At 46.6% G+C, this 141,820-nt stretch overlaps 4 protein-coding genes across 5 annotated transcripts; 2 read left to right on the plus strand and 2 right to left on the minus strand.

The window, feature by feature from the left end:
* The first annotated feature begins 12,908 nt into the window (after nucleotides 1–12,908).
* On the plus strand, nucleotides 12,909–56,570 carry TNIP1 (TNFAIP3 interacting protein 1). 2 transcript variants are annotated; one of them, XM_080803334.1, is made up of 18 exons: nucleotides 12,909–13,105; nucleotides 27,745–27,916; nucleotides 29,102–29,236; nucleotides 30,590–30,675; nucleotides 32,013–32,096; nucleotides 34,522–34,713; nucleotides 38,216–38,310; nucleotides 40,033–40,153; nucleotides 43,888–43,977; nucleotides 45,683–45,748; nucleotides 45,907–46,038; nucleotides 48,194–48,322; nucleotides 50,226–50,357; nucleotides 51,999–52,124; nucleotides 52,594–52,659; nucleotides 53,157–53,348; nucleotides 54,202–54,292; nucleotides 55,796–56,570. In XM_080803334.1, exons 2-18 carry the CDS (start codon nucleotides 27,781–27,783, stop codon nucleotides 55,828–55,830), a joined length of 1,908 nt encoding a protein of 635 aa, XP_080659460.1. In that variant the 5' UTR covers nucleotides 12,909–13,105; nucleotides 27,745–27,780; the 3' UTR covers nucleotides 55,831–56,570. The 2 variants fall into 2 exon arrangements, with proteins under 2 accessions (XP_080659460.1, XP_080659461.1); XM_080803335.1 differs by having other exon boundaries at nucleotides 54,206–54,292.
* Nucleotides 56,571–57,065: 495 nt separating this feature from the next.
* On the minus strand, nucleotides 57,066–65,337 carry GPX3 (glutathione peroxidase 3). The gene is made up of 5 exons (XM_080805015.1): nucleotides 65,035–65,337; nucleotides 60,412–60,565; nucleotides 59,125–59,242; nucleotides 58,570–58,669; nucleotides 57,066–58,148 (listed from the first exon to the last, which is right to left on the minus strand). Exons 1-5 carry the CDS (start codon nucleotides 65,119–65,121, stop codon nucleotides 57,927–57,929), a joined length of 681 nt encoding a protein of 226 aa, XP_080661141.1. The 5' UTR covers nucleotides 65,122–65,337; the 3' UTR covers nucleotides 57,066–57,926.
* Nucleotides 65,338–94,836: 29,499 nt separating this feature from the next.
* LOC308343775 (uncharacterized protein) lies at nucleotides 94,837–99,415 on the minus strand. Its single transcript, XM_080804945.1, has 3 exons — nucleotides 99,320–99,415; nucleotides 98,292–98,326; nucleotides 94,837–96,306 (listed from the first exon to the last, which is right to left on the minus strand). The coding sequence occupies exons 1-3, from the start codon at nucleotides 99,358–99,360 to the stop codon at nucleotides 95,576–95,578; spliced, it is 807 nt and encodes a 268-aa protein (XP_080661071.1). The 5' UTR covers nucleotides 99,361–99,415; the 3' UTR covers nucleotides 94,837–95,575.
* A 16,915-nt stretch (nucleotides 99,416–116,330) lies between these two features.
* On the plus strand, nucleotides 116,331–125,996 carry LOC308342736 (uncharacterized protein). Its single transcript, XM_080803301.1, has 4 exons — nucleotides 116,331–116,419; nucleotides 117,705–117,831; nucleotides 118,188–118,283; nucleotides 123,950–125,996. The coding sequence occupies exons 1-4, from the start codon at nucleotides 116,405–116,407 to the stop codon at nucleotides 125,491–125,493; spliced, it is 1,782 nt and encodes a 593-aa protein (XP_080659427.1). The 5' UTR covers nucleotides 116,331–116,404; the 3' UTR covers nucleotides 125,494–125,996.
* Nucleotides 125,997–141,820: the final 15,824 nt, after the last annotated feature.

A 141,820-nucleotide genomic window follows, 5' to 3' on the forward strand; every position in this document is an offset into this window, starting at 1 on the left:
ATCGAAGAAGAAAGGGAGTTCCAGGCAGAGGCAACAGTAGGAGCAAAGGCCCAGAGGTGGGAAGTGAAGACCGTGGGAAGTGGCCCTGGGTGTCCTGGATCGCATATCCAGTGTGTGAAGACACCATCTGGGAGGGTCACAGAGAGTCCAGGCCACAGTGTGGACCTTACCCTCCAGGCCCTGGCCAGCCCCCAAAGGTGCCAGGGACAGGGGTAGTGTGAGTAGAGATATCCTTTAGAAAGAGGTCTCTGCGGCCAGCGTGGAGAAGGAAACTGGCTGGGAGACCATCAGACAGGCTTGCAGTATTTCCCAGAAATGGAGGGATGGGGACATGAGCCAGGGCAGAAGAAGCTGACATGGAGAAAAGAGAAGAAAGATGTGGTGGTGCGGGAAACCGAGGAACCTGCTGTGGAGAATCAGAGACAGAGGCAGATACACAAAGCCAGGTGTCACTATCTGGGAACCCAGAGGCAGGAAGTGCTTTTAAAAGCAGGATGTGGGGGCGCCTGGGTGGCTCAGTGGGAAAAAGCCTCTGCCTTCGGCTCAGGTCATGATCTCAGGGTCCTGGGATCAAGCCCCGCATCGGGCTCTCTGCTTGGCGGGGAGCCTGCTTCCTCCTCTCTCTCTGCCTGCCTCTCTGTCTACTTGTGATCTCTGTCTGTCAAATAAATAAATAAAGTCTTTAAAAAAAAATAATAAAAAATAAAAGCAGGATGTGAGGCCAGAGGCTTCTTGTACCCACCTCTCAGATAAGGAAGAGGACCTAAACCAGAGCCATCTGGGAATGAGCCCTGCCCATGAGGCAAACTGTTGTAGCAGTTTCCAGAACATGTATTTCCTTCTGTGGGATGGTCTCACCCCTCCCAGCTACGACCATCTGCCTATTGTTCCAACTGAAATCAGAACTACCTAGTGCCCCCCCCCCCCACTGGGATGGCCATGGACCTTGACCTGGAGATAGCCATAGGCGGGGACAGGATGGCCTGATAGGCGAGCCAGGAGGGTGGGGAGTAGACCTAGAGATCCCACACCTATGCTGGGCCGGTAATTTCTGTTCTCCCACACAGCTGTTGTCCTCTCAAAGTCCATAAATACTATTTATCACACACCCAGAATTCCAAATCACTGCCTGTCATACCCACAGGGACACACTATGTATATCCAGAGTCAGAAAGAAGCCCACAGCTGGAAACACATGCACAGAAACATACTGCAGACCACGTGGGGAAAAATCAAATGATTGGGCCCCAAACACACTGCTTAGAAGTACAGATACTGTCATCTCTACATGAACTACCGGCCATACAGGAAACTCTTTGCACAAGTACCCAGACTTGCCTTTCACACACACTCCCTAGGGCGTGTATGCACTCGTGCTTTGCTTGGCACACAGCCTTAGTGTGTGGCACACAACTCCAGAAATCAGTGACCTGCCTGCTCTCATGTACGTTTTTTCACAGGACAACAAACCACAAAACCACCGGAATCTACGGAGGGCAGACTTTGCACCCAACTGCTCTGACTTGAGTCTGCTCCTACTGGCATCCCTGCTCAGAGGAAGCAGAAGCAGCTCCTCGGAGAACCAGGCTATAAGTGGGATCAGCCTTCCGGAAAGAACAAAATCCCTGCGGAGGTCTTCCTGGGGTAGTGAGGCTCAGTGTGAGTGAGATGTAAAGAGGCAAGAGGGAGAGATTTCCCTTCAGAAGCCCCCATCCCATTCTGTTCCCTTTTCTAGGAGTGTTCTAGAAGCTAACAGTGGAAGGGTTAACAGTGCCCGGGCCACACACACCCCACCTTTGGGCTTTGGAAAACCTGAGTGCAGGGATTTGCCCAAGGGAAGTCAGGGTCACTACCTCCCTATCTGCCTTTTAGCTGTCCCCAGGATAAAACTCCCCAGGTGAGTGAGATGGAAACCCAAAATGAAACTTCACTGGAGTTCTCTGACTCTAGCCTTGTTGCTGTCACTCTGGCCAGTAGCAGCAGCAGCGGCTCTAAATCCACCCCCATCACGGCTCTCCCAGGCCTGCTCTCCCCTCGGGGTGGTGCTGCGTTCTCTTGGGCAAATGTACCTTCCCCTCACTGGGCCTCAGGCTCCCAGCTCTCCTAGGGAGGAGGCTGTTGCAGGGACCAAAGGAGATACAGCATACAAGGGGCCTGGCATGGGCTCTGTTGTCAGGCTCTGTCACTTGCCTTTCCAATTCCCCTGTCTCCCGGTCCTCTCTCCCCAAGCCCCTCTCCCATCCTGGGGTCCAGGTTCATTGGTGTGCATTATTTGCATAGACATGAGACCTCACTCCCCGGGGAAATTCCCCCTGGTGACCAGGCTTCCTTTCTGAGGTCAGGCCACATCATCAGACGCAGCGCCTTCCTCTCCAGCTTGCCCCAGCCTCCTGCTGATTTGGGCCCCTGTTATCTGGCAGGTGGAGACCCAGCTTCACAGATTTAGTCCATCGTGTGATCTGGGGATCTGGGGTGCTGTCCAAGAATGTGAACGTAGAGGGTGGGCTGGGGGCCTGGAGCAAAGCCAGAAATGACAGACACCGGAGGACTAGAGAAAAAGACAGCAGGCAGGAGGTGATTGAGAAGTCTAGTAATACTAGCTCTGTCAGCAACTGACCTTAGGCCCATGCCTTCCCCTCCCGGGGCCTTAGTTTCCCTTTCTGTCCAGCCAAGGGAGTGGTCAAGATAATCTCTAAGTTCTGTTCCAGATCGAATGAGCTAAAAAACCCACTTCCTTTAGCAGCACAGTCTTGCAACATTTGTCCTTGGATCTTCTTCCTTTGAAAAGAGCCTTGCAACATATTGCCCTGAGTCCATTTCCTTTCCTTTCCTTGGAAAGCACAATTTTGCAAAATGCATTCCTGAATCCCATTTTTTTCAGATGCTCCAGAATGACACGTACCTCCTCTCCATGCGGTGACTTGGTTTGAGGTTGAATATTGCCTTTCATATCCACTGTGTATAATGCCTGGTGACCCACAGCACTCTCTTCTCTTCAGATTCTAAGGTCTGTTGTCTTCTTGGTCTCTGATGCTGGTACTGAGAAGGCACTTTTCCTGGAACAAAAAGGGGAGCAATGAAGTCCCGAGACCACCCGCATGAAAACCAATGATTCGAATGGCAGCTTTGAGAGCAGGAGTCCCAACTTTGAATCACCTGGGGGAGCCTTTCTTTTCTTTTTTTTAAGATTTTATTTATTTATTTGACAGAGATCACAAGTAGCCAGAGAGGCAGGCAGAGGGAGAGAGAGGAGGAAGCAGGCTTCCTGCTGAGCAGAGAGCCCGATGTGGGGCTCGATCCCAGGACCCTGAGATCATGACCCGAGCCGAAGGCAGAGGCTTTAATCCACTGAGCCACCCAGGGGCCCCGTGGGGGAGCCTTTCAATGCCAATCCCAGGCCACACCCTCCACCCCAAAAGATCCTGATATAATTAGTCTGCGGTGAGGCCTGCACATCTGTATTTTTACAAAGCTCCTCGGGTGATTCTAATACGCAGTCAGGATTGAGAACCACTGACCTGAGATCAGTCTAACAGGACACACGGATCAGATGATTCTGGCAGATGCTCAGATGGATGACCCCCTGACCTATGATATTCCTAATGAAATGACCTCAGTGGGCACTTCTATGCACACAGGTATTCCCAGGATTATAGATGGGTGAAGAGCATTGACTCCCTTTCCCAGATGAGGAAGGTGAGGGACAGAGAGGGGAATGGCTGCTCATATCACACAGAGAGTTAGTAACAGCAGTGGGACTGGCCCCTAGTGGAAGCTGGTAGACCCAAAGCATTTTTACAAAAGTCATGGATTTGATGCGTGGGTGACCCAGAGAAGTACTAGCACGCTAGGTACTGCCCACTAGTCCATGACTGAGTTCTTGGCTGCCTTTATAGGAGCAGATGATGCTCAGTTTGGAGCTGGAAGACCCAGTTAGGGAGCTTGGGCCTCTCAAACTACTAAGTACTAAGATAACTGCAGGAGCTTACTGAAAATGCTGCCTCTCAGGCCCTAACCCCCAGAAAGTATGATTTCTTGGGTCTATGATGGGATCCAGAAATCTGCCCAGAGTCCTGGACCAGGTCCCCATGGCATGAGGAATTCCCATCCTTGGGAAGCATTCAGCAGACTTGGTGAATCAAGAAACCCATGGAGTCAAGTCCATTCATTTGTTAAATAAATATTGATCAACTAGGATGAGACTGGCCTAGTGCTGTTCCCAAAACGTCAGCGAAACCAGAGATGTCAGGGCAGGAGAGGTGGGCCTGAGTAATTAGGTATCAAAGGGGTGGGCCAGTGAGAGGTTCCCTGTGTGTATCCAAATTCAGCCATCTTTTGAGGTCCGGCATGGATCTTGTCTCCCCAAGGTGAGCTCTGTAGACATCACCTGAGTTTGAACTCCCCTGTGCTACTCATTAGGTGTTGGCTTAAGCCAGGTCATCCGCAAAGCAGGGGTACCAATCTCCTAGAGTTCTGATATCATGCCCAGTACACATTAATCTTAAATATTAGCTATTAGTGGGCACCTGGGTGGTTGGTTAAGTGTCTGCCTTCAGCTCAGGTCATGATTCCAGGATCCTGGGATCCAGTCCAGCACTGGCTCCCTCCTCAGTGGGGAGTCTGCTTCTCCCTCTCCCTCTGCCCCTCCTCCCTGCTCTCCCTCTCCCTCTCTTTCTCTCTCAGATAAATAGATACAATCTTTTTAAAAAATTAGCTATTACTGTTATTATTTCCTGATCATCTTGGCCTGCCCTGATTTCTCCTTTTTCTGAACTTCTGGACTTCCTTACGGTATCAGAATGGAAGGTCCCTTAGTGATCATCCGGTCTGATTCCTTCACATTACAGAAGGGGAAGCTGAGGACCAGAGAGGCGAAGGGACTTGCCCAGGCCACACAGCAGAGCCAGGACTCAAGCTCAGCTCCTCTGATGTGCAGTCCAAGGGTCCCTTCCTCCTTGATGTCCATCCCACAGCCTGAACAAGGAAGGCAATTTCAGGGAATCCATGGCTGGATGAAGAAGAAGTGTGAGAGAAGGTGGGAGAAGCTAATTGTACTCAGCACTTCAGCACAGAGAGCCCAGAGCCAGTTGTCCCCCAGGATCTGCAAGCCAAGTGCTCCTGCCTAGAGATTCTAGTTCATGTGGGGCCAGCTCCTTGAGCCTCCTTAGCCCTTCAAGGTCCTTCCATCATCTAAGATGCCCTGAGCAGGAACCAGTCCAAGCAAGGTTTTGTGAAGTCACAGATGATTTATGATCACCGAGGCCTGCGGAAAGAAGATGTCAGGTTTAAAGGAAACACTGCAATCCAGGCACATCAGGGCTGAATTACACACTCTACTGGTGAGGAATCTGAAACCCAGTTTCTCAAGGAAGGGACATTCCTCAATTTCACAGAAGGTCCTGGCTGACCCAGATGGCTGGTCACAGGCCACCAGGAGGCTTCCCAGAGGGAGCCAGGGATAAGATCACTCTCCCTGATGCTGAGTCCTGCCACCATCCTGAGTGCCTGTTCTTGCCCAGCTGGGGACATGGGTGAGGAAGGCCCTGCAAGCAGGTAGCACAGGGCAGAGAGGGGAGAATATAATGCTGTCAGCATGAGGTGTAATTTACTCCTTACAGAGAAAAGGGTCTATGTGCAGGGAAGTGTATCATCCTTTGCACTTGATCTAGCTCAAGGATTGGTGCTGTTAGTCCTGTAGAACTTTCTGTGTGGATGGAAAGGCCTGTACCGTATGGTATGGTAGGCACTTGCCCCATGTAGCTATTGAACATTTAAAAATTGGCCAGTGCCACCAAGGGACTAAGTGCAGTGTGGGAAAGAGCACTGGACTAGGAGTCAGGAAGTCCCTTTATTTAGTCACTTGGAAAGTCACTTCCCCTGTCTGGCCTTCACTTCCTCCTCTGTTGGGCCAGGAGCTCTCTCTAGCGTTCCCCATGGAATCCCAATCTGGAGGACACAGAAGCAGGAGAGGATTGGAATCGGTGCACTCTCCCCATCTCTCACCTCCTATCTTTCGCCTCCCAACCCCCTGCTCAAGCTGAGTGTGGCCCCTTGTGACTTGGCCTTCCTTATTTCTCCAGGCCCACCTCTTTACTTCCCCCTTGCTTCAAACTCCATGTTCCACTCCGAGTGAACAATTTTCAGTTCCCTGAATGTATTCTCTCTTTGCATATTCTATTCCCTTTGCTAAGAACACTGTTCCTTGTGCTCTTGCTTGACTGCTTTCAGGTCTCAGCTGATGTGTCACTTCCTCCAGGAAGGCTTCCCAGGTCTCCAAATCCTAACTAGATGCTCATGCTCCTGTAGCTCCCTGTATTTCTCCTGTCATAACACATCTCTACCATTCTTGATTCTAACTACCTATTAGCCCACAGCGCCCAGAGCAATGCTATCTAATAGAACTTTCTGTAGTGATGGAAATGTTCTGTACGTGTGCAGCCTACTGGGACAGCCACATGTGGCTACTGTGCATTTGAAATATGGCAAGCTCTACCAAGGAACTGAGTTATTGATTTATTTAATTTTAACTAACTTATAATAAATAGCCATGGGTGGCTTATGGCTACCATATATAAATATATATTTATAATTATATAAATAGCCATTGGTGGCTTATGGCTACCATACTGGACAGGGCAGCCCCAGAGTCTGTGACCTCTGAGTGGGCAGGAAGTGGTTCTGACTTGTCCATCCCTGTATCCTCAGCAGTCTGTAATGTTGTCGTTAAGAACAAAGAAGTTCCAGAACCTGAAGTGATCAAGAAAGGCCAGTTCATCCATAGCCAACCCACGTCCTCCCCAAGCATCTTTTCAGTGGATAATGAACGAAGACCTTATGTTTGTAAAGTACTCAAACATTTAGAATCATTCTGTTTTAATCACCTCATCACAAGAACCAGGCCCAGCAGGACTCAAATACCCATTTTACAGCCGGGGATCTCCAAGGCTCCATCTGGATGGGAAAGTGAGGAGCAGCAGAACCGGCTGGTTAGTGTAGAGCTGGGCGGCTCCTTGCTAAAGAGCTTAGCTTGCTAAGGCCCCACCTGACCTGGAAATGAGAGCCAGCACAGAGGGAAGCAGGGGGCTTTTCCTTCCCTGTGGAGAGTCCACAGACACTAAATGGAAACAGATGGAACAGGGATGGGGGAGGAGGATGTGGGCTGGGCATCTGGTCCTTTCCTGAGGGTCCTGGGCGCTGGAATCTCCCACCTCAGGCAAAGGAGGCATTAGCGGTCTTCGGGAGAAGTCAAGGGCTGGGGTAGGGTGGGCAGACCAGGATGCCCCCGCGCCAGTTCCTGGTCCGGCCACAGAACCCTCAGGCTTCCAGCTCCTCCCCAGAACGCCCTCCCCTCCCCGGAATGCTTGGCAAGTGATAGCCAGTCTGGGAAGTGACAGGTGGGGAACTGACAAAGAAGGGCCCTGTGCTCTGCCGGGGGGGCAGGATGGGGCCTCAGCTGGGCCTTGTGGGGTTGCCTGGCGGCTGGCTCCTCCATCTCGGGGAATTCCCCTCCTGCCTAAAAGTCAGCCCAGCCCAGCCCTCCTTCCTGCAGAAGCACAGCGAGCTGACGAGCCTTCACAGGGTGCCAGCCCCCGCTGCACCCCCGGTCGTCTTCTCCTGCCCCAGGTAAGTGACCGAGCCCTGGGGCGGCGGGTCAGGACATGGCTAAGGGCTCACTGCGTGAGGGGTCAGGGCCACCAGGCCACCCCCCAGCTCTGCCAAGAGCCACCTGGCCTCCTACTTTCCTGCCAGCTGGGGTCGGCTGCTCCCCTGAGCCAGCTCCCTCTTCTCCTACTGGGGCTTAGGCTCTGGGCCTCTCTACCTCCTTGCCTGGTCTCATTCTCCTCTTGCTTCTCTCCCTCCATTTCTTATTTCCTCTTCCTGCCCTCCTCCTCTTGCCCCCTCCTCAGCCCGTGTGTTTCTTTCTAGCCGCTGCTAGATCTTCCCAAGGGAAGGAAAAAGCAGAGTCTATTTTTGTCTTATCCTTCCCTGGAGGAAAGGGATTGGGGTCACAAGTATGAACGTGGATTTGTGTTGGTGTGAGAATGTGCGTCTCTGTTTGTGAGTTGTCTGTGTCAGATCTGTTGAGGTATACGTGTGAGTGCAAGTTCACAAGCATGTCTAAGTGTTTGCGTGTGTGTCTGGGTCATTATATGAACGTGTGTGCGTCTCTGGGTGAATGTGAGTTTTTGAGGGTGGGCAAGTGTGTGTGTTGCCCACGTCAGTGGTCTATATAGTGAGGTAGGAAGAGCCCGGGTGGGAGTCTAGCTCTGCCTCCCTCGGGAACGTAATGGAGGGTTGGGACCCTCCTCAGCGCTGGAGCAAATGGCTCTCCGGAAGGTTCACCCACCTACTTCCCTCCTAGGGTTGGCTGGACCCTGCTGTCGTTGAACATTTCATACGGGGTCTGAGGCACAGGGAGAGGGTGAGAGCTGGCAGACGGTGGTGATATGGCCTCTTCTTTAATCACAAACAGTCCAGATTTTCCAGAGCCGCCTAAGGCCCAGCCCCGGGAAGTCCCTGGCTAGGAGGGGCAAGGAGTAGAGACCAGGTCATTGTCACAGCGGCTTCTGGGCTGGAGAAGAAAGGAGGGAGCAGTGGGAGGGACCCTGAAAGGAGGAGTATGAGAAAGGACATGGGGTGAGGTGGTAGGAGGATTGCTCCCTGGGCCCTGTTAGGGCTTCCCAGGATTAGGAAATGTCTGGTTCCCATGGGGCTGCCTCCCTCAGGGGCTGGGCTGGGCTGACCTCTCTGCACTCCCAGGAGGATCACGAGGAGCAAGCTTGGATCCAAACTCAGATCTGGCTTGACATCCTGACCTGAAGACAGGGAGGCCAGAGGGAGAGGACATGGACTAGGGGAAGCCTGGGGTCCCGGGAACTGTGGGAGGTGCCTGGCCACATAGGCTCTGAGGCCGGGAATTTCCCCCAGAGTCACTGGCTCTTTCCTCTCCGCAGTGGTGTCCTAGAAACCCTAGCGTAAATGGCAGGCCCAGGGTTGCAGCGGAAACAGCTGGGAGGGAGAAGGACGAAAACAGGGAAGACCCTGGAGAAAAAGTCAGGAGACATGCCATCTAGGCCTGGTGCTTCTGAGGACACTTTGTGAGGTCTTGGGCAAGTTCCTCCGTAGCTCTGGGCCCTGGGCTTTGCTGCCTTTAACTCATGCCAGGCCCTATGTCACCTTATTCTTTCTCTCCCCTATGCACTGGACCCTGCCCTTCACCTTCTTTGTGAGGAAACCCGCAGAGAGTGATCACAAGGCGTAAGGGCAAGGCTGTGACCTAAACCCAGCTCTGTCTGACTCCAGAGCCCATACCCTAACCCTTGCATGACCCACAGGCTCTTGGAGGAGGGGCAAATTGTGAGTCTGGTATAGTTTAATTCACCTTAAGGTACCTAATGAACATGAAAAGTTATGGAAATCTTAGAGCCATCCATCCATCCCTCATGCAGTGATCTGGGAGGTAGATAGAATTAAAATGCTTCTGAGGCTGAGGATGGGAAACAGGGGACCGTTGCTTCTGCTTACTTATTTCTTACCAAAAAATATGGTTACCTACAATTTCAGCCAACAGCATGTGCTTGACTTGCATTTCTCATTTAACTATCACTAAAATCTCTCTCTCATGTGCACACACCCAATACCAGAAAGCACCTAGAATTCACCAAGGGTTTTATATTCCCCAGATTGCCTCAGGCTATGGGCCCAGGAGACTGGATAGAAGGAAGGGACCCAGAGCCGGGATTGCTCTTTTCCTAGTTCGTTAGCTGCTCACCTTGAGTTTCATTTCCCTGTAGCCAAGACCCTAACTCACAAATTCACCTCCTAGAGTAAGGCTGAGCTTGGTGGTTTTAGAAGCTCCTCTTCCCATCAGTGGGGTGTACAGATGGCCCTCAGTGGTTGTATCTATGTGAGAGAAAGGTTGGATCTGATCCTTCCTAAATGAGCCATAAGGACTGGTATTTTGAGCTCTTACTGGCTGGCAAGACTCCATAGCCTAATGCTTAAGAGCAGAAAGAATTTAGGACTTGTTGCTGTATAAGACCTTGGGCGAGTCATCTAACACCTCAAAGCCCCAGTTTCATCTGTGAAATGGGCATGACAGTGGTAATGACCTCAGGGTGGTTGGGAGATATCCTGTTAGGTCAGAGAGCAGAGCCACCACATGGCGAAAACAACCTTTTTGCATGGCAAAAAACACTCCTTTTCAGGCACTTAATTTAAAGCTCGGTTGGTGACAGGTGAGGTTTTTGGTAGGTCTTTTATTTCTATCAAGTGTGGACTTCGGTTCTTCTTTGGAGCATCCTTAGTGGAGGTAGTAGAGAGGGAAGGACTGGTGGGAAGTTGCATGCTTTAAAACAAAAACCAAAACAAACCAAACACAGGCCTTTGATTCTCCTCCCAGGTGGGGCTCTATGCAGGTGCTTGTCATCACTCTGGAAGAGCAAGAAGTTTCCAGCTGCCTGAGTCACTCGGCTCTTGGCTTGGACATCTCCTTCCGTATCTGGGGATGGCAGGGGGTGCCAGGCTGGGGGGCCCATTTCCCACCCTGCCAGGGGTCTCAGGGACCATAGAGGATGTGGATGGTGACATGGAACTTGGGGAGAGTGCATTCCTGGGTTTAACCGTGAAGATCTGTCCAGTGCTCGCAATCCATGTCTATACGCCACTACCGTTTCTCAGATGCCTACTGTGTGCCAAGCTTTGGGCTTTCCTTGCATTAACTCATTTATCCCCATGATCCCCTGAGGGGTAAGATGCAATTTCCTCCATTTTTCAGAGAGGAACTGAAGCTTAGGGAGACCACCCAGGTAGCAAGTGGTCGAGTAGGAGTTAGAACCCAGCCTTGTTCATAATGAGCGTTGAGTTTCTGTAGGGAAAATCATGACACTGGAAAGATAACAGGATGCAGTGAAAAGGGCACATATTACTGGAAACCAAGGTCCTGGCTTCTAACTGTGGTGGCATCATTCAATGGGTGCGGCCCTGAACAAGTCCTTTATTATTCTGAGGACTCAGTTTACCTATCTATCAAATAGGGGATTGCGAACAATGTTCTCCCTGGCTTCTAACATGGTGGGAAGTTCTGAATTCAGACAAAGATTTAAAAAGGTGGGAAGGGGTGGGTGTGGTCATGACTTTGAAGAGGATTTTCTCACACATTATAAGTGTTAGGAAAAAGTACGCCAAAATAGGGAATCAGTCCAAAAAAAAAGAAAAGACCATGTGACCTTTTTATGTCATACCAGAGCACTGTCCAACAAGTCCTCCTAGTGGTCATCAGGCAATTTAAGGGATGAAGCTATTTGCCTAAATCTCGAAGGTCAGACATTTTACAAAGACAGCTGAAATAGTTTGGAAGCAAAATGCAAATAGGTGGAGACTTTTCATTTTTTTTAAAGTAAATTTCAGCGTTCACGAGAAGAGTTGGGTTGAGATTAGGAAGACAGCATTCCAGGAGGAGGCAAATTGGGAACTGTAGACAAAGAGCAGGAAGAAAACCCTGCTTTGGGGAAAGCCTACTGGGTAGAGGTGATGCCTACCAGCCTCTGGTGAACCAGCCCGATTCGAATCCCTCCGTCCCCTCCCCTGTTGGTGACACTCAAATGTGCTTGGCTTGGCCTTTGTATCCTGCTCTCCCACCCTCTTTAAAATCAGAGTTTATGAGTACTTCTTTTCCTAGTTAAATAGGAAACAATAAATAAAAACAATAGTAACAATAGTAATATTGTTTAGTACCATAGTACTATTGTTTTGAGAATGTGATAACACTTTTGAAATAACTAAAGGCATCCCAGAATTTGAAGAGACCTTTGAAGTAAATGAAGTCACAAGGCCTGACAGGAGAATCTTCCAATTAGGTTCCTACTTGGGTAGAGGGGTGTGTGTGTGTGTTCACAGTCACAGTTGATTGACAGATCTCTACTTCTGTAAAATGAGGGCCTGTACGAAAGAGCTCACCAAGTCCTTTCTGAGGACCAGGACCTGTCAATGACTAAGTTTTCATCAGTTCTGGGGAAATGAGTCTTTTGCAATAGGTTTTTCATAAAGCTGTATTTACCCACATTTAAAGAGCTGTCCTTTATTCCCAGTTTAGGTCTTTCCACTTTTTGAAATCAAAACCCTCTTAAATAAAATGATGGACTTAAAAAGAAACCAAAGACAGCGTTTCCACCATTAAATCAAGCTGCTCCTTAAGGGTCTGGGAAACCCCACAGCTGTTTGGATGATCTGACCCACAAATACGTAGGCAGGGTGGGAGGAGGACTCTGGATTTGCCCACCGGGGTTTAAACGCTGGTTCAGCCACTGACTGTCAACCAACCTCCCCTCAGTGCCTGTTTTTTAATTTATTTACAGTAAACAAGGGGTAAACCCATTTCACTAGGGTGGCTCTGTGAAAGAAATAATGCATACAAAATGCTTACAATGTCTGGGGCTGTAAGTTTACGCAGAAAGAAAAAGTTATTTAGGGGTCCTTTCAGCTTGAATTTCTGGGAGTTCCGCGAAGTCGTTCATGAGCGCCCTGGACCCCACTCTGCGGCCCCGAGCTCTACCTCTGGCCCAGCTCCAGATGCTTACGTGCCTTTTGGCAAGTTCCCTCCCCGCTGTGGTCCTCGAGCCCCTGGCATCAAGGAAGGGAAGGGGTGGTCTCTGCGGTTCGTCTCCGCTCTGAGATTCCGGCCTCAGCCCGGGCTCCGGGGCTTCCGGCGCGGGGAGTGACACGGGGGGCTGCCCAAGCCCCGGAGGTCACCGCCCGAAGGGCTGGCCCACAGGAGGGGGTAACCGCTACAGCTCAGCTGCTCCCGGCCCCGGACCTCCCCCGGCGGCTGCTGTTTACCTCGCTCCGTCCCGCCCCCGCGGCCCCGGGCCCGCCCCGAGGGCGCAGCGCGATTGGGCGAGCGGCCTGTCAGTCGCCGGGGACTTTCCCAGGGGTAGGGCGGCCCTGCCCCCAACACTTCCTCGTCCGCGGCGCGGTCCCCCTACCCGGCCCGGGAACCCGCGGAGTGCCGGAGGGCCGGACCGTGGCCGCGGCCGATAACCCGTCCCTGGATCCGGGGCTCGACGCAGAGGGGGAGGGAGGTGTGTCCCAGGGTCCCCAACCTCAGGTAAGCCGGCCGTGCGGAGCGGGGATGGGGCGGAAGGGAGTCCGCGACCTGGTTGTTCAGAGCCTCGGCAGTGACCGGGCGCGGAGGAGAGGGTTGGTCGGGCCCGGCCCGGTGACCTGGGCTGCTCGGCTCCTGGGCCCAGGCCTGAGGTCCCGGCGGCGGCGAGGGTCGGGCCGCGGCGAATCCCTGCCCCTAGCCGAGGGCGGTGGGCGCGCCTGCGCACTGTGTGGGCGAGCGCGTCTGGGAACGGCGTGCAGGCGGAGTGTGCAAGGCGTGCGTACCAGCCGATGGGGGGGGAGTGAGCCGGCGCGGGTCTGTGTATAGTGTGCGGGACCGGCCTGGAAGCAGTGTGCACATGTAATGGAAAGGAAAATAATTTATTAGGCGCTTTCCAAGTGCTCATCCAAACCCTTTTGGTGTATTAAACTTGTAATTGTCGCATCTTTCTTTAAAATGAATATTATTATTATCACCCCCATTTTACAGTTTAGGATTCCGGGGCACCTGGAGATTGGGTTCACACAGCTAGGGAGTTGCAAAGGCAGGATTCGAACCTTGGCCTTTGGCTCCAGAGTTCAGCTACCCAGTTTCTTTTGAACATACTTTGCACACTGTTGGAGGCAACATTTGTGTGCATGTGTAGTGCAGGGTAGCTGTAGTGAATCTCTGGGAGTGATTTTCGGTGTGTTTTTACGAATGGGTGAGTTTTCCACTGTAGAACATTTGTGTGTCTGTGTGTGTGTGAGAGAGAGAGAGGGTGCAATACTGAAGTGATTACATTGTACATTCATTAATTATGTGTATGGAGGTGGGTGTGAATTTTGTGCCACAGGGTGAGAGATTGTGTTTTGGTTGGGGGTGGTTTGTGGATGATGCAGAAGAATAGGCAACGTCCATCCCCACCCCCTTGCAGAATGACAGTACAGAAAAATCTGTGGATTCCTAATGCATCATTATAATTTCACAGTATCATGAAAATAGAATTTAATCAGCACGTATTTTCCAGGTTATGGTAGAGGGGAATTCAGCATCAGAAGAGAGGTCAGAGAGGATGATTCTCAATTTTTTTTCTTTATTCTTGAGCATGCAGGAGGCTGGAATATTTATTAGTATAAAGGCTTAGGAATCTTGTGATGTTATATTAATATCCTTACAGCAAACAGAACGGAGGCACTGAAAAACCAAGAGCAGTAATGATGACAGTGTACCTTTATGAACACTTAACCTGCCAGGCACACTGCTTTATATTCAGTATCTCATTTAATCTTTTCAACAACCTTGGGAGCTAGTCACTAATAGTAGCCTCAATTTTCAAATGAGGAAATTGAGGCCCACAAAGGTTAAGATTTGGCCAAGACCAGTAAGCCTTGCATAGTATCGCCCTATTCCCTTTCCACTGACCAAGGTTGCTGTCTTCTCTGTATCCTGGGAAAATAGTGTAATCAGGAACTGGCCTTTCATGGAACCACTTGATCATGACCCCCTGGGAGCTGCAGTTGAGTGTCTTGTATTCTACATACTTCTCTGATCCTGTTTTCCCCCACCCGTGGGTGTCCTGGGGCTATGGTGAGGCTCTCATGCTGAGGGGTGCTACCTGCCTCTGTGCCCACACCAGGTCTTGGGGGGCCCCAGGAAGCCATGGGGTCTGACTCATACCCTTACCCCTAATGCTGCCTGTGAGCTGGGGCCCGGATGTCCTGGGGTGGCTCGGGTCGCCCTGGTTTGAGCACCTCACCATTGTAGGAGGTCATCTGTCTATTACTCTGAGTACCCCGGGTACTGCTGCCGCTTGCCCTGCAGTTTAGCCACACCTCCTGCTTTTTTCCCCTCCAACGTGCCAAGCTTGTTCTCGACTTGAGGCCTTTGTGTGTGCTGTTCCTTCTGCCTGGAACGCCTTTCCCCATTTCTTCACGGCTAGTTCTTATCTGTCAAGTCTCAGCTCAAGTGTCACCTTCTTAGAGGGGCCTTCCCTGACCTTTCTATGCAAAGTGGCCCCCTTTTTTCACTTTCTGTCATATTACTATTGTGTTTTTGTATGCTCATCATACTCTGCAATAATCTTGTTTATTTGCGAATGAGAAAGTGTATATATGGAACTTAGTGTCTAGAATGTAATAATGTTTAGTGTTTCCTTGTTTGTTGCCTTTCTCTGTTTCCTGGAGCAGAAGGGTGAGAGCAGGGACCAGTCCCTGATCCTGGATCAGAGTGTTGGGGGGTAAGGCTCTGCTACATTCACTCAGTGGACGAGTAGAATAGAAGAAACTAGAATAATGGTGCATTTCACAGATGAGGGAACTGAGGCCAGGAGATGGGAAGGCACTTATCCCAGAAAGGTAGTGGCAGCATCAGGATGAGAACCAGAACATGCTTCCCAAAGGAACATTTTTCTTTCTTTCTTACAGTCAGCCAATTTTTCCTGACCCGCCTCGTGCCCAGTGTTTGCCGAGGAGCGTGGTGGCTCAGGTGCATAAGGAACGAGCCTGGCCCTCCAGGCATTTGTAGCAGAATGGGGAGAGCTGTGCTCTGAGTGTGATCTGGAAGACATTGCACACCGGCAAGTACCCGGCAGAAGTCTCACTGGAGCGCAGGGCAGTTCGGGGGCCCCAGGTCACTGGGGTGCGGGGTGGGTACCTCTCCGGGCAGACAGCTTCAAGGCCAGGCTCTAGAAAGATGATGAGTGCAGAGTGGGGCCTGAGCACCTTCTGGAACTTAGTAGACTGGGTAGAGGATTTGGGGTAAGGCTCTGCTGGGTTGGGGGAGCTGGCCAGCTGGACCAGGAAAAACCCTAAGGTCTTGACTACCAGGCAGAGAAGTTGTGGTTTCTCCCTGTGGGCAGCATCAGGAAGTGATTAGAGCGGTTGGTTGGCAAACGTAAGTGTGCCTGTGCAGCACCTGTGTGGCTTGCTAAACACATACCAGGCTGTGTCCCCCCAAGAGGGGCTGATCCAGTGGGCATTGGCCATGCTGCTGCCACAGGTGTGACTTACTTTGTCCCTGGTGGAGAGTTTGGCACACCTGTGTGGGTGTGGCCCCTGCTCCCTGCTTGTAAGGTCCCCTGATGTCAGAGCTGGCTTCTCCAGTGCTGCAAATTAAGGGGACAGACCGCACAAGGCTGGTGTATGCTAAGCAGTCAGTCGGTGCTAGCTGCTGATCTTGTGAGTGAGGATAATCGTGAGCGTGCCGATGGCATTTCATTAGGAGATGGTGGGGATGGTCTGATTTTTCATGGTTTGGGATAACTCGCTTTTAACCCCTCTGCCACCTGTGGACCATGCTGTGTCCTCTCTGGTTGGGTCATCCTTTGCTCTGGGTCCAATGTCTGTCTTTTTTAAGATTTTATTTATTTATTTATTTATTTGAGAGAGAGAGAGAGAGAGAGAGAGAGCAAGTGAGAGAGCACAAGCCAGGGTAAAGTCAGAGGGGGAAGCAGACTCCCCACTGAGCAGGGAGCCTGTTGTAGGACTCGATCCCAGGACCCTGGAATCATGACCTGAGCTGAAGGCAGTTGCCTAACCATCCGAGCCACCCAGGGTCTGATGCCTTTCTATCCCTGGGGCGCAGAGGACATCTGGCCCAAGTTCCCTCAAAAAGCCTCCAGCACCCCAGCCAGTGATCATCTAGTCTTGGCTTGACTCCCACCCCCAGAGTCAGGGGGTGCTGTACCTTATAGGCAGCCTCTTCCCGTGTCACAGCTGGGCCCCCCTGGGTGCAACTTCGTCCTATCTCACCTCCCTTTTCCCTCCTTGCCTCCTGACCACTTGGAGGGAGGAAGGGCATGGTGCCAGGTAGTAAGAGAGTGCCCCGCAGGCCCCTGGAGGCCTAGGTTTGCCTCCCCTCTGTGTCACTGCCATCCTCTGCCACCTTGGGCAGGTCTTTTTCCTTCTCTGGCTTTGGTATGCCCAGGGCAGCATGAAGGGATTGCCCTGGCTGCTGTCTTAAAATGTTCTCTTTCAGCTCTAAAAACTCTGTGGCCCAGTGCTCTGGATCCATCCATTCCTGAGCTCTTCCCGAGGGGCCAGGCCTCTCTGTGCCCATCCTTCCTCCCCACTTCTTGCTGCTGCACCCCTGCCTGCCCACAGTGCCTGCTTCTCTTTTCGCTGTCCCTCTTTGAAGGGGGGGATGTCCAAGGCCCTCTGGAGAGTTGCCAAAAAGGAGTCATAGGGAAGCAGGGGGAAGCTCCCTTTGTTCTATGGAGCAGAGCTCCCCAACCTCCAGAGGCAGACCTTGGCGGTCACCGTGGCCTATTAGTTGCAGGAAGTTTTTGATGTTTTTCCCCCATGACTGGCCGAGGACAGTCACTCTTCCAAAAGGAACAGATGACTGGCCCGAGGAGCAGCTGAGCTCTTCTCTCCCCGGGACCTCCCCCTGAAGCTGTTCCCCATGCCCTTGAACACCTACAGGGTGGACAAACCGGGTGGCCCGGCAGATGTATGTGTGGGGGGAGGGCGGGGGCGCGGTGGGAGTTGTGTCACCAAGGAGTCATACTCAGAGGCCGGAGCTGGTATTTTTAGGGCGGGTGTGGGGGGTGTCCCATGAGTCAGGGGCCTGGGGTTGGTCTCCACCCACACTGGAGAGTGCTCTATCCGTTTTCCACTGTCTGGCAGGCCATCGTCCTGGGCCTTTGTCGTGGCCAGCTTCATCAGTGGTCTGAGGAACCCTGGTCCCTCCATGTCCCAACTTCTGCCTCGGCAAGTGCTCTCCCCTCCCCTGCCCCAGCCCCTGGGAAGAACAGGGGTCGAAGGATAGCAACACTAACTCTTAGAAAATACTAAGGAATCTTTCAGACGTAGAGGGTATTGGGCACACCCCGTACACCATCCATCTGGCTTCAGAAATAACACATTTTTGTATACCTGAAATATCTCCTTGACCATCCCCTTTCCCCCTCATCTGGAAGTAGCAAGTATTCTGAATTTGAAGTTTATTTCCTTGTATCTGTGGTTTTAGTATAAATATAGGCCTCCTTACACAATATGTAGTACTTTTTTGTAGGTTTAAGAATGCTGTTTAAGTGCCATCATACTTCCCATGTTCTGCAACTTCCTTGTTTGCTTAATATTATATTTGTGAAATTCAGTCGTGTTCATATCTCTAGCTGTAGCTCATTCATTTTCACGGCTATATCGTATTCTGTGGTATGACTGTGCCCCACTGTATTTCTTTGTTTTCATCCTCATCAGGTAGTTTCCAGCCTTTACTGCTAGAACAAGATATCTTTGGCTTTTATTTGAGTAGTCTTAACCCCTGTCCTGTTGTCCCCTTCCTTGCCATTATAGCTCCTGCTGGGGATAGAGAGCTCTGTGGTTCCTAGTTGATCCTCCCAGCATTTCCATTGGGAGGAACAAGGAAAGTGAGCCCAGCTCAGGGTCACATGGCAAGGAGCAGAGCCAGGATTTGAACCCGATGAACCCTCCTTCCACCATATTTAGAGAAGGGGAATTCTTAAAAGTTGTCTTCTTCCCCTTAGAGGGGGTAGTTACAGGGTTAGAGAAACCCTTCGTTGGGTAAGCCAGCTTGGGGCATACTGGGGACTGGGAGACAGAAGGACAGCTAAGTCCTTCATGCCTTCTGTGTAAGGGTGGACCTAGTGCCCTTTGTTTCCATAGCTGATAGTCGAGGCACCCCTTCTGGGCTAAGTGAGGTCCCAGGTGCTGGGAGGAAACCCAGCTTCTAGGTGTGGAATGTGTGTATCTGTGGATCCCAGAAGCTGAGAGGAGGCATGCATGGGGTAGAAGGAAAGTGGGCTGGGGTTGCCGGGGCTGTCTTCTCAGGGAGCTTTTGGCGGCAGGGAGTACAGGGTGGGACTAGTGATGTGATGATCAGGTGTGGGTTCTGCTTCGTCCCTTGGGAACTGTGTGGCCTTGAGCCAAGCCCTGTACCTGACTGGGCTCGGCTTCCTCTCCAGCAAAGCAGGTGTACCGGGTGTGAAGACCCATAGGCAGTGGGTGGGGAGCTCTGTACTGGTCCCAGTTAAGGGTGGTTATCCAGAGTCTGCTGCGTCTTTTCCCATCTTCAGCACCTCAAGGCCAGCCTTGGCCTTCCTGAAGCCAGATCCTTTCTGGTAGATTCCAGGTTGAAACTCTCCCCAGCAGTTGCCGGCTCTCCATCCACTGACTAGAAAACTCGTTCCTGGATTTTCCTCCTTATTGATGATCAAATCCCTCTAGCCTTATGTGTCCATATGAGGCAGGTATGTAATGAGCTGCCACCCTGCCTGTGGCCCCCCAGCCTCATTTGGTGCCAGAACAATGGGCCTTCCCTATTATTCTGACCTTGTCAAGGCACTTATATATTTATATATATATATATTTTTTAAATTTATTTGGCAGACACAGATCACAAGTAGGCAGAGAGGCAGGCAGAGAGAGCGAGCGAGAGAGGAGGAAGCAGGCTCCCTGTTGAGCAGAGAGCCCGATGCGGGGCTCGATCCCAGGACCCGGGATCATGACCCGAGCCAAAGGCACAGGCTTTAACCCACTGAGCCACCCAGGCGCCCCACAGCACTTACATTTTTAAAACTTATTTTAAAAAGCTACAAAATAGGGGCGCCTGGGTGGCTCAGTGGGTTAAAGCCTGTGCCTTTGGCTCGGGTCATGATCCCGGGTCCTGGGATCGAGCCCCGCATCGGGCTCTCTGCTCAACAGGGAGCCTGCTTCCTCCTCTCTCGCTCGCTCTCTCTGCCTGCCTCTCTGCCTACTTGTGATCTCTGTCTGCCAAATAAATAAATAAAATCTTTTAAAAAAAAAAAAAGCTACAAAATAACATGATAGTTGAAGGAACTCCCCCAAACTCAACCAATACCAAAAGTATAAAGTAAAACTGCAAGCTGTCTTCTCCTTTTTCTGCACTGCCCCTGTTCCCACTATATTTTCGAATTAATTTTTTTCAGTAGAACAGGTGTAGATTTCCCTTGTAAAGAGTTTAAATTTTGTAGGTAAAAGAAACGTTTCTTTGGTTTCCGGTCCCTATCCTAGCTCCCTTTCTAGAGCTGTCTACCAGTAGCAGTTTGGTATATATCTTCCCAAACCTTTTCCTATGCACATTTAAGATTTTATATATAAATACATATATATACATATAGATGTACATATATACATATAGACATGTATGTAGTTGTATGTTTAAAGAAAATAGTATCCTGGAGTACCTGGCTGGCTCAGTTGGAAGAGCATACGACTCTTGGTCTCCAGGTCATAAGTACTAAAAAAAATAAATAAACTTAAAAAAGTATTCTAGGGGGGTGCCTGGGTGGCTCAGTGGGTTAAAGCCTCTGCCTTCGGCTCGGGTCATGATCCCAGGGCCCTGGGATCGGGCCCTGTGTTGGGCTCTCTGCTCGGCGGGGAGCCTGCTTCCCTTCCTCTCTCTCTGCCTGCCTCTCTGCCTACTTGTGATCTCTGTCTGTCAAATTTTTTAAAAAAGTATTCTATTATACTTTGCTTTTATTCTTAATGATGTTTTATGGACATCTTTTTATGTCCTTGCAAAGCAGTGTGCCCCATTCTTTTGATGGCTGCTTAGTATTCCAGTGGTTGAATGCACCGTGGTTCATTAAACCTGGTGGACATGTAGGACATTTTTCCTGTTACAAAGCAGGTGACAACGCACCTCTTTGTTCAGCCCCTGTGGGCAGTGACGCAGAGATTTCTAGATTCTTAGATAGAAGATTCCTGATTCAGGCAGTAACTTCTGGCCCTATAGATAACTAAACCTCAAGGCATACATTTCTGTAAGAGCACTTTGTTCTCAGCCAATCAGGCATGCAAGCAGGTATTGATATCATTGAGAAAGGACATTCTTTGCTGTGGGTGGCCCAAGGCTGCATCAATAGAAACATAATACCTAAAAAGGTGGAGGTGACCTGTTTGGTCAGGTAAACCACACCTGGGGTGTTGTGTCCAGTTTCAGGACTTGCTACAGATAGGCTAGGGGGAGACGGTTGAGGGGAATGGATAGGGAAGGGTCTGCAGGCCAGTCCCTCAAGGAACAGCACAGGAAACAGGGTCCGATTAGCTTCAAGAGAATGCTGCAGTCTTCAGGGCTGGACTGGAGAAGAGGAATATGGTGTTCCTGGTTCCACAACCTCAGAGGGCAGCATGTAAGGACTGGTGGGAGGAGAACTGGGAGTAGTCTAACTACAGCCAGTATTGGCTATGGGGCGGTTGGTCCTTAGGGAGGAAGTAGGGTCACTAAAGTTGGTCCTCTGGAGTCCCTTGGCTCCCCTGGGGACTGGATAAGCACAGGACTGCATTTCCCCAGATCTCCCTTGCAGCCTGAGATTCTAAGCCCCAGTGACTGCAGGGGATCAGGGGCAGACTGGGACCTGACTGTATACAAAATTAGAGGTATGTAGAGGCAGGGGCTGAGAACTTAGGAGTCTGTTCCAGCCAGACGCAGGACTGGTTTCCTCCCACTGAGCTTCAGCCCGTTGTCTCTTAGGCTGTGCAGGCCAGCAGAGAGGGCATCAGTGCTGGAGCCTGAACACGTAGAGCCGGAATTATTTGTTCTGCAGCTCACCAGTTATGTGTTCTTAGGCAAGTGACTTCACCTCTCTGAGTCTGCTTCCTTATCTGAAAACTAGAGATACTACTATCTAGCTGAGGGGGGGTTTCCTTGTTGGAAAACAGCTTTAAGTTTCCTCTCTATGCGGTGAGAAGAACACAAGGTCGTGAGCCTCAAGCGGCAGCCCAGCGCCTAATCTGCAGCGGACTTAACTGCAGGCACTCTCCCAGCCCTCAGCAGAGCCTCCTTGTCCTTCTTTCTCAGTGGCTCGGGCCAGCTCCTGGCTCTGGTCCAGCCTCTCATCCCCAGGCTGTGCTATGGAGCTTGGGTGTTGGAGGCCAGGTGGGGGCAGTGGGGCTCCCTGGGCAGGGGAGGGGAGGAAGGGAGGACACAGAGGAGATGTGGGGACACAGTTCTCAAGCTGGGCTGAAGCCGGGGTGCCTGCTAGGGCAGAGGGGAGGACCCCGCGAAGGGCTCCAGACATCATCTGCGGGTTTCTCCACTGCCCTTGGTGGAGGGGAAGGCACCCGGAGAGCGCTTGTAGGAGGACTCTTGGTTCAGGGAAATCCATGTGGGCGTTAGGAGGGATTGGAGCTGAGGAGAGCAGCCTTCTCCAGGTCAGACGGTTGTAGGAGGGGGTGATAATAAATTGCAAGTTCCAGAACGTCAGAACCAGAAGGGGCCTTACACATTGCCTAGTGGATCCCTTGTGTTATGTTATTGCTAGCGTTGCAAATACAGACCCCTTCTTTTGGGAAACTGAGGCCCAGTGAGGGGCAGATGTTCGCTCTGACGGACCTTGCCTTGATCCCACAGCTTCTGGGCCCAGTTCCCTGGATTACATGCTATGCCTGCAGCCTCTTTATTACCGAATTGTCGCAAAGACCGAGTAAGCCCTTGGCTCATGGCGAGGAGCCAGGATGGGCACCCTGATGGGTGGCCCTGGGTCCGTAGTTCCCCTGACGGTGAAATGGGAGGTTGGGGGACGACCTGAGGTCATCATGAAGTACGAATGCGGAGAGATTTTTGCTTTAGTTTGCAAGGTGCTTTCATGCCTTCCTGTCACCCCTGCGGGGTATTGCAGGATAGTCCCACCTACTGTTGAGGAAGAGGAACCTCAGATGCTTCCCAGCCTTTTGTGAATGTGTTTTCTCAGTCCATCGGCTTTTGGGAACCACATCTTCATTGACTGTGGTTGGACCAGCGTCCCTACTTAAAGGCCTTTCGGAGTTACCAGAAATTAAGTGGGTGTCACAACCTAGCTTACTGAGCCGGCAGAGGAACCTAAAAACTCCATTAAAAGGGGGAGTAGATGGGAGTGGGGGAGACTCGGCCCTAAATCGGTGGGGCAGAGTTATGGGGCTGCCCCAACCTTTTACTGAGAACCCACTGCGTGCCAGACATTTAACTAGGTGCTATACACACATCATTATTACTTTGGAAATTTTATTACTATAAAATGAACGTGTTTCTTGTTGAGTAAATCAAGTAATCAGGAAGTAAGAAGTAGAAAGTGAGAACTCCCTTCCCACCGTACACATATCGTTGCATTTAATTTCATCAGTCTGACAATCTCTCACTTTCCTTGTTTTGCCACAGAGGCAGCCGAGGCTCCGAAAAGGCACGCAGCCTCAGGGGTGGACGGGGCAGATGGGGCTGGGATGAGGGAGCAGCAGACACCGATAAGGCCCCCAGGGGCAGGCAGCCCAGGAGCGGGGCTCCTGCTCAGGGGCATGTGCCTGGTCCCCAGAGCCCATTTCAGTGTTGTGCTGCGCGCCCTGCTTCATCCCACACCCCACGTCGTGTCGGGATCCTTTCTTCCTGACTCCACGGCTGTGCCATCCTGAGTGTGTCGGATCGCCTCTCTTTCCTTGCCTTGCTGCTGCCTCCCAAGGCTTGGGTCTGCGGGGATCCTTAGGCCAGCTCGACACCATCCCCTGCTTTCTCTCTAGTCCAGGCTCCTCCCTTTGCACACAAGGGAACCGACATGCAGAGAGTGGACAGGTTTGCCCACGGCCATGAAAGGCAACAGAGTAAATGCGAGCACCTTTGGACTTTCTGTCCGGAGCCTCCTTTCCTAGAGATCGCTTCCCTTCAGCCCTCTGTGAGCCCCTCCCTCAGGCATCCCAGGCAGCCCCTGCCTCTGCCTCAGGAGGTGGCCTGGGAGACCTTCTGGGACCTCCTAGCTTCCGGTACCAGAAATCTGCTTGGACTTTTCCTTTGGGGGCAAGAGGAACTTCGTTTCCTCCAGTCTGCAGCCAGTGCCTGGTGGCTTTAACCCACTGAGCCACCCGGGCGCCCATGCCCAGTGCCTTTAGTCTGAGCTTATTCACGTTCCCAAGTGGGCCTCAGTTTCCTCATCTGTCCAACAGATATCCTGCCTTCTTCCCAGACTGTTAGGACAATCAGAGGGGAAAACAAAGCCTGGGAAAATACCAGGCGTTTCGCAGATGTTACAGGCTATGCAGACCCATCTCTTTTGGAGGGCCTGGGAGCGTGCGCTCCCCCGCCCCGGCACCAGCACATGGATGATCACAAGACAGTCTCTGATGGGCCAAAGCTCTGCAGTGCGGGAGCTGAAACAGAGGCCGAGGGCAGTGGGCAGACTAGAGAGAGAGCAAGGACCCTGTGGTCCCAGCTCCGTCCTGACGTTGGGTGAGCTTGGTCTTCATGTCTGGGCCGTGACTTGTTGCCCTCACATCATGAGGGAGAGTCAGATGAGCTGAAGCCCAGGATGCCTGGACTGACCTCCAGTACTGCCCTGCGCCGGGCCCGGGGTCTGCACCTCTTGCCGCCTCCACGCACAGTCTGCCGTCTGTGGCGAGTGGAAACCAGCCGTCCGCTGAGGAGGCAGGAGAGCTGCGCAGCCCCTCCCTCAGAAGGCCTCTGGATGCCTGCTAAAGGGTCGTCCTGTTGCCCTTGGAGATTCCCTTCCAGCTCTGTCATCTTGGGAATGATTCCCCTTTTCAGGAAACGTTCTAGAAACAACACTGACAGGAGGAGAGTTCCTGTCTGCCCGGCAGTCATCCTGGAACTGCCGCTGACCATCTGGGCATGAGGTCAGCAGAACATGGAAATTCCCCGTTTCTCTTTTTGTGTTTCTTCCCTCCAGAAGTCCAGGCCCTCCCCCGGGTGGCTCCCTTGAGCTCCAGAGAGGGTTTTCTCACATCGGGCTGCTTTGTGTGGGTTCTGTTGACCTACTGCCTGCCAGCCTGTTCTCGTGCCCTGCCCCCGAGCCCTGCCTGCAAGGCCACAATTGGGGTGGGGGGTAGCCCTGCTTGCTCCTGCTTGGCTTCCCTGAACCCCCTTCCATGTCAGCTCCCCAATGCTGAGGGAGAACCTGAGCATCACAGTGTGGAGGACATGGAGATGGGGTTTCAATTCCTGTGCCCCACACCCTGCTCTCTCACTTGGCCACATGTCTGGGCATCTCTGAGGGAGCACGGTGGTGCTCGGCCTGGTTCCAGAAGTGTCCAGAGTCCTGCTGGTTGGCAGGTCATAGTCGTGCTCTGAGAACGCTTTCACACGGCCTCTCGGTGCAGAGGCAGGTCCCAGGCCCCTTTGGTCCTTCAGTGTCTCTGACTAGAGGCTTACTGAAGGTCTGTTCTGGGCCGCTTCGAAGAAACCCTGGCAGACGGGGTGGGCTTGGCCCTGCTCTCAGGGAGCCCCTGGTCACTGGGCTGGAGTGGAGTAGAAAACATGCCCACATCATGACATCAGCTGTGAGTTCTGTTCAGGGCGAGTGCAGAGGGGAGAGCAGGATCCAGAATAGCCTCCACGCCTCCTCTAGCCCTCTGTCTCCCCACTTGGGAACTCTGTTCCATTCTTGGTCATGGCTCACCGTCCAGGCACCAGACCTGTGCTGGTGACAGATGAGCATTCACACTCCCCCTCGAGGACCTTCTCCGTTGGGCATGCAGTTGCTTACACCAGCCCTGTACCCTGCATCCTGGGCTGTGAGTGTGTCGCTGGAGAGGCCCCTGAGGAGTGGGGAGCACAGAGGAGGGACTACCCGCCCCCCATGTCTGCCAGCATCTTGAGCAGCTTGTGGTGTGCCAGTCATGGTGCTAAGTCTTTATCCGCACGGTCTCGTACCTCAGTGAACGCTTGGCCCGCTTGAACTGCTCTGCTCTGTAACTTTGACCTTTTCAAGTTGAAAACAAGTCCCCCCTAAACTAAGTAATGACTTTTGTGTTGGCTGTGTGGGCAGCTGTCCTTTGCTTCTGTGGGGCCCAGCCAGGCGTGGGTTGCCTCTCGAAGTGTGTGTTCATCTTCTGCTTCTCAGTCTTTCAGGAAGGGGTCCCACTCACCAGAACGCTGTTTTTCTTTCTGGCCCGTGTCATTCCATGGTAATATGGACCCTTGGGGCAAAATTTCTTATTTCTTCTGCATGAGGTAGGGGAAACAGCCCAGAGGGTTCCTGATGGCTGGGCAGGTGTCATTCCCCAGGCTGGAACTCGCTGTCCGTCCCTTGGGTCTGAGTCTTGTTGGGGATGTAGAGCCCGTGTAGCAGGGCGTTAATTTAACTCGCTTGCTGAGGCCGAACTGGATCCTGGCTGCGTTACTTCGCCTCATGGAGCCTCCCTCACACAACGAGGCTAAAGTAGTCCGTATCTTAGGGCTGTTGAGTGGCTGACAGCAGATAATGCCCCAGAAGCGGTGAGTGTGGTGCCTGGCGAGGGGGCTGTCATGATCAGTCCTGATTAATGAATGGGGCTGTCATTATTAGCCCTTGTTCGCTCTTTTTTTTCAGTGAGCCCTGTGTGGGTGCTCAAAGGGCCTTTGTGGATTCCTGACTGAAGCAGTTTTTGCTCTAGGGGTGGTGATCTTGGGAGGGAGGTTTTAGGGCCCCAAGTCCTTCTGAGGCCCCGAGTGAAGCCCTTTGGAGCTCTTTCCTGTTGGCTAGCTCTTTGCAGGGCTGGAAGCCGGATCAGTTTTTCAGCCTCAGGGCCTTTGCACTTAACTCGTCTCTCTGCCTAGAATATTCTTCCCCCAGCTAGCTAGCTCCCTCAACCCCTTTGGGTCTGGCTAAAATGCCTCCTTCTCTGTGAGGCCTTTACTGACAGCTCCACCTAAAATTTAAGTCCCTGCCTCATACTTCCCCGCTTGACTTTTGTTCATAGATGTTTTAATCACCTCCAATACCGCATTTATCTCCCTTTGTATCATCTGTCTGTCTTGGCCACTAGAATGTGAGCTCCAGGAGAGCTTTTTGTCTGTCTTATTAGCTGGTCCTTTCCCAGCACCCAGCCTGGTACCTAGCACAGAGTAGATAATACATGAAGGAATGAATGGAAGGAGGGCATTTCTCTACTAAGTTACAGAACTGGGATTCTGAGACCGCTTCGCATGGCGGTGTCAGATGAAATAAAGCAGACGAAACCGAACACACTGATGCAAAACCCCGGCTGGCATGAGTAGATAGCGGTTGGATGGAAAATTCGTCTGTTCATTAGAACTGTAAGGGACAGACCGTACGCCATACAGGACTGAAGGACGAGGGTGACCGTGTCAGTTAGTATATTAAATATTAGTCAGGGTTTTTTCTTCTTCTTCTTTCTCTTAGAGAAGAGGACGTACCTATAAAGGAAACCTGGGATTGGATTGACTTGCTTATCCCTTAGGGCCCCGGGCGTCTTAGTCTAAAGATCACTGATTTAGTGTAAGACTTTCATTTCCCCTCAGAGTGGGGAAGGGACTGCCCGTCATCGGGCAGTGAGCCAATGGCGAGATTGTTGATTCATTCACTGAATGTTCACGGGGCACTCACTTCATAGCTCTACGGAGCTGGGGCTGTAGGGTCCCCGCCGACAGGACAGGAACTAGATGGTTTGACTCCCAAGTTCATTGCTCTTTCTTGTAGCCCCCACTGGCACCTCGGGTGGGTTGCTGTTCCGAATAAACCAGCAGGGCAGTGAGGCCGCTTGAAGAAACAGGTGGCGCTCTGGGGTTGTCTCTTCACAGAGACACGGGGTCTGGCTCAAAGCGGGTGACCCTGCTCTTCTGGCGTCCTGTGGCCAGACCAGCCTCGAGCGCTGTGCTCTCTCCAGGGTGATGGGGACCACCTTGCGGGGGCGCTGACGGACTAGGGTGCGTCAATGGCCTAGCCAGCCCCCTCACATGCTGTGTTGTCCTTACAGCCCCGTGGGCGTCACGGCAGGGCTTGAGCCACCCTCATGGAAGGGAGAGGACCATACCGGATCTACGACCCCGGGGGCGGCCTGCCTCTGGGAGAGGCTTCCGCAACTTTTGAGCGCCTAGTGGAGGAGAATTCCCGCCTGAAGGAAAAAATGCAAGGGATAAAGATGTTAGGTAAAACAGAGCCTGCGCCGCCCCCTGCAAGCCTCCTCCCGCAGCCTGCCCTGCCTGCTGGCCTGTGCCTCGCCCGAACCGTCCCTCTGCCCCTCCGGGCCCAGCGCTGGCTCCCGCCTCACAGCTCTGTCTTTGCGCACTCCTGTAGCATGTTGGCAGTGTCCCCGGCCCCGGTTCCCTGGCCCCGATTCCACAGTGCCATGGGGGCTGGACTCAGGACACCAGAGTGACCTAGAAGGAGGGGTGGGGCGGGGAAGGGGGGAGGAGCTGGAAGGCCCAGTTTGTGCACATGGAAACAGAATGGCCTCGTCTTCTTGGAAGCTCCAGAAATGGGAGAGCTGGCCTTACCAGGCCAACAAGGGCACAGTCCCCAAGTGTTGGAGCAGGGAGCTGAGCTCGGCTTGAAGCAAAGCAGGGATAGGTCCCTTGGTTTCTCTTTTCCTGGCTTTTGCTGGAGCTGTCCCCTTTGCCTGGAACAAGTCTGCTTATGTCCTTATGACTGAACCAGTCCAGATGCCATCTCTTCCTCCGTGTGAAGGATTCACTGATGCCCTGTCCAGAGGAGTCTCTTTGCTCTCCGTACCCCTAAAACTCTTCCTTTGCTTTGCTGCCACCTTTTCTGGCTGTAGGCCTTGAGGGGTGAGCATAGGTCCCCAGTTTTCCAGCTGCTTACTCCTTGCTTGGCAGATCTCTGCTTGGGATGGCAGATTAGGCAAGGGGGAGTGGAGTTCCCCATTTTCCACTTCTGAAAGGAAAACTCAGGCCCAGGGGGTGGTGGTATTACCAAAGGTCTCCTCCCTTCAGGCAGCCCCTGACTGGTGGGTGTAGGCTGTGGGTAGGCCCCAGGGGCCATGATGGCTGCTCTCAGAAAGCCCCTGGCTTTCTGTAGAGTCCCTGGCCAGGTATGGCAGGAATGGGTCAGCAAGATAGCGCCTGAAGGCCAGGAGTTTGTTTTCGGTTCCCCTCTACCCCATTTTCCCTGATTGCCGGGCCCCTTCTTTCCCTACCCATTTCTGCTTGGGGGCTGGAATGATGTGTGTCGCATTCAGCCCACAGGTCGATGGTTGGGGCACAGCCCAGGGCCCGCAGCATCAGAAGCTACACAGAAGCAGGCTTAGGGGTGTGGGGCTGGGAGAATGGGTACACTGATCTGAGTAACTCCTTTGCTCCCCATCACCTCCCCAGGGGAGCTTTTGGAAGAGTCCCAGATGGAAGCATCCAGACTGCGGCAGAAGGCAGAGGAGCTGGTCAAGGACAGCGAGCTGCTCCCAACGCCGTCTCCCTCGTTGGCCTCCTATGACCACCTGGCTGAGCTCACAAGTATGAGGGGGGCCCGGGTGGGCCGCTGCCTTTCCCCAGACTCCTAACTCTCTAGATCTGAGCAGTGGCCTCCCTCCTCATTCAGAAACCCACATCGCCTCCATTGGTCCTGAGGTCACAGACCCTCCTTCTCATTGTGTTTTGTCTCCAGTATCCCTTAGAAGGTCAGACATGGAAGGGACCTCAAAATCATTCTGTCCAAAAGTGGCCGGGGACTCAGCACTCCAGAGGCCCTGGCACACCTTAGTGATGGGTCACAGTCCCCTGCACCCGGGATGTGGCCTCAGGGTCTGTAGCAGCGTATTTGTTCCGCACATCTTTAATGAGCAGCTACTGTGTGCCAGGCATCAAGTTCCAGGCAGCTGCTTCGAGCCACTCAGAGTTGGCACATGGGTTGAAAGCTCTCGGTCTGGCCCCACTCGTTCCATTTTACCACGGGGGAAGCTGAGGCCTGTGGAGGAATCTGGATTTCTTGTTAGCCTGATGCAGTGTATTTCAGGTGTCAGGTACCCGCACATCTATTAAAGGGGAAACATTGACTAGGGGGATGGCTTGCAGTCCTGATTGGGGTCACCACACTTTCCTTGGCATGTCTCCGAGTGCAGGGCAAGGTCAGGGACCAGGGAAGCAAAGGTCCCCTCACGTGAGGCTCAGGTGCCTTCTGCTGCAGCCTGCCTCTGGTCTTGGCCCAGGCCCGTGTGCCGGCCTTCCGCTGGCTGGGGGTTACCTTCGCTGAATGGACTAGTGAAGAAAGTGATGATCCCAGAGTCCGCTGCGCTGTAGTCAGCGGGAGCTTCCAGCCTCCACTGGTCTGCTCAGCAGTGGATTCGGAGTCCCAGCTTGGCATCGGGCCCACCCCCTGAGGGGACATGCAGCCACCCTCCAGCGGCTCCAGGAGGTCAGGGAGAGCTGAATCTGAGTCCTGGTTTTGCCATTGCTGGCCGTGTGACTGTGGGCCGGTTGGTGACCTTTCCTGGCTTCCTGTTTCATTACTTGATAGTGGAGATACAGAGCTGTCCCAAGTATTGGCTGAGATGAAAATATAAAAATACTTGGTTAATCATGAAGCATTCCCCCTTGTCATCAGGGAGGCATGTCCAGGGTAGTGAGGAGCAGAGGCCACCTTGGGAATTTTCCCAGCAAGTGCAGAGCCGATGTCTCTCCACCCAGGTTCTGTCCCCAGTATTCTAGTCATTTTCCTAGGCTACCTGCCCCCGGTGGGACCACCTCCCATTTTCCCAGACTCATGTAGGGAACGCTGAGAAGGCTTCTGGCCTGGGCTGTCCTCGAGGGCATGGGACATGGGCTTTCCCCCTTTCCCTGCTGCTTATCCATGTGTTCTCAATTCTCCAGGAAAGGACATAGGTGGCCCAGCACCACCCGCTGACCCTGCACACCCCAGCGACAAACCCGAGCCAGTCCAAAAACCTCCATCCAGCGTAAGTTACATTTGGAACCATGGCTGAAAGTTGCCTGGACTTCAAGGGCCCGATGGTAGATACAGGAATTTGGAGAGAGAGGGTTGAAGTCAAAACGCTTGGGTTTTGACTTGCTAGGTGATACTGGGCAAGTTGATCTCTGTCTCCTTGGGGCCTCACTTTCCCTGTTTTCAAATGAAGGTCATAGTTAACACTTAACCAGGAAGACCCCAGGATGCACAGGGCATTCCTCCCATCTACTGAGTTGCATAATGCCGAGCGTGTGTTGACTGTACACAGTGCTGGGAGACTAGATAGATGTGACCTGGAACTCTTCTTCTCCAGGGGTCTCAGACAGTACTTTCTCCAGATTTGCCTTGAGAAGTTCTTCTTGGTATCCTAGGACTGGAAGGGGCCATAGTGGTCATATGGTGTAGGGTCTTCATCCTACAGATGAGTTCCAGACAGGGAAGAACATTTTGCTCTAAGGTCGTGCAGACCACTGGGGAAGTGGAGGTGAAAGGGATGCTTGGCAGGGTGGGGCCGAGATCCCGAGCTGGGTTCTTGGTGGTGGGGAGGCTCAGCCGAAGCTGAGCGCAGAGACCCTTCCGCCTGTCTGCCCGTTCCTGGGATGAGGGAAGGGCTGGAATAGTCCTTGGAGACCAGATTCAACTGCAGTCCCAGAGCCAGTTCCTGGTTGAGGGGAACCATTGGCTTGTCGGTTGGTTACACAACCATGCATCCTGCGTGGTATGGTTGAGAGGTGTGATCGTCTGAAAGTCCTTGGCCACCCGCCCTGCAGTTGGGTGACTCCTGAAAGGCTCTCCAGATTTGTTGGTATATCCTTGGGCCTTATCGCAGACTGGTCCACGCCTCTGAGGTCACTGGGACTGGGTCGGCAAGGCCAGCCTGGGACTGCCCTGGTATGGGCCCTGCTAACCACGATCCGTGCTGCCTGCCTTTGCGTGAACTAAGGATGTGCCCTCGGTTTCCTCATCTGTCCAAAGAAGATAGGGCCCTCTGATCTCTCTGTAGGTAGCTTTGAGAAACACTGGAATTTCTAAACGTGCAAGGCCTAACGAGCTAGTTAGCAGTTCAAGGTCACTAGCCCCACATCCCCGTTTTACAGATGAGGAAACTGGTGGTGGAGGGGAAAGTGACCTCACATCACACAGTGGGGTGCGGGCAGACCTGCTGGGAATCCTGCTGTGGGGGCTCACAGGAAGCCATGTGGAATTGCCCTGTGGGCACAGCCTGTGCGCGGAGGGGCTGCCCGGACGAACTCCTGCTCTGTCACGAGGCCCCAGAGGGGCGAGGTGGTGTTCTCTCAGGCAGTCCCTAACTCCCTTTCTGTGCAGGGCACCTCCTCCGAATTTGAAGTGGTCCCCGCCGAGGACCAGACTTCTCCCCCAGCAAGCGGCGGCCATGCCAGAAACACAAAGGTGAGTGGATGGCGGGTCTCGGCTCATCCCACGTCTCCTCTCTGTTTCAGTCACCTGGCGCTGTCAGAGAGGCACAGGATCGCTCACATCCCTGGGGCACTCTGGAGTCACTTGGGGATACACAAGGGGCTGGGGCAGGGGGCGCTTCTTGCTCACATATGCAAATTCCTGGCCGATGACTTCCCCGACTGGGGCCGCACAGGCACCCGACCATTGAGAAAGCCTGGGCACGCTGCCAGCCCCGCTGGTCTTGGCCTTGTGCTGGGCACCTCCACACACTGTGAGTCAGCTTCTGGGCCTGTGGGCTCCTAGCCTGGATGGAGGAGAAAGGCCCAGAGAAGCCCCAAACAGCTCAAGGCAGGTGATTTACCCTTTTGTGCAGGCTTACTACTCCTCCCAGGTCCCCTCCTAGGGTGTTTATGCACACACATGCGTGCGCGCGCACACACACACACACACACACTCTCTCTCTCTCTCTCTCTCTCTCTCTCCTCCAGCTCTGGGGGTGTCTCCCCAGCTCCCTCTTTCCATACCTCATCCTGCTTGCTGCCTTTACTCCAACTCTGTCCCCCTCTGCTCTCTCTTAAAATGGCAGACTTAGTGGAGAACCGTTGCAGAAGGTCTAGAACATTCTTTGGAAGTTTTAAAAGTCCTGTCCTCTCCTCCTTCTGCCTCTGTGTCCACTTTGAGATTTTTTTGGTGCTGATTATATGGCAGGAAGTGGCCTGACTCTTCCCCATGGTTCCTATTTCCTCCTCCCACTGAGGACTAAGGGGCAGGTGTTGCTCCTTGATTCAGTGGTGGTGTGTTGTGTCTGTCAGTCCCCCCGCAGTGCAGGGTCCCCGTCAAGTGGTCATCTGGCTTACACTAGCACGCCCTCAGTGACAAGTGGGTCCTCACCGTATCGGGCAGGTCTGAGCATCAGAAAGGTTCTGCTCAGTCCCTGGAGGCTCTGAGGTGCTGGCTGAGGAGGAAAGACAGTGCCCTTCTCCGCCTCTCCCCCCGGCCCTGCCCCTGCTCAGAGAGTATGTCACTCTATGACCTTGGCCCAGTAGTTGTCTCGTGCTACTCCACGGTGTGCCTAGTCTGCACCAAGCAAAGGCAAGACAGCCTCCCTGCTCCCCGGGAGCAGGCTGGTGGGAGAGATCATGGAGATGAAGCGGTCCACGAGCCTTAGATAGAACAGCAGTCAGCACCTCCGAACCTCTGTGGGAAGAGGCAGTGGGAGAGCGAATGCCCAGCAGAAGCAGCAGCCTCAGCTCCTGGGAGGATAAGGTGCTAACAATATCACAGAGGCATTTGCCGAACGCCATGCAGTGGCCGTGGGGTACCTCCAGGGCAGCTGAGTGCAGAGACAGGGGAGCTCAGCAAGGCAGGTGCTGGATCAAGAGTCAGAAGTCGACATTCCAGTCCTGGCTCTGCCACTCACTAAGTCACTGGGCAACTTTGGGCAAGTTTCTTCTGCCCGTACTGTGGGTTCTTAGCCTGAGCCCTGAGGCTCCCCATGGCGCTGACGTCTGTGACTTCCATAAGTGTTTAGGGGAGGCTGCTGGAGGAGCTGAAGTGTGGGCCCGGCTGGGAAGGATGGGCAGAGGGGGCACTGTGGAAATGAAGACCAAGGAGGCGTGGGGCCTGGTGTGTGGAGGTCCAGGCAGGGGATGGTGGGGGATCAGATACCCAGCAGGGGAGCCGGGCTCGATGCAGTGAACTCTAAGGGGCCAGTGAGGATCCTTGGGCTTGGTGTTGGCATAACTAAGGTACCATTGTCTGGTAAGAATGTTCTAGACAGGAGAGGTGCCTAAAGAGAGAGAGAGAGAGACTGATTACTGAGATTGGACTCCCACAGTTTGCTTCATTTCTTACATGCACTACTAGATTGGGGCTTGAACCTTCTAGAGGAGTGGTTCTTGACCCGTTTTGACTCCTGGGCTCCCTGAGGAATTGATGAGTGCTTGGACCATTCCCCGGAAGAGACACACCTATAGACACAAAAGTAGTGTAGGTTTCTGCATGGCTCCCTAGTCGAGAGTCCCTGAACCAAAGAAGCAGTGCTGTTTATAAAGGGACACCCCTCTCCTGGGCTTGCAGCTTTCACATCTCATTCGTCCTCCTGGGAACCCTGTGAGGCAGAGGGGAAGGGAGGAGTGTGTGTACATTTAGTAGAGGACGCAGAGGCCTGGTGGACGAGCAGTTTACCCATAGGCACCCAGTGAGGCCCAGAGTGTGTGAGGAAGGTGGGCCCAATGCTGGTGAGCCAGCCTGTGGCCTGGGAGTCCCAGGTCCTGCCCCGTGAGTCAGCCCCAGACAGGGAACCCGTGTAACTGGGGTGCCTGAGGCTCAGGGGGGAAACTGAGTCATGAGGCACGGGAGGGAAGCTGAGGGAGAATGGCTGGTGATGAGTGGTCCATGTGTACCCCCCCGCCAGGCTTTGGGTCCCCTGCCCCACGAGGACAGCAACCTGATGCTGCATTTGCAGCGGCTGGAGAGCACACTGAGCGTGTGTGCCGAGGAGCCAGACCACAGCCAGCTCTTCACGCACCTGGGCCGCATGGCCCTCGAGTTCAACCGGCTGGCCTCCAAGGTGCACAAGAATGAGCAGCGCACCTCCATCCTGCAGGTGAGGCCGACTGCGGGGCGTGGGGGGGAACGGGGACGGCAGGTGTGCTCCCTCTCCGCCTCGCCCACCCCCGCTCTTCCTGGAGAGCTTGGGGCCCCTCTGAGGGTGATGTTGGGGGCTGACCCCGGGCTTACTGTTCAGGGTGGTGAGCAAGGTAAGGAAGTTGTGGGAAGGCCGGAGGAAGAGGCAGGAAATTGGAAATGTGTGTGGGCAATGTGAATGTCATGGTCCGGGGGTGCCACCGGGGAGTGGGCGTGGGGACTTGGTAGCAGCCCCGCCTCTAGTGGTGGAAGAGTTGGGATTTGCCTGCAGTCCATCATGCTCTGAATCCAATGCCCGAAGCACCCTTCCCGCCTCCCAACTCTCCCTGCGCCGTAGCCGTGACGTCAGGTTCCCTCCTGGGTCGGGCCGGGCCTTGGAATAGAATGGTCCTTGCTTCCAGTAGGGACTTTTTGGTTTGTTCAGTTGTATGAGGATGGACAGGTCACTTATCCTCTCTGTCCTGCACTGTCCCTCTCCATAACACGGAGTCTGGAATGCCTCCCTCGTGGGATTGCTGTCCTGATGGAGCACCCGGGGCAGCCTCAGACACAGCATGTGGTCACTGTTAGGGTTTCGTGGGGCTCGGTCATCTGTACCAGGCTGGGGATCTTAGCCTCAAAGGCCTGGGGCAGAGAAGGATTCCCAGATGGTGAAACTGAGGCACTAAGGGGACCCGAGGCCTCCTTCCTGCCTTCATGCCAGTCACTGTTCAGTCACTCATCTGCGGTCTCATTGATGTCAGCAGACATTCAAGATGCTCCAATTGCTGTGGGCGGTGGGGAGAGGGAGTCTGCTGTGTGTGACCTTGGGAAGGGCTGGGCTGACAAGAGCAGGGGTGGCGTCAAGGCTGGAGACAGGTGTGAGGACAACGGTGAGGGGCAGAGGACCCCAGGGAGAACGCAGGACTCCCATCCCCCCATGAGGGAGGCGTGTGTTGAGGGGAGTGACCAGAGCACACCGTGAGGGTCTCGGTGGGGAGGGAGGGAGGCCCAGGCTGAGGGTGAGGTCTTTCCGCCATCACAGAGGCTTAGTGGTGTCTAGGCCGAGCTCCGGGGAGGTGAACGTGGTGCGCTGTGTGCAGTGGGATCCCGAGTGCCGACGTTTTGGCTTTGAAATGGGGATTGATACCAGGCCTCATAAGAGAGGGTGCTGCCAATCTCTAGTATTTTTTAATGTATCGAGCTCTTGTGTGTTGCCTTCTTGGCTCTTAGTCATAGTTGGTACTAATTTTATTTTATTCGGTGGCTTACCCACTTTGTGTTTGATTTTGTTGCCTTGCACTCCCTGCTGGACTGTAAGCCTCCTATGGCAGGGCAGGTCCTTACCTGGCACGGTCACTGCTGTGTCCCAGGGTCCAGCATGTAGCAGGTGTTTCATGCACATTTTTGAGTGAGTGAGTTAGTGATCAAATGACCTCAGAGGTCTGCTCTTTTGGCCCCTTCGATGGAAGGTGATGACCTTGGTGACATCCTCCGTTGGCTGTTCTGTGCCCAAGGCATTTGCCCAAAGACTCAGAGGAAGCAGCCCTCTGGACTGGCAGGTAGACAGCACACAAGTCCTTGTCCCGGCCTTCCCTTCGTGACCAGAAGCAGGATACTCTGTTCCCGCCCAGGGCCATGGCATACTGGGCATTTGCCTAGCCTGTGGGTGGAGGCACATTAATCCGGTTTCTCCTCATTTATTCATTGATTTGTTTCTTGGTTCACTCCACAAACACTGTCAAAGGCAGGTATGGTGCAAGGCTTCTGCTAGGCACTGGAACCGGTCAGGGTAGTCTTCCGCCCCCTCGGCCTCGGATCCCTTGTGTCCTGCCAGCCTGCCAGTTTCCAGGCTGTCTCCTCCACGCAGCCTTCCCAGGTCTCCCCTGTGTTAGTCAGAAAGGGCTAGGTTTTGCCGTGGAAACAGACAACTCTGAAGTCTCCCTGGTTACCGTACAGGTTTCCCACAGATCCTGTGGGGCAGCAGCTTGTTTTCGCTCCTCAGTTACTGAGAGGCCCAGGCTGACAGACACCCCAGCATTGCATGCCCTTTGGGCTGTGAGGCAGCCCCAGCCACCGGGGAGAGAGACCAGAGGATTGTGCTTGGGCCAGCCCAGAAGCGAACACACGTCGCTGCTCCTCACTTGCATGGGCCAGGAGTAGGCAGGTGATGGCAGAGAGCCCGGGACTTGGAAACGGAAGGGAGCAGGTGGTAGGCTGTGATCATCACCAGCTGTGCGCCAGCCCAGCTACAGGCCTTCCCTCCCCTCTCTGTGCAGGGGGCAGGGGGTGGGGGGACGCCCCAGTTTCCATCTGTCACATGGAGTGGAATCCCAGTGGTGATTCTTAGCAGCTGTGCAACCTCATGCAAATCACTTCACCTGCACCAGCCGGGCTTTTAAAATGGAGATGAGTTCAGTAGCTTTGGGGGAGCCGTGGGGCTCCCACGAGGCAGGGAGTGGAAGAGCACCCGGGCCGTGGACCTGATGCGTACTAGGTGCTCACTAAGTATGTGTCTAAAGAGTGAGCACCTCCTTATGGACATGCACATCACACACCCCCCACCCTCCAGGTCTGTCCTTCCATCTTCCATGCCCCACCCCCCACCTCCCAGCAGGAGTCCTCAGATAGCATGGGGGACCGGCCAGCCCCAGAGGGTCTTGTTTGTAAAGGAGTCAGAGGAGGAACCGCTGTCCCCATGTGGAGAGGAGGGAGCTGTGTCTCTGAAGTGAAGCAAGCCCGAGCAGCACCTGAGACCCTGCTGAGGTCTCGAGCAAATGCCCTCTCTCACGGGCCTGGGACACCACTCCTCACTTGTTCGTTCCTTCACTGGGCCGCTCAGTCATGTGGTCGGGCATTCCCTCAGCAGAGTTGGCTGTGCTAGGTCCTGAGCTGGGCTGGGGGTTTGACGGCGGACGGGAGAGTGGGGAGGGCCTCCCGGGCCCCCGGGTGCTCACAGACTGTGGCTCTTTGGCTGTCCTTGTCGCAGGTCCTAAGCAGGGTGACAGCAGGGGCTGTGAGCAAGGATAAAGGCAGTGACCTCACTCCCCCAAGGTGTGAGAGTCAGGGAGGACTTCTCTGACGAAGGGACAGGGATGTTTAGGCTAAGAGCTGAAGCAGGAGTAAAAGTTAGCCGGGGAAGGGCTGGTGAGGAAGAGTGTTCTGTGCTGTGGGAACAGCAGTAGAAGAGGAGGAGGAATGGAGCTCTCTGCCTAGCAAGACCCGAAGGGCCTGTGGCTGATTCTTGGCCACGCATGCTCATGGCTGGCTCCCGAGGGAGAGGACGCGTAGAGGAGCCAGTGTGGGCCTAGCGCCTGGATTCCCAGCCGTCCTGAGAGGGGCTTGTTGAGGCAATGCAAAGGGGATCGTGTGTTGGGACCTGGTGTGGCTGTGACCCTCCCTTGGCCTCCATTGTCAGCCTGCACTTGGGAGGCACCCCTGCCCTCACCTTGCCCCCCCCCGTCTACCTCTCTGCCTTGCAGACCCTGTGTGAGCAGCTTCGGAAGGAGAACGAGGCCCTGAAGGCCAAGCTGGACAAGGGCCTGGAACAGCGGGATCAGGCTGCTGAGAGGCTGCGGTAAGTCCTGGCTCCTCAGGAGCGAGGTGTCAGACGGGGCAGGAGGAGAGGGTAGGGCCTGGCATTGATTTTTCTGGGCTGTGGGCTGAGGACTCTGAGGCTTTTGATGTCGGGTCTCCTGGTGCTTCTCCTTGGGTGCCCTCTCTGGCCCTTTTAATACTGTTCTCAAGGGCCTTGAGAGCTTCAGAAGAAGGTATGCACAAATTGTGCTCCTTGGGAACTTGCCCCCTTGGCCTGTTAACAGCAGCCGACCTGCTGTTGGGACAGCTGGGAGAGGGCTCAGGACTTTGCTGCCCTCTGCTGGTCACCATCATGTCCTGCCATTTTCCTGCCTACCGTCAGGGGTCCCTCATTTGCCTCCTGGCTTTCCATTGTGCCTCAGGGTCACTGCGGGTCAGGGAGAGTTCCCACTCACAGCCCTCCCTCCTCAGCTGAGCTCCTGATGCAGTGGATGTAAGGCAGGCCTAGGCATTTTCCCGAGGACCTCTGGGATTACGATGTGGGTAGACCCAGGATCACACTTGAGAAACAGTGCTCTTGACTGTCAGAGTTTGAAGGGCCCTTTGAGGTTACGCAGGTCAGACCCCGCATTGTGCAGAGGGGAGACTGGGGCCCAGGGAGTGCAACAGGTAACTACTGAGTCCCTGTGCCATTTTGAGTGAGTCCCTGGCCGAAGACTTGGAGGTTTTAGAGCCATAATGACTCCATCCATGGATCTGAGATCCCAGGTGGAGGAAAGACTCAGGGCTAGAAGGTGAGAGTACAAGTCCCTGCTGTGTGACCTGTGGAAAGCCACTTTATTTCTCTGTTTTTCTGTTATTACATGGAAGCTTAGTTGGCAAATACAATGTAAATATTTTCCCTATTTTAGTCATACCTGAACTCACGTCAACACTTTCTATTATGTTATATGTTACCTACCTTCTCGATTTAAGAATTTGCTTTGATTTGAATCATGTTTTTACTGAAAATTATGATTAAAAAAAAGCTTTCCAATAACAGAATAAATAAAACCTGGAGTTAATAGAAAACCGCATTCCCTATGAATAGAAGACAAGCCCAACAAGCAGAATATGGACATAAAATACAGCAGAAAATGGACATTGGGGAGGGTATGGGCTATGATGAGTGCTGTGAAATGTGTAAACCTGACGATTCACAGACCTGTACCCCTGGGGATAAAAATACATTATATGTTTATTAAAATAAAAAAATTAAAAAAAAAAAGAAAGAAATACAGCAGACATGGAAGGGTGTTACTAAGTTCTGGCAAAGTGCCATGGCCCTCGGGTGGCTCTGAGCCTGAAGCCTGCCCCTTCCTGCGAATAAGGCAGACCAGCACATCCTGGAGGAGAGCTCCAGACCTGTTGGCCTCAGCTGAGCATGTTCCCTGCTCTACATAGGAGGTTTGAAGCCAACTGGAAAGAGTGTAACTTGCTCCATGGAGTGTGATCAGAGTCGTTTAATGAAGGTTTTGGGTGACATCCTGGAGATGTCATGTGTGCAGAGCCCCCACCATTGGGAAACCCTGCTGTTGATGACCAGAGACTTCTAGAGAAGCCCAGATTGCCAGTAAAGGGGCCTAGGGATTCCTTCTTTGGTTTGGGGTCCCACCTTCTCCTCCAGGACTTAGCTACGCTTCAGAAGAATAGTATGTCCGAGAACCCCGGCCTCCTTAACGCAGGGCCAGCAACGTGACCTCTGTGTTTGCCTCTGACCCAGGGAGGAAAACCTGGAGCTCAAGAAGTTGTTGATGAGCTGCGGCAAAGAGGACGCCTGTGGGCAGCCAGGCTCACCAAAGACGGAAGGCGTAGGCAAGAAGGGGGTGGCCGGACACCAGCAGGTATGTGCCCAGAAACTCCTTCCACGGCATCCTCGATCATCAGGGCTTGGCCTCTGCAGCCACCTCCCGTGGCAGTGAGCTCCCCACCTCCTGCCGCAGCCAGCGTCCCTGGGTCAAGGTTCTCGTTAGATGGCATCTCCTCAGCTCAGCTTGACAGTCCATACTTGTGGAGCTTCCACTCCTCGGCCCTCATTCAGGATCCCATCCCCTGGCATACACACTCGGGCTGCTGGCCGTGACCCTGCCTCGGTGGCCCCCACAGGCCATCTCTTCTCCAGGCCGAGTAGCTCCAGTTCCTTTGGCCACTGCTCACGGAGAGTGGTGTCGAGTCCTTCGCTCAGTCTGGGCACATTCCCTAAACATGGTCCCATTTGTGAAGGTCTCTGATGGGTGGGTCTCAAAAGTCAGTTTAACGTCTCAGATATTCCTGGCAAAATGGGGTGTTGGGTTGAGAAAGCTCCTCAGGGGACCCAGGTGAGCTCCTGGGATTGTGTCCTGGGACCTCTGACCTGGAGAGAACTGGGGGTTAGCTGACATTGCCATGGCCTGGCCCCCCTTCCCATGGCCGCTCCCAGCTGTGGCTCACATCCAGTTCCCACGCAGGAGCTGGCTCTCCTCCCTTGCCTGCTCTGTGCCTTTCTCCCTTCCCACAGAGCTGAGTCTCAGCTTTTTCCTGACACGTTTTCCCCTTTTAATGGGGCTTAATGGCTGCATAGCAGGACTCAACATCTTTAACAAACCCCACACCTATGTAATAGCAGTAATTATCTTAATAACTTAATACCTTGTTACTATGTGGCAATGTGGAACTCACCGGGGACTTGCAAATCTGTCATCCTATTTGGATCTCCACTCCACACGTATGCTAGGCAGGGCCGGGATGATGACTCCATGACAGCCTTGGCAGGAGGTGTGGAAAGGTCACATGACTTCCTGTCACCAAGCTCCCTGCGTCACCTGCTAGCAAGGCTGACCAGCAGGGCAGCAGAGACGCACGCTAATAAATGGCAAACTCCAGCCCATGACGCCCCTCCCCTCCTCCATTCACCCCTCAGGGCAGAGCCCGCCTGGGCTGTCCTTTTGTGGAAGTGACCAATGGAACCCCCCTGAGCCACCGTGGTGTGGGATTCCGTGGGGGCCACTTCACTTTCCCCAGCCCTTCGGTGTCAACTCATGTCGCTCGACTCCCTGGATGTCCAGCTCTTAGCATCCTGCCGGGGAGGAAGGTCCCGTGGGGGACGTGTGTTAGAGGCAGTGGCCCCTAGAGCCCCATGTGGCTTGAGCGCTCACCCACCTCTTGCCAGCACAGCCACCTTGGATGAGTTACACAAACCAAATGCGTGGCTTCAGCTTCTTCTTTTGTAAAATGGAAGCGATAACACTGGCCTCAGAGGATGGTGGGAGGATTCGGTGGTGTGATACCTGCGAAGTAGGTTTAGCGCCCGGAGCGTATGGTAACCCTATTGCTTCTCATGGCAGCTTTGGTGCCGGCAGCCAGGCAGGCTGACCTTTCTCTTCTTCGTGGAGGTTAAGGGTGTACCCCCGGGAGCCCCCATCCTTTCTTCCTCCTTGCCCTGTAAGGAGGCAGCGGGCTTCTAGGGGCAGGCCCAGCTCTTGCCTTCCTTAAAGGCCAGGGTCTCTGGAGGGCTCCTCCAGCCCACTCCCCTTCCTCGCTCGTTCTGTGGTGTGCTGACAGGCCTCAGCCTGCAGGGGGCACTGGAGCCTCACGAATGCTGCCCTCAGGGCTCAGGCCCGCCCACTCCCACCCAAGCCCTGGGGGAAATGCAGGGGGTTGGGGGACCAGGGGTTAGAGAGAATGTGGGCAGTGACCCCAGGACAAATGCTGACAAGCCTGCAGGATATCAGAGGTTGGGGCCTTCAGAGCCCACCTTGTTTGGTCTCCTAGGACAGGGAGCCAGCATTCTACTGGCCGCCTCCTAAGCTGATTTCGCTCTTTCACCTGAAGGTCTCCTAGTTCCAAGAAAATTTTTTCAAACTTTATTTTGAGATAACTTTAGATTTACAGAAGAGTTGCAAAAGTAGTCCAGAGACTTCCCGTACCCCCTTGACAAGTTACATAACTGAGGTTCAATGGTCGAAACTAGAAAATAAACAGCGCTATTAACTAAAACTATAGACTTTGTTCAGATTTCGCTGGTTTCTCACTTGCATCCTCCTCCAGCACTTTCTGTCTGGGCATCACCAGTCCGGGACCCCACATTTCCTTAGATTCTTCCAGTCTGCGAACTGTCCCAGCCGCGTCTTGTCTTTCACGAGCTTGACACGTGGGAGTTCTACCGGCCGGTGATTTGGCCGGTGATTTTGTAGCGTGTCCTTCAGTGTGGGTCTAACTGGTGTTCCCTCATGATCAGATGAAGGGTGTGCCCTTGAACTTGGACAAGAGCACAGTAGGAGTGACGCCATGCACTTCCTGGTGCATCCCGGCAAGGGTACATGACGTCACTGTGTCTTATCACCGTCCACACTGATTGCTGGCTAAGGGGGTATGTGGCAGTTTCTCTGTAATAAAGGAACCAATTTTCCCCTTGTGGTTAATAAATGCAGAGATAATAAATGCAGAGATCATGACTGTAGTAGATTTTTAATTTCCCTCGCTCCTTCTCTATTTAGTAATTGGAATTCTTCTGTAAGGGAGAGTTAGCCCTCCTCTCCCACTTACTTATTTATTCAGCTAGTCTTTTCTACCAGTTATGGTCTCAAGGATATTTATTTTATTCTTTGGGTCATCATCTACTACGACCATGATCTATATTTTTGTTCAAATATTTTGTTCAAATATTTTATTCAAATATTTTGTTCAAATTGTTCAAATTGTTCCAGCTGAGGCCAGAGGAAGCTCTTCAGGTTGTCTCCTGTGCCCATGAGACATGCCTTGCTTCTTCAGATTATTATTGAGCACTTTCTTACTTTTTCTTTTAAAGATTAGTTTATTTTAGAGATGAGGGGGAAGGGGCAGAGGGAGAGAACCTCAGCAAGCTTCATAGCCAGTGCAGAGCCCGGCGTGGAGCTTGATCTCACAACCCCGAGATCATGACCTGAGCCAAAGCCAAGTGTCAGACGTCTAACTGATGGAGCCACTCAGGCGCCCCAGCGCTTTCTTACTTCCTGGCACAAATTGTTCCCAACTCTGCTTCTGTTTTACCTGCCCCTGGAATCAACAATCCTTCTCTAAGGAGCCCTGCCTCTTTTTGTTGGAGAATAGCATTTAGAAACAAAGATCTGGGCACGGGGTGTGCTCACTGCTCCTGGAATGTCACTGGGTTAGGCTCTCTCAAAGGACAGAGCTAGGAAGCACACGTACACGTACTCATCACACATACGCATCTTTATGCCATATCTTTCTTAACAGGTTTGTAATAAACATTTTATAAATTGCTTTTTAAAAAAGCCATAACTCTTACTTTCTAGGTGAAGGATTTTTGGTTGATGTTGGGTGGGGGATGGTGGCAGTGCCTTATAGAATCTGAGCAGGGGAAGAAGTGGCCATGTGAAGGGGAGCAGAGAGCAGGAAGGCAGGAGGGCAAGGGAGGAGGAATAATGATCTGGATAGACTTTCCAGAGCAGGCTTAGTCATGGCTGGGATGTAGAGTGGTATCCTGGGTGGTGGGCAGATTAGAGAAGTGGGAGAGTGAGGCCTGGGTCCCTGGGTAAAGGCCCTCAAGGAGGCTTGTTCTTTGAGGCTTTGCTGAGGGTCCTTCTGTGGTTCTCCCCAGGCTTGTGCGGCAGCAGGGAAGAGCCCAGAGGTGGGGGCCTTGGGTGCAGCTGAGAAGAAGGTAAAGATGCTGGAGCAGCAGCGCACTGAGGTAGGTGGCGAGGGTATGGTGGAATTCAGGGAAGACCCTCCTTCCCTCCTGGGCCTGGCAGGACAAAGGTCCTCCCTGGCCCCCTGTGTCCTCCTAGGTCACCATGGTGAGTTGCCGTGGTGACTACAGAACCATCTGCTCATGGGAGAGAGACCTGCCACCTCATTCTGGGCTCTTGTTTCTTAATCAGTTCCCCTGCCTACAAGGGTCAATCAGAAGACGTGGCATTTGGGGCCTGACCTAAAATTGTTGGAAGGGGGATAGTTTAGGAAGGCTCCTCTGGCACACCCTGGATGGTGGAAGGTAGGCGGGTGGCAGCATCAGGGGTGGGGAGCCCAGAGCTCCTTTGTCACCATGCTGCTGGGTCAGGGAGGGACTGTCACAGAAGGAGAGGATCTGATGCCTTCTCACAGCACTGCTTCTCACCAGCTGGAATTCTCCAGAATTGATGCTATGCCCATGTGCCCCCACCATCTCCCACCCCAGGCCAGTGTTTCCAGACTGGAGGTGGAAGCCCAGTCCTGTCTGTAGGCTTCGCCATTCACCCCCTACCCCCACAGCTCAGGTTTTCCTCTGGATTCCTGGGCCTTGCTGCCCTCCCTGGGCCTCCAGCCTGGGAGCAGGTCAGGCCTCCATCAGTCTTCTGCTTACATGTGTATCAGTTTTAGTTTTCTCTTGGTTTTGCTGTAAGGTCTTCGTTCTGATGACAAAAGTAATACAATGCTCATTAGAGAAATACTGAGAATCTCTCCACCTAGAGATGCCCACAAATTGGCAACAGTCCTGAGTTTTATTATGTACTTAACTAATGCATAATCTGTTTTTTTTAAATAAGCAGAAAAAATTATATTCTCCATACTGCATGATTGCAGATTACAGGTTTTTCTTTTCTCCTCCAAAATCAGCTATATCTTTGAGGGTCATTGTTTATTTATCAGACATACACTATATTTCTTTACTTTTGAAATACTCTTCATCGTATGTTAATGTATCTGAAATGGGGATAGCTTTTCCTATTGTTTTATGTATTTTACGGTGTAGGATTGTTTTTCTTCCCTGAGGAAGTGGTATGTCACGGAGGGCAAATAATTCGGGTTGTCCTAGAAATGTACCAGTGTATTAGGGGCCTGATTTTCTTACTAACTGCACAGCTTCTCATTTTCGGTTTCTAGTATAATTTTCTTAACCCACGTCCTACGCGTCAGTAGTCCTCTAGATTTTGCCGTCACGCAGACGTTGCTGAGACGGCCGGCCTGGCACTGGGTACTTACACACACTGGTGCGAGGGCTCCTTCAGGTTTCCTTTTCAGACACCAGCAATGAGTTAAGGAAAACGAAAATGGGAAGCTTTCATACGCAACCCCAGGTTGCACGTGTGTTGTGTAACCGTACTCCAAAATTACATAATTTTACATAAATCACATAAATTTGTGTAAATTACATAAAGTTTACTCCAAAATTACGTAATTTTACTGCTCCTTTGGTGTTAGTCTTGCTTCCCTGGTGAAGATAAAATATAGCGCTTGATAAAGGTTCCTCCTTGGGGAACATGGAGTCTTCGAGAAGGGGAGGGATCGAGGCAGAGCATCCGTGACCACCGTTCTCCCACACACACTGCACGCACTGTGACAGCCAGTCTGTGTGCAGTTGTCCCTCTTTGTGCCTTCGCTGCCTATCTCCTGCTAACCCCAGTCTCTCCCCACAGCTGCTCGAAGTGAACAAGCAGTGGGACCAGCATTTCCGGTCTATGAAGCAGCAGTACGAGCAGAAGGTAGTGTGGGGTGATGGGGACTCACGGCGGAGCCCCAGGTGCCTGGCTGTGCTCTCGGGACCTCCCCGGTCTCCACCCTCTGCTTCCTTCTCAGGAGCCTTGAACCTTGCAGGTTCACCCCTTCCCTCACGCACTCCTGTCTCTGCCTTTGAACCTAGATCACTGAGCTGCGCCAGAAGCTGGCGGACCTCCAGAAGCAGGTGACTGACCTGGAGGCCGAGCGAGAACAGAAGCAGCGTGACTTTGACCGAAAGCTCCTCCTGGCCAAGTCTAAGATCGAAATGGAGGAGGCAAGTTGACTGCTGGCCCTGCAGGTTCAGCTCGTGAGGCCTCTCTCCCCCACCTTAGTAGCTGAGAGCTCAGTGTAGTAAACAGACAGTGGTGGTGGGGGGGCAGAGTCGGGAGGCCTGGGGGTCCCAGCTCTGGCTCTAGCGCTAAGGGCTGTGTGGCCACAGGCAAAAGCACTTTCTTTCCCTGTACCTCAGTTTCCCATCTGAAAATTGAGGAGATTGGATTAGCTATTGCTTCCCCTGTTTTCATGTTTGCATGCAGGAGAGCTTTTTGTTTAATTAAATGATTTGTTTAATTAAAATGTTGCAGACTGGGGAACCATACAGGGAAGCATAGAGTATAAAAGAGACACATGCAGGCTGCTCGGGTGCTTGCTGGGAGTGGGTGCAGCTGAGTGTTTAGAGTAGTGACGGCTGTTTGGAGCGGGGCGGGAAGGGGGCCCTAAAATATTAGACAGAGCTCCCTTTCTTCACTGTCTAGCCGCTGTTCAGCAGAGCGTGCACTTGGCGCCGTGCTGGGCACTGAGACTCAGCGGGGAACAGATCAGCGGGTGGGGAAGAAACGGGAAACAAGTCATTACAGAAGCAAATAGGAACAAGTGTGTTCAAATATCACAGGAGAAGTTCCAGGGAGTGAGGGGAGGGCATAAAGGGGAGCCATGTCTGGTCTGAGCGGGGCCAGGAGCAGGTCCCCTGAAGAAATCTTGTCTGAGCCATCAGTGCGTGACTGATAACAGCCAAGACTTTCCAGGACCCTGGGACAGCTTAAAGAGGAAAGGCCACTGGGAACCCCAGACTCTTGGAAGTTTGTATTCAAGTCATTGTGTCTTTCCCTTCATGGGAACTGGGCACAGGCTGCTTTTACCTCACTTAAAAATGGCCATTTTCAACACGGATTGCATTTCACAGTTCCCTCTTTCAACGTGTGACCCCAGGGGCTTTATCTGAGGGTTCAGCCTGCCTCAGTGACCACCTCTTGTCTTGAATGTGTGTGTTAGGGAGGACAATGCCTGTCTATTCCCCGAGGGCAGTCACATCTGTGACTGTCTACCAGACCCCTGGCTCTTTGGCCCCTTCCCCTGGCTTACATCGATGGGTGAGACGAGTCCATGGGATGGGACAGTCCTCCCTGTTAGCTGGGAGGAGGTGGCCCTGTGTTAAGGACACATGGTGACAGAGGCCATGCTAATCCTGGAGCCCCTCAGTGGGAGCCCAGACCCTTCCCACAAGGTCTGCCCAAGGCTGCCCTCCCCGATCTCTGGCTGACCTCCCTTATTTGAAACACTTCCTTTGACTTGCAAGGGGAGAGGGAGCACCAACCAGAATTAGGAGACCTGGCTTCTAGCCCCAGCTCACTGTGTGGTGGGGTCACCTCCCCTCTCTGGACAGTCATTTCCCATCACATCAAAGGATTAGGACTTGATGCTCCCCAAAGGCCAGTCCAGCTGTGGCCCTCTGCAGTGAAGGAGTCCTGCCTGTCCCATAGTGGGTGTGGGAGCGGGGCTTGCACCTGGAAGCCCTCCCTGGTTTCTTCTCAGCTGTGGTGCCCTTTCTTTTCACCTCATAGTAGTTTGTTTCTCTGTGGAGGAACACTCTACCTTTTATGCTGCATTTATTTCTTTAAGTGTCTTCTCTCCTAGGCTCTCTCCTAGAGACTGTAAGAGTTAAGAGATCCTTTAGATAGTCTCAGTGGTTTGATCACTTCTGTGCATCACAGAAGACGCCAGTGTGAATCTGGAGGAAACTATGGCTCTAATCCCTAGAAAATTACACAGGCAAAATTTTGCATCCCATTTTGGGGCTCGCAGACCTCCTGACACCCATCCGTGGCTCGTGTGAAGAGCCCCCAACCTGTGGCAGATAGGGGAGCATAGACCAGAGAGTACTGTGACAGTGGCCAGGGTCTCAGCTCATTGGCAGGGTTGCTGGGATCAGAACCCAGAGTCTTTCACTGAACCGGGCTGCCTTTTCCTTGAGGACAGGATGTTCAGACGTTAGGGCTCTGATGCCCTGCTTGGTGTCTTCACGCGTGCACTGGGGACTGCTGAGGGAGAGGCAGAGAGGAGGCCTGGCTGACCGAGGTGCGGGGCAGGTGGGACAAGGAGTTCAGGCCTCCCAGAGGGGCACCTGCTGATCAGCCCTGTGTTCCCCGCAGACCAACAAGGAGCAGCTGACAGCAGAGGCCAAGGAGCTGCGCCAGAAGGTCAAGCACCTGCAGGATCAGCTGAGCCCACTCACGAGGCAGCGGGAATACCAGGAAAAGGAGATCCAGAGGCTCAACAAGGTGGGCGCTGTGCATCTCCTTTGGTGACCTGTTTGCTGCTCTGTCTTCCCCTCCAGCAGGGGGAGGTGCCCCTCTTCACCGGCCTGTGTGCCCCCAGCACGCGGTACAGTGTCTGGCATCAAGCCCATGCTCAGGAAACGCCTGCTGAAGGGAGGGGTGAGCAGAGGCCCCAGGGTTCCTGCCCTCGAGAATCAGGACCCAGGGAGACGGGGCATCTGGGTGGAGGCTGGATTTTAAAGCTGAGGCCTGCTGCTTTGAGCCCAGGCAAGTGGGTAGCAGTGAGACTGGCTCTGGAGCTGGTTTTAGTCCCAGCTTAGCCACTCCAGCCTCTCCCGGGCCTCTGTTTTGCCATCTGGACCCTGGATGGACACCTTCCAGCCCTGCCCACCTTCCAGCACGGGGGTTAAAGGAGCAAGCTAAAGGAGGAAGCTTTGAAGGGAAACATTCTCCGAAAGCCTGGAGTTGTCTGTGGTTCATCTTTGCCTCCTTTCTTGTTTGTCTTCCTTCCCCCCGCCTCCTGACCTTGCCCACAGCACGGGCTGGCCTGAGTTTGGCATATTTACTGGGCCCCAACCCTGCTAGGGGAGCCCTTTCTGTTTGGTTTTGGGATTTGATAAGCATTGATTTTGCCAAGTGTGGGGAACCGTGGGACCTGTTCTCAGGGAAAAGAATGACCTGTCCCAAGCTGGGGGCCTTGGGGACCTAAATCAGAGTGTGGTATTGTGCATGGTACTGGACCCTAGAGGTCACTCAGGCTGGGTCACTGCCCTCTGGGTTTCCCTGATAGCGGGAGACAGACACGTGTGGGTGACCGATGCAAGGCAAGTGACCTGCTTTGCTTGTGACCTCTGGCAAGTCTCTCCCTGTGCCTGGACCTCAGTCTTCTCATCTGAAAAATAGGCAGATGGAACAGGAGGATAGAGTGGCTCCATAACTTGCCCTTGCAGTGGCCAGGGCTCACTCTCAGCTCAGCACTTGCCATGGGTTTCTGGGAGAGTCAAGAAGACTAACCAGGGCCCAAGTCCACACTGGGGGAGGTTTTCTTCATCCCCCCACTGCCTAGGGAGGCACTGTGGGTGCTGCTAACGCATGGCGAGCAGAAGCCCCACCGCGCTGGGGGCTAAAGTCTACGTGGTGACAAGCGTGGCAGGTCCTGAGCGGGGTTCCAGAGTCCTCAAGTAACACACTAACTTTGCTGAAGGGGAACCCCATTAACAGAGCTCTTTCAAGAAGCTCTGAGCCCAGTGCTTCCGTAAAAGGAAAGGATTTTGTGAGCATGGTGGAAGAAGGGTGCTTTTCTGTTTTCAGAATGTTGTTTGGTGATGTTTCAGCCTGTTTTCAGGCTTAGAAAGACAAAATATTAAATAAGTCAAAATTAAATTCTAATGTAATCTAACTACAGAATAGCTGGGGGCAGAAAGCTCGGCTTGAGAGCCACGGGTTTGGAAAGCTAAAGAATCTGAGGGCAAGGCAAGTTGAGGACATGGAACCTTTCCCGAGGGGCTTAATATTCTCTCTAGGTCTGGGTGCTGGGAAGTGAGCTGCCCCTGCTCAGGGAAGGGGACATTCTCCCTTCTGTGTGAGGACCCCCCCCCCCCCGATTTAGCCTGCTTCTAAGTTGTGTGACTTTGGACACATCACATCACAGTTTTCTGAACCTCAGTTTTCACATCTGTCAAATGGGGGTGATGGTCATCGTCTTTTCTTCATAGGACCGTGGAGAGGATCCGACAAAATGATGTGTGTGGTATAAACAAATAGGGTAGCCCTTAGTAGATAGTACTGGTGGTGGCAGTTACTATCGTCACTCATGTCAGGAAGGTCCCTGAAGGTGACCTCTCCAACGGGGCCGGACTTCCAGGGCTTCTGCTGATGGGCCTGTCTCCTTTCTTCCCAATCCCAGGCCCTGGAGGAAGCCCTAAGCATCCAGGCCTCCCCCTCCTCTCCGCCAGCAGCATTTGGGGGCCCAGAAGGAGCTGGTGGCCTCCTACGGAAACAGGAGCTGGTCACGCAGAACGAATTGCTGAAACAGCAGGTGAGTCCAAGAAGAGGAGGTCAGATAGGAGGTGCTGAGTCTGGAGCTGGAGCATTCCTGAGGACCCGCAATGGGCTTGGAATCCCTTGGAAGCTCTAATTAGTAGTCCACATTCTGGCTGCTGGCCAGGACCCCTGTCTGGTTATAGGTTTATCCTTTCCGGCACTATGTCCCTAACTAGGTCATTCTTCTGTCCCCTTTTTGAGTTAACCGTCTCTATACCCCGGCTGTGCTATTATTTACTTAATATTTTAAAAATAAATTTTAGGGGTGCCTGGGTGGCTCAGTTAAGCATCTGCCTTCAGCTCAGATTATGATCCCAGGGTCCTGGGATCAAGCCCCACATGAGGCTCTCTGCTCAGTGGGGAGCCTGCTTCTCCTTCTCCCTCTGCCTTTCCCCTGCTTGTGCATCTGCATTCTCCCTCTATCTGTCAAATAAATAAATAAAAATCTTTTAAAAAGTAACAAATTTTAAATACATCACTTTCAATAAGTGTATTTAAAAAGGGATTTTATATCACTGCTATAAATGAAAAACACTTTATTTTTTGCTAAGCAAGAAATACAGTAAAAGAAAAACAGTTTTTTTAAAGATTTTATTTATTTATTTGACAGAGAGACGTCACAAGTAGGCAGAGAGGCAGGCAGACGGAGAAGGGAAAGCAGGCTCCCCGCTGAGCAGAGAGCCCTATGTGGAGCTCGATCCCAGGACCCTGAGACCATGACCTGAGCTGAAGGCAGAGGCTTAACCCACTGAGCCACCCAGGCACCCCAAAAAACTGTTACTAAACTCTAACTGGATACGCTTGCCTGATGAAGACTGAACTTGAGTCCCCTTTGAGGGAAGAGAAGGGAAATTCATAAGTACTGGAAAGATACTAAAGACATGCTAGCATAAATAGAGACTTGCTCCTTGAGGGGCACAGAAGGACTGAAAGGAAATTGGCAAGGCTAGGGCTGTCCCATGTGTTTCTATCTGATGCCATGCTTTGGAGCCCCCTAAACCATGTCTAACCTGGCCAGCGTCTCACTGGCCTCCCTGGGAGGTGAAAGTGTGGGCTCAGGGAGCCCACAAGGCATCATGAAGCCTTGGGAGAGTTCTGTAGATCCCCTGGGAGCCAGGAGATGACCCCCAGTCTTGCCCCCACGCTCCGGGCCCGTGGCCTCACCTCTCATGGGGGCCTTAGCAGATGAAGGGATGGAACTGGTGGGGGGCTTGTGACCCCCCCCTTTTTTTTAAGCCACGGATACCTTGTTTAAATAAAGCCCTATGGGCGCCTGGGTGGCTCAGTTGGTTGAGCGACTGCCTTCGGCTCAGGTCATGATCCCGGACTTCCAGGATCGGGTCCCACATCAGGCTCCCAGCTCTTTGGGGAGTCTGCTTCTCCCTCTGACCCTCTCCCCTCTCATGCTCTCTCTCACTCATTCTCTCTCAAATAAATAAATAAAAATTAAATAAAGCCCTATGTTGAAGCCCAGATTATGAAATAGAGGGAACCAGAAACTTCTCTGTTTGCAGGTGGGAGCCAGAGTCCTCACAATGGCTGTGAGGATGGGGTGACAGCAGCAGGAGGCCAGAGCAGTCTGAGCCCCTCCTCCCTCACCCTCCCTTTCCGTCCCCTCCCTTCCGTTCCCCTGCAGGTGAAGATCTTTGAGGAGGACTTCCAGAGGGAGCGCAGCGATCGAGAACGCATGAATGAGGAGAAGGAAGAGCTGAAGAAGCAGGTGGAGAGACTACAGGCCCAGGTCACCCTGTCCAATGCCCAGGTGAGAGCAGCTGACCAGGGAAGGGGCACCCGGCTGCCCTCACGAGGTGGGGGTGCGGCTTGGCGGGGCCCTGGTGAGACTGGAGGTCAGGATGCACGTGGTCCTTCCAGCTCTGCCTACCTCTGCAAGTCCCGTCTCCTCTCTGACCTCTGACCCCGGCCTCCATGGTTAGAGTCCCCCACTCTCTCTCAGAAATGAACTGAAGGATGTTAATAGGGACCTAGGGCAATAGGAGGCTTGTGTGAACCCTCCTGACCTCTGTACAGACCACGCACGGTGAGAAGGCCTCCCCTGCAGCCACCAGCCGGAGCTGTACTCTGCTCCATGGGGGCCTTCCTTCCCCGGGGCTGGGCCAGGAGGGCCGCTAGGAGTGCTGGCCCCCTGCCGCAGCCCGTCAGCCCGCAGGGCTGCTCGCCTGGCCGGGAAGCTCCTGGGCCAACAGTCTTCTCTCCCTCCCTTCTCCTCTCAGCTAAAAGCATTCAAAGATGAGGAGAAGACAAAAGAAGCCCTCAAACAGCAGAAGAGGAAAGCAAAGGTGAGGAGGTTTGAGGGAGGAAGCAGCACTTACCTCGTCTTACCTTATTCAGGGAGCTATAGTCTGAGGGGGGAGGCAGCATCTTCCCAGGTGTACCGCTAATTAATGAGGTAGTGCAGGTCAAGCACTTCGAACAATACTTGGTATGGAGTAGGCGCTCAGAACACATTTCATCGGTGGATATTTTGTGCCCCTGTACCAGCCTCCTGTGCACCTGTACCCAGCCACCTGTGTCCTGGTACCTAGCCACTTGTGGTCCTGTACCAGCCACTTTTTCCCTTGTACCCAGCCACCTGTGTCCCTGTACCAGCCACCTGCGCCCCTGTTCCAGCCACCAGTGTCCCGGTACAAGCCACCTGTGTCCCAGTACCCAGCCACCTGTGTCCCTATACCAGCTTTCAGAGAACTAAGATACCAAGTAGAGAAAGGACAACGAGACGGGCATCACTGGGGATGGCCTGTGACAGGCTACAGCCAGACATCAGCATTTCTTGCAGGCCTCAGCGGAGCACTACCACGTGGAGCCCCACCCAGAGCACCTGTGCGGGGCCTACCCCTACGCCTACGCGCCCATGCCAGCCATGGTGCCACACCATGGCTATGAGGACTGGTCCCAGATCCGCTACCCCCCGCCCCCCATGGCCATGGAGCACCCACCCCCACTCCCAAACTCACGCCTCTTCCACCTGGTGAGTCTGTGTCCCCCCCTCCCTTCACTCCAGGACACATGAGAGCCCCACCCATGCACTTTGCAGAGGGCAGGGTCAAGGGAGGGGGGTCTGAGACTGCATTCTTAGCTCTTGGCTGAACAGCACTGTGGTGTGCAGGCCAGAGGGCTGCGTCCAGAGCCAGGCAGGACTCCAGCCCAAAGCTACTCAGGGTCTCTCGTGTAGGACAGGAAAGGCTCAGAGGGAGGGCAGGAAGCAGACCGGGGGCTCAAGAGTTCGGGTTTGCTTTTTCGTGGAACCTGCACTTGTAACCAGGTACCAGGCCCTCAGCTATGCAGTCTCTCCTTTGCTTTCCTTCTCTTTTCCCCTTTCCAGTTTCCCTTCCACTCCCCTCCACTCCCTTCTTTCTTTCCTTTTATTTTGCTTTTCATTCTTTCTCCAAAGAGCTGCTGCCACCTGTCCCACCCTCTCCATCCTTCTGCCACGGTCCTGGTTCGGCATCCCCGCTCCCACCTGGACAATGGCAGTGCCTCCTTCCTGGCCCTCTCGTCCAGCGTCTCCTGCTCTGCCCCGTCCTTACACACGTTTTCTTGGCAGTCTACACTGGAGCAGAGGCGGGGCTTAAGAGATTGGCTTGGGGGTTGTAGAGACCTAGAACCGAAGCTTGGCCACCTTCTTGGCTAGATGTCCTTCAGCAAGTTTCTTAACCCCTCTGAGCCTGTTTCCTTACCTGTAAAATGGGGATGGCAGCCCGAGTTGTTGTAAGGATTCAGGTGCACTGGATTAGCGTGTATTGAGTGCTGTGCTGGCGTGGTAGCTGCTCTTAGGATTTTTGAGGGCGGTGATCGGCTACTAAGCCCCACTTCTGTTGCAGCCAGAATACACCTGGCGGCCGCCCTGCAGCGGGATGCGCAACCAGAGCTCCCAAGTGATGGACCCGCCCCCAGCCAGGCCTGTGGAGCCAGGTGAGAGTGGCCTTGTCCCAGGTCTCTCCTTCCCCTGGGGGGGATAACTTCTTACCTGCCAGGAATGCCCCAGTCTGGGGATGATGTCACTACCTTCTGCTCTCGGTGCAGGAGAGGCCTCATGTTCCAAAACAGGGTGGAGAGGATGGGGAGGTGACCTCAGAGCGAGGGGGTTAAAGTCATTCATTCATTCTTCCAAGTGTGGTGTCTGAATGGCAGGCGCTCTGCCGGGTGCTGGGGAAGCCACGTGGGTAGAAACAGTCGATGGTTCCTGCCCTTGAGGAGCTTACTGCCTCGTGTGGGAGGAAGAAATGAGTAAAAGGCACACACAGACATCACACAGACAGGCATTCGAGTGCACTTAGGTGCCCTGAAGGAAGGAGAGCAGATAGCAGAGGAGCCTGACCTGGGCTGGGGGCAGCGATGTTAGCAGTCGAGACCCTCAGTGCCTAAAGGACAGTAGAAGATGTCCTTGCAGAGAAATGACACGTACAAAGGCCCTGGTGGGAGGGAGGGAAGAAGGAAAGCCAACTGGAGGATTGAGAGGCGGCCAGAGAAGACTGGAGAAGCCAAGGACGAGGTGGGGAAGGAAAGCCGGGCGAGGCAAGAGCGGGGAGGTAGGCGAGGCCAGGCTCCGCGGGGACCTGCAGACAATGGCGGGGGCTGGTCTTTATCCCAAAGATGATGGGCCACCCTCAGACATGTTTAAAGTAGAGTGGCATGACAGATCAGATCTGCATTTTGAAAAGCTCCATCCGGTTATAGTGCCGGCCAGCAACAGCTGGGGACCGGAGGTCGGTTTGCTAGTCAGAGGGGGACTCCAGGGCCCCGGTGACTGCCTTTGCTTCCTGCAGGGCTCTGCAGGGCAGAGGGCACTGCCTTGCCTTGGGGGTGGGGGGGGGAGCGGGGAGCTGAGTCCTTCTCAGCACAAAGAGGTGTTTCCTGCGGGTTGTGGCTTTGCTGAGCTAGAGCTGGCTCTGCTGGGAGGTCAAGGGCCCCTCACAGAAGGTGTGTGAGCAGACACTGCAGGATGATGGGAGCCAGTGTGGTTTGGAGGAGCTGGTGGTTGGTAGGAGGCATTGGGCTGGTCGGCCGTTTTCTCCTGGTTCCTAACAGAGCCCTGAAGGTTGTGTGGAGCCCCTGGGGTGCTGCAGGGATAAGGAGCTAGTGGGCAGGGCTCTCTCCTCCCCCAGATATGCTCCCACTCTGGGATCTGGAGCCAAATGGGCTAAGCTCAAATACTTACAGATCTGGAACTTTAGGCAAATACTTAAAAATCTCTCTGCGCCCTTATTCCCTCCTCCATAAAGGAAAAATAATCTGCTGGCTTCATAGGACTGGGGAAGGACTGAACGACAAATGTACCTAATGTCCTAGCCCAGAACCTGACACTCGGCAGCCCTCAACTCTGGGATTTCCACTGTTACTTGCTGGTCCCCATAGACCTTTGAAACCTACTGTACCCCATCATTTCTAAAGTCCTCAATATTTTTCTTTATTTAGAGTCTACGAAAAATGACCATGAGAGGCCTCAGTGAGACCAGATTCTGTCACTTGGCTCCACCCCGTCTTGCAGGACCACCTGATCTCAGATGCTGAAAAACTGGAGGCCATGTTCCCTGTGTGGCCTGAGCCTTGGCTGGATAGGAGGCTGAGGGGCTCCTGGGTTGTGCCCCAGACCAGCCTAAGCTATTTCCAGACTGGAGAGGCTCCACGCAGTAGGCTTCCATTTGGCCCGTCCTTTGGAGCCACGAGGAGAAACTCACCGCCTAGCATGGACCAAGTGGAGAGAGGCCTCATCCAACTTTGACCTGCCATGCTCTGTGGAATCACTGGGGGACTTCAGTCTCAAGAGTGGGGTACAGCTGAGACCCTTCCCTTTCAAAACTTCCCCGGAAGTGGTCCCAGCCCCTCCGTGGAACATGTTCAATTCACATGTGTGTTGAATTTTTGCTTTCAAGCCCTGTAGTAACAAGACGTGCCCCATGCCCAAGCCTTCCCCACCGAGGAGCTGCAAGAAGAACGGGTTTGCTCCCAGAAGCAGAAGACAAGTGTTCTGTCACAGGGCCCTCCCACGGCAGCCTTGCCGGCGCCGTGGCAGCCTGGGATGAAGGCCACGCCAGCCACCCGTGCCGAGGGGCCCACCGTGAGGCTAGCAGACCCTCGGCCCCACATTGAAGGCTTGGGGCGCCAGAGGCCCAGATCAAGGTGGCTGGCTGGCTCTCCCTGGCCAGCTGTTTGCACGAATCTTGGACATAAATCCAAGTTGAAGATCAGTATTCTGTGATTTGTGTTTTTTTATGGCCTGGCTAGTGTTCCCTCCCCAGTTGAGAGTGCTGCTTTCTGTGCCCCATTCCCCCCCTAGTCTCGAGACGGTCACCAGGGCTCTTGGCAGATTTCCCCAGGGCTCTGCTCCGACCTCCTCCAAGGGCGGGGCACCCAGGGGCAGTGGAAGAAGTCTAGGCTGAGAGTCAGGCGACCTCACATGTTGGGAGGCAGTGGGCAAGGCCGAGAGGCTGTTTCCTCACCCATCACATGGACTACCTCCTCTCAGCCCCAGCATCCTGGAGAATTGCGGGAGGGAATGAGTGTGGATGGGAACTGCTTTTGTAAACTCCAAATGCCAAGTTAGAGAAGCACAGGGGGTCTAGGTAGAAACCAAACAGCAGGGGCCCAACGCACTCCTTCCATTTCTTTTCTCCTCCCTCCAACTCCCTCCCTACCCAGCCCAGTGAGGACAGCCCCAAGGAGGAAGCACCACAGTAGGCTCAGCTGTTGCAGAAAGGCCTTTACTGGGCAGACAGGGAGGGAGGAGTCTAATGCCAGGGACTAGGGTGAGGGGAAAGGGCACGTCCTCCAGAAAAGCAGGGGTGGCATCCCTGCCCAGGGGCCTCAGCCTGAATGCACTAAGGGCCGGCCCTTCAGACAGGCTCAGGGGAGGTCCGCCCATGAGGGCTTCGGGCCCCTCCTTCATGGAGATGCCATTCCTGACACAGAGGAACATGGCCCTGGCTCTCACGTCTGCCTTGGCTGCTCTAGGGGAGCACTACAGCGGGAGTGGAGGGTAGGGGACTCGAGAGGGAACTTCAGGAAGGAGAGAGGCTGCATGGTGGAGAGGAGGGAGATCGGGCAGTGTGGTAGACCCAGAAACTTCTGGGCACTTAAGTGGTGGTGATATCTGGAGGCAAAGGGAGATGCCAGCCCCCAAGTTGAGGTCTAGGTCAGAACAGAACAGTTGGAGCTTGAGCTGGTTTTAACGTGGGCTCAGCTGAAAGTGGATGGTTCTCTTCTGAACAGAGAACTGGAGAGAAAGGGGAGGTGTTCTCCCTCACTCTCCATAGCACAGAGCTGTGTGTACACATAGGGTACGCGTTCCCTGTATTCACGCAGGTGGACACAGGTGGTGTTCCCTCCTGTACACACACCATCACACACACCTGTAGGCACGTGTGCAGACGCCCACATGCACAGCAGTACAGACAACTGTTTGCACGTGTTTGTGTCAGGTTGGGGCCTTGCGTAATAGTGAGGGGTCTATGGTGGGAGTGTGGCTTAGTTGGAGAAATGGATCCCTTCCTGAACGGAGTCCCTCCCCAGCCCCCGCATGGTGGACAGGGGGTGGGGCAGGCCTGGTTTACTTCCCCTTGACCGCCAGAGCTGCCTGCCGCCTCATGTAGGCCAGGATGTCCATCTTGACGGTGCTGACCGTGGTCCGGTGGTACCAGCGCATGATGGGTATACCATCTGGCCCCACCAGGAACTTCTCAAAGTTCCAGCGGATGTCGTGGACCTTCATGGGTTCCCAGAAGAGGCGGCCAGGTGAGCCCAGGAGCTCTGAGGTGGGAGGGCAGGAGTTCTGCAGCAGGAATGAGAAGAGCGTCAACCCTGCTTGGGGCCCTTCCCACTGTCCCTCTCCAGGCCTTGCGGGAGTGGGTAGAGGGGAAGGTAGGAGAAGCCTGGCACTGAGCAAAGAGCACCAGTTTCGAGAGTTGAAAATGGAATCCCAGGACCAGCTTTGGCTCTAGCGGATTGTAGGACTCCAGCAGCTTGTCCCTTCTGGGGCCCTGCTTGGGCCTTATCTCTACAATGTGCTGTTGCGATCCTAGGGTCTGCCAAGCTTGATGGTTAGAATGATAGATGCCAGGAAATTCCCTCGGGGGCCCAGAGGTGGGGGAGTGTGGCATGGGCTGTGTCTCCCCAAGGGCTGGAGCTGGGAGTGGCTGTAGCTCTGTCCAGAGCCAGGTCAGCGACTCCCGCAGGTGTGGCTACGCACTCACCTTCAGGAACGTGTAGAACTTCTGCTCTTTCTCCCCGTTCACATCCCCTTTCTCAAAGAGTTGGAAATTGGGGACAAAGCCCCCGCCTGGTCGGACATGCCTGCAAGGAATGTTCTTATGTGAGTCCCAAAGAGATAGGCCTAGGGCTCAGAAATGACAAGAAGGGACTGAGCAGGGAGGGGATGTTGGGAATCTGGATCTTATTCCACACCAGGCAGTGAGAGTTGTTGAAAATTGAATGGGCACAGGCATAGTGTAGGTGTGCAAGCTTCTTTTTCCGGTTTGGTACCTTCTCAGTAACCATGTCCCCTGCCTACACTCTCCCCACCACATCCCCTGGCCCTGCCACCATCCCATCATGCACACGCAGGCAGTCATCCCTGTCTCCGACCTCTCTTCCATTCATGCCAGCAAACAGGGTTCCTGGAAGGGGAGCATGGTTCTTGGTGGCTAAGTACCCATCATGAGTAGGGGCCAATGCAAGAGATCCCTGGCTCCTCGGCTGGGGCACAGGGGACTGTGCTTTCTCAGGACACCAAACAAGCAAGCACTCACTTGAGGCTGGGTAAGATTTCCGAGTTCTCTCCCGGCTCCTGTTTTCCGAATTGGTTGCAGGGGAAGCCCAGAATGACTAGACCGAACGGTTCAAGCTCTTCCTGTAGTGCATTCAGTTCTGGGCCAGGGTGAAAGCAGAGATGAAGGGAGACTATCAAGGACCCATGTCTTGTCTGCACCCCTCCACCTGCTCACCCACTGTGAGCTGAAATCACCAGGGCCTGATGGGGGAAGATTGCTCAGCAAGCATGACAATCCTGGGCTACAAGCCCCATTCTCCTGACTCCAGTATGGTTGCATTGGATGTCCGGAGAGAAAGCAATACGCTTTCTCAAACCAGAAACCAGTCAGCTTCTCACTGCCACTGGGCCTGTAAGCTAATGGCTCCTCCAGGACTCTCAGGATTGAGTCCCTTAGAGCAAGAGCCATACATCCCTGGGCAGAAGGCAGAAGACTTCCTGGCAGTTTGGGAATCGAATGGAGGCCCTGGCCCAGCTTCCCAGTTCCCTCAGTGCCAGCACCCAGCCCATCTCTTGCACAAACACACTCTGCTCTATTTCAAAGTCTGGAAAGAAGGATTCTAGACAAGAGTCCACTGGGCCATCCAGCCCACTGTCACTCTGCTTCCGGGAATTTGCCTGAGACGGCCAGGCAGACATTCAGGGTCAGGTCGCCCTTGCTCCCCCCGAAACCCTGCCAGCGGACTATCTCAGCCCCATGGCATTTTCCTGTGGGTGGTGTCAGATGCCTCTGGTCAGCCTGTTCCCTCAGGCTGTTTTCTCTGCCCTGGCTAAGCAGAGGGGAGTGAGGATACCAGGATCACAAAACCTGGGGCAAACACCTGGGATTGCCACTGACACATGTCCTCGGGGCCTCAATCTAACTGCCCGGTTTCCGGGTAGGAGCCAAGAGAAGCACTAGGGCCGATGGAGCTGAGGGCAGATGGGAAATTCTCATCAGGATAAAGCTACCATTTCTTACTCCCCTGGAAGAACACCCCAGGCACAGACCCAATGTCTTCCATCCCTCCTCTTTTGGGGCAGTTGGGGTCCCCAGAGATGAAGGGTTACTGGGAATCTTCTAGAACATGTCTGAAGGCAGTCAGACGTCAGGCTTATATAGTCATCTTCACTGAAATATGGAAGACAGTAGAGTTGGCATACAGGACTTGGAATCTTGTGATCTCAGTCACCCCTTCCTGCTTGCACCAAAAAAAAGCTCCTGTGATTAGAATGTGCCTAACTGGCAGAAACAGCCCCACAGCAGGGGGCAGGGGTGGGCTCTTACCAACGTACTGGCCCGTCAAGCCTCAGTAGCTGGCCACGTTGACAAAGAGGATGTATTTGCCAGCGTACTGCTTGAAGGGGATGTACTCCTGTCCGTCGATGGTGAGGGCTCCGTACTCATAGATGGTGCCGCTCACATCAGCATGGCAGTCCGTCTGGAACAGAAGAAGACCAGTCCCGGGGAGCGGTTAGGGCTAGAAGGGAACCCGGGCACCTCCGTTTTCAAGATCATGAAAGATACCAACAGGGAGAGTGACTTACCCAAGACCAATCTAAGAACTAGAACTGGACCAGAACCAAGGTCTATTTCCTTGGGCAAGGGAATGCTTATGAAAGCACTTAATCAGCAGCTGGGTGTGTGGAACCCTGCTGTCCTACTTCCATGGCCATTCCATCGCCTCCCGTGCCCAATGCCTAAACACTGGCCAGGCCCAGAGAGAGACAGTGCTGGGGCAGGAGGTTGCCGTACTCCGGGTTGCTCCTGGAGGTTCCTGGGGCCACTGTTGCAGCCAGCCAGGCAGGGGACAGTGTGGGCCGGCTGATAGCATTGCCAAGGACGAACTGAACAGAAAGGAGGAAGTGGCTATGTGCAGAGGGGTGATTCAGATATGGAGGACTGGAAAGCTGAGGCCAATGCTACAATATAGGGAAGTAGGAGGAGCCAGGAAGGGAAGAGGCCTGCCTGGAGCATTCCGTGTGCCAGCAAGGGGAAACCAACAGGGCCTCGCCCATGGGAGATGTTCCCTGTAAGTGTGTAGCTGGGATGACGGGTATGCCTTCCTCTGTGCCCAGCTGCTGCGCCCCTCCCCCGCCCCCGACAAGTGACCTTCTAGAACAAGTAGTGGACAATGGATTTAGGTGGGGATGCGGATTCCATGTCCAGCTCTGCCACTAACTCCCTGTATGGTCTGGGGCTAGCCCTTTCTCTTCTCTGGGCCTCAGTTTCCTCTTTTATAAGATGAGAACCTTGAACTGGATCAGCCGTGCTCAACCATGATGGCTTGCCAGCATCACCAGCAGTGGGCAGGGGGAGGAGTGGGACCAGTGCCAACCAGCAGGGCATTGCCTGGACTCCACTCTCCACCTACCCCAGCTCTGGCACAGGCGACGAAAACCTGGGTCTACTCTTGAAAGGGTGTCTCGGCGTCAGTCACACAATCAGCAGCAGTCATGAGGGGAAAGGAAAGTGTTCGCCAGCGTTATATTGGGTCATCTCTGGCCATGATGGGGGAGGAGACAGGTACCCAGACAATAAACAAACGAAGTATGAACTGGCATTATAGATCAGGAGAGACGGGCGGTAGGAGTCAGAGAAGCAAATCCACACCCTCTCCTCCCCATCGGTCTTGGAAGGCTTGCTGTTGAGGTGAGGCACCTGGGCCCAGCCAGGTGAAGGGAGTCATCTGGTTGGCTGGGTGTGGTCCCAGGAGGGTGTAGAAAAGTCACCACAGCCTGGAAAACGTCACAGGCCTGCTGAGCCAGGTGAGACAGGGCTCCCTCTGGCAAGCCATTCTCAGAGAGCTGCGATCTCTCTTCTCGGCCTCAGTGCCAATTCCGTTTTCCATGGGACTGGCAGCCCATGCCCCATGACTTCCAGCGGGTGCCAGAGGCAGGTCCGAAACCTAAGCTCCACATTCCTCTAGCCCCTGCCTCCCTGGCCCTAGCTGGGTCAGTTCCACCATTGAACACAAACAACCAGGGCACAGCACACCCAGCCCACTGGCCGCGGAGGTCTAGCAGCCAGAGAAGGCAAGGCCTCCCAGCTTGCCCCTCCAGCTCTTCCCCTCCACCCTGATCCAAAGGCAAATTCTGGGAACTGATGAGAACAAAAGCCTTCAACAGGTTGTCCAAATAACAGAAGCTTGTAAACAGGACAATCTGCTTCTGAACACAGCTTCAGGATGGGGGTGGGGTGAGGGGACTCTCCTCTCGCTAGGCTTGGCTTTTTAGTCTTTGCTGGCTCTGTGGCCCTGGGGGAGTGAGTCACTTTCACTCTGGGAGCCTCAGGTGGCTGACAGGCAAGGATAATGCCACCTGCCTCCCCAAACAGATGTGCGAATCTCTGCGCAGATCAGAACAGTCTTGAAAGCCTCGAGGAGAGAAATCCCCATATCAGGAGATAGTGATTATTCTGCCAGCGGCTACGGGGAAAGGCCCTGAGGGTCCTCCGTTATCGTGAAGAGGGCTTTGAGGATCTCCAGCCAGGGGAAAGAGGAGGCTGCTGCAAGGTGTCTCTGGGGAGAAGCAATGAGGACAGAGCCTCCAAGCTGTCTGCTGGGGCCACTGAGCCCAGGGCTGTGGGTTCAGACACCATCAGTGGTGACTCTGACCATGACCCCTCCTTTCCTTTCTGTGGGCTCTGGCGGCTCGCCTGTCAGATGGGCTCAGAGTCAGTGTTGTCTTAAGGGCTCTACATCTCTGTCAGCCTGTGGTTCCATGATTCTCTCTGCCTGGTTGAGTCACCTAGAAACCAGCGGTTACTAGGATCTCGTGCACGTCAGCGGTCATTACCCTCTCCAGCTTCTGCAGAGTCCTTCTGCACAGCAAGGACAGGGAGCCTGAGTAGCTTAAAGCTGGACTGGAGATGCAACACAGCAAGGAAAGGAGGATTTCCTTCATTATCTGGATCCTCCCTTTGAACTGGGAGGAAGCAGACATCCCTCCGAGAAGGTCACCTACTGCCCATCCCATTCCTCACGTGCCCCGCCATCCTATCCCTTGGCCCTGGAGTTGGAGGTAAGGTAGGTGGTTGAGTCTTAGAATCCGGACCTAGGACATCTCGACTCTAAGGCCCTGGGAGGAGAGATGGGCATGCCCAGACCATCGTTAGTCAGCAAGTGCTAATCGGCTGCCTCTGATAGGATCATACCTCACCCTGAGATTTTTCTAGACATACCCACCCTGTTCTCTTTGAATCCTTTTCCTTCCCCAGAGTTCTGCAAATAACACAGAGCTATGATGAGTTATTCATGGGATCTACCTTCTTACCTCCAGCCTTCTCGAGTCAGGGCCCAATCTTCTCTGGCTTTCCCTAGACTGAGAGTAAAGGACTGACTCCATGCTGCTGGCCTGCCCACCCCCAGCTCTACCCCACACCACACTCAGTCCCATCCCTAACCTGGAAAATGTCTTTGAGTTGAGGATAATGAACAGGGCTGGATACAAAGGAGGAGGTGTAGAAATGCCTTTATAACCATCGACTCCAAAGAGATTACTCCAAAGAGAAACAGACTGAATAGGATTTAGCGGAGGACAGGACAGGATGGGGGGATAGACACATACAGAAGGAACTCTGTGCTTCGAATGGGCTAATTGGACAGTGGATAGAACTTTGGAAATAGGATTACGGACTCCTAAGATCTTAAAGACCCAGAAGATTTTAGAAAGACGGAAGCTCAAAGCTTCTCTTGAGCTTATACAAGCATGTAGGGTGTGTATGTGTGTGTGTGTATGTGTGTGTGTGTCTGTGTCTCTGTGTATGTGTTATGTGTGTTGGGAGAGTGGAGACAAAATCTCTCTCTTTGGGTCTCTACCCAAAGGCTTCTGCCTCCCACCCTGGGGAAGAAGAGAGGTCTACTGGGCCCATTCTGGCATGTACTATCCTAGGAGATGAGCAGGCTGAGTCACTCCACTCCTGGCTTCAGCATCCCCACTCTAGCTAAGGGTCACACACTCTGCTGGGGATAGACAGAGGCTCAGGAGAACGCCACCTCTCCTGTGAGCTGGCAGTCCCCAACTTTCTCCAGCTACCAGGTCTGCTCCAGGGGCTATGGACAGTGGGTGGCGGGTGGGGAAGCTGCCCCAGAACACACCTTCACAGAGCAGCAGGTGGATTTTGCAGCTTCCCCAAGCATTCCCGGGAAACCATCAGCTTCCTTGTGCACCCCCCACCTTCCCTTCCCTTCCCTCCCCTCCCCTCCCCACCCCACCCCACCCCACCCCGCCCGGCCCCGCCCACACCCCAGCCGCCCACAGATGGACAACCTGGGGCCCAGAAAGGATTGAGGATCTAGCCAATGTCCTGGGGACTGTGCACTGCCAATCCAGAGTGCTTTCGGTCACGGATGTCTGCCTCTTCTACCAACGCCCTGGAATCCAAGCGGGCATTTCTACCTGCGTTAATCCTTGGGTTAGAAGAGCCCTCACCGTAATTCTCCAAGACAGGGACCACCCAGCTCCTTCCCTTTCTCCTTGCCTGTCAGTCTCCCCTGGGAACCTCCGCAGCCAGCAGAGATGCGGAGTCTCTAGGCCTTTTTCTGTGCCCCCGCCCACTTCAGGCCCGCCTGGAGGGGAGTAGCTGGGGACCGGCTTGGCATGCCCGTAGCAAGGCGACACTGAGGCAGCTGTGGGGCAGACGGGGTCAACTCGGTGAGGGTGACTCTCCTCCCTATTCATTCTGCCCACCCAGGGCACCCAGATCTCCCATAGATAAAATTGCGAAGAGAGGGGCGCGCCGGGCGGGGGTCCCGGAGGCGGAGAGGGAGGAACCGGGGTTAAGGTCCTCGCACCAGGTGTTGCCCCTCTTGGAGGGGAGCCCGGGAAGATGGATGCCTCGCCACCGACAGACGGACACCTGGGAGGCTCTGTTCGTCCCGCCGAGCCCCCACCCCTAAGGCTCACTCACCTTCGACTTCTCCTGCCCCCGGCTCGGCGGGACGAAGCCAGCCAGGAGCAGGGAGAGAAGGCAGGACGCCCGCAACAGCCGGGCCATGGCGGGCACGGGGCGCGTCTCGGGCTCGCCGGAGACGCTGTCTGATCCCGGGCCACCGCCGTCTGAGGGGTCCGATGCCCTCAGCCACCTTTCAAGCCCTCAGCGATGACCAATCCGCGGCCGGCCCGGAGTCCCGTAGCCAATCGCAGGGCGGCTGGCATTTCAGGGGCGGGCGCAGTTTACCCTCCTTCTCCTCCCTAGGCTCCGGGCGACAGTGACATAAGCAGGTCTGGGCAGAAATGGGAGCGGGTCCTTGTGGACCTATGAGGCTGCCCCCTCTTCTTTAGGCACTAAAGTGCAGGGGGAGGCACGCGCAATGTCCTCCAGCAGAGCCAGGGGATAGGGCTTTAAACTAACTGAAGAACCGATAGAAGGCTCAATCCTAGGAGACATTTCTTACTCCTAGGTTTTAAAACACCCCGAGGTGCTCCCTCCTTCCTCTTTCCTCCTTCCTCCATTCCAGTTGAAGAGATGTTGAGGATTGAAAATGACAGCGAGATCTGCGGTGAGACTGCTAGGAACATTTGCTTCACGCAGATTTACCGCTTAAGAAGCAAAGAGTGGGGGCACCTGGGTGGCTCAGTCATTTGAACGTGGGACTCTTGTTTTCCGCTAAGGTCATGATCTCCGACCTCAGGGAGGCAAGTGCTTTGGATTCTCACCCCCTCTTCCCCTCTCCCTGTGCATGCATGCTCTCTAAAATAAATAAATAAAATCCTTTAAAAATCCTTTAAAAAAAGGGGGGGAGTGGATGCCCACAGATTTTGAAAGCAGCCCCCTCCTGGAAAGAACACTGGGATATCTCAGACCATTTGCAAGCAGAAAATACATTGCTCACTGTGTTGTCTTGAATGTGTTCCTTTCCCCTTCTGGGTCTTGGTTTCCCCAACTGTGTAATGATGGATTAGCTGATGACCTCCTGAAGCCCTTCTGGTTCCGGCTAGATGACTTCCTTCTAAAATAAGAGAAAGACCTAGAACAGAAGTTCCTAGAGAGTAGGGACCATAATCATCACCTGGCCCATAGCCTAGAGCACAGGTGTTAAGTATTTGTTGCATTAATCAACCAAAGAATTCATTTCTCTGCTTGGAGATACCGTTGATTAGGTAGGCAGCTCTAGGACTGGGCTATCTTGGTACGATCGTGTTCACAGAGAGGGGAATGTGTTGGGATCAGTACTTCCCAAAACTGCCCAACTACCAGAGTCACCTGGGAAGCTTCTAGTCGATTCCCAGACCCCACTCCAGAATCACTGCATTAGAATATCGGGGGGGCAGAGGCTGAGAATCTGCTTTCAAACATGTTCCAAAGGTGATTCTGAAGCAGGCGATCCTGACTTCTGGTAGAGAAGTGCCTTGAGATAGCATGCCTCTCCTCTGATTGGCGATTTTGTCCCTGTGGGAGTTTGGAAGTTCTGTTTCAAGTCCCTTATTCTCCATAAAGCCTTTCTTACTTCAAACCACAGACTGTTGAAGGGAACATTGAAGTCCAGAAAGTCTTTAAATGAGTTAAAGTACAGAAACATTTGAACAGCGGCTGACACCAAGTATGTTTTCAATACATGTTATTTGAAGATTTTATTTATTTATTTGACAAACAGAGATCACAAGTAGGCAGAGAGGCAGGCAGAGAAAGAGGGGGAAGCAGGCTTCCTGCTGAGCAGAAAGCCCGATGTGGGGCTTGATCCCAGAGACCCTGGGATCATGACCTGAGCCGAAGGCAGAGGCTTTAACCCACTGAGCCACCCAGGTGCCCCTTCAATAAATGTTATTTAACCACCCATTTCACTGAGGCTTAGAGATGGAGAAAAGTCTGCCTCATTCCCACAGTAAATTGGTGGCAGAGTGGAGACCAGAATCAAGATCTCTAGACTCTAATATCAGGCAGTCCTCCCTTTGCTCTGTTGTCTTTTGAAGGTCGTATTTACCCACAGATACAAATGTCTGTACACCTATCAGTCTGTCAGAAATCCATTGTTCATTATCAATAGGCATCTAGTGACCCTCAAAATATGTGTCTGGCACCATGTAAACACCATGAGAGACATCAGAGAGTTTTCTGGAAGTTTCAGTCTCTGTCCTCAAGGTGTGTCCCACAGAGCCAGGAGTAGGATGAGGCCAGTAAGCCCCTAGGGTCTAACAAGTGCACAGCCGACCCCCAAGGGTGAGGGCCTCCTTCAGTTTTGCACCCTCTGTGCCTGACTTGCCTCATCTTGGTCCCAGCCCTGGTGTTCAGTTTCTTTGGGGGAAATAAGAAGGAGTCAGAAGCCTGAGGCTTGCTGTGGGGCCACACACATGTCACTTTCCTTCTCTGGGTCTCATCTGGTCCAACAGTTGAACAAGAGTCTCTGGCAGTCTCTCGGTGATGATCTCTGTGGCTCTCCAGTTCCAAGGGTCTAAGGAAAGCATGTGCTTCCAGAAACTCGGGAGTGCTGGCATCACGGACAGTGGCTGTGGTCGGTGGAGCATGGTGGGCACTGCAGACCACCTATGCACCACTTTCAAGAGGGCTGAGCCTTCAGACCGGGAACATGAAGACAAATATGAAACAGCATGCCCCAGTCTTTTCACCACCCACCTTTTGAGCTCATTTAGTTGATTTGTTCCCAGAACCCTGTGTTTTGAAAGATGTTATTCTCCACCAGGCTGTTTCCTCTTGGCCTCAGGTTGAAGTCCAAATTCCTTAGTGCTTTAGACAATATCCTCAAAGTCCAGCCACACTCCTCTCATTCTCTCTACCCCAGATGTACTGGGTCTTTTTTCCTTTCTTCCAACATGCCATTCTCTCTTACCTCCAGGTTTTTGTCTCAGCTGTTCCCTCTGCCTGGAGCACTCCACATTCTCTCCTTTACTCGTTCACTTCTACCCTGTTTCAGGTCTCCACTTCTGTTCAGGTCCCCTTGCTTTAGTATTGTTTCTAGAATGTCTGATAGTTTCTATATCAACCCTTTGTTTTCCTTTATCATCATTTCTTGTTTACTTTCTACATCAAGTCACAGGGTCCACAAAGCCTTCATTCCCAAAACTTTGCCCAGGGCTTAATACATAGAAGATGCTCAGTAGACATTACATAAATAAGTAAATAAATGTCAAATAAAACATTATTTAACATCTAGAATAAGGGGAGCTTCAGATCAGCATGTACTAACAGTTTAAGCCCACAACACTGGTCTGATTCTAGCAGCTAGTAAGATGTAAAACATGTGCACAATGCTAAGTGAGCTTATCACAGAAGAGTAAATGATTTGCATTGGGTTTCAAGAAAGGAAGGGTAGAGACAGAAGCTGTAGGGGAATCAGAAGCCAGTGTGCTTCCAGCCTGAGGCTGTGCTCTACAGAGTCCCAGGCAAGTGGGCACTCAATGCCTCTTCACCATTTTTTTAGGGAGCTTACTACTTACCTGTTTGGTGGGTAGGTAGGGACTACTGATGACTTAAAGAAGGTTTTCTAAAAAGTGCTGATGCTCTGTGTCTTTGAGGAAGATAGAACACAAGGCAATAAACAAGGAGGGCTGTAAAAAGCCAGAACAATGGAAGCCAGCCCTATCACTGCTGAGTAAGCGCTGGACTTGACGATGGGGTCAGCCAGCCCAACTGATGGGTTCAGATGAGGGCGGGAGGAGGGAGGCCCAGCCCCCATAAGCACAGTGCCAATCTCAAACAGTAGCCCTATTTTGCAATCAAGAAGGGATTGCAGAACCCAGGGGCAGCCTGTTGCTGCTGGTTTTCTGACCAATCGGCCAATCCAACCTGAGAGTCAGCCAGGAGACAGGGAGTCCATCAAAAGGAGACGTAGCTAGAGCCTCTACTTTCGCAACCAGGGCCTTTCAAACTCTGGGCCTTAGTTTCCTCATCTGTGGAATGAGGAGTTGGACAAGTTGATCTCAAGGGCAAAACTGTTGGACAGTAAGAGTAACAGCCAGCATTCACCCAAAATCCTATATGGACCAGATATTGCTTTAGATTTATTCATTTTTGGAAAACCCCTGCAACCTCATGAAGTAGCTAACATTACTCTTCCCATTTTGTAGATAAAGAAACTAATACATAGAGAGGTTAAGGTCATGCAGTTGGTAGATGGTAGAACCAGAATTCTCATCCGCATGCTCTGTCTCCAGAGCCCCTGCCATTAATCTCTAAGCCCGTGTTGTCCAAATGGCAGCTATGAGCCAGCTGTGGCTAGTGAGCGTTTGGAACGTGCCTAGTCCAAATGGAGATGTGCCACTTGTATAAAATCCACACTGGTTTTTGAAGACTTAGTATGAAAAAGAGAATGTAAAATATCCCAATAAATATTTATATCATTACATGTTGAAATGTTCATAGTTTATATATTGGGTTTAAAAATAGATTATTTTTTTAAAGGGTTTTATTTATTTACTTTGGAGCTAGAGGAAGAGAGAGAGCGTACGAGTGGTGGGAGGAGCAGAAGGAGAGGAACAAGCAGACTCTGCGCTGAATGCAGAGTCCAACGTGGGGACTGATCCACCACCCTGGGATCATGACCCAAGCTGAAATCAAGAGTCAGACAATCAACCAAATGAGCCACCCAGTCACCCTGAAAATATATTCTTGAAATTAATTTCACTTGTTTCTTTTTACATTTCAAAATGTGACTGCTAGAAAATTTAAAATTACGTATGTGATTGATGTTCTATTTCTACTGGACAGCACTAATTTAAGCTATATAATCTTAAGACATTGGTAAAGGATTATGGTTGTCTGTGATATCTCGGCTTATCACCTGTCTGAGGTCCCCAAGACCACTTCTGGGTTCAGTGATTCACAAGGAGGACTCCTAGGTCTCACCATATAGTCATCCTCATGCTATGACTTCTTATAGTGAAAGCTCACAAAGCAAAGTCAGCAAAGGGAAAAGGTGGATGGGACAAGGTCTGGAGGAAACCAGGAGCAAGCTTCCAAGAGTCCTCTCCCAGCTGAGTCACATAGGATGTGCTTAATTCCTCTACCAACAAACTGTGACAACACATGTAAAATGCCATCTGCCAGGGAGGCTCAAGAGAGACTCAGTGCCCAGGGCTTTTCCTGGGAGCTAGCCAAGTAGGCAGCCTCTGTTTTGCATGTACCAAAATTCTGGACTTCCAGAAGGAGAGCAGGTGTTCAGCATAAGCCACATTGTCTGTATCAACAGTTTGGGCACAGTGACCCACTCTTATCAGTTCTGGGAATGGTGGAGATTCTCCTGAAACTGAAGTTCCCAAATGCCAAACAAGGGCCAACTGCAAGTTATTCTTTCCAAGCATAGAGGTCCCCTATGTTTAATCTCTTCTGCAGATCTCCCAGTTAAACTTCACCAGGATCTGGTCTGGCAAATTGGACCAGGTTTGTTGAGTTTACCTGACATGAAGTTAATGAATCCCACTTGCTCCGAAGCCTGATTACTGAGAGGGAGACTTATAAAAAGTGGAAGGGCCCCTCTTAGAGACTATCTCATTCAACCTTCTTATCTGAGAAGCTGAGTGATTTGTTTAAGGTCCTGCAGCAAATATAGGCATCTATAAGGGTGACACGTAGAGTAAACGCAGTGGCAAGCTTTCAGCCAAAATGCCCCTTCCATTCTCTTGGATGCCCTTATATGTTGCTAGAACCCCAAAATCTTTTCCCCATTTCTTAGCAGTAGGGAACCCAATGTCTCTGCTGACCTCGCCCCGCCCCCCACCTCCACCCTTTCTAGGTTATTGTTGGGCTGGAAGACTACAGTGCTGGAGAAGCACTACGTAACAACCTTCATAAATCATCACTTAACAATGAACAACCCACATCCTACTTCCAGTGAGTTAACTAACAATGCATCAAACTGCATCAAACCAACGAGGACTAGAAGGAACTGGTAAACTCTAGAGCAGAAGAACAAGATGAGGTAGGTAGCTTATTACTGCCCGTCCCCTACTCGCTTCTCCCAGCACCACCATAGCTAACAAATAGCCAGGTCAGGTCCATATCACTCCTACCCCTTCCCTGACTCAGAAGGTCCATGTCAACTGGGCTTGTGAAGTCTACTTGAGAAGGTTTTGGAATCCTGGTCCTATCTCAGTATGTGCCATAGCCTAGTCCCTTCTCCCTGAGCCTTGCAGTACCTCCAATTCAGAAATGAGGAAATCAGAATTCTGGGGTTTTGTTCATCCTGGCCAGTCTGAGAGGGCACAGCTTCTCATGAACCGACCCCGGGGGAGGAGTCCATGAGGACAAATGGTGTTGTGCCCAGGAGAATCTGGGTTGGGTTACCGGGGTGAGGGGGTACTAAAGGTAAATCATAGTAAATCATATGGTTTCCTCCTTCATGGCTCTTGTCACTTTTCAGATGGCTGTTTTGGTTTGAAATGAGGAAGGACATGAAGTTCAGAGTCTGCATATTACCATGCCCATGCACATTCCCCACGAGGTCAAGAGGCTGGGCTGACCTCTCTGGGGCCCTAACCTTTTTCAGACACACTCTACCACCGCCTGCCTGGGTAGCTTCAGCCAAAGCAGATTCATCCCTCTGGGCCATGACCCTCCCCGTGGGAGGTGTTAAATGGGTCAATGGCCTTCTGCCCTGCTGGCTCAGGAAGCCTTTTAGAGGGCTTGATAGAATGTTGGAGCAGAAAGACGCTAGAACATGAACTTCAACGAGAACTGAGGATTCTTTTTCCCCTTTCCCAATTCATTCTTTCTCTCCAAAGCCATGCCTTATCAGTGCCTTTTCCTCATGTTACTGAGGTCTTAAACTTACTAAGCCAACTATTCCATAAACACATTAGTAAACAACAGGTGTCTATTAAGCACTTACCAGGTGCTACGTGCTGTCCCAGCTGCTGAGGGTTCAGGGACTCAGAGTGGATAAGGAGTGAGTCCTGCCCACAAGAGGCTTGCAGTCTGGTAGGGAGGTGACCATAAACTGGCTACGCAGGGTGACGGTTACTCTCAGAGGGGAAAATGGCAATACAGAGCAGGAAACTTAGCTTAGCTCAGTGGCTGCGGGGCCGGCTTCCAGGTGGAAGTAACTGGCAATCTGGGAAGGAGTAGGAAGAGTCCTTTACCGAGAGACACAGGGGCGATGTTTGGGGCCGAAGAAACAACTCGATCAAAGGCTGACTGGCCTCTTCCAGTTTTAATACTCGGCATTCTTCATGGCTGAAGCAGAGAGTTCAAGGTGAAAAGTGGCAAGAGGTAAGCCTGGAGAGGTACACAAGGGCAGATGGAGATGGGTTTTGATGACCTTGGACTTTATCCTGAGGACAGCAGACAGAAGCAGCCTCTTTCCCCTCATCACTTTGTTTTGTTATTCTTTTATTACTTTTCACAATTTTAAGTGATCTCGTTCTTTTTTTATTTACCTATTTTTTAAATTTATCTACCTATCTAAGGTTGATCCCCTTCTTCCAACTCGAATGTAAACAACAGGGGGCAGGACCAGGATTAGGGAGAGGGGACGGAGTGGAGGGGGAAAGGGAAAGGCAAACATGTTTTTTGTTTTTTGTTTTTTTTAAAGATTTTATTTATTTATTTGACAGACAGAGATCACAAGTAGGCAGAGAGGCAGGCAGAGAGAGAGGAGGAAGCAGGCTTCCTGCCGAGCAGAGAGCCCGATGCGGGGCTCGATCCCAGGACCCCCGGGATCATGACCTGAGCCGAAGGCAGAGGCTTTAACCCACTGAGCCACCCAGGCACCCCAGGCAAACATGTTTTAAACAGCCATTGTGTGTGCGCGAAACACAGTGCCAGGCACCTCTCAGATATTCTTTGAGGAGGGCCCCGTTATTACCCCCATTTTATAAGGGAGGAAACGGAGACTCTGAGGGATGAAGTACCTGCCCAAAGTTATTAAATGTGTCAGATGTGGAAACGGATCCTCTCTCCATTATGGAAGAAGGGGTATAGAAGGGGACAGGCGAAGAGAAGAGGAAGAGGAGGAGAGCCATGGTGGGGAGAAAGGAGCAGGAAGTAAGGTGTGGGGGCCCTGGCACGCTGCCAGGCAAGGGCAATGGGCCCGGAGTTGTTCTTGTGTCCCAGAAGGCTGATGGGGGATGTTTATGAGAAATCTCAACATTCAGAAGGAGCATGACCTCCCAGCCTGCCTGTTCCTGCCCCGTGACTGCTCCTGGCTATAAACAGCCTGTTTATTAGCCCCAGGAAACTGGCTCCTTTACCACTTAGCTTTATCTCCCGGGATGGGCGGGCTTGAAGAGCAGGGGGTGCCTGGCCAAGAGGAGGAGCGGCTACTGGAAACCCAGTGATCCTTAAAGAGCGGGGTCAAAAGAAGCCACAGAGAGCACACATTCTGCCTATATCCACCCCCTTGCAGAACTGTCCAAGGCTGCATGGTGGGTTAATGGGCCCTAAAAACCCTTGACCCAATGGCTGCCACTTTAAGGGAATTAAAGTTTGACTCATCTCATTATTTTTCCTAATGACCACCATCATTAGAGCCCTAATGCTGAAATCAAATGAAATGGTGGTGAAATCAAATGAAATAATGGTTATAAAGGCACTTGGCAAACTGAACCCCCCTGAGCCCTTGAGAATTTGTTCCCAGTCCAGTCCCTCATGCCTCCCCAATTACCACCCCCCCACATACACACACTTAATCCCTTAGGACAACTAACACAGGGAGACACACACACACACACACACTCTCACCGACCACATGCTTACCACCACACATCAGGTCTCAGCTGTGAAATGGGAGTTATTATTTTTTTTAAAGATTTTATTTACTTATTTTTGCAAGAGAGAGAGAACACAGGGGCCAGCGGGGGTTGGGGGGAGGCAAGGAAGAAGCAGACTCCCGGCTGAGCAGGGAGCCTGATGTGGAACTCGATCCAAGGACCCTGGGATCATGACCTGAGCCAAAGGCAGGTGCCCAATGACTGAGCCACACAGGCACCCCTGAAATGAGGGTTATAATAGTACTCACCTACTAGGTTGCTGGAAGGATTAAATAAAATACTTACATGAAGTTTAGCCCCATGTGCGGCACCTCCGTGGGCTCAAGAGTTAGCTACATCTATGCTGGGTGTCCCTTGAGAAATCCCATTAGAAACCTCCCACAGCAATAGGAATAGGAATATTTTTGAATGGGGAAAAGAGACGTGGCAGGTGTTTACTGGGTTTTCATAGACAGTCTGAAAGGTTGGAATGAGAACACCAAGAACCCTGTGAAATTTCTGGGAAAGTAGGGGATGTCCAAACACAAGAACTGGATGAAAAGTCTTAGGACATTTACGGCTCAAAAAGGACAGAAAAACACAATCTCGTTCCAAGGCAAGCGGTAGGACATGGTGACCTTTCAAGGACACAGGAGCTGTGGCTATAATTGAAAGGTGTTGAAAACTAGCTAAGCTCACAGGGCTCATCCTGCTGGTTGTCCCTGCAGAGCCGGTGAGTGCAGAGGACCCCCCACCCCTCATCTTGCACTTCCAGAAACTTCTCCCAGTATTCCCATTAATATTGCCTTACCTTGAGTCTTGGAATATGTCTCTGTCTCTCCCAATCTCTCTTATTCTCATTGGACCTACATTTAATAGTTTGAGAATTTTCATTCACACTCCATATGATTACATTCTTCTTGTAAAATTAAAACTTGATAACTAAGGTGAAAATCCCATTTGCCTCGTGAGAAGAGTTCTTCGTGAGAAGAGTTACAACTCTTCTCCTCTATCATAGTTAGCAGACTTTTATTCCTCCAGAATATTCTCTGTGCACACACGCACTTAAAACATATATGTGTGACAGCAAATTTTTATTGTTTGGCTTTTTCTCCTTTTTTTTTCATGACACATTATTATTGTGCTACAATTTGCCTTCTTCGTCCACTGTATGTTTTCGAAACTTGTCCATGTGACCATTTTAAGTCTACTTAATTATTAACCACTACACAATGTGGATGTTTTATGGTTTGTTTGCTGATTCCTCCCCTCACCTGTCTTTTCACTGCCACAGACAATGCTGCCTGAACATCCTTCACACATCTTGTCACATGTGATTTTATTTCTCTAGGACAGAAGAATTACAGGTAATCAGGGCATGAATGTCCCCTGTTGAATCTTAAGTATAAATTCTCCCTAGCCAGTTCCTGGGGCCATTTCTTGTGATTCCCAGGTACCATATCTAAAGCACCAGCTTCCCACTTCCAGCTCCCCAGGGAACATCTCCACACAGAGCTCCCTCAGGCACCTCAACCTCCCATAAGAAAAGTAACGTCATCTTTCTTTCCCTCCCCTCGGCCTTTCCTCTGGAATACACGTTCACATTCTCCCTGTTACCCAAACGTGGAAACTTAACCATAGCTTTCCCTTCTCTCTCCCCAGCATCTGACGAGATGTCAAATCCTATGGATTTTCTCTCAGAAATGTCTTTCAGTTCTCGTTCCCTCTCTGGTTATCTTTGGCCAGGATTATTTTAACAATCCCCTAACTAGTCTCCTTGTTCCCTTATGCAACGTGACAACTTCATTTTCTCTTTGGTTGGTTCCCCCCGAATACAAAATCCAGTAGGATCTCCTTGGCCTGCCATTCCCAGACTTTTCCAATCTGGCTCAGTCTTTTTTCTAGTTTTGATCTCTTCAGATTCCTCCTCTCTTGCGCTCCAGGAACACTGATCCCCTTGCATTTACAAATATACTGGTATTTCTTAACTCCAAGACTTTATTTCCATGTTTCGTCTCCTAGAAGTCTCTTTCCGAGCTCTGCCTGTTGAAGGTCTACCATCCCTATTAAGTCCTGTCAAACTGATGTGAAGGATGTGGATTCCAGTGTTCTACAAGTAGCCCATTTCTTAACTCTCTGACCATTAATTTTCTTTCCTATAAAAAGGGTATAATACCTTCCAGGTCTATGGGGGAACTTTTTCTTTTTTCTTTCTTTCTTTCTTTTTTTAAAAAGATTTTATTTTTGGGGGCACCTGGGTGGCTCAGTGGATTAAGCCGCTGCCTTCGGCTCAGGTCACGATCTCAGGATCCTGAGATCGAGCCCCGCATCGGGCTCTCTGCTCAGTGGGGAGCCTGCTTCCCCCTCTCTCTGCCTGCCTCTCTGCCTTCTTGTGATCTCTCTCTCTGTCAAATAAATAAATAAAATCTTTAAAAAAAAAAAAAGATTTTATTTTTTGACAGAGAAAGAAGAGGGAACACAAGCAAGGGGGAGTGGGAGAGGGAGAAGCAGGCTTCCTGCTGAGCAGGGAGCCCGATGTGGGGCTCGATCCCTGGGATTATGACCTGAGCCAAAGGCAGATGCTTAATGACTGAGCCACCCAAGTGCCCCACTTTTTTCTTTCTTTCTTTCTTTCTTTCTTTTTTTTTTTTTTTTTAAGATTTTCATTTATTTGAGAGAGAGAGAGCAAGAACACCAAAGCAGGAGGAGGGGTAGAAGGAGAAGGATAAGCAGACCCCGCACTGGGCAGGGAACCCAATGATGGGGCAGGGGGTGGGAGGTGCTCAATCCCAGGACTCTGAGATCATGACCTGAGCTGAAGGCAGACACTCAACTGACTGAACCACCCAGGTGCCCTATGTGGGGGAATTTCTAATAAGTGCATATAAAGCCCTTAGCACAGTGCCCTTTAAAGAGTAAATGCTAAATAAACCTTAGCTCTTTTTTTTTTTTTTTTTAGATTTTATTTATTTATTTGGCAGGCAGAGATCACAAGCAGGCAGAGAGGCAGGCAGAGAGAGAGGAAGGGAAGCAGGCTCCCTGCCGAGCAGAGAGTCCGACTCGGGGCTCGATTCCAGGACCCTGGGATCATGACCTGAACCGAAGGCAGAGGCTTTAACCCACTGAGCCACCCAGGTGCCCCTAAACCTCAGCTCTTACTCTTATCAAGTCTCTTTTATAAAGCCATGCTTAGTCTCACTGCAAAGTGACTTTCCAGCCTACTTGGGCTCTCACTATTGGTGGGTGAGTCATTCAGTTATTTATGTGTAAGTCTGTCCTCACATCTGACAATACCCCCTGAGGGGCAGGGATCCTTCTATTTATTTCTGCATAGTTTGCCAGCACAGTGCCTAGAACTGAACTGAACGTGGGGAGAACCTTTTCCTGCTGTCAACTTTGGAAGCACAGGGAAATGAAGGAAGCCCGCTGAATGGAATCAGAAGGCTGGTTTGAATACCACCTCAGCACTCACTGGTTGGTGAGAATCTGTACACATCACTTGCTCTCCTAACACCCAGTTTCCTTATGTCGAGATAGGGAAAATATTAATATTCACCTCCCAAGCTTGAGGTGAGCTTATGTATGCCAAAGAACTTTCTAGTTGTTTTTTTGCTTTTAGAGCTTAGCTTGTCTTCTCACAGTAGCCTGCTTCCCCCTTGTGGAGAAAATTCAAACTGCATCTTAAGCACATCATCTAGAAGCCAGAGGTTTCTCTTGGCATTGTTTAGATTACTGAAAAACTGAAAACAAACCAGGCCTCCAAACAGGAGTTTGGCTAAGTATATTGTGGCACATCCACAAAGAGGAATATTATCAAGCCATTTTAATATAATGACATAGATGTCGATGATGTACTGCCAAGTAAAACTGTAGTTATAAACGTAAACATTACGTCCTGTTTTTTGTAAATATCTATGCATACATGAAAGGATACCCCATTAAATGTTAATAGTATATACACTGGGTGGTAGAATTCAGCTGCTTTTCACTTCCTTCTTTGCAGTTGTATGTCTGATTCTCACAATGAGCACAAATTATTGTTATTAGAAAAATATAGCTCCTTTGGTGTGCCCGGGTGTCTCAGTCGGTTAGGCATCTGCCTTCAGCTCAGGTCATGATCCCAGGATCCTGGGATTGGGCTCCTTGCTCAGTGGGGAGCCTGCTTCCCTCTCTCTCTCTGCCTGCTTGTGCTCTCGCTCTCTCTCTCTCTGACAAATAAATAAATATCTTTAAATAAGCATCCTTAAATAAAAATCTTTAAAAAAAAAAAAAACTTACGTGACAAAAACTGACCCCATTAGTACCAGAGGGCAAGTAAAAATCTAAATGACCTTTCCAGGCAGTGGCTCTGGGGAGAATAACCATTTAGAGAGTCATGAACACATGGGGCAAGCTTGGCACCTTTGGTGCAAACATTATGAATTTACAAAACTTCCAATGCCTGCAGATAGTGTCTTGATACTTCAAGATTCTGGACAGAAGAAGGGCAGGAGGACACAGCGGCACAAACTCTGGAGTGTGGGTCAAGTCTGCTGCTTACACAAGTCTGTGACTCAGAATTCCAAGATCACACTCCCTAGTTAATGCAAACGAGGCTCTCCTTGTGCTCCTTCTCAAGTGTTCTGAAGGGAGCAGGAGTACAATACCTCCCTGAGCACGGGAAAGCGGTGAGTTTTCCTGGGGGGATCCCCAAGCCACTTGAGCACTGTGTGGAAGAGTTAGAGGGCAGACAAGGTCACTACAGACATAGCTTAGACCAGGCTATTGTCTGACCATCTCCAGATGGGGGCGAAATCTGGGGAAATACAGTGCTTGTTTGGTATCCTTCACCTGGGTTCAGGTGAGTAAACTCTGTGGGGGAAGTGCATGGGGGTTCCCTTCAGCATGGCAGAGAGGTTCTTGGGGTAGATGACAAATGGACCACGAGGCCCTTGGAACACTCCTCCGAGGAGACACTAACGATACCTGGTGGGTATCCTTCCAAGCTGTTGCCCCCACATGCCTCTAAAGCCTGAATTTTGGAACCTGTTAGATGATAATCAAAATGGACAAAACTTGAGGTTTCCTTTCAGGGGTCAGAAAGACATCAAGCCCTATCTATCGCCGTCCACCTGCTCTCTTCTCATTACATTCTCACGTTGCGGGTCTTGTGACTCTCCCGTACCCCTTCATCCTCAACAGCAGGAGCCCCGACTCCTAGTGCTTTACGGATGCTGTCTTGTATTCACCTGGTGGGATGGGTGCTTCTCCTAGTCTTCAATCTTGTTCCTCTTTTGAACCTAAGTCAAAAGTAAAAATAACATAAATAAGTAAGTAACAAAATCTGTTAAAAATAACTGGTACATTCATACAATGGAATATTACCCAGTGACAAAAAGAAATGAATTGTCAAGCCTCTCAAAAACATGGGTGCCTCCTCAGTGCATACTGCTAAGTGAAAGAAACCAGATGAAAAGGCCGTGTACTGTATGAGTCCACTGACGAGACCATGGAAAAGAAAACTACACAGGCAGTGAAAGTATCAGTGGTTTTCAGGAATTCAGAGAGGAGAAGGGAGTTGAACAGGGGAGGCACAGGTGTTTTTAGGGTGTGAAACTATTCTGTATGACACCATAATGAAGAATATACATGACACTGTGAAATTGTTAAAACCCATAGAACTTTAAAGCATAAACCATGAACTTCAATGTAATCAATTTAAAGCAGAACTTGGGCAGTGGGAGGATCTCAGGCGGGAGTTTAGACTTTGACAAAAGACTCTAACTGTAGGACACATGTATGAAGCAATCTGACTGCACGGGGCGAGGGGAAAGTTATTGGCCTAAATTAACTTGGGAGATGAGCGGAACAGTAAGACTAGAGGCAAACCAATGTAAGCACCGTACCCTCGTTGCTAATGTTATCTTGCACAGAGGTACAGGATAATAATCCTGAACCACTACACACGTATACTGGAATTGAACAATTAAATAGATGGGTGGCAGGTGGAGGAGCCTGGTGTCTCACTGCTGGAGCGACGGGTTACAGGCAAGCATGTGGGGAAGGTTAGGATGGCCTATACGATATTGGAGTAGAGCTGGAGACGGTGTGAAATCATGTTTAGCGACTGTGGATGGAGATAGATACATACGGAGATGTGTTTAGGTATGTGGATATATGGGAATTAGTATAAACCTATCTCTTTCCTCTCTCAGCGGACAGGGCCCGGAAGCTGTGATGCTCCAGCAGCAGCAAGCATTCCTGGTCCCAGATCTGGGTTTCATTTTCATATATAACAGTTTGAGATATAATTCACATACATACAATTACCCATATAAAATTATATTTACATGGTTTTATGGTGGTACAACCAACATCATAATCATTTTAGAATATTTTCGTCACCTCCTCCAAAACTCTGTACCCTTTAGCCGTCACTCCCCATATCTCTGTAACCTTCCCATCTCTAGACCATCACCAATATACTTTGACCCTGAATTTTCCTAATCTAGACATTTCATATAAATGGAATATTGCAATGCATGGTCGTTGTTTCACTTGGCATAGCATTTTCAAGGTTCATGCTTGTAGTATTGTGTATTCGTAACTTACCTTTTTTCATGGCCAAATGATATTCCATCATAAGGATATGCCAGCTTTTCTTTATCATGTGGGCAGTTAGGCTCTTTCCACTCTTTGGCTGTTATGTATAATGCTGCTATGAACATTTGTGTACAATTTTTGGGTGGGCATATGTTACCATTTTTTTGGGTGGATACCTAGGAGTGCAATTAATCTTTCGAGGAACTATCATACTGTTTTCCAAAGCAGCTGCTTTTATACAGTTCCATCGGCAAAGAAGTATATGAGGGTACCAGTTTCTATACATCCCCACCAACATTTGTTCTTGTCTATTTTTTCAACTATGGACACACTAGTGGTGTGAGGTGGTATCTCACTGTGGTGTTGCCTTGTATTTTCCTGATGGCTAATGGTGTTCAGGATCTTTTGGGGGGCTTATTGGCCATCTGTATACCTTCTCTGGAAGAACATCTATTCAGATCCTGTGTCTACTTTTTTTTTTTTTTTAAGAGAAAGAGAGCATACACATGAGTTGAGGGGACAGACGCAGAGGGAGAGGGAGAGAGAGAATCTTAGGCAGAATCCATGCCCAGTGCAGAGGCTGATGCCGGGATTGATCTCACAACCCTGAGATCATGACCTGAGCCAAAATCAAGAGTTGGAAGCTTAACAAACTGAGCCATCTGGGTGCCCCTCTTTTTTTTTCCGGGTGCCCCTCTTATATCTACTTTTAAAAAATTTTTATTTTATTTTTTCAGTGTTCCAAGATTCATTGTTTATGCACCACACCCAGTGTTCCATACAATACATGCCCTCCTTAATACCCACCACGAGGCTCACCCAACCCCCCAACCCTCTCCCCTCCAAAACCCTCAGTTTGTTTCTCAGAGTTCACAGTTTCTCATGGTTCGTCTCCCTCTCCAAGTTCTCCCAACTCACTTCTCTCCTTCTCCCAATGTCCTCCATGTTATTCCTTATGCTCCACAAGTAAGTGAAACCATATGATAATTGACTCTCTCTGCTTGACCTATTTCACTCAGCATAATCTCCTCCAGTCCTGTCCATGTTGATACAAGAGTTGGGTATTCATCCTTTCTAATGGAGGCATAATATTCCATTGTATATATGGACCCTATCTTCTTTATCCATCGTCTGTTGAAGGGCATCTTGTCTCCTTCCATAGTTTGGTGACTGTGGCCATTGCTGCTATGAACATTGGGGTACAGATGGCCCTTCTTTTCACTACATCTGTATCTTTGGGGTAAATACCCAGTAGTGCAATTGCTGGGTCATAGAGTAGTTCTATTTTTAAAATCTTAAGGAATCTCCACACTGTTTTCCAAAGTGGCTGCACCAACTTGCATTCCCACCAACAGTGTAAGAGGGTTCCCCTTTCTCCACATTCTCTCCAACACTTGTTGTTTACTGTCTTGTTGATTTTGGCCATTCTAACTGGTGTTAGATTCTAACTGGTGTAAGGTGGTATCTCAATGTGGTTTTGAATTGAATCTCCCTGATGGCTAATGATGATGAACACTTTTTCATGTGTCTGTTAGCCATTTGTATGTCTACTTTGGAGAAATGTCTACTTTTAAGTTGGGTTATTTTTCTTTTCAGTAGGAACTCTATATATTCTAGTTATAAGTCCCTTATCATCTACATAATTTTCCAAAATTTTGTTCCATATCTACTTGGTTTCTTGATAGTGACCTCTGAAGGACAAAGTTTTTTTTTTTTAATTTTTGATGATATCCAATTCATCTTTTTTTTTTTAACTTTGTTGCTTATGCTTTTGGTGTCATATTTAAGTATCTATTGTCTTATGCAAGGTTATGAAGATATGCCAGGTGAGCTGTCATTGACTGGGCACTATAAGAACTTGATTTCAGAAGTAGCAGCATTCATATCTGCGTTAAATTTCGTAACTTATATGTTAAAACCAAAGGCAGGTGAATGCAAGTCTTAATAATGAAGAATTTCAGGAGAAAAGATAAAGGAAATAGCAGTCTCGATCTCCCCACTCCACCTCATGCACCTTCCATTCTCCACTTCCAACAGCTTCAAACCCTGATCCAGTAAATGCTTCTGACTCTTCCTTTTCCCCATAGCTTCTGGTACATCAGGGGTTTGGGTTTATTTTACGCTTTTATCAGGCAACCAAGAAGATATGACTATTCTTGTCTTGTGTGTTCAGGTTAAAAAAAAAAAAAAGCCACATGGCCAAAAACTTCTAATCAGTAAATGATAATTTTTTTCTTGTTAAATTGTTAGATTACATGAGCTCTCTAGTACCACTGGATCCAAAATTCTGTGACTCTGTTTCCACGGTTCTATGGTTTTAAGATTTTAATCCATTGGTTGTTTTAGTGGTCAAGGCAGTTATAGGCAGGCTCACCCTCTTCTCTGATCTCCTGTGTTTGGGATTTCAGACATGGCTAGCTGGTATTCCCAAGCCAAATGATATCTTCCTCTTCTTCTTTTTTTTAAAAATGATTTTATTTATTTATTTGACACAGAGAGGTCACAAGTAGGCAGAGAGGCAGGCGGGGGGTGGGGAAGCAGGATCCCTGCTGAGAAGAGAGTCCAATGCGGGGCTCAATCCCAGGACCCTGAGATCATAACCTGAGCTGAAGGCAGAGGCTTAACCCACTGAGCCACCCAGGCACCCCCAAGTCAAGTGATATCTTCTTAAAGAAAGTAAACACCTGTGGGTCTATGTGACCTACCTTGTAAGAAGAAGACAGCCACAAAAACCATCCTTATGCTCAATAAGGCAGGAAAGTTCCAGTGAGGAGAGATGACATTGAAAAATACCCTGGATAACTTTTTTTTAGAAAGAGAAATAGTCTATTGGCCACTAGGCTCAGATGTGTTTGTGGAGAAAGATGCAAATACGGATGGAGTGGTCAACATGTCCTTACAAGGAACCCATCTTAGAATACAAGATAGTAACTCTTCTCAAAGACCAATGCTGGATGATGGTCTAACTCCCTGAAAGAGGAGAGAAGCCAAAAGAATTCTGTCTTGCAGCCAACCAGGGACAGAAGGAAAAACCAGTCACCTGGGAAAGAATGAGATGGAGGTCTGGGTCTTTCATCAGGGTTTCTTACCCAAGGGAATTTGCTGTTCTGTGAGGTGAACAGAGGATAAGACTCATGGCTTCAAAATGTTTCTAAAATCACTCTCTTCCCAGACATATGGTACCCACCCTGCCCCATTTCCCCTACCCTCCCCCCATTCACATGTGTATTCCATCTGTGAACCCAACAGAAATACACTATAGAAAACCCCTTTCCCTCATGCATCTCACCTAGACACATTATCCTACACTTTGGACATCCCTCCTTCATAGCGTTACTCAGACTTCATGTCATTCATGTCATTCTTCTTGCCATCTTCTTCTCCAGGTAGACCGTACTCAAATCTTCACACACGTTAAGTTTTCCCAATCCTTCCAACTCTGTCTTTTCCCATCATGCCCTGTGTAGGGGGAGGTGTCAAGATGCTCCCCAAGTAATTTCTATTAAAGAAAAAAGAAGGAGGCGGAAACCTCTTACTCTACCATGTTGGTTCTAAATTTTGTTCCACTTCACAGGGCCTTCTCAAGAACTTCTAGTGGATGATTCCATTTGTGGAGGATAGCATTCGTGGATTCTCCAGTATGTAGATTGATAGTCAGTATGTTATATTCTGTTGATTCCATTATCTGAAGTAGTTTAGAAAGAGAAATAGTCTATTGGCCACTAGGCTCAAATTACATTCTTATTAACATATTACATTCTATGGGACATTTGTTATAATAAATGAACCAAAGCTGATACATTATAATTAACTGAAGTCCATGCTTTCTCAAATTTCTTTAGCTTTTATTGGATGTCCTTTTTCTGTTCCGGGATTCCCTCTAGGATACTACATTACATTTAGTCATCATGCCTACTTAGGCTCCTCTGCTGAGGCAGTTTCTCTGACTTTCCTTGTTTTTAATAACCTTGACAGATTTGAGAAGGACTGGTCAGGTACTTTGTAGAATGTCCCTCTTGAGAATTTTCTGATACGTTTCTCATGCTTAGACTGCTGTTCTGTGTTTAGGGAGGAAAATGACAGAAGCCAAGAGCCATTTCATCATCTTATAGCAAGGGTACCTGGTACCAACATGACTTAGCAGTGTTGTTATCAACATTGATCATCTGTCTGACGTAGTGTTTGTCATGCTTCTGTAATTATTCTGTAATAACTGTAAATTATTCTTTTCCCCTCTCTTTCTACACTATCCACTTTGGAGGTCACTATGCCCAGCACACAGCTAAGGACTGAAAAGTTATGCTCTTCATTCTTGGGGGCAGAGTTTCTATTGATTTTTTTTTTAATTTTTTTATTTTAATAAACATATAATGTATTTTTATCCCCAGGGGTACAGGTCTGTGAATCGCCAGGTTTACACATTTCACAGCACTCATCATAGCACATATCCTCCCCAATGTCCATTTCCCCAGCACCCTCTCCCGTCCCCCCTCCCCCCAGCAACCCTCAGTCTGTTTCTTGAGATTGAGTCTTTTATGGTTTGTCTCCCTCCCAATCCCATCTTTTCATTTTTTCTTTTCCTACCTCCCCCCAGCCCCCCAACTTGCATCTCCACTTCCTCATATCAAAGAGATCATATGATAGTTGTCTTTCTCCGATTGACTTCTTTCGCTAAGCATGATACCCTCTAGTTCCATCCACGTCGTCACAAATGGCAAGATTTCATGTCTTTTGATGGCTGCATAGTATTCCATTGTGTATATATACCACATCTTCTATCCATTCATCTGTTGATGGACATCTAGGTTCTTTCCACAGTTTGGCTATTGTGGACATTGCTGCTATAAACATTCGGGTGCACGTGCTCCTTCGGAGTACCATGTTTGTATCTTTAGGATATATACCCAGTAGTGCAATTGCTGGGTCGTAGGGTAGCTCCATTTTCAGTTTTTTGAGGAACCTCCACACTGTTTTCCAGAGTGGTTGCACCAGCTTGCATTCCCACCAGCAGTGTAGGAGGGTTCCCCTCTCTCTGCATCCTTGCCAGCATCTGTCATTTCTTGACTTGTTAATTTTAGCCATTCTGACTGGTGTGAGGTGGTATCTCATTGTGGTTCTGATTTGTATTTCCCTGATGCCAAGTGATGTGGAGCATTTTTTCATGTGTCTGTTGGCCATCTGGATGTCTTCTTTGCAGAAATGTCTGTTCATGTCCTCTGCCCATTTCTTGACTGGATTATTTGTTCTTTGGGTATTGAGTTTGATAAGCTCTTTATAGATTTTGGATACTAGCCCTTTATCTGATATGTCGTTTGCAAATATCTTCTCCCATTCTGTCAGTTGTCTTTTGGTTTTGTTAACTGTTTCCTTTGCTGTGCAAAAGCTTTTGATCTTGATGAAATCCCAATAGTTCATTTTTGCCCTTGCTTCCGTTGCCTTTGGCAATGTTCCTAGGAAGAAGTTGCTGCGGTTGAGGTCAAAGAGGTTGCTGCCTGCATTCTCCTCAAGGATTTTGATAGATTCCTTTCTCACATTGAGGTCCTTCATCCATTTTGAGTGTATTTTCGTGTGTGGTGTAAGGAAATAGTCCAATTTCATTTTTCTGCATGTGGCTGTCCAATTTTCCCAGCACCATTTGTTGAAGAGGCTGTCTTTTTTCCATTGGATATTGTTTCCTGCTTTGTCGAAGATTAGTTGACCATAGAGTTGAGGGTCTATTTCTGGGCTCTCTATTCTGTTCCATTGGTCTATATGTCTGTTTTTGTGCCAGTACCATACTGTCTTGATGATGACAGCTTTGTAATAGAGCTTGAGTCTGGAATTGTGATGCCACCGACTTTGGCTTTCTTTTTCAATATTCCTTTGGCTATTCGAGGTCTTTTCTGGTTCCATATAAATTTTAGGATTATTTGTTCTATTTCTTTAAAAAAAATGGATGGGATTTTGATAGGGATTGCATTAAATGTGTAGATTGCTTTAGGTAGAATAGACATTTTCACAATATTTGTTATTCCAATCCATGAGCATGGAATATTTTTCCATTACTTTGTGTCTTCCTCAATTTCTTTCATGAGTACTTTATAGTTTTCTGAGTATAGATTCTTTGCCTCTTTGGTTAGATTTATTCCTAGGTATCTTACGGTTTTGGGTGCGATTGTAAATGGGACTGACTCCTCAATTTCTCTTTCTTCTGTCTTGTTGTTAGTGTAAAGAAATGTGACTGATTTCTGTGCATTGACTTTATATCCTGACGCTTTACTGAATTCCTGTATAAGTTCTAGCAGTTTTGGAGTGGAGCCTTTTGGGTTTTCCACATATAGTATCATATCATCTGCAAAGAGTGATAGTTTGACTTCTTCTCTGCCAATTTGGATGCCTTTAATTTCTTTTTGTTGTCTGATTGCTGAGGCTAGTACTTCTAGTACTATGTTGAGCAGCAGTGGTGATAACGGACATCCCTGCCGTGTTCCTGACCTTAGCGGAAAAGCTTTCAGTTTTTCTCCATTGAGAATGATATTTGCGGTGGGTTTTTCATAGATGGCTTTGATAATATTGAGGTATGTGCCTTCTATCCCTACACTTTGAAGAGTTTTAATCAGGAAGGGATGCTGCACTTTGTCAAACACTTTTTCAGCATCTATTGAGAGTATCATATGGTTCTTACTCTTTCTTTTATTAATGTATTGTATCACATTGATGGATTTGCGGATGTTGAACCAACCTTGCAGCCCTGGAATAAATCCCACTTTGTCGTGGTGAATAATCCTTTTAATGTACTGTTGGATCCTATTGGCTAGTATTTTGGTGAGAATTTTCGCATCTGTGTTCATCAAAGATATTGGTCTGTAATTCTCTTTTTTGGTGGGATCCTTGTCTGGTTTTGGGATCAAGGTGATGCTGGCCTCATAGAATAAGTTTGGAAGTTTTCCTTCCATTTCTAGTTTTTGGAACAGTTTCAGGAGAATAGGAATTAATTCTTCTTTAAATGTTTGGTAGAATTCCCCTGGGAAGCCGTCTGGTCCTGGACTTTTGTTTGTTTGGAGATTTTTGATGACTGTTTCAATCTCCTTACTGGTTATGGGTCTGTTCAGGTTATCTATTTCTTCCTGGTTCAGTTGTGGTAGTTTATACGTCTGTAGAAATGTATCCATTTCTTCCAGATTGTCAAATTTGTTGGCGTAGAGTTGCTCGTAGTATGTTCTTATAATTGTTTGTATTTCTTTGGTGTTGGTTGTGATCTCTCCCTTTCATTCATGATTTTATTTATTTGCGTCCTTTCTCTTTTCTTTTTGATAAGTCTGGCCAGGGGCTTATCAATCTTATTAATTCTTTCAAAGAACCAGCTCCTAGTTTTGTTGATTTGTTCTATTGTTTTTTTAGTTTCTATTTCATTGATTTCTGCTCTGATCTTTATGATTTCTCTTCTCCTGCTGGGTTTAGGCTTTCTTTGTTGTTCTCTCTCCAGCTCCTTTAGGTGTAGGGTTAGGTTCTGTATTTGAGACCTTTCTTGTTTCTTGAGAAAGGCTTGCACCACTATATATTTTCCTCTCAGGACTGCCTTTGTTGTGTCCCACAGATTTTGAACCGTTGTGTTTTCATTGTCATTTGTTTCCATGAATTTTTTCAATTCTTCTTTAATTTCCTGGTTGACCCATTCATTTTTTAGAAGTTTGCTGTTTAGTCTCCATGTATTTGCATTCTTTCCAAATTTCCTCTTGTGACTGAGTTCTAGCTTCAGAGCATTGTGGTCTGAAAATATGCAGGGAATGATCTCAATCTTTTGGTACTGATTGAGACCTGATTTATGACCCAGGATGTGGTCTATTCTGGAGAATGTTCCATGTGCACTAGAGAAGAATGTATATGCAGTTGCTTTGGGATGGAATGTTCTGAATATATCTGTGATGTCCATCTGTTCCAGTGTGTCATTTAAGGCCTTTATTTCCTTATTGATCTTTTGCTTAGATGATCTGTCCATTTCAGTGAGGGGAGTGTTAAAGTCCCCTGCTATTATTGTATTACTGTCGATGTATTTCTTTGATTTTGTTATTAATTGGTTTATATAGTTGGCTGCTCCCACGTTAGGGGCATAGATATTTAAGATTGTTAGGTCTTCTTGTTGGACAGACCCTTTGAGTATGATATAGTGTCCTTCCTCATCTCTTATTATAGTCTTTGGCTTAAAATCTAACTGATCTGATATAAGGATTGCCACCCCAGCTTTCTTCTGATGTCCATTAGCATGGTACATTGTTTTCCACCCCCTCCCTTTAAATCTGGAGGTGTCTTCGGGTCTAAAATGAGTTTCTTGTAGGCAGCATATTGATGGGTTTTGTTTTTTTATCCATTCTGATACCCTGTGTCTTTTGATTGGGGCATTTAGCCCATTAACATTCAGGGTAACTATTGAGAGATATGAATTGAGTGCCATTGTATTGCCTGTAAGGTGACTGGTACTGTATATTGTCTCTGTTTCTTTCTGATCTACTACTTTTAGGGTCTCTCTTTGCTTAGAGGACCCCTTTCAATATTTCCTGTAGAGCTGGTTTGGTGTTTGCAAATTCTTTCAGCTTTTGTTTGTCCTGGAAGCTCTTTATCTCTCCTTCTATTTTCAATGATAGCCTAGCCGGATATAGTATTCTTGGCTGCATGTTTTTCTCATTTAGTGCTCTGAATACATCATGCCAGTTCTTTCTGGCCTGCCAGGTCTCTGTGGATAGGTCCGCTGCCAATCTAATGTTTTTACCCTTGTATGTTACAGACTTCTTTTCCCGGGCTGCTTTCAGGATTTTCTCTTTGTCGCTAAGACTTGTAAATTTTACTATCAGGTGACGAGGTGTGGACCTATTTTTATTGATTTTGAGGGGCGTTCTTAGCATCTCCTGGATTTTGATGTTTGTTCCCTTTGCCATATTAGGGAAATTCTCTCCAATAATTGTCTCCAATATACCTTCTGCTCCCCTCTCTCTCTCTTCTTCTTCTGGAATCCCAATTATTCTAATGTTGTGTCATCTTATGGTGTCGCTTATCTCTTGAATTCTCTCCTCGTGATCCAGTATTTGTTTGTCTCTCTTTTGCTCAGCTTCTTTATTCTCTGTCATTTGGTCTTCTATGTCACTAATTCTTTCTTCTGCCTCATTTATCCTAGCAGTGAGAGCTTCCATTTTTTATTGCACCTCATTAATAGCTTTTTTTATTTCAACTTGGTTAGATTTTAGTCTTTTATTTCTCCAGAAAGGGCTTTTATCTCTCCAGAGAGGGTTTCTCTAATATCTTCTATGCATTTTTCGAGCCAGCTAGAATCTTGAGAATTGTCATTCTGAACTCTAGATCTGTCATGTTACCAATGTCCGTATTGATTAGGTCTCCAGCCTTCGGTACGGCCTCTTGTTCTTTTTTCTGGGGTGAGTTTTTCCGCCTTGTCATTTTGTCCAGGTAGGATTTGCTTTCTCCTGCTGTGGAATTCCACTGTTCTTGGTGACTGAAGTTGGTTTTGGCTGGGTTTCTTGTTGATCTTCTGGGGGAGGGGCCTGTTGTAGTGATTCTCAAGTGTCTTTGCCGCAGGCGGAATTGCACCGCCCTTGCCAGGGGCTGGGCTAAGTAATCCGCTCGGGTTTGCTTTCGGGAGCTTTTGTTCCCTGAGCGTTTTCCATAGAGTTCCGGAGGACGGGAATGAAGATGGTGGCCTCCCGATCTCTCGGCCCGGAGAAGCCGAGAGCTTGGGGTTCTGCTCCTCAGTGCGCTCTCAGAGCAAAGCGCCCACCGCCCCGCCTCCCTGGCCTGCAGTCGCACCTTGAGGAAAGCAGTCAGTTGCTGGAGCTGGAGAAAAGCGCCGGGTCGCTTCCGTCTCCGCAGCCTCCAGCCGCGCTCCGAGCCCACCGAGCCTGCGACCGGCACAAGGTAACCCCGGGCTTAGAGCTCACTCCTCGGCTTTGTCGCTGTAGCCGGCTTCCCCGCTCTAATACCTGCGAGCTCTGCGGCACTCAGACACCCCCAGTCCTTCTGTGACCCCGCGGGACCTGGGGTTATGCTGACCCCGCCTGGGTTTCCCCCCCGTTTAGCCTCTGAAGCGATGTCTCCCAGTGGAGCCGACTTTTTAGAAGTCCCGGTTTTGTGCTCCGTAGCTCTGCCGCTTGCCAGGTGCTGGCCCCTCCCCCCGGGGTCTATCTTCCTGTCGCTTTGGATTCACTTCTCCGCAGGTCCTACCTTTCAGAAAGTGATCGATTTTCTGTTTCTGGAATTGTTGCTCTTCTTCTCTTCGATTTCCCGTTGTATTTGTAGGTGTTCACAATGGTTAGATAAGCTATCTAGCTGATCTCCTGCTACCCGATGTCGTCTCAGCCTGCTACTTCTCCACCATCTTGACTCCTCCCCTCTCTATTGATTTTTAAACTATCTGTTATTTCCTCAGTGTTTGCTCTAGGGCTTGGACAGTATCTCTTAATTTGTCATAATATCCTTCAGATTGATATTAATTCCAAGATATATGGAAAATTTGCCATACTTGACCCACTTTATGTTATTGTTTTCACATGTCTCTATGTATTAAAACCCAACAATATAGTGTTTGTAATTGTTGCTTTACATAATTTCACATCTTTTGAAGAAACCAAGAGAAAAAAGGACACACAAATACTTCCTTACTTCCTCATAACTTTTCTTTGCTTCTACTTTGTATTGTAAAATATATCTCTTTATGTTACAGACCCAGCAGCTCAATTTTTAAAAGCAGAATTATGGAGATACAGTTCATATATCATACAATTCACCCATTCAAACCATATAATTCAAGGGTTTCAATGCATGCACAGACATAGGTCACCATCCCCTCAGAAAGATATACTATACCCCTTAGCCATCCTCCCCCATGACCTCCCAATATCTGCCTTCCTGGCTAGTATTCACAGCAGTCCTTTGTCTTGTGACCTCAATTCTTTGCAAGATCAAGAGGAATTGTTGATTTCCAGTTTGTTGAGACTGTTTTCCTTGTTGTAAAACATGGGACTGACAACTTCCAAGAGTTTTCTACGTCAGACAAGAAACCAGAAGGCTGCTCGGTTAATTATTCTTTGTTCTTTTTTCCCCTTCTGTTCTCAAAATGTATACTAATGATCTAGCTTCAAAGTTACTGATTCTTCTGCCAGCTTAAATCGACTGTTGAGCCCTTATAGTGAATCTCCATTTCAGGTACTGTTACCTTTCAATACCAGAACTTCTACTTGGCTCTTTCGAATGATGTTTACCTACTGGTATTCTCTATTTGATGCATTCCTGTCATAAACATAATTTCCTTTAGCTTTTTGGAACTCTAAGACCTTCTTTGGAGTCCTTGCCATGTAAGTTCAAAGTCTGGGCCTCCTCAAAGTAGTTTCAATTGCCACTGTTTCTCCTGTATCGAGAGTGAGAGTACTCTGTTTCTCTGCATGTCTCATAGTTTTTGAGATAACAAAGGTTGGTGTGGCAACTTTGGATTCTGATACATCCCTCTCAGGGCTCATTGATGTCGCTGTGTTTTGTTAATTTTGTTAGTTGGCTTCATGGCTTCCCTGGACTAGTTTCTGTGGAATCCATTTTCCCCGACAGTGTGTAGTGTCTGAGGTCAGTGCTCAGTTTCCCCATGGGCTTCCTAGAAGTCACCGCAGCTCAAAAACTGTACTGTCCAGCCAGTGATCAATCAGAGGTTGTGCTTAAGCCCCATGAGCCAGTAAGGCTTCCACTTCTTGTTCATGGATCTGTGTATGACTTGGGGAATTCCTTCAAGCCTGCCCCATGTCTAACAGTGGCTAGCACCTTTCAAGTGCCTGTCTGGTCTGTCCTTGATGTGTACGTGACACCTAGTCAGGCGCACAGACTTACAGATGGACTACTGTAACTACGATTGTGCAGGGCACTTTTTAGCTATTTCCCTGGTTCTTCCTGTTAAACTTCTGGATGGCCTGCCATTTCATTTGTTGTTACTCGTTTTATAGAACTAGTAGAGTTATAATAGTTTACAACTAAGGTCTCTATTTTCACCAATGTCTAAGTCATGCATTCCTCCCACTTTGTACCAAATAAAGGCAGCTCCTTCTGTGGAGCTGCCACCCTCCCTTCTTGTCTCTCCTTTTGGACAGATGTCTCATGGCTCCAGTGCAACAGAAGAGCTGGAAGGGGCAGCCAATTTTTCCTGGAGTGACACATCTTTCCTTGCCTTGGGCAGAGCCTCTGCTGTACAAGCAGGATCTAATTTGGGCATGGAAGTCCCAGTCTTCTCAGCTGCAGCTAACAAAAATTGAGCTACTATAACATGGAGCCAGATTGGTAGATGAGGCTCTCCTTGGAGGATATCAGACTTGGATGAGATTTCAGACCCTTAATAGGATCTTTTTTCTGAGTCCCTTTATTTCACTGAAAAGAATTATCAGGTTGTTGATATTTAAAGACTTTTAGGGGTGCATGGTTGGCTCAATCCGTTGAGTGTCCAACTCTTGATCTCAGCTCAGGCCTTGATCTCAGTGTTGTGAGTTCAAGCCCCATGTTGGGTTCCATGCTGGGTGTGAAGACTATTTAAAGAATATTAAAGAAAAAATAAAGAAAATAAAATCTTTTAAATCATTCTCTTATTATTTGAAGTCTAGGATAGTTGGGTTTTTTTTTCTAACTCTGTAAGACTCCAAATGTCTGGACTCTTGTTTGCTTTCATTTCATAATATTTTGCCCAAGATGATCTCTTTCTTGTAATAGTTTGCCAAAGGCAGCTAATATCAATCAGCAAATCTTACCAATATTCTGTTTTCTAATATTGAGGTGTCAGCACAGTAGGCTTATGTAGAGGAAGGCAATTTTATCGTATGTTTTGCCAGTTGGTCCCCATCTTTCCAGGCTCTGACATCAATTTTCTCTCTGCCCCAGTATTAGGCCAATGTTACCTATCTTAGTTTTTGTTACATTGTACACTTCTAGAAGCAACCCCTAGACAAAGTGGCTTAATACAGGAACGAGGCAGGGCAGTCCTTCCAGCCGCAACCCTTATGAGAATGAAACAGAATGATACATGCACCCCCCACACACAGACCTATCCCTTCCATCAAAGCCCTGATCACAGTGAATTGTTTCCTTATCTGTTTAATTACAATGGGAACTCCAATTATGCCCTTGGAAAATATAAAAATAGGCATCTTGTGAGCACCATACATACATGTATAGTCCTTGCAATAGCCCAAGAAATCATGACACTATTCTAATTCACAGAAGAGAATATGAGGCTTGAAGCAAATCCAGAATTTAGATCTAGCTGGCTCCAGAACGAGAGCTCTCCCAACACCTTCTGTATGCTTCCTGTCTGTATTCCTAAATCTCTATTTAAACTCACTTCAAAGAAGGAAGCTCCATCTTTAATTAATAAATAAGGAACAAGCATATTTCTAATACCATAGATAGTCATATGTGAATTTGCAGGATATCTCCACAAGTTTAATTTTTAAAAGTGAATGATTCTCTGGGGTGCCTGAGCGGCTCAGTCAGTTAAGCATCTGCCTTCGGCTCAGGTCATGGTCTCAGGGTCTTGGGATCAGGCCCCGAACTGGGCTCTCTGCTCAGCAGGAGGCCTGCTTCTCCCTTTCCCTCTGGCTGCTCCTCCCCATCTTGTGCTCTCTCTCTCTCTCTCTCTCTCTGTCAAGTAAATAAAATATTTTAAAAAATAAAATAAAAATGAATGATTCTCTCTGAAAAAAATCCCCACATTTCTGAATTCTAAAATCCTTATTAAAGTATTTCTTACTATTCTATCACAAGGTGAATTAGGAAATTCCAAATAGACAGAAATGGTGCACAGTACAATGAACCCACATCATATTGTTGGGTTATGGAGTACTTACAATTTGTATCTTCCACTTTATGAAGTAATCCAATAAAAAAAGAGCAGTAGTGTGTGTATTAGTTTGCTAGGGCTGCCATAACAAAATGCCATAAACTGGGTAGCTTAAGAAACAGAAATTTATTTTCCCACGCTTCTAGAGAATAGAAGTCCAAGATCAAGGTGCCAGAACAGTTGGTTTCCTTTGAGGTCACCCTCCTGCTGTCTCTTCACGGGGTCTTTCCTCTATGCACCTGAATCCCTAGTGTCCTAATCTCCTCTTCTAAGGACACCAGTCAGATTGGAGTAGGGCCAACCTCATGGCCTCATTTTAATGTCATTGCACTTTAGAAGCCCTATCTCCAAATACAGCTGAACCCTGATACTGAGCATTAGGGCTTTAATTAGGGAAGACAATAACAGTATGTAAGAAGAGGGTAATTTAGTCACTGAAAACAATCATTTAAACCAGAGTGAATGTTGTAAGATGTGGCTATTTTCTTCCACTCATTCTTGTATACCTATATCATATGTACGTACAAACAATAACAATACATTGTCATATTCTTTCATTGATCAAAAATCAGAAGTCAAATATATGTGTGTATATACACATATATACACATACGTGAATATATACACTCACACATGTATAGCAATCAACAGGAAAAAGTTTATTTTAGACTTCTGAATTTTTTTAATTGAAGTATAGTTGACATATAATATTAGTTTTAAATTCTTGAATGACATATTTTGTGTTAAATAGAAGAAAATAGTATTATTTAGTGTGGAAGATCTTGGTGGATGTCATTGTATGTGTAATACTTACTTTATATTCATATTTATGTTAACTTCACATGTCGAATTCCAATATATGATTTATGTTCTGTGGTGCATAACATATTATAATACAACTAGAATGATAATGTTTTCATACTTTGTAGATTGTCCATGTATGCTTTTCTAATTATGTTCTGATTAGTCCACTTATGAATACTCTAACGGTCTTTATAGGCCACAGTGAGCATTTATGCTTTAACATGGATAACATCTGAAATATGATTTCTACAAAATCAAAGCTGCATACTTTAAAAATATGTTTAATTAATAGGGTTGACTTCTCGATACATACTAAGATTTGATTTCTCCTGAGGCTTTTATCTGAGGATATTCCCATATTAGTTTCTCTTTTAAGGAATTTTTTCTTTATGAGTCCTTTTATGTCAACAGAAGGCTGAGCTATGTCTGAAGGCTTTCCCACATTGATTGCACTCATAGGGCTTTTCTCCTGTGTGAGTTCTGTGATGTATACTGAGGTCAGACTTCTCAGAAAATGCTTTTTAACACTCATTACATTCACAAGGTTTCTCCCCAGTATGGACTTTCTGATGTCTCATAAGGCAGGACACTTCACTGAAAAGCTAGCTCTCTCACACCTGGTACACATATAAGGTTTCTCTCCTGTGTGTACTCTCTGATGTACAAAGAGGTGTGACTTCATGCTGAAGGCTCTCCCACATTCATCGCACCCATAGGGTTTCTCTCCAGTATGAGTTCTCTGATGAATGTTGAGGTGTGATTTTTGGAAAAAGGCTTTCCCACACTTATGGCATTCATAGGGTTTCTCCCCAGTGTGGATTCTCTGGTGTTTGATGAGGTGTGACTTATGGGCGAAAGCTTTTCTATATTCAGTACACCCATAAAGTCTCTCGTGAGTATGGATCCTCAGATGGATAACAAGATTGGATTTCTTGCTGAAGGCCTTCCCACACTCCGTACACACAAAGGGCTTTTCTCCTGTATGAGTTCTCTTATGCATAATGAGGTCTGACTTCTGGAAGAAGGCTTTCCCACATTCGCTACATTCATTCTTTCTTGCGTATGTTCTGTTACCATTAAATGAACCCAAATAATTCAAACTCCTGCCACAGGAGTCATATTTTTGGGGTCTTTGTTTGGAAGAAACAAAGTCTGTGCTTGGAGGAAATATATTTCTAAGTGCATTACACTTGTTGCCCTTTTTCTCCATCACAGTTTCCTGATCAATGAACATAACATACTTCAAAAGTGTTTCTTGGTTCTCTTGCTGTCTTTCCAAGTGGTCGTCAAGATGCCAGACTTCTTCTATAAGGAAGCATAATTAGCTATATGTTTGTGAATATTTCTTTTTTTTTTAGGATTTTATTTATTTATTTGACAGACAGATCACAAGTAGGCAGAGAGGCAGGCAGAGAGAGAGAGAGGGAAGCAGGCTCCCCGCTGAGCAGAAAGCCCGATGCGGGGCTCGATCCCGGTACCCCGGGATCATGACCTGAGCCAAAGGCAGCGGCTTAACCCACTGAGCCACCCAGGCGCCCCATGTTTGTGAATATTTCTGCTAATGCATTATGGCTTATAACTTTTCACCCTATTGTGAGATTGAATCTTTACCTTAAGGCTAGTATCCATAACAAATAGAAATACCAAGTTTAATGGAATCTATACCCTTGAGCTTTGTAAGAAAACCACAACTTAAAAAAAAAACAACAACTACATTTGCAGAAACAGAAATAGAGAATATGACCAAGAACACAAATATATCTGGCTATATGCAAATAGGACTTTGCAAACTGGGAAGAGAAATGAAAATGATTACAAGGTGCAATAAAAAGGGAAAAAAGGAGGACAGCGCTTACAGGGTCCATAGGAAGAGCCCATCTAGAGAATTACAATGACTGGGTGAAATGTGATTAGAGGAAGTAAAGGAGACACTGGAGGAGGAACAGAGAGATCTGAGCTGGTGCCTCATCGTCTCATTGGATTGCTCTAGTTTAATCCTCACTCGTCTCTTTGCTTCCAATGTCTCTGAGCTCTTATCTATTCATCCACCAACATGAAGCTGATTTGACAAAGCCATCAAGTCCACTTGCAAGCAGGAACACCTTTGTAGCCAGTGCTTCGAAAAGCTGTAACAGTAATTCGTTCTTATATGGGTTTGAGGGCCCAGGAACTCGTGTGTCCAGTGAAAGAGAAATAAGCCACAGGATAAGCCAAATACTACCTGCCTCAGGGTTAGATTAACTATCAAATTCTCACTGCTGAGTGTATCATCTTAGTCTAAAATAGTTCACAGACACTGCATTAATCCTGACTTTTTTTTAATACTCTCCCCACCTTCTTCTCTACCTACCACATATGGAAGAGGAATCACAGTTAAGAACACAGGTACTAAAAAAAAAAAAAAAAAAAAAAAAAGAACACAGGTACTGAGTCCAGATTACCAGGGTTTCAATCCTAGCTCCATCACTAATTAGACATGTAGCACAGGTCAAGTTCCTTGATGTCTTTGGGCGTCAACTTCCCCTTCTATAGAAAAGGATAACAACAGTACCTACCTCGTAGCATTGTCATGAGAATTAAAGGAGTCAACAGACATAAGGTACTCAGAATACCGCCTCACACGTAATACGTTTTGTTCGCGAGACACCATTATTATGTGTATTATTACTGACGACTATGTGCTTGCCACTTTTGCTTTACATCATGTTTTCCAAGTTTCTGGATTCTATTAATGTGGAGATGCTAAGCAGCAGATTTCTCACTCTGGATCTAAAATCCTATCTGTCCTCACTTTCATCTATTTTGTAAACCTCTGACAGTACGTGACTACTGTTCAACTTATGCTACCTACATCCAGAGCAATAAAGTCATTCCTTGGCTCAGAATTCAAAAATTCTCCTGAACTTCCTAACCCACTTCCTGACATATAAGCTATCAGTCTTTAAAGACAGTGAGTAGATTTCCATTCTTTATCCAACACTGGTTCCCCAGAGGCTAGACTAGACACCTCTCCTAGGAAGATACACAGATGGTGAAAAACACATGAAAATGTGTTCAACATCACTAGCCATTCAGTGCAAATCAAAACCACAAAAAGATACCACTTCATACCCATCAGGACCACTGCTAGAAAAACCAAAAAAACAAAACAAAACAAAAAAAAAAAAACAAGTGTCGGTGAGGATGCGGAAAAACTGGAACCTTTGTGCACTGCTGGTAGGAATGTAAAATTGTATGGTAGCTGTGGGAAAGGTCAAAGCAATTCCTTAAAAATGAAAACACGGAATTACCACATGGTCCAGCAAATTCACTCCTGGGAGTATACCTAAAAGAATAGAAAACAGGGGCTCAAACAGATATTTGGACACCAATGGTCTTAGAAGCATTATTCACAGTAGCCCAAAGGTGGAAACAGCTCAAATGTTCATTGCAAATGAACAGATAAGCAAAATGTGGTATATACACACAAGAGAGTATTATTCAGCCCTGAAAATGAATCGAATTCTATCACATGCTACAACATGGATGAACCTCGAAGATAGTATACGAAGTAAAATAAATCAGACATAAAAGGGCAGATACGGTTTGATTTCATTTATATGAGGTATCCAGAATAGTCAGATTCCTAGCAAAGCAAGTAGAGTAGTGGTTAGCATAGCCAGCAGGAAGGTAGCGTGGGGCGTTGATGGTGATGATGAAAGAGCTTTGGAGGTAGCTGGTGGCGATGGTGCCACATCAGTGTGAATGTACTTAATGCAACTGAAATGCACACTTAAAAACAGTAAATTCTATGTGGTGTATATTTTGCAAAAATTTAAAAAAAGAAAAAACAAAAACTCCTCAAAGTCTTAAATGAAGTTGGTAAGAATCACGGGCAGAATATACCTGGAAGGGAAAATGTTGCTCTCTAATAGCCATGCAAAGAGGGCATTAATATGGAAAGGTGATCTATGGAAATGGCATTCAGGTAAATAAGGAACTTATGTCGACCATCCCAGCTATTTTCAAAGGTCCAAGGGCTTCAAGAAGAGAGTCCTGAAGCCTATCTTCAAAGATGCCAACACTTACTGATCAACTGTGATCTTTTTTAAAAATTCCTTTTAAATTCCAGTAAATATATAGTGTTGTATTAGTTTCAGGTGTACAATAGAGTGATTCAACAGTTCCATGTATTACAGTGCTCATCGTGACAACTGTACTCTTAATCTCCTTCCCCTATTTCACCTAACCTCTCACCACTTCCCCTCTGGTAACCATCGGATCAACTGTGATCTTAATTTCATTCCCTTCCAGCCACAGAGCCCTTTAGCTAACTCACCTGCATGGCTCCAACTTGGGATTTCTCTCTCCATCTTCCATGGTTCTTCACCTTGTTCCAACTTGTGGATTACAGATGGCTTTGTGGTTTGACATCCTGTCAAGGGAAATGATATGGGATTTGGACCTAGCTACCTGGGCTTCAGGTCCTTTGAACCCTGAACTTCATCAGTGACTGCCTGATGAAGGTACCCATTTGTACCTGAAAAAGAGAGGTCTTTAAACAAACTTGTAGCCATACCTCCCAAAGACAGTCAATCTTAAATCTAATAAGACCTAGAGCCATACTTGTAAAAGTACTTCAAAGGGCTGATTATTTGGAGCAACTGAGAAAAGAAAAGTAGTTAACTAGGCACATGACAGTCAACACTGGGAAGTGGTCCTCACCCACTGAGATGAGGTTGATATAGTTCTCTAGCATCACATCCTTGTATAGATGCCTGTGGGGAAGGTCCAGATACTGTGACTCCTCCTGAGTGAAATCCACAGCCACGTCCTTGAATGATACTGGTCCCTGCAACAACACATTCCTATTCCAAATAAAGTCATCAGTCATCAGTATTGCACAAAATGGAAAAAAAAAAAAAGCATGGCGACTTGTTTAAAGCATGTTCATTATTTGATAATGTTTCCTGAAATTTAGCCCCATTTCATTTTGGGTGATATTATACTAATTTGGTCTCATTCTGTTTCTCTAGCACTATGCTTTGATGCCCATTTTTCTAGTTTTAGGTTCCATTTTGTGGGTAACAAAAAAATCATATTTGAAATACTTTACACTGTGTGTTCATTATTCATTAGGCCATTCATTCACTAAATCATCAAGCAAACATTTACTGAACACTCCATGGATATCTAGAACTGATTGTCCTAGATATAAGGACCAAATATTGAATCTGGCCCAATTGTCACGGCACAGAAAAGATACTCACTTGGTATCAAGCTATACAAAGAGAAGAAGGCACCGTACAAAACGCTCTTGATAAGTTGTTTTAACAAAGAAATAAAATATTTTAATTGTCAATGCTTCAAAATAACAATGTACTAAATATTTGTTTTGCTACTTTTCATTTTCCTATACTTGTATAATCAACAGTAAGAGGATTTAATGTTGTAACCAAAATTTTTTAATAAGATTTTATTTAGGGGCGCCTGTGTGGCCCAGTGGGTTAAAGCTTCTGCCTTCGGCTCAGGTCATGATCCCAGGGTCCTGGGATCGAGCCCCATATTGGGCTCTCGGCTTGGCAGGGAGCCTGCTTCCCTTCCTCTCTCTGCCTGCCTCTCTGCCTACTTGTGATCTCTGTCTGTCAAATAAATAAATAAAAAATCTTTAAAAAAAATAAGATTTTATTTATTTATTTGGCAGACAGAGATCACAAGTAGGCAGAGAGGCAGGCAGAGAGAGGGGGATGGGAAGCAGGCTTCCCGCCAAGCAGAGAGCCCCATGCGGGGCTCGGTCCCAGGGCCTGGGATCATGACCTGAGCCAAAAGCAGAGGTTTTAACCCACTGAGCCACCCAGGCGCCCCAGTAACAAAAATTTTTAAAGGTCATAGAACAACTATAACCATTATAAAAAATCCCACTGATTATTAAGATTGCTTTGCATGGTTTTAGCTCACATGGTCATTTTTAGTCTTCCACTACTGTTCCTATATAATGGAAAAAACTAACTCACCTGGGACCTGGGACTCACTCTGCAGCCTTTGGGTGAAGACAGAGATCTATGAATACAGAGGTAGCGGAAGAGACGGAGCCATGAGAGACCAGGTGTGACTCGAAGATCCCAGAATCACTGGTGTAACAAAGCCACACATGGGTGCCTCAGCTGTTGGGTTGAGGAAGCCACTCTGTGGGAGAATGTTTTCTGGGCCCTCCAGAATTCATTGTGAGAAAAACCACAGATTTGCACGAAGATTTGTCTGCAAGAATATCTGTTGCAGCACTTTTTAACAGACTGAAAAGTTGGAACAACCTAAGGAACTGGTAAAACAAACAAATATATACTCCAAAGGTAAAGTAATTTATAGTCATCAAAAATGATGCTGCCAAATATTTATCAGTATGTAATGGCAGTTGGTGCCCATCCTTCTCTGACCATTTATTCATGCCTTCTGTGGATCCTAACCTGGGCTGTAGGAACACAGACAGGTTGAGTCTGAAGGTAGAATATACCAGCAACAGGTTCTCAGTGGGACCCAGGAACTGCAGAAGAGACACCAACAGACCCTGGAAATATAATGTCCACATGGTGAGATTCATGTAACAGTCTTTCTGGAATCTTTCCCAGGGGAGGTGAGATCCATGTGTTTTAAGCTAAGGGAGAGTAGAGGTCAGTTAAATGCTGTTTTAGATTGGGAGACATATAAAGAGTAGAAGATTTGGAGGAAAATCTTTGGGTTTGAATTTACCTGCTGGCTATTTGACCTTGGGCAAGTGAGTCAACGTCACCTCTCCAGGCTCAGTAAAATTAGAAATAATATCTGTGTATATCGGTGATTAAGGTAAGAATCATTGATTAAGGTAACACAAACATATTTTACAAAACAACCTAATGTTAGTATGTTAATGTGTGTGTGTGTCCATGCTGACTGTTCCCTCTACCCAGCACACTCTTCTATTTCTTTCTTTTTTTTTTAAGATTTATTTATCAGAGAGACAGAAAGGCGGGGAGGAAGGAGCAAAGGGAGATGAAGAGAATCTCAAGCACACCCCCGCTGAGCATGGAGCCAGACACAGGGCTCCATCTCATGACCCTGAGATCATGACCTGAGCAGAAAAAAGAGTCAGATGCTTAACCAGATTGAGTCAACCAGGCACCCCCACTCTTCTATTTCAAGTCTTTGCTCAAAATCACCAAGGAGGCCTCTGCTGTCTACCTAATTTGAACTTAATTCCCCCCATCTCCCTTACCCTGATCTACTTTTTCTTTGTGTATAAATTCTAATATATCATTTACTATCTAATATACTATATGATTATGCTTATTATTAATTGGCTGTCTCTACTTACTAAAAGTAAAATTTCATAACAGCAGGGATTTTTGTCTACTTCATTCAGTACTGTATATTCAGTACTATATCCCCAGCACCAGAAACAGTGCCTGGTTCATGGATGCCCAATAAACAGTCATTTAAAAAAATACAGTTATATGTAGTAAATTTCATAAAATAAGCCTTATCACAAGGGAATACATATGCGGTATTTTACAGTATTTTACCTATTTTTTAAATGTGTCTAAAAAAATAAATGTGCCTGCTTACTGTAGGATTCCATTTATATGATATTCTACAAAGGCAAAATTAACCTATAGAGAGAGAAATTGTAAAACTGGTTGGTTTTTAAGGAGATGGGGGGGTGGGGAAGGGCTGACTAAAAAGCAGCAGAACTGTCTGGGGAATTAAAATGTCCCGTATTTTTTTAAAAAAATATTTTTATTTATTTATTTGACAGACAGAAATCACAAGTAGGCAGAGAGGCAGGCAGGGAGAGAGAGGGAAGCAGGCTCCCCCCGGTGAGCAGAGAGGAAGATGCGGGGCTTGATCCCAGGACCCTGAGATCCTGACCCGAGCCGAGGGCAGAGGCTTTTAAACTACTGAGCCAGGCGCGCCAAAATGTCCCGTATTTGGATGGGGGTGGTAGTTACACGGGTGCATCAACACACTTTACACTTTTGTTCTCTGTAAATTATATGCAAATCGTTCTGTGTAAATTACACCCGACCTAAAAGTACTGGCAAGTAAAAATACTAGTCTTGGCTCATTAAACAGATTTCACCACCCATAGTCACTAGTGGGTTGCAGCCGATGGTTTGAAAAACTGACTTAGAGGGCTGCTGTGAGGGTTAAAGGTTAGATGCTTTTGGAAAAGCAGGCAGCACTCCACCTAGAACCTTTCAGACCTTCAGTAAAGCTTGGTTCTGTTTCTACACCCGGGAGGGCGCTTCTCACCTTAGTGTCCACTACTTGGCGCGTACTGGCACTGCCGGATGCACTCCAGGCACGACACCAGCAAGAATTCAGTCCCAGGACCTCGCCCTCCCCGGGCTCACGGAACCATGTTGAGAAGGATCGCTGTAGCTTTTGACACCACCCCGATCCACGCGTACCCCAAAGTCCTGCTGAACCCTATTGTTCTTCCCATCCTCCACGAGCCCGCACCTCCAGCCCAGACCAAGACCAACCAGGCGCTGTGCGTAGCGCCTCCGGACTCGCGCCCTCCCCCGGGACAATGCCGTGAGAATCAGGAGGGCACACATGCGCGGAAGAGGGTGCCACGTGCGGGGCTCAAGGGAGCCGGGTCCCTTCGACTGCGAAATACATCTCCCAGAATGCCTGCGCTGCGGCGCTGCACATGCGCAGCGAGAGTCCGGGAGAGCGTCGGGTGTCGCGGCACTTTGCCCCTTATGGCAGCCGCTTCCCGGGGTCTCCAAGCCCTTGCTCTAGATAGACCCAGATGGAGGGACTAATGGGCGCACTGAGCCCAGCGACAGCCTCAAGACCTCCAACGTTTCGAGAATTCTACCAGGCGTGAATACGTTTCTTTAAAGGTTTGAGGACTTAACTCTGGAATTTGAGTTTGAGCCCAAAGCCTTTCAAATTTTTGTGGTCAGCCTTTCTGCTTTCGTGAATGGACCTGTGAGTACAGAGTTTTGACGAAAGGGGAAATACGTCTCAGAGATTTCATTAAAATGCCTGTAAATCAAAGTTAACAATGGCATATTTTCTAAGAACAGACACAAATTAATTTTGATTGCACAAATATGAAGACCAATAGCTAACTCGTCTGAGTAACAGTAAAAAGAAAAACTCAGAGGGGCACCTGGTGGCTCAGTGGGTTAAAGCCTCTGCCTTCGGCTCAGGTCATGATCCCAGGATCCTGGGATGGAGTCCCGCATCTGGACTCTCTGGTCAGCGGGAACCTGCATCCCTTCCACCTCTTTGCCTGCCTCTCTGCCTACTTGTGATCTCTGTCTGTCAAATAAATAAGTAAAATTAAAAAAAAAAAAAAGAGAGAGAGAGAAAAAGAAAAACTGGAGAAAACCTAGAAACAGTTTTCCTCTACAGGGCAGTTCGATGTTATGAAGAAGCTGTGACTCCAAATTGATCTAGTGCCACGTTAATCAGTGTCCTGATAGGTATTCGTAGTTCTAGGGAAAGGTTATTTGGCAAAAAAAATAATTTTGGATGATCACTCCGTGTTGTGCCAGTTTCCTGGCTTAAAAGGTACAACAAAAAGAAATACCTAAATAGCATTTACTTGGAGTAAAGAATATGACTAGCAAAATAAAGATTTGTCCTTGGTTACTGAAAGGTAGCCTCTAGATGCTTGGAATTTCCCCAGTAATGTCCCTCCTGGGCCCTGATCGTTCATCCTACCTAGATGATTCATGGTGGGCCCCTGGATAGTTGACAGTAAGAAGATGACTCACGGTAGGGGCTGGCCACTCCACAGAGACGTATGCCTAGAGAGTTGGGGTTTTGAATCACAAGATAGCATTTGGTGGACCTCTTGACCACTGAGGAGTGAAGCAGGGTTGGAGACTGTGTTCAGTTTGAAGGTCAGTGATTCAATCATTCATGCCTAGGTAATGAGACCTCAATAAAAACTCTGGACATTGAGTTCAAGTGAACTTCCCTTGTTGGCAATATTATATGTATCGTCATACATTGAGGTGTTCAGAGGGTATGACATCCTGACTCAACACAGAGAGGACAACAGATGTTTCATTTTTTTAACCCTTTCAGACCTCACACTATGAGTCTCTCCCTTTGGCTAGTTCTCCTTCATATCCTAATGTTATAATAGAACTGTAATCACGAGTATAGTGCTTTCCTGAGTTCTGTGAGTCATTGAAGTAAATTATTGAAGTATCATAGGGGTACTGAGAATCCCTGAATTTTTAGCCCACTAGCCAGAGGTGCCCAGAGAGTGGTCTGAGAACTCCTGGGCTTCTGGCTGGGGACTGACGTGAGGGCAGACTTGTGGAGGATTGTGCCCTTAACTTGTGAAGTTTGGCCCAGTTCCAGCTAGTTAGTGTCAGAAATCAATGAGACTATGTATTATGCATGACTCTAGGTGCTTTAAATATATTAACTAATTTAATGCTCTCTAACAACTCTATGAAACAGATTCTGTTATTAAACCCCATTTTAGGCATGAAGGAATTGAAACACACGGATTGATCCACTTATTGGGTTACACAGAGCTAGTTAGTGGAAGAACAAGGCAGAATGGCTGTAGAGCATGGGTTGTCAACTGCCACTCTCTGGCCACATCAACCAGCTGCCTGTTTTTGCACTCTCTGTGACCATAGAATGTTTTTTACATTTGTAAATGACCAGAAAAAAAAATTAAAAGAATAGAGTTTTATTTGGGTCTTAGTTTATAAAAGTGACTTGTGATGACACAGAGAGGTCTTTTCATTGAAAGAAAAGTTTGATATTACTCAAAGTTTGCCTAGAAATGGGACGCAGGGTCAAAGTTTCTGGGTCCCAATTCCACTGAAGGCATTCCTCACACCAACAATAAGCAATTCTCTGACATCAGCCAGGTGTCCTACAATCTGACTCAATTCTGCCACATCTCCCGGGAGATAGCATCAGATCCTACAGGTTAAGGGTTCAGTCCTACAAGACTGACACCCCTCCCCACTTCAGACTCTAGCCACAAGCCCAGGTTATTATATGCTTCTGACCCACCAGCTACTGAGTGGAGGTTCCCACGCCTCTTTCTTCAACTACAGATGCCAGTCACAAGTCTAGTTGTTACTTGTAGTTCTGACTGACTATAAATCAGAGGTTCCCACCACCCCTTCCTCGGGTTCAATTAATTTGGTCGAACCACTTAGAACTCAAACATTTTACTTACTAGATTACTGATTTATTATAAAAATATATGACTCAGGAATGCTAAATGGAAGACTTATGGAGGGCAGGTATGGGGAGAGGGTGTAGAGCTTCCATGCTCACAGAACAAGCCACTCTCCCCACATCCCCACATGTTCACCAACTTGGAAGCTCTTCAGACCCTGTCCTACTGGGTTTTTTTTGGGAGTTTCATTACATAGGCATGATTGGTTAAGTCATTGGCCATTGGTTTTTTATACAACTTCCAGACCCTATTCCATCCCTGAAGGTCAGGGAGTGGGACTGAAAGTTTTATCCCTGTATTCTTGGTTGGTTGCCCTGGCAACCAACCACAGTATTTAGGTGCTTTCCACAAGTCACATCAGTAATGTAAACCCAGTTGTGGTGGAAAAGGGCTATTATGAGTAATAAGACACCCATTTCACCTTTATAGCTCTAAAGCAATTTCAGAAATTGAGGGCAGGAGACTAATAGGATGATAAAAGATGCTCCCATTGCTCTTATCACTCAGGAAATTCCAAGTGTTTTGGAAGCTGTGAGCCAGGAACCACTGACAATACCAAAGGTATATGAGAAATAGATTTTGGTCATCTGAGTGACCAGGTATCTTTTTTTTTTTTTTAAAGATTTTATTTATTTGACAGACAGAGATCACAAGTAGGCAGAGAGGCAGGCAGAGAGGCAGGGGGGTGGGGAAGCAGGCTCCCCGCTGAGCAGAGAGCCCGATGCAGGGCTCGATCCCAGGACCCTGAGATCATGACCTGAGCCGAAGGCAGAGGCTTTAACCCACTGAGCCACCCAGGTGCCCCAGGGTATGTTTTTCTTATAGATTATAGTATCACACGGGGCCATAGGGAGAAGCACCAGTGTTAGGAGGTAGGAATAAAGGCATAGACCTTTTTTTTTTTTTAAGATATGAGTGCTTTTTAAAAAATTCTAGTATAGTTAACATATAGTGTTATATTAGTTTCAGGTGTACAATATGTGATTCAACAATTCCACACATCACTGAGTGCTCATCACAATAAATGCACTATAGACTATAGCCTTTACTGACATTTTCATCGGAAAGGATAGGCAGAACAGAGCAAACAGTTTAGGATTGGCTGGTTTGAATAATTCTGGTGGGCTTTGGGATATCGGGATTGTCCTTAATTTTCTATTACCTGGGCCTGGATTGATTTAGGGCAGGAGAATATTAGCTTGGTGTGTGACTGTTAGATAAAGGAGGTGGTTAAGAGCATAGACTTGGGATTGGCTGGTTTACCTATGAGAGGAGTGCTGGCAGGCAAGTTATCACAGTAGGAATTAACTAGTTCTAGGAGTTTCCCCAGCCAGCAATGACCCCCATCCCAGGAGGTCAAAACATCATAAATAGAGAAAATTAAAAATATGCTTAATATAAAATAGTATCTCAAGGTACATGAACATTATGTGAAATTCTAATTTTAGTGTATATAAATAAAGTTTTATTGGAACACAGCAGCATTTATTTATTTACTATTGTCTATGGCTGCTGTTACTCTGCAATAGAGGAATTGACTTATGAGAGAGGCCATATGGCCTACAAAACCTAAATTGTTTACTATTCGGCCTTTTATTAAAAAGTTTGTCAGGGGCACCTGGGTGGCTCAGTGGGTTAAAGCCTCTGCCTTCGGCTCAGGTCATGATCCCAGGGTCCTGGGATCAAGCCCCGCATCAGGCTCTCTGCTCAGCAGGGAGCCTGCTTCCCTTCCTCTCTCTCTGGCTGCCTCTCTGCCTACCTGTGATCTCTGTCTGTCAAATAAATAAATAAAATCTTTAAAAAAAAAAAAAAAGTTTGTCAGCCTCTGCTCTGTAGTAAATGCCCTTAATCTGTGTGAAATACTGCACTAAAATGAAATTGTAGGGGTGCCTGGATGGCTCAGTGGGTTGAAGCCTCTGCCTTCGGCTCAGATCATGATCCCAAGGTCCTGGGATCGAGCCCCACATCGGGCTCTCTGCTCAGTGGGGAGCCTACTTCCCCTCCTCTCTCTCTGCCTGCCTCTCTGCCTACTTGTGATCTCTGTCAAATAAAGAAACAAAATCTTTTAAAATAAATAAATAAATAAATGAAATGAAATGAAACTGGAAAATTATGAACATTTAAAAAAATATAAGGTTATATGTACTAAATCTTTGGGTGGGGAGATTCTTTAACATGTTACTATAAGGAAAAAAGATTAAAATGGAAAATACTGAAACTTAATGGTAAAAAACAATTATAGAGGTATTTCCACTTCTAGGAAGATGGAGTAGATACAGTTTCTCTAGTGCTTCCACTAAGGAAGAACTCAGAATTCTATACATCTTCTGGGACTGCATTGTTTTCTGGCTTTCTTAGTTGTTTTTTTTTTTTTTTTAAGATTTTATTTATTTATTTGAGAGAGAGAGCAAATAAGAGAAAGCATGAGAGGGGAGAAGGTCAGAGGGAGAACCAGACTCCCCGTGGAGCTGGGAGCTCGATTCGAGACTCGATCTGGGACTCTGGGATCATGACCTGAGCTGAAGGCAGTTGCTTAACCAACTGAGCCCCTCAAGCGCCCCTGGCTTTCTTAGTTTCTATTAAGAGTCAATTGATAATCTTAGTCTTCAAAAGGAATATGTCTGTTTTCCTCTGACTACTTTTAAGATTTTCAGCTTTTTAAAGAACATCTTCATTGAGATATACTTCACCCACTTAAAGTGTATTATTTAGTGGCTTTTAGTATAGTCACAGATATGTGCAACCATTGCCACACTCAATTTTAGAACATTGTTATCTCTTCAGAAAGAAACTCCATACCCTTCAGCTGTCACTCCACTATTCACCACATTCCCAGCCCTAAGCAACAAGTAGTCTACTTTCAGTCTCTATAGATACCTATTCTATTTATATTTTCATTTAAGTGGAATCATATAACATGAACTCTTTTGTGATTGGCTTCTTTCACTCAATGTAATATAGTCAAGGTTCACCCGTATGGCAGCATTTATCAGTGCTTCATTCTTTTTATGGCTGAATAATATTCCATTGTATAAGCATGTACCATGTTTTCTTTATCCATTTAGCATTTGATGGATGTTGGCTTGTCTGTACCTTTTGACTTTTATGATTAATTATGTAAACAGTGTATACATTTTGGTGTGGACAAACCACTTTCAGTTGTTTTGGTTAGATTCCTGGCGGGGGTGGGGGGCGCCTGGGTGGCTCAGTGGGTTAAGCCTCTGCCTTCAGCTCAGGTCATGATCCCAGGGTCCTGGGATTGAGCCCCGCATTGGGCTTTCTGCTCAGTGGGGAGCCTGCTCCCCCCCCCACCTCTGCCTGCCTATCTGCCTACTTGTGATCTCTCTCTCTCTGTCAAATAAATAAATAAAATATTTAAAAAAAAATAGATTCCTGGCAGGGGAATTCCTGGGTTCAATAGTAATTCTATGTTTAACCATTTGAGGAACTGCCAAGTGGCTGTCCAATTTTACATTCCCACCAGCAGTGTATGAGGGTTCTGATTTCACCACATCGTCATTAACCACTAACATTTGTTATTGTCTTGACTTTTTGGTGCGAGCCATCCTAGTGGGTGTGAAGTGGTATCTCATTGTGGTTTTGATTTGCATTTCCCTGGTGACTAATAATGTCAAGAATTTTTCATGTGTTTGTTGGCTATTTGCATATAGTGTAAGGGAAGGGCTCAGTTTCATTCTTTGTCATGTGCTTAGCATATTTTCCCAGGACCATTCGTTGAAAGAACAGTCCTTTCCTCATTGAATCATCTTGCCACCCATGTCAAACACCACTTGAATATAGGTGCATGGGTTTATTTCTGGACTCTCCATTCTATTCTCTTGATCTGTATGTTTACCCATATGCTAGTACCACATTACTTTTATTACCATGATTTTGTAATAACTTTTGAAATGAGGAAGTGTGAGCCCTCCAACTTAGTTTTTTCTCAAGGTTGTTTTAGGTATTCTGGGTCTCTTGTAATTCCACATGCATTTAAGGATCATCTTTCCCCTTTCCGTGAAAGAAGCCACTGAATTTTTTTTTTTTTTTTTTTTTTGACAGACAGAGATCACAAGTAGGCAGAGAGGCAGGCAGAGAGGGAGAGAGGAGGAAGCAGGCTCCCCGCCAAGCAGGGAGCCCGATGCGGGGCTCGATCCCAGGACCCTGAGATCATGACCCGAGCCGAAGGCAGAGGCTTTAAACCACTGAGCCACCCAGGCGCCCCAGCCACTGAATTTTGATAGGAATTTTATTGAATCTGTAGATGCCTTTGGGGAATATTGCATCTTAAAAATATCAAGTTTTCCAATCAATGATTGCATACTGCCTTTACTTTTCCTTAGGTCTTTAATTTTTTTTTCCAGGAATGTTTTTGTAGTTTTCAATGTAAAAGTGTTGTAGTTGTTTGGCTTAACTTATTCCTTGGTATTGTATTCCTTTGGAAACTATTATACATAGAGTTGTTAACTTAATGCCCTTTTTGAATTGTTCATTGATATAATATAGAAAATACCACTTACTTTCTGTGCTGATCTTGTTGTGTCCTACAACTTCGATGAATTCCTTTAATAGCTTTAATAGTTTGTATGTGAGGCAGGAGGAGGATTTTTTTTTTTTTTAACTAAGATTGTGTTACCTGTGAATAGATACAGTTTTACATCTCTCTTTCTAATTTGGATGCCCTTCGTTTCTTTTCCTTGGCTAATTTCTCTGTCTGGAATTTCAACACAGTGTTGAATAAAGGGCTGAAAGAAAACATCCTTGTTCTGTGCTTGATCTTAGAGGAAAAACTTTTAGTCTTTTACTGATGAATATGATGTTATTTGTGAGTTATTCACAAGTGGTCTTTATCATGTTTAGCAAGTTTCTCTCTGCTCCTAGTTGTGTTTTCATCATGAAAGGGTGCTGGACTTTGTAAAATACTATTTCTGCATTAATTGAGATGACCAGATGATCATGATTTCATCCCCCTTGGTTCTTAATGTACACTGATAGATTTTTTTTAATGATGAATGACTCTTTTATTTCTAGGATAAATCCCACTTTGTTTAAGGTGTATAATCCTTTTAATATGCTGTATTTGGTTTGATGACATTTTGTTGAGGATTTTCTCATATATATTGTGGGTTTGTAGTTTTCTTGTGATGTCTTTGTCTGACTTTATCACTTCATACCCACTAGGATGGATAGCATCAAAAAGTCAGATAATATTGGAAGGTCTGAGAATAATTTTCATTAATTCTTTATGTGTTTTGTAGAATTTGCCAGTTAAGCCATCTAGTTCTGAGCTTTTCTCTTTTTTTGCTTACTGATTCAGTCTATTTGTTGTAAGTCTGCTATAGGACTGTTCTATTTCTTTTTTAATCCGTTTTAGTAGTCTGTGTGCTTCTAGGAATTTGTCTTTTTTCCAGGTTATCTAATTTGTTGGTATAGAGTTGTTCATAGTATCCTTATAATCTTACTCATCTACAGTTCTGTATTAATGTCCCCACCATCATACAGTTAACCTTTGAACAACTTGGGGTTTAGGGGCAATTACCCACCCCCCATGCAGTTGGAAATCCATATATCACTTTTCGCTCCTTCAATATGTAAATAATAGCCTACTGTTAACTAGAAGCCTTACCAATAACAGTTGATTAACACATATTTTGTATGTTGCATGTGTTATATACTGTATTCTAGCTAGAGAAAAGAAAGTGTTACTAAGAAAATCATAATGAAAATACATTTACAGTAGTGTACTGTATTTTCTGAAAAAAAAATCTTCATGTAAGTGGACCCATGCAGTTTAAATTTACCTTGTTATTTCTTAGTTTACCCATTGGTTGTTTAAGAGCAAAATGACATAAGTTCTTAATAGTAGTCACTTTAATGTAAATAGATTAAAATAATGGATGGGGAAAAAAAATGCTCCAGCCGTATGTTATCTCCAACTATATGCTGTCTCAGCACGTAAGATGTTTTCATTTTCTTTGATAAATTTATAGAGTGAATTGAACTGGCCTAGATTTACATTTGCAGTGTCTGCTGAACATTTTTTATAGATGAGCAAAGCCTAACTTACAATTGGACAAGATACCAACAATTTTATATTGTCTTTAGTTTCATGAAAATTTTTTAAAAATGAAGATGATAGTTTTACCTCGATTTTTCAGCCCAAGAGTGAAGAGCTAGGGGATTTTTTTTCTTGTCCTGATTTGATGTATCATACTGTTGAAAGCAGGATTGGCTCTACACTGTATGGGGCCAACACATCTGTTACCAAAATTTCTCCTTTTGTGTGTCCACAGGCCATTCTAGTTGCAACATTTGAGTTTGGAAATGTAATGTTATTCAGTTTTATGTATCAGTGAATAGAACTATACAATAATACATGTTTATGCCGTCTGTCTAATATAACTGGGCAATCACTATTTTCAACTCACTATCTATGTCTTTTGGGAGACAAAAACCTTTTTTATTTATTTAGAAGTACTTGCCTGTCATCCTAGATTTGTTTTAGTCTCCATATGTACTTTCACCGCCCCTTCACCACCAGGCCCAAGCCTGAATTCTCTTTTGCATATTGGGCAATTTGCTGTTTATTTACCTCTGTAATCCAGGTGTCGATGTATCTTTATATCTGTCATTAAAATAAGAGGCTTTTTGGGTGATGTATGGGTCATGCTGTCATTGGTACTGTAATTCTCATTTTCATTTCTGAACTCTTAGAAAACACGGTCACAACATTTACAATATTAAGAACTAAACTAGCGCTATGTCCGTACAAAGCACAACAGTTAATCCACAAAGCCAAAGACTGTAAATGCTTATGAGTGCCATGCATTTAAGTTACATACTTAAAACGCATCACTCCTGAGTGATGCAACGATGGATAAGTAATTCATTACTGCAAACCACAGTCATGGTTGCCAACATCAGAAACCAGCGGGGGGAAACAGCAATGATGACTAAGAAGGCCCCAAATCTGTGCCTTATCCACTTGAGTTTAAAAACAGTGTTGCTCACCGCCTTACTTTTTGATTCACTTTACAGGTTTCACACTTTGCCTCAACTTTTCCCACTGATCTCCTCAAACCTGGACGTTTTCAGTCCAGACAAGGATTTCCTGGGACATTCCAGACAAACCTGGACGGTCAGTCACCCTTCCCTCGTCTCTCTCTTCCCCTCGTTTCAGTTTTCTCTTTCAGTGCCCCCCCCCCCAACCTTCATTCTCTCCTAGTCTCAGACCGTGGTCTCTCACTCTCATTCCCCGTCTCTCCTCTTTTGTCCCTTAGTCTCCCTCCATTCTGTTTCTCAGATTCTCCATTATTTTGTGCCTCAGTCTCCTCTTTCCTGTATCAGTTTTCCTTTTTTCATTAGTCAGTTCCTGCAACATATTACTGTGGTTGTAATTTCCCTTAGGCGGATTCCTTCTCCTTGTGTTTAGCATAATTAGCGGTTTATAACACCCCTTCGCTCCTCTTGAACATTAGTTGTGCCCCTCTGTCCCACAGTGGAATCATCCGGTATAGGGCTGTACCATTATCAGTACTTTTAAGTAGAATCACCTACAATGGATTGTACCATTCCAAATTCCTCTTTCCCAGTAAAGGACTGTACTACTGCAACTTCTTCCCCAATCCTCCTGTTAAAGCTCTCATTGGTTTGTGTAATACTTTCCGTCATCTTGCCTCCTCCCCTCGCTGCTACGGTGGCACAGTCCAAACTCAGGTTAAGAATAAACCGAATTCCTCCGCGTGTACGGACCTGACAGGACTCTCAATATGGCGACTCTCACTAGGAGACACAGCGCCTGGGAGTCGCCATCTTGCTTCCTGAACAAAACCACCGAGGACGCCGAGTGGGCAAAATCGCTCTGCAGGACTCTGCGCATGCTCGGGAGCCCCCCCGCCGCACTCTCCCAGACAGGAAGCGGGAGAGTTCTTCGATCCATGTTAATCTGTGACAGCTGTCGGGGGTTATGCTGGGACGGACGTTTCGGGACCTGATAATCGAGCTGGGGGTCAGAAGGGGGATTTATGGATTAAGTCATTAGGAAGTCGGGGGTTGATATTGCGGCGGGGGCCTGTGAGGGTCTGTAATTGGAGGTCTATGCAGACTGATGGGAAGTCTGTGGGATGAATGTTGGGTACGTACAAGGGGTCACTAATAGGGAGAGCAGTATGAACTGTGGGTCGGGGATGCAGGTGTTGGAGTATCCGTGTGGCCAGTGATTTGTGGACCTGTATGGCCAGTCTTGTGATCGGGGCTCTTTGGGATTTGTGATTTCTGCACCTGGTGATTCAGTGATTTGTAGGGAGTCGATAATGCAGCCAGGGAATGGTAATGCAGCTCTAGTTTAGTGGGAAACACCTCACTTTACAATTTCTGCAGGGCAGAGCCCGCCCCCACGTTGAAGCCCCTCCTCAGATGTTTTCTCAAACCTCCATCTCCCTCTATCACTCACGTCCTAATAGAAGAAAACATCCTTTAGACATAAGACCAAACAAATCTAAAGGATTAACCTTATTATTGTCAATTCCCTCTAGTCAAAGACCACCAGGAACACCCTGTAGTTGAGTAAGTTGGGTTTATGGCTCTAGCACCTAGCTGGGAACACGCACACCATGGAGAAAACGAGGGGCTTCTGGTAAGAGAGCGTTAGAACTTCTTATAGGACTTATCCTTGCGTTAGGTGATTTTGAGGAGGGCCTAAGAGGGTGGACCTTGCTCTGAATTGGATATTGAGAGAAGTGGGGTAATTCAGTGATGGGGGATTTCAAATATCTAGGGTGAGGAGACTATACTGACGGTAAAGCTGTAATAGGTGAGGAAGTCGTAGTCGCTCATGTTAACTGGGAGAGGGGGTGTTTTGTGTATTGGACAATGTTGATGCTTCGTCTGTCTGTGTTCAGACATGATTTCAGGGAGGTCTTGTTTTTGTCTTATTCTATCATGGGCACAGAGTGACCTTGTCTGATGTTGATGTTCTGTGTAATTACCTTAAAGAGGAGAATTTGAGGGTCAGGCCAGTTCTGAAATGTGAGGGCTGCTTTTCTTCTTCTTCTTCTTTTCTTATATGAGGTAGAATTTCAGCCCCGTGTCTTCCTGTTTATCGAAAGTGTTCTACATTCTGTTCAGCAAACATTTATTAAACCCCTGCTTTTTACTTGTTTCAGAGCTCGGTGTCCAAAGAGGAGCATGGCTATTGGATTGTTTCCTTCCAGGTTTATTTTGACACAGCCTGGGATAACCCCATAGGAAACAGTCTGCCTTTCATGGGGGTACTCACTTCATGTGAATGAGTTCAGCCTTCTCTGCATGACCCATTCTGGGACTGAGAAGAATTTACCAGGTAAGTATCTGTCTGCATTGTCGTATATTCCTGTTCATCTATGGTTCTGTGACACTATTTTCTTACAAAGACGACTGCACTGTTGAATATCAGCAATACAAACTTAAATAAAAACATGTTAAAATCAACAAAGTCAACAGTTTTAATCTATGAATATTGACTTAGCAAGAGAATTTGCTAGGTTAGGGGAAAATGTAAAAGAGCTCTTAGGATTTTGCCAGCTGCTTGTGTCTAGGGAATATGGTTCTCAGTTTTCTACTTGGTCATTCCTATTCTTATTGTCAGGGAACTGCCCCATCTGTAGTTAAATCTTACATACATATGTATACATGATTATTGTCTTATGGTAGAGTCTTACAGATAGAATTACAAATAGAACTGCTGGTTCAAAGGGGAACAATAAGGTGTTTGTGTATTAACAGAAATATCTGCGTTCATCCAATTAAAAATACACCTTGTAGGGATGCCTGGGTGGCTCAGTGGGTTAAGCCTCTGCCTTCGGCTTAGGTCATGGTCTCAGTGTCCTGGAATCGAGACCCGCATTGGCTTCTCTGCACAGTGGGGAGCCTGCTTCCCCGTCTCTCTCTGCCTGCTGCTCTGCCTGCTTGTGATCTCTATCTGTTAAATAAATAAAATCTTTAAAAAAATAAAAAAAAAATACACCTTGTACGAGATCTATGTAATCATATAATCACAAGAGGACTTTTTCACGTGGTGCTTATAGACCCTTCTATAAGGATCAAATGACCTTCTACAAGGTGACCCGATTTCCATCTGACTTCTGGTGGTGGTTGTTTCTAGACTGGTAAATGGCTCCTGGAGACTTAGTCTTTCAATCCTGATTCCTCAGACCTCTGTTTTTTTGGAAGCAGAAAATGACCAAGTCTCACGTAAGTTGCTTGCTTAATTTGTACTCGATTTCCATATAATCAAATGGAAAAGTGCAGAAAGCTAGAAATCAGAATTAGGGAAGAGGTAGAGAGAGCAAAGACTTGGAATGAGTTGCTATGTACTATGTAGATTTATGTGGTTTTAAGCCACATAAAGCAACTATTATAGTTCATGTATGTGTTTGTTATATGTAAGTTTTATATAAATATAATCCATATCTATATTGTGTATTTTATATAAGTGTGTAAAAATTAAAGTGCAAATTTGAAAAAAAATAAAGTCAAATTTATTCAGTCTTTTCTAGCAGCCACAGTGGAGAGATAGAGGATATTATATACATGATCTGGCATTCTCCACAAATACAAATCAACTGAATTTTCAATGAAAATATTTCTTGCCATTAAGACAAAAAGAAATTTATATTGGAGGATCTTCTGTAGATGATGTCCTGACCTATACTTCTGCATAAGTGTGTCAGATTTTTTGTGGTTGTGTCTTTATATATATATATATTTTTTTTAGAAGGCAGTTAGCATAATGTTAGAGCTGAACTCCATAAGCATTATTCTTTGGGGGAACTAACGTATAGTTTATCCAGAGATAAAACCTAGAAAAGGGGGTATGTCTCAAAGTAATTATTTCTTTCAAGTAGGCAATTCTTTACTTAAAATTCAGCGCCAAATGCTTGGGAGTGCCGGGGTCTCTGATTCTCCGTAGCCTTTGCTATGGTCCCACGGTTTGTGAAGCTACTCCCCAACTGAATGCCACCTTTGGTCCATTTTTTTCAATTTATAAAATCATTTTGCTATATTTTGTCTTGGCTTGAATTATCCCTACTTGGTAAAAACATAAAAAAAAAACATTGAAAAATACAAAAAACAAAAATTATAAAGTGAAAGGGACCCTCAGCATTCCCTTTCTCCTGGGATAACCAGTATTAATAATTTGAGATGCTTAAATTTTTTTCTCCATCTGGAAGTCATGGATTCTCTTGTTTTTAAAACATAAAATCTCAACTTTATTATTTAGCCGATTGACTGTCCAGTGTTCCCCAAACCACTTGTTGAATACATTTATTTGAAATGCTGCCTTTATTGAATTCCCATTTGTGATTAAGCCTCTTTGCTCTTCTGTTCTTCAAATATGTTTGATTCCTCTTGCTAAAGACAGAATTTTACATCATTTTTCTGAATAGGCATGATGTAGAACTGGGCATATGGTTTGGCATGCTATGGTAAAAATAAGAACGATCACTTCAGATTGAACAGGAACATGCTGTTATAGGGTCCGTTGTCATTTGAGGATGTGGCTATAGCTTTCACCAAGGAGGAGTGGCAGCAACTGGACCGCGCTCAGAGGACCCTGTACAAAGATGTGATGCTGGAGAACTTCAGCCACCTGGTCTCATTGGGTAAGGATGGCTTCCCCCATATCACAACAGTTCCCAATCCAGTGCCTCTCTCTTCTCCTTTGATCAAATTGGGTGGGTTCCTGACATAGGTAATGACTGACTTTGTGCTCTCTTATTTCTCTCCAGCAGAAGGTCAGTGCTCTGCCGAGAGCCAGCTGGACATCTTCACTGTGGGGCTCCTAAAATAGCACTTTTTTTTTTTTAATGTAGGGCTTAACTTGGGACCCTGAGATCAAGAGCTGAGCTGAGATCAAGAGTCGAACACTTGACCAACGGAGCCACCCAGGTGCCTAGAACCCTTTCTTTTTTTTCTTCAGTGTAGCCAACCGAGTTCCTCTCTGATTTCTCTATAATAGGGCATCCAATGTCCAAACCAGATGTCATCTCCAAGTTGGAACAAGGAGAAGAGCCATGGATTGTAAAAAGAGACATACCAAGTTGGATCTATCCAGGTAAAAAGCTGGCAGGTGGGAGTCAAGGGAAGTGAAATCTCAGTTTCTTTGTTTTTTACTTTAATTGGCGGGTGGCTGAGATTTATGCTTCCAACCAGATTGGCTGCTCCTGTTCCTTCTTGCTCCTCTGCTGAGTATGTAGTAAGTATTCAACAACTTGTTAATTAAATAATAGTGAGCCGTGAAGAGAAGAAAAATTTCTTTCTGATTCACTCAACAATTATATCTTTAGTGGCTTTCTGGAAGAAATTCAAAGGCAATAGAAGTCAGATGCTTTTCAGGACCGCAGGTTGTACATGGAAAGACAAGACATCAGAGTTCATGGCTGTATAAAATCGTACCACCAATATAATTAATGTTTTAGGAGTTCCCTGAAAATTATAGTCTAAAGAGACATGGCATAACTTAAGAAGGCATGTTTTCCAAACAAGAACCAGCTACTCTGAAGTATATTTGAAGTGTGGGTTAGGCAAGAGGAAGGTGAAGGCAAGCTCAGGCAATGGGTGTGTAGAAATTCTTGGAGTTAGGAATCATTGTGGCTTTTCTGCAGAAATTTGCTAGGCTTGCCTTCAATAAAAACTATTTATTCGGGGAATAAAGGGATATAAGCATGGATACACAGTGTGAATATGGACAGTTAACGTCCATATTGTAGCTGTACTCTGAATTTTCTACTATTTTATTTATACAACTTTGAGATCTAACTCACATGCCTTATAATTCACCCATTCAAAGTTAACAATTTAGTGGTTTTAGCATATTCACAGATATGTGAAACGATTGCTGCAGTCTATTTTAAAACATTTTATCACCTACGAAAGAAATCCTGTACCCTTTTGCTATCACACCCCTGCTCCGCATCTCCAGCCCTAAGCAACCACTAATCTGCTTTCACTATTGATTTGCCTACTCTTGATATTTTATTTAAACGAAATTGTACAACATGTGATCTTTTGTGACTGGCTTCTTTCAGTTAGCATGCTGTTTCTGAGGGTTATCATGTTATAGTATGTATCCGTACTTCGTTTCTTTTTTGGCTGAATAATACTCCATTGTGTGGATACACTACATTTAGTTATCCATTCAACAGTTAATGGATATTTTTAAGCATTCATGTGCAAGTTCTCATGTAGGTGTATGTTTTACTATTTCTTTGGTAGAAGTAGAACTGCTGGGTCGTATGGGAACTCTGTGTTTAACTGAAATCATCTGTAATGACTAATTATGTTGAGTGTATTTTTATCTGCTTGTTGGCCATTACGTATCTTCTTCAGAAAATAGTCTGTTGAGAGCCTTTGTCTATTTTGAATTATTTGTCTTTTTATTATAGAATTGTAAGAATTCTTTATAGAGGTAAAATTCTTACGCAGAACTTACACGGAACTCCAGAAAGTCCGGTTTTTCTATTTTTCTTTTGTTGCCTGTGCTTTGGTATCGTATCCAAGAATCTGTTGCCAAATCCAAGGTCATGAAGATTTACCCCAACTTTTTTTCGAAAATTTTATACTGTCAGTGCTCTTACATTTAGGTCTTTCAGTTAATTTTTGCACATGGTGTGAAGTAAGTGTCCAACTCCATTCTTTTGCTTGTGGCAATCCATGTGTTCCAGCACGATTGATTGATTTTGATTTTGATTATGACATGAGTTTTAATTTATTTTTCTTTAATACCACTATGTGTAAATACAGTGTTGTATTAGTTTCAGGTGTACAATATAGCAGTTCAGCAATTCCGTATATTTCTCAGTGCTGATCAAGATAAGTGTGCTCTTAATCCCCTCCACCTATGTCACCCATCCCCTCACCTGCGTCCCCTCTGTTTGTTCTCTGTGGTTGAGTCTGTTTTCTGGTTTGTCTCTTTTTTGTTAGTTTCTTCCTTTGTTCATTTGTTTTGTTTCTTAAATTCTACATAGGAGTGAAATCAAATGGTATTTCTCTGACTGGCTTATTTCGTTTAGTATTCTACTCTCTAGATCCATCCATGTTGTTGCAAATGGCAAGATTTCATTCTTTCTTATGGCTGAATGAAAAAATTCTGTAAGAATTCAATATTCTGATGGCCAAATAATATATGTGTATATGTATACCACATCTTTATCCATTCATCTGTTGATGGACACTTCCATAATTTGGCTATTGTAAATAATGCTGCAATAAACATAGGGGTGCGTGTATCCCTTTGAGTTAGTGTTTTTGTATTTTGGGGGGTAAATACCCAGTAATGTGATTACTGGATCATAGGGTAGTTCTGTTTTTAATTTTTTGAGGAACCTCCATACTGACTTCCACAGTGGCTGCACCAGTTTGCATTCCCACCAACAGTGCGCAAGTGCTCCCTTTTCTCCACATCCTCACCAACACTTGTTTCTTGAGCTTTTGATTTTAGCCATTGTGACATGTGTGAGGTGCTATCTCATTTTGGTTTTGATTTGCATTTCCCTGATGACGAGTGATGTTGAGCATGTTTTCTGTGTCTATTGGCCATCTGGATGTCTTCTTTGGAGATATGTCTGTTCGTGTCTTCTGCCCATTTTTAATTATATTATTTAGTTTTTGGGTATTGAGTTGTATAAGTTCCTTATATATTTTGGATACTAACCATCTACCAGATGTGTCATTTGCAAATATCTTCTCACATTCCAAGGTGGTCTTTTAGTTTTGCTGGTTGTTTTCTTTGCTGTGTAAAAGCTTTTTATTTTGATGCAGTCCCAACAGTTTATTTTTGCTTTTTGATTGCCTTGCCTCAAGAGACACATCTAAAAAGATGTTGTTAGGGCTGATGTCAGAGAAATTATTCCCTATACTCTCTTTTAGGATTTTTATGGTTTCAGTTCTCATTTAGGTCCTTAATCCATTTTGAGTTTACTTTTGCGTAAGATGTAAGAAAGTGGTCCTTTTTCATTCTTTTGCATATAGGTGTCCAGTTTTCCTGACACCATTTGTTGGAATGATGTCTTTCCCATCGCATATTCTTGCCTCTTTTGTTGAAGATTAATTGACCATAGAATTGTGGGTTTATATCTGAGCTCCCTATTCTATTCTTTTGATCCATGTGTCTGTTTTTGTGCCAGGACCATATTGTTTTGATTACTGCAGTTTTGTAATATTACTTGAAGTCTGGAATTTTGATGCCTCTAGTTTTGTTTTTCTTTTTCAAGATTGCTTTGGCTATTCTGGATCTTTTGTGGTTCCATACAAATTTTAGGATTGTTTGTTCTAGTTCTGTGAAAAATGCTGTTGGCATTTTGGTAGGGATTGCCTTAAATGAGTGGATTGCTTTGGGTAATATAGACATTTTAACAATATTTGTTCTTCCAGTCAATGAACATGGAATGTCCTTCTGTTTGTGTTATCTATAATTTCTTTCATCAGTGTTTTATAGTTTTCAGAATACAGGTCTTTCACCTCTTTGGTTAAGTTTACTCTTAGGTATTTTATTATTTCTGGTACAGTTGTAAATGAGATTGTTAATTTTTCTTTTAGCTGCTTCATTATTAATGTATAGAAATGCAGTAAATTTCTGTACATTGATGTTGTATCCTGTGACCTTGCTAAATTCATTTATCAGCTCCAGCAGTTTTTTGGTGGCATCTTTAGGGTTTTCTAAACGTGGTATCATGTCATCTGCAAATAGTGGAGGTCTTACTTCTTCCTTACCAGTTTGGATGCCTTTTATTTCTTCTTGTCTGATTGCTGTGGCTAGGACTTCCGTACTATGGAATAAAAGCGGGCATCCTTGTCTTGTTCCTGACCTGAGAGCTTTTGCTCATTGAGTATGATGTTAGCTGTGGGTTTTTCATATATGGACTTTATTATGTTGAGGTATGTGCCTTCTACACTTAATTTATTGAGGGTTTTTATCATGAATATATGTTATACTTTGTCAAATGCTTTTTCTACATCTATTGAAATGATCACTTGGCTTTATCCTTTTTCTTACTGATGTGACATATCAATTAACTTCTTGGCAAATATTAAACCATCTTGCATATGGAATAAATCCCACTTGATCATAGTGAATGAACTTTTTAATGTATTGTTGGATTCGGTTTGCAATATTTTGTTGAGGATTTTCTCATCTATGTTCACCAGAGATAATGGCCTGTAGTTCTCTTTTTTTGCTTTCTGCTTTCTCAAATCTAATAAGCCCAGCTGGTGAAATTTTAATTTCAGCCTTAGAATTTTCATTTGGTTCTTTTATGTTTTAACTTACACACAATAAATGTTGGGTGTAGAGTAAGTTAACTACTACAACAATCATGATACAAAAGAGTTCTAATAGTCAAAATTTCCTCTTCCTGCCTCTTTATAGTCAAACTAATTCCTTTATATACTTTTTTCTCTTTTAAAATTACATATTTGTTCACTCATTGCCTAGCAATATTTTCCTTTAAGTTCTTTAATATGTTTATAATGGCTTCTTTGGGATCTTTGTTTACAAAATATAGCATTTGTACCCACATAGAGTCATTTTCTTTTTTTTTTATTTTATTTTATTTATTTATTGACAGAGAGAGAGAGAGCACAAGTAGGCAGAGAGAGAGGGGGAAGCAGGCTCCCCGCTAAGCAGAGAGCCCAATGTGGGGCTCAATCCCAGGACCCCAAGATCATGACCTGAGCCGAAGGCAGCAGTTTAATCCACAGAGCCACCCAGGTGCCCCTAGAGTCATTTTCTATTGACTGATTTTATTCCTTAGTTTAGATCAGTTTTTTGTTTCTTTATATGTCTAGTAATTTTTGGTTGGAAATGCTACATTGTAGATGATACATTGTAGTGTGGATTCTTCTGATCCTTCTAAGGGTTTCTGTTTTGTCTTAGAGGCATTTAACTTGCTTAGGCTTAAACTGAAATCTGTTTGTCCTATAGAGTGGCATTGCTCATGGCTCTCTTTAGTTCTTGTTTGTTTGTTTAAGTCTGGCTCTCTAAGAGACTCCCCTCCACCTTTGGATAAGGTAGAAGTAAGCTAGTGATTTGGGCAGAGGTTGTACGAGACATCAAACACCAGCGTGGCTTTCACTGTTTGCTGCCTGAGTAGTGCATGTTTCAGAACACTTTACAAGTATAGCAAATTTGTAAGACTTTCCAAATTTTTAATCACTGTTGGGCTCTCTAGAATATCTTTGTACAGATCTTTTAGTGGTCAGGTGGAGGTATATGGACAGTATTATCTCAACCTTTTATGACTCTTTTGCTTCCAAATTCCTGTTAAATTTCTTGCTACTCTTACTAACAGCATTAAGCTGTATCCTGTGGATTTGTGTTATCTTTTAATGCCCCATAAACTAGGGATGGGAGATGGGAAAACCCTGAGAAAGAATGCTAGCTCCCCATTCTTACATAATGAAGTAGAAGTTTTTGGTGAGTAAGCATTTTTCAGCTTATTACCTCCTATTAATAGTTTTTCAGTGCCCTAAATTAGTTGCTTTTTTATTTTATTTGTTTTTGTACTTGGTTTTTTTGGGAGCAGAATTCCTCAACTACCTCAGCCATCACTACTGGAAGTAAAGTCCATCTTTAATTACTAGTGATACATTTACATTTTCAAATGGCCTATTGCCCTCCCAGTTCTCTGTCTCCTGGACCATCATATATCATCCATTTGTTTTTACATCTTTTGTCCTCTACTGAATCTTTTTATCTGTTTGATTTTTTTTTTATTCTTTCAGAGAGGGAGACTAGACTTGAAAATCCTCAGTTGGATATACTTGGAAGTGTTTCCTTCCATAAGGAGATATTGGCAAGTGTAACAAGGGAGCATTCATTGTACTCCATTTTTAAGGTCTGGCAGGGTGATGACCAGCTGGAGAGAGATGAGGAAAATCAAGACAGACTTCTCAGGCAAGTCATGGTGATCAAAAACAAAACAGTTGCTGAAGAGTCAGGCTATTCGTATAAGACGTTAGGAAAAATATTTCATGACTATGCAGACCTAGATGCTTCAAGACAAGGACTGTATGACTGTGACTCATTTGAAAAGAGCTTGGAACCTAATGTAAACTTACTCAGTTGTAATAGGGGTTATGCAAGAAAAAACACTGATGAGAATTTTGGGTGTGGAAGAACACCTATTTCTTCCTATTCTAAGCATGAAAAAATTCATAATGGAGTGAAACACTGTGAAGATCGTCAATGTGGAAAGATTATCAGCAATAAACAATCTCTTATTCAATATATGAATGTTGAAACTGGAGAGAAGACCTGTGTATGCATTGAATGTGGAAAATCTTTTCTAAAAAAGTCACAACTCATAATACATCAAAGAATTCATACTGGAGAGAAACCATATGATTGTGGTGCATGTGGGAAAGCCTTCAGTGAGAAGTCACATCTCATTGTACATCAGAGAACTCATACTGGGGAGAAACCTTATGAATGTTCTGAATGTGGAAAAGCTTTCTCTCAAAAATCATCCCTCATTATACATCAGAGGGTTCATTCTGGGGAAAAACCATATGAATGTAATGACTGTGGGAAAGCCTTCTCCCAGAAATCCCCCCTCATTATACATCAGAGAATTCACACTGGAGAGAAACCGTATGAATGTAATCAGTGTGGGAAGGCCTTCTCCCAGAAATCACAGCTGATTATACATCATAGAGCTCATACTGGAGAGAAGCCATATGAATGTACTGAATGTGGGAAAGCCTTCTGTGAGAAGTCCCACCTCATTATACATAAAAGAATTCACACTGGGGAGAAACCCTACAAATGTGCTCAATGTGAGGAAGCCTTCAGCAGAAAGTCAGAACTCATTATACATCAGATAATTCATACTGGGGAGAAGCCTTATGAATGCACTGAATGTGGGAAGACCTTCTCCCGGAAGTCACAGCTCATCATACATCAGAGAACACATACTGGAGAGAAACCCTACAAATGCAGTGAGTGTGGAAAAGCCTTCAGTCAGCAGTCACATCTCATTGGGCATCAGAGAATTCACACAGGAGAAAAACCGTATATATGCAGTGAATGTGGGAAAGCCTTCTCTCAGAAGTCCCACCTCCCGGGGCATCAGCGCATTCATACAGGAGAGAAACCTTACATGTGTGCTGAATGTGGAAAGGCCTTTTCCCAGAAGTCAGACCTTGTTGTACATCGGAGAATTCATACTGGGGAGAAACCCTATCAGTGTACTATCTGTGGTAAAGCATTCATCCAGAAGTCACAACTCACTGTACACCAGAGAATTCATACAGTGGTAAAATCATAAGAATGTATTAGCGCAGAAAAAGTCTTCTTCAGTATTTTCTCAAGCCTTAAAAATGACACAAAACCCATGGATTTCAATGAGTTTGGGATCGTCTTTACTGATAAAGTTCCTAATGTATTTAATTTTTTTATCAGCAATAATACAGACATCTCTGTTATATAAATAATGGGTATTTTCACTATGGCATGTAAGACTTTTGAACTTGTGAACTGAATGATTAATATCACAAGTTACATATATAGTTTATTTTGAAGTTATGTATTTATGTTACATAATAAGAATTGGATATATGATAATATTGTTAATGTTAACTTAGCATAATTATGGCTGTGCAGTAATTCCCCATAGAGGACATGAAGAAAGCTTGAGTCAAAAGATGCCATGACCTTGAAACTGAGCCTGGGGGAAGGATTTGATTGTCATTCCTAAAGTTACCTGTATAATTATTCTTGTAGATGGATGGAAAGATGGGTTGATAAGGTCCAATAAACGTAGTCTCTTTGTTTGGTTGTTTGTTTCATTTCAAGAATATAAGTTGATCTGTGTGGATGGACCCAGGATCTTGGAATTGACACTTCTTGCTATTTCTCTCTTTTACTCTTCCTGTCTAGGAGCTTGGCGTGTTGGAAAGACATAGATGGTCATGGGTTTTAATGCTTATTCCACTACACCCCCAATTGTGTAACTTCAGGGAAACCTTTTTTCATCCGCGGTATCTGTTCCCTCATCTATGTATAAAATTCTGGCAGAGAACACGTTTTTAGTTCATATTTGTCCCCTTATCTTCCCTCTCTGTTCTTTTGCCAGGAGGTTGCTAATACCCAGGTATATACCTTTAAATTTGCTTTGCATTCCAGACACTGTGTTTTTGATTCCCCTGATTTCTTTTTCCTTCTTTTTTCCATTAATACTGCTCTTGTGTCTGATGGCCTAACTCATACTGCTGTAGAGACCTTACTTTTTATTTTATTTTGCAAATACATGTAAGTTATGGTGTTTGCACATAAAGACCCTGTGTGATACCGTCACAGATCCTGTTTACTCTTTCCCAGAAGCATCCGTTCTTTTTCCTAAGAATTGAATGGCCCTCAGGGAAAAATCCACAGGGAATGTGGAAGACATACCTGGGGTAGCCTACATGGGCAGGTATGAATCAGGACATAAAAATCCCACCTGCTATCCCTAAAATGTTTCTCTATTCTTTGTTGTAGGCCCAACTCTTCTCTCATAAGAATCTTTAGGAAAGCATCTTGATGAGGAGAAGTCCTATGTAGTGACCTGTGTGGCTAAATATGATTTCTGCAAGAAAGTTCCTACTTGATTCCTTCATATGTCCTGCTTAGCTGCTCTTTTTCTGCAGGGCCCCAGTGTTTACTATGAGAAGTTTAAGACTCTGTATGGGAATCTCTGCAGAGGACATGGCATTCTTAAAAAGATGTGCGAATGTGTGTGAGAAAATTCTCTGTGTCATTGTAAATAACAGTGATTGATACTGGATATGATTGGCCATTTGGACCTGGGAAATAAAACATTCAGGCATGTACCATGGAGTGATCTGCTTTGAGAGGTCTTGATGGCAGTTGGTCCCACCTGGCCCTTATGGAAGCATGGGAAAATCATGGTCTCAGGAACATACAGAAATTTTGTGAGAAGGAAATGATAATATAGTAACAGTTATGGAAATTGTGTGAGGAAAATAAAGATTCAAGAGTTCTTATCTTCTCATGGACCTTCCATTTTGCCTTTTCACCTTCCAGGGAACCTCACTGATCTGATATGATATAAAACGTACTATATGTTGCCATAAAATACAGCAAAATTTAATACCTATTAGTGTATAGGAAAATTTCCCTCTATAGTCTGGAAAAAAGATAATGTCCATTCTCACCAGTTTTATTCAACATTGCATTGAAACACCTAGTCAGGGAAAGCAGACAAGAAAAAAAGTTGGTATAATGATTGGAAAGCAATAAAACACATTATTTGTTGATAAAATTTATATGCATAGAGATGAAAATGTATAGGTTAATTATTAGAAATAGGAAGTAGCAATGTTTCTAAAAATAAAGTTTGTGTGTTTTTTTTTTTAAGATTTTATTTACTTATCCGACAGAGAGAGATCACAGGTAGGCAGAGAGGCAGGCAGAGAGAAAGAGAGGGAAGCACATTACCCGCTGAGCAGAAAGCCCGACGCGGGACTCGATCCCAGGACCCCGAGACCATGACCTGAGCCGAAGGCAGCAGCTTAACCCACTGAGCCACCCAGGCGCCCTAAAAATAAAGTTTTTAAAAATAAAGTTTATGCAATAGATATAAAATGAAAATGTAAAGCTATCAGTTACAGTAGCATGAAAAATACATCATGTCTAGAAACGTGTATTTCCAGTACAATGTTGAAGAGAAGTGGCAAGAATGGGCATCCTTGATTTGTTCTTGGCTTAGAGGAAAAGCTTTCTTCACCACTGATTATGATGTTAGCTGCGAGCGTGCCATATGTTGCCTTCATTATGTGGAGGTATGTTCTTTCTGTGACTAATTTGTTGAGAATTTTTATCATGAAAGGACGTTGAATTTTTGATACTTGATTTTTCTGCAATGTGTTGAGATGATTTTTTTATCCTTTATTCTGTTAATATGGTGAATTGCTCCTATTAATTTGTATATGTTGAAACATCCCTGCCCCCCAGGTGGTCATGGTGTATGACCCTTTAAATGTGCTGTTGAATTCTGCGTGCTTGCATTTTGTTGAGAATTTTGCATTTATATTCATCAATAATGTTGGACTTTTCTTGTAGTGCCCTTATCTGGCTTTGGTGTCAAAGTAATGCTGGCCTTGTAAAATGAGTTTGGGAGTGTTCCCTTCTTCAGTATTTTTGGAGTTTAAGTAGGATTGTTAATTCTTTAAATATTTGGTGGAATTCCCAATCAAACTATCTGATCCTGGGCTTTTCTTTGTTGAGATGTTTTTGATTACTGATTCAGCCTTTTAATCATTATTGGTCTGTTAAGATTCTCTGTGAATGATTCAGTTTCATATGTTGTATGTTTCTAGGAATTTATTTCTTCTCGATTATCCAATTTGTTAGCATAATTGTTCTAAGTCACGTTATGATCATTGTATTTCTGTGGTATCAGTTGTAATATCTCCTCTTTCATTTCAAATTTTACTTGATTCCTCTCTCCTTTTTTCTTAGTGTGACTGATGGTGTGTTAATTTTGCTCATCTTTTTAAAAAACCAGCTTTTTAGTTTCATTGACCTTTTCTGTTGTTTTTCTGGTCTCTATTTCATTTATTTCTGCTCTGATCTTTATTATTTCCTTCCTTCTGCTAACTTTTGGCTCAATTTTTTTTCTTTTTCTATGGCTTTGAGGTGTAAATTTGGTTGTTTATTTGAGAACTTTGTTTCTTAGTGTAGGCATTTATCACTGTAAACTACCTGCTTAGAACTGCTTTTGCTACATCCAATAGGGTTTGGTAAGTTGTGTTTCCATTTTCATTTGTTTTCAAGATACTTTTAAAATATCTTGCTTGTTCAGGTATATGTTAAATTTCCACATATTTGTGAGCTTTCAGTTTTCTTTGTTATTTTCTAGTTTCATACCATTGTGGTCAGAAAACATAGTTGGTATGATTTCAGTGTTCTGAAATTTGCTCAGACTTGAGCCTGCTTCCCCCCTCCCTCTCTGTCTGCCTAAATCTTAAAAAAAAAAAAAAAAAATTGCTCAGACTTGTTTGTGACCTACCATATGATCTATCCTGGAGAATGTTCTGTGTGCCCTTGAGAAGAGTGTGTATTTTGCTGCTGTTGGATGCAATGTTTTGCATATGTCTGCTAGGTCCAATGGATCTAAAGTGTAGTGTTTTCTTATTGATTTTCTGTCTTCCTGATCAATCCGTTGTTGCAAATAGGGCGCCAAAGTCTTCTGTTATGATTGTATTTCAGACCTGTTAGTATTTGCTTAATACATTTAAGTGCTCTGGTATTGGGTATATATATATTTATAATTGTTATATACTCTTTAAGACTTGACCCCTTTATCAATACATAAGGATTTTTTTTTGCTCTATTACAGTTTTTAACTTAAAAGTGTATTTTGTCTGATATAAGTATAGCTACCTTTGATCACTTTTGGTTTCCATTCGCTTAGAATATCTTTTTTCATCTTGTCACGTTGATCCTATCCAAGATTCCATATTTGCCTCATGTAGCTATGTTTTAAGCTTTTTCTTTTCAGCTAGAATTTGTTCACAAGGGTTCTTATAGTCTGGAATCAATCCTTTTTTAACCCGCTACTCTAAGATTTTCTTTCTTTTGAGAAACTGTCTGCTCCAAAGCATCCCGGCAAGGCATCATACTGATCACCTAGCTGATGCGGGATGGGTTTCTTATCTACAAATGAAATCTCGATTTTTTTTTTATTTGGATCCCTTTTCTATATGATTACTGTTCTTGTTCATTTTCATTGCTGTCTTATTTCCAATATGAAGCTTCCATAGATCTTATTTCTCCTTGTTGCCATTATTCTGTGAATGATTTAGGTTGTAATTTAACTTCTCCTTTTTCCTTTTTTTTTTTCTACCTCTCTTTCAATTTTCCCTTATTAATACTCTGGAGTATTAATTTACACCTATGGGACTGTTTGGCCTGTTTAGTTGACTTGAAGCATAGAGTAAGCTGTTCATGGTAGACTGTGAAGAGGACAGAATGGTTGAACTTGAAGTTGAATCCGGTCTGTAACGCATAAGTCTCCTCATATGTTCAGAAGTACCTTTGTTTATATTCATCTTCTCTGGACCTTCCTGACTCCTTTTCTTCTTGATTCTCTTTATCCCATTTTTCTTCATTTTCTTTTAAAGATTTTATTTATTTATTTGACAGACAGAGATCACAAGTAGGCAGAGAGGCAGGCAGAGAGAGAGGAGGAAGCAGGCTCCCTGCCAAGCCGAGAGCCCGATGTGGGGCTCGATCCCAGGACCCTGGGACCATGACCTGAGCCGAAGGCAGAGGCTTTAACCCACTGAGCCACCCAGGCGCCCCCCATTTTTCTTCATTCTTATTCTCTGGTTCTGATAGAACAACTTCTTAATGTTTTTCGACCTCTTCAGTGTCACCCGCTGCATTGATCTTCTAGACCGTTTTGATTTTCTAGATCTTGCTTTTCTTTGGGATTCAAATTCTTTATCTTTAAGACGAGTGAGGTATGACGTATATCTATCTTTGACCTCTGATGTGGGAGAAGCAGTGCCAGCAGTAGTTATAGTTAGTGTTACTTGTTTGGAGGTTTTTGATTACTAATTCAATCTCCTTACTAGCTTTAGTTTTATTCAGATTTTCCACTTCTCTTTCATTCAGCAGTGGTAAGTTTTGGGTTTGTAAGAATTTGTCCATTTCATTTAGATTATCCAGTTTTTTGGTGTACATTTGTTCATAGGACTCTCATAATCTTTTTTATTTCTGTAAAATCAGTTATATCACCTTTTTTATTTCTGATTTTATTTGAATCTTTTCTCTTTTTTCCTAAGTCAGTCTAGCTTAAAGTTTATCAATTTTGTTGAGCTTTTTGAAGAACCAATTCTTGGATTCATTGATTTTCATTATTTTTATCATGTATGTTGTTTATACCTGCTCCATTCTTTATTATTTATTTTCTTTCTTCTGGTAGCCTTGAGCAGGCACTCATAACTATCATTATATAATTTTATTACTGTAGAATTGCAATGTATTATGATTCTGTGTTCTTAGATGACTGATTAGATCAGATTTCTCTAAGACTAGCAGACCTCCGTATGTAACACAACACTCCCCCAAGGGCTACTACTTATCACCTTGCTTTATTTCACTTTTTTAATGTCACTGTTGTCATGTAACTTATTTTGTTTACTCTCAGTCCACTTTGGTAGCATTTAAGCATAATTAGGGCTGGAATATTTAGCTGCACTATTATAATTATACGGCTCAAGCACTAGAAGAATGCATAGTACCGAATGTTCACTAAATATTAGTTGAAGGACTAAATGATAGAGTGAATGAACAGTTTTACTGACTTAATCTCTGTGGACTAATATTCCAAAATTTCCTACTTTAGGACGTTTATAAGGTGTGGCTAAGCTGGGATTAAGAAAGACCAGAAGAGGGGCGCCTGGGTGGCTCAGTGGGTTAAAGCCACTGCCTTCGGCTCAGGTCATGATCCCAGTGTCCTGGGATTGAGCCCCGCATGGGGCTCTCTGCTCAGCAGGGAGCCTGCTTCCTCCTCTCTCTCTGCCCGCCTCTCTGCCTACTTGTGATCTGTCTGTCAAATAAATAAATAAAATCTTTAACAACAACAACAAAAAAAGAAAGACCAGAAGAGAAAGGTATTTTTGTTTTGGGAAGATAATCTATCTCTTATTAACTATGGCAATTGGTGAGAGTAGTGATAAGTCTATACTAGTAAGAAGAGCATCTCTAAAGCCTTGAGGTGGAAGTTGGGGAAGAACAGACTGTCTGAAGGGGAATGAATTAGGGGAAGAGGTATTTTTATTGTCAAAAAAATGATGAAGGAGCAGATAAATATAGGGATTTTAAGCATGGTGAAGTTTTTTTTTTTAAGTAAATTTATTGAGACATAGTAGACACAATAAACTGCATATATTTAAAGTACATAATTTGGAAGCTTTTGGCTTATGTATACACCAGTGAAACTATCACCACATTCAAGACCAACAGGTCCATCCCTAAAAGCTTCTTCGTGCCGCTTGGGAGTTAGTCTTCTTTCACCAGCTCTTCACCCTGTCCCCAAGCAACCACTGGTCTGCTTTCTGCCACTATATATTCTTCGGTATGTCCTACAATTTGATATAAATGCAATGATAATATGTAAATTCTTGTTTTTACTGTTTTTTTCAGAATATTGTTTTGAATTTAATCCAATTTGTTGTGTATCAAGAGGTCATTTCTTTTTCTTGCTAATTAGTCCCATGGTATGGGTAGTTTATCCATTTGCCTAGGACAGATACTTGAGTTACTTCCAGTTTTTGTTACAAATAAAGCTCCTATGAGCATTCCTGTATAAATATACACACATGTCATGGGTATTGTGGTGGTGTATGCACACGGGCCCAATACTTATTCTCTTGGATAGATATTAGGAATGAAATGGCTGGATCATATAGGTTTATGTTTAAAGGAAATTACCTATTTTCCAAGGTGGTTACACCATTTTACATTTCTACCAGATCTTTGTAAAAGTTCATTTTTCTACATCCTTGCCAATACTTGGTAATACTAGTTTTTAAATTTTAGTCATTTTATTAGGTGTGTAAGGGGTATCTCACTGTGGTTTTAATTAGCATTTCCCTGATGACTGCTGATGTTGGGTATCTTTCTTTCTTTCTTTCTTTCTTTCTTTTTTTAAGATTTTATGTATTTATTTGACAGAGAGAGATCACAAGTAGGCAGAAAGGCAGGGAGAGAGAGAGAGGAGGAAGCAGGCTCCCCGCCAAGCAGAGAGCCCGATCCAGGGCTCGATCCCAAGACCCTGGGATCTTGACCCGAGCCGAAGGCAGAGGCTCCAACCCACTGAGCCACCCAGGTGCCCCGTTGGGCATCTTTCTATGTTCTTTTTTGCCATTAGTATATTTTTAGAAAAGTGTTTAAATCCCTTGCTCAGTATTTATTATTTTTTAAGATTTTTATTTATTTATTTGAGAGAGAGATAACGAGTGAGAGAGAGAGCACAGAGTGGGAGTGAGGGGGAGAAACAGACTCCCTGCTGAGCAGAGAGCCCAACTTGGAGCTCAGTCCCAGGACCCTGAGATCATGACCTGAGCTGAAGGCAGATGCTTAACCAACTAAGCCACCCAGGCGCCCCTTTTGCTGAGTATTTAACGATTTGGTTGTTAGAACTCTTTACACATTCTAGCTCCTGGTTATTTATCATATATATGATGTGAAAATATTTTCCTGTAGTCTGTGGCTTGTCTTTCCATTCTCTTAATGATATCTTTTGAAGACCAGATTTCCAACTTACCATTTATTCTTTTGTGGTTTATGTTTTTATTGTCCTACCTAAGAAATCTTTGCCTAATTCTAAGTCCCAAAGGTTTATTCCTACATTTTCTTCTAGGAGCTTTATATAAAGTTTTAGATTTTATATTTAGGGCTATGGCCCACTTCGAGTTAATTTTTTATATATGGTATGAGTAATAGATTAAGGTTTCACTTAAAATATAGATATGCAATTATTTGTTGAAAACACTCTTTTCCTCTCACCTAAATGCCTTTGTTGGAAATTTGTCATTGTATCAGTTGGCTCTGTTTCTGGTCCATTTTGTTTCATTTATCTATTTTTCTATCTTTACACCAACACCACACTGTCTTGATTATTGTGGTTGTGTATAAAATAAATCTTGAGGTCAGGTAGTATTAGATCTTCAGACAGGTTTTTGGGTTTTTTTTTTGTAAAGGATTTTGGCTATTCTTAGACCTTTTCATTTCCATATGAATTTTAAGAATCATCTTATCAATTTCCTTTCAAAAGCTTGCTGCATTATTTAAATTGATTACACTGAATCTATAAATCAATTTGAGGTTTGCAATAATGAGGCTTCTGACACATGAAGAGCACATCGTCCTTTTATTTAAGCACATCGTTCTTTCATTTCTATTTGCAATGTTTAGTTGTTTTCAATGTACAGATGTTTCACGTTTTTTGTCAGACTTACCCCAAGCCTTTCCTATTTAAAAGAAATTCTGGGGGCACCTGGGTGGCTCAGTGGGTTAAGCCTCTGCCTTCGGCTCAGGTCATGATCTCAGGGTCCTGGGATCGAGCCCGGCGTCGGGCTCTCTGCTTGGCAGGGAGCCTGTTTCCCCCTCTCTCTCTGCCTGCCTCTCTGTCTACTTGTGATCTGTCTCTCTCTGTCAAATAAATAAACAAAATCTTAAAAAAAAAAAACCTTTATAAAAAAAGAAATTCTGTAGATGTTTTAAATTTTAGTCTGATCATTTGTTGATAGTATATGGAAGTACCACTGTTTATTGATCTAGTATACTACAACATTTCTAAACTTACTGATTAATTCTAGTAGTAACCATTTTGTTGTTGTTGGTAAAATACATCAGATTTTCTATATAAAAGATCATGCATCTATAAATAAAGATTGTTTACCTTTTCCTTTCCAAATTGGGCATCTTCCATTTCTTTTTGCTTTATTGCACTGATTAAAACTTCTAGTACAGTGATGAACAGAAGCTGTGGGAATGGTTCCTTCCACTTTATTCTTTATTTTGTTAAGATTGTCTTAGTATTCTATGGCTTGTTCTTTACCATCAAATTTTAGAATAACTTTGTCTAAGTTTACAAACAATAAAAACTTGCTGTGATTTTAATAGAAATTGCATTAAACCTATACATCGGTTTGGAGAAGTAACTTCTTTATAGTTTATAAATCCTCAATTCAATGGACACAATTTATCTCAACATTTGTTTGATTTCTTTCAACAACATTTTATAATTTTCTTCCTAAAGATCCTTTATTTGTTTTGTTAAGTGGAAGACCAAGTATTTTGATCCCTTTGTACTGATTGAAATATTATGTTTTTATTTCCATATGCTTATTGTTAGTGAATAGAAATATGATTGATTTTTTTTTAAGATTTTATTTATTTATTTGACAGAGACAGCGAGAGAGGGAGCTCAGCTCCTTGCTGATCAGGGAGCCCGGTGTGGGACTTGATCCCAGGACCCTGGGATCATGACCTGAGCTGAAGGCAGGCACTTAATTACTGAGCCACCCAGGCACCCCCAAAATGTGACTGATTTTTATGCACTGATGTTCTTGTATCCTATAACTTTGCTGAACTCACATACTAAGTTTTAGGCTTAATTTTGGTACATTCCTTTGGATTTTCTATAAAGGACCAACATCATTCACATCAGTTTTATTTCTATTCTTTCTGATCACTACAAATTTTGTCTTGTGTTATTTTATTTTATTTTTTTTAAATTTATTTATTTGTTAGAGAGAGAGCGAGCGAGCACAGGCAGACAGAGTGGCAGGCAGAGGCAGAGGGAGAAGCAGGCTCCCCGCGGAGCAAGGAGCCCGATGTGGGACTCCATCCCAGGACGCTGGGATCATGACCTGAGCCGAAGGCAGCTGCTTAACCAACTGAGCCACCCAGGCGTCCCTGTCTTGTGTTATTTTAATGGGTAGAATTTCCAATACTATGTTGAACTAAGGTAGTGTGATGAAACACTATTGCCTTGTTCCTGATCTAAGAAGGGAAATGTGCAGTCTTTCACCATTAAATATTATTTGCTGTGGGTTTTTTTTTTCTTCTTTTTTGTATGTGCTCTTTGTCAAATTGAAGAAATTCCCCTCTGTTACTAGTTTGCTGAGTGTTTATCATGAATGGTGTTGGATTTTTGTCAAATGATTTTTCTACGTTGATCGATATAATTACATACTTTTTCTTTGTATCTTGTTGATAAATGGGTTACAGTGATTGGTTAATTTTCAAATTTGAGCCAGCTTTGCATACTTGGAATACATTCCACTTTGTCATAGTGTATAATTCTTTTAATGGATTGTTGTATTTGGTTTGCTAATATTTTGTTAAGGATTTTTGTGCCTAAGTTCATGAGACACATTGGTCTGTAGTTTTCTCTCTTGGTATGGTTTTGGTAATAATTTCCTGATAAAATGATTTGGCTTGTATCCCTTCTGTTTTGTGGAAGAGTTTGTGTAAAATTGATGCTATTTAAATTTAGATGAATTCTCCAATGAAACTGTCTTTTCTTTTTGCAAGGTCTTTAATTAAGAGTCAATTTTAATTTGGACTATGCCGATTATCTATTTCATCTTGGTTGAGTTTTGGTGTCTGAGAAAATGGCCCATCTCTTCTACCTGGTCAGACTTATGAGGCTAAAGTTGTTCATAATATATTAGTATTATCCGTTTAATGACTGCAAGATCTTGTAATAACTTGTTAACATATTTGCAATATGTTTTTCATTTCTGATCTCTTTTCCTTGGAACTTTTCCTAATTAAGAGTATTATTTCCAGTTTTATACAAGTCTGATTTATTTTTAAAGATTTTATTTATTTATTTGTCAGAGGGAGAGAGACAGAGAAAGCACAAGCAGGAGGAGCAGCAAGGCAGAGGGAGAAGCTGGCTCCCCACTGAGCAGGGAGTCCCATGTGAGACTCGATCCCAGGACCCTGGGATCATGACCTGAGCTGAAGGCGGATGCTTAACTGACTGAGCCACCTAGGCATCCCTACATGTCTGATAATTATTGTTTTGACACAAGACATTGTGAATTTTACCATGTTGGGTGCTACTTTTGTATTCTCATTTTTTGTAAACCTTTCTCTACAGTTGTTGCATGGAAACAGTTTGATTCTTTCAAATCTGATTTGTTAGGTGGCACCAGAGCAATATTTTAGTGTAGAGCTAACTACTTTCAGTATTGAGGCAGAACATTTTGAGTACTCTTCCCAATGCCCCATGAATACCAAAGTTTTCCAGTCTGGCGGGTAGAAACAGACATTGATTTTGGCATTTTGTGACATCTAGTTACTCTTTCCTCTTTCATTTCATGTGTTTATTTTCCCAAACTTTGATAGTTTCCTTTTATACATACACAGACCAATATTCTGATGAGAAGTAGACCCTCTGCAAGTCTCTGGAGTTTTCTTTTGGGGACAGGTTTCTCCTCTTTTGTCTTCTGCTCTGTGACTCTAGCTTCCTTGGTCTGTACTGTTGGTTCTTTCTCCTCAACTCTGAGAGTCTGCTGAACTTTGCCTGTGCTCCCCTTCCCTGTGTTGTGTCCTAGAAATTTTCTCAAGGCAGTAAACTGAGCAATCAAAAGGGGTTACCCTCATTTGTTTCCCATCTTTAAGGATCACTGTCTTTAAATGCCTGATGTCCAATGTCTTAAAAACCATTGTTTCATACATTTATTTGGGTTTTCCATTATTTTAGGTGAAAGTATAATCCAATCCTTGTGACTTCACTTTGGCCAGAAGTAGAACTTTGGGGTTGTTTTATAACTAATTTTGTTTCATAATGTTATAATTTTTTTTGAGGTTCTAAAGTCAAATCAACAGAATATGGACGTTCAAAGAATATTATGTACTATCTCTGTCCCCTCTATCTTATTTTCTTCTTCCCTGTGGTAGGCAGTATCTATTATGGGCAATGATTCCCACCTCCTGATATTCACAGCCTTTGCAATACCCTCCATATGAATAAGTAACATAGAACCAATAGAATGTGGCAGCATAAAGTGAGTGTTACTTCTGTGATTAGGTTTTAAAAGACTGTGACTTCCATCTTGCTTACAGACTCTTTCTCCTGCCTCATTAAATATATAAGTCACAGGTTGGAGAGCCATGCATGGTAAGGTACTGTAGGTAGCTTCCATCCAACAGCCAGCAAGGATGTGAATGCCCTTCATTCAACAATCCTTGAGACAGTGCATTCTGCCAACAATCATGTCTTTGAGCTTGGAAATGGATCTTTCCTCATTTGATCCTTCAGATAAGACCCCAGCCTAGGCCAATACCTTTATGATAGATTTATGGGAGACTCTGAAGCAGATTATCCAGATAATCCCTGCCCATATTCCCGACACACAGAGACAATAAATGTGTGTTGTTTTAAGCCACTAAGTTTTGGGATAATTTCGCATATTAGTACATAACTGACAGGACTCTTTACAGATACTATTTTGATCATTTATTTGTCCATTATTTGCTTTTTAATTTTCAGGTAAATATACAGTTGATCTTCATTATGCCATATCTTCAAATTTACCCAATTTCTAAAATTGACCTATAACCCCCAGATCAGTGTGGTGCTTTTGTAGTCATATCAGACATGCACAGAACAGTGAAACATTTGAGTTGCCTCATGCACACATTTCTGTGTGAGGCTGAACTGAGGGGATGTTCTTCCTCTTGTTCCAGCTTTCAAGAGGATGGAGACAATGGGCAGTGTAGTATAGTGTAAGAAACTCCAGTGCTGGGGCCACTCTGGTAGAGTTTGAATCCAACTCTGACACCTGTTAGTGGAGTGACCTCAGGTAAGTCACTTAATACTTCAGAACTTCATCTTCTCTTTTGTCAAATAAAGAAAGTAGAATGTACCAGGCTGAGTTGATTTTAAGATTGTTGTAAAAGTTATACAAGTTGTAAAATTTACAAAATTGCAATTTAAGATTATAATCCCTGTTATATATATGTATTGTTTGTGTGTGTCTTATGTATATGTATGTGAATATATATTTATATATTCCCCCTAGGAGCAATGTTTCAGCATTCACTAATTCTATTCGCAGCAACCTTATATAGAACATGACTATAATGAATAATGGGACTTGACTGTATACATATTCATTCATTTTCATATTTTATAAAACTAAGTGGTAATAAATCATTTTTATTTTTCCCCATAACATTATATCCTAAATTTCACTCCATATAGTTACATTGAGATTTTTCTGTCTCTCTTACTGATGAATAATACTGTTTTATGTGTGTACGGTAACTTATACAACCAGACCTCTGTTAGTAGATGTTTGTCTTTTAAAAACATGGCCAAAAGATTACTCATTGCAATACTAAAAATAGTATTTTTAGTTTATTTTAGTATTTACAATATTAAAAACAGTATTGTAATGAATAATCTTTTGACCTTTTTTTGTCCTTTTTTTTTTTTTTGCTTATTCATCTTTGAAATATATTCTTGGAAGTGGGGTTTCTGAATCAAAGGGTAAAAATTATGACAATAACTTGACAGTCCTCCCCTTAAGAGGTGGGGCTCAATTCCCATTTGATTGTCAGTGGGCAGGCCTTACTGAATCACTTTTAGCAAACAGAATACAGAAGCAGTAATGAGATATCATTTCCAATTTAGGTTTTAGAAAGACTGTGGTTTCTGGGCAACTGGGTGGCTTCATCCGTTAAGTGGCTGCCCTCGGCTCAGGTCATGATCCCAGGGTCCTGGGATCAAGTCCCACATTGGGCTCCCTGCTCAGCAGAGAGCGTGTTTCTTCCTCTCCCTCTGCCTACTGCTCTGCCTACTTGTGCTCTCTATCTCCCTGTCAAGTAAATAAATAAAATCTTAAAAAAAAAAAAAGACTGTCTTCTATCTTATGTGCACGTGTATGCTCTCTTTTTCTCTCTCCTTTGATTCACTTGGGCTTGGTAGAAGCCAGCTATCACGTTATGAGGCAGGCTTGAGGAGGGGGAAGACCACAACCATGTCAGGATAATCAAGTAGCCTATAGAAAGGTCCACATAGTAAGGAACTGAGCTGGGAAAATGATGTTCTGAGACTTATCATCAGCCATTTGATTGACTCGCAAAGCATATCTTTCTCCATTTGAGTCTTGAAACAACTGCAGCCCCGGTGCAACTCCATGAGACCGCATCTGAACCATCCAGCTAAGCAGTTCCCAGACTGAGTCACAGAAATGTGTGACAACAAACATTTATGGTTGCAAACCGCTAAGTTTCAGGTAATTGATCACACAGCAACAGATAACTAATACATGTATTTTTGCTAGCTATTGCTAAATCACTTATACAGGGGCTGTATCGTTTTTCTGTCCTACCAATAATACATGAGAATTCCTGATTCCCATGGCCTGATCAACACCATGTATTTCCAGAATTAGAATACTTTTTTTTTTTTTAAAAACAAGCTAATAAATGAGAACTAGTATCTTACTGCAGCTTTAATTTGTATTTATTTCATTATGAAGGAATCTTCTCCTTCAGTTTCTTGTTTAATGAGATACAGCTCTCATCACTCTTTGGATGGAGAGCTGCAGTTTTTACAATTCCTACAAGGCCCTCCGTGGTTTGGCCCCTTCCGGTATCTCCAGCTTCCACTGGCATCACTCCTTGAGGATTCTGAATTAATCATCACTCTACCCTTAGTGCCTAACACAGTAGCTACACTGTCTTAAGCCCCAGGCCTGCAATAAATATTGACGTAGCTGTGGAAGTTTAAATGGAAGGGAATCAGCTGCCCACTTCTTATCCTCTTCTTTGTCTTGACCAAAAGTTAGGCCTCTCTCTTCCCACAGGCATCTAAGCTTTGGCTCCTCCCTAAGTTTAAACACAGACCAAAGCAGTATGTATATGCAGAACATCCTCCCTTAACAGCTTTTTCTCAGAATCTGAGGACCGCCAGAAACATTTTAAAGTGCCCTGTTTTTGCCACATGCACACTTCTACCTCTTCAATGTTCCTACTAACCTGTCTTAACCCTATGTTAAAAAAAAAAAAAAAAAAAAAAAAAAAAAAAAAAACCAACCCGGAGTGGGACGCGGGTCAATTTGATTTTGAGATGCTTGCAGATTTCTGAGATTGAAGTGTTCTCCCTATTGCAACCTTTTTTTTTTTTTTTTAAAGATTTTATTTATTTGAGAGCGAGAGCACGGAAAGGGAGAGAGAGAAGCAGTCCTCGCTCAGCAGGGGGCCTGATGCAGGACCCTGAGATCAGGACCTGAGCCATCCAGGTTCCCCCGCAATCATCTTTCTGAATAAAATCTCTCCCTAAGTCCAGATTTGTTCTTACTTGACATGAAAAATTAAAGTGCTCAATGTAAAATTGCTGCTCATTTAATTACATAAGCCAAAAATAATGGCTCCTTTGAAAACCATGATTCAAAATCGATTTAAGCCCATGAAATATGTTAACACACAGAACACGCACACGCACACACATATTCATTTATATTTTATAAATATATAAAAGCCTGGCGTAAGACCTAAACGTTACGGTAGGTTCGTTATTTTTTCATGTGATGTTTTCCTGAAATCTAACCTCGCTCGCTTCCTCTCCATTCTTTCCCCTTATTTTTCAGTCTCCCCTTTGCCTGTCTCAATCTCCCTCTGCCTCGGAATCTCCAGCGTTGTGTCCTTTAGCGCCCAGCTTCGGTTCCTCCGCGCCCCGTCTGCTGCCTTGCAGGCTGCCATCGCCGTCCACAACCCTTTGCCCCTCTATCGCGGCCCCGATTTCCTCCGGCTTCTCAGCGCTATCGCTCGGGGCCTCAGTCTCTTCCCTGTCTCTGTTTTCCTTTCTTCTTCCCTCTCCCAGTAGTAATTTCCCCTAGAGGATTCCTTACAACCGTTTTTTAAAGTTCGTTTCTGCGATGTATTCCCTCCTCCGCCCCGCCCCAGCCACCCCCTCCACCACTTCGGCCCCTCTTTCCCACCGGGATCTCCGCGGAGGGGATTGTACCATCTCACCCCTCTCAGCAAATAGAACCTCCGGGTATGGGGCTGTACCATTTACAAACACGTTCAGTGTCGTCAGTGAGAGTATTTTA

This window comes from Martes martes (assembly GCF_963455335.1).
Source record: "Martes martes genome assembly, chromosome: 5".
NCBI classification, from domain to species: Eukaryota; Metazoa; Chordata; class Mammalia; order Carnivora; family Mustelidae; genus Martes; species Martes martes.

Bases quoted from the DNA above. Each gene is read 5' to 3' on its own strand.
- TNIP1 (XM_080803334.1), top strand. From the start codon at position 27,781: ATGGAAGGGAGAGGACCATACCGGATCTACGACCCCGGGGGCGGCCTG. The intron at 34,714-38,215 runs GTGAGGCCGACT...TCTGCCTTGCAG, and splicing joins AGCGCACCTCCATCCTGCAG to ACCCTGTGTGAGCAGCTTCG. The intron at 46,039-48,193 runs GCAAGTTGACTG...TGTTCCCCGCAG, and splicing joins CTAAGATCGAAATGGAGGAG to ACCAACAAGGAGCAGCTGAC.
- LOC308343775 (XM_080804945.1), bottom strand. From the start codon at position 99,360: ATGGAAGATGGAGAGAGAAATCCCAAGTTGGAGCCATGCAG. The intron at 98,327-99,319 runs GTGAGTTAGCTA...CTATTCTTTTAG, and splicing joins CCCAAGTTGGAGCCATGCAG to GTATACTCCCAGGAGTGAAT. The intron at 96,307-98,291 runs GTAATTCCGTGT...GCTTCCTTATAG, and splicing joins TGAATTTGCTGGACCATGTG to AAGAAGTCTGGCATCTTGAC.
- LOC308342736 (XM_080803301.1), top strand. The intron at 117,832-118,187 runs GTAAGGATGGCT...TCTCTATAATAG, and splicing joins CAGCCACCTGGTCTCATTGG to GGCATCCAATGTCCAAACCA. The intron at 118,284-123,949 runs GTAAAAAGCTGG...TTATTCTTTCAG, and splicing joins ACCAAGTTGGATCTATCCAG to AGAGGGAGACTAGACTTGAA.